This window comes from Hordeum vulgare, chromosome 5H, assembly GCF_904849725.1.
Source record: "Hordeum vulgare subsp. vulgare chromosome 5H, MorexV3_pseudomolecules_assembly, whole genome shotgun sequence".
NCBI classification, from domain to species: domain Eukaryota; kingdom Viridiplantae; phylum Streptophyta; class Magnoliopsida; order Poales; family Poaceae; genus Hordeum; species Hordeum vulgare.
The window spans coordinates 511,086,647-511,217,587 of record NC_058522.1 but is presented as its reverse complement, the minus strand read 5'-3'; the positions used below and the strand labels follow the sequence as shown (position 1 = coordinate 511,217,587).

The window sequence follows — 130,941 nt, the reverse complement described above, 5'->3', positions numbered from 1 at the left end:
TACCCCTCGAATACTGGCACTTTCTTTGTCTTCAGATAGTTTTTCCATAGCTTCTTCTTCCATCTACGGAACAGTTCGGCCATCTTCTTTAGAGTCCACTGCTTGACTTTGGCCCTCAGTTTGTCTGCGGCGTCTTCATTCTCACATTCTGGCAAGTTGAAATGTGACATGAGATCATTCCAAAGATTATCTTTGTACCTTTCGGCGACATAGTCACTATCGGCTGCCCCTTTGCGCTTGTTCCACTCCCGAACGCTGATTGGGACGTGATCCCTAACGAGAACTCCGCATTGCTTCTTGAATGTGTCAGCAACATTCTTAGGAAGCTTGGGTTCGCCAGTAGGCAATATCACCTCAAAGGTGTAATGTGTCTGTGCATCCAACTTTCTAGTCGGGCCTCGTTTCGTAGCTTTGCTCGATGTGGAGGCCTAAGAGGGAGAAACATTCGTCAAATGAATGTATATGTATACAATATAGAGCTGTCTCCAATATTTTTCACATATTACAAGTGATTGTCGAACTTCATATGTATACCTCGCCGGACTTTATTATTTCTTCACCGGCTTCTCCATCAGTGGAGCTATCACCTTCTCCGTCATTGGACCTATCTCCTGCCCCATCGGCTTCATCTTCGTGTCGCTCGACCTCCATTCCATATTCGGAGGGGTTTAGATATGACGACGGAGATTCACCTGGTTCAACGTCGGGGCCGTCTTTGATTATATCTTCGAGAAGTTCTTCCTCTTCGAGGTTCCTGATATGTGGATCCATAGTTCTCCAAAAAACGGACATTTGATTAACTAACAAACTATATAAGAGGGGTTGGAAACTTCGAAGTGTCGTTTTATATAGGAGGACCTTTAGTCCCGGGTCTTGTCTAGAACCTAAAGTCCAAAATACCAGCCGGACGGAGCCCAGTCCCGGACACTTAAGCATATACAATAGCAAAATTAAACTAGTTCTATTAATTTTCTTGCTAAAAATAAACTATTAACACTTAAGCATATACAATAGCAAAATTACACTATTAACACTTAAGCATATACAATAGCAAAATTAAGCAATAATCTAAGAAACACTATTAACACTTAAGCATATACACTATACAATAGCGAAATTAAATGACAAAAAAAATATTTCTTCTTCTTGTAACCCTAAACTAATTTTTCCTCTTCTTCTATTTCTCCTCTTCTTGTACTACTTCTTCTACTTCTACTTCTCCTCTTCTTCTACTACTTCTCCTCTTCTCTTCTTCTACTTCTCCTCTCCTCCTCTTCTAATTTTTTCTCTTCTTCTACTTCTCCTCTTCTTCTATTTTTCCTCTTCTTCTCCTCTCCTCCTCTTGTTATTCTCCTTTTTCTTCTTTTCTTCTCCTCGTCTTCTTATTTTCCTTTTTCCTAATTCTACATATTACTAACCCTAATAATCTAGCACAAACCTAATAACAATAGGAATTAAATGACAAAAAAAATCTTTTTCTTCTTTTCTTCCCTTTTTCTTCCTTTCTTCTCCTTTTTCTTCCTTTCTTCTCCTTTTTCTTCCTTTCTTCTCCTTTTTCTTCTTTTCTTCTCCTTCCCTTTTTCTTCCTTTCTTCTCCTTTTTCTTCCTTTCTTCTCCTTTTTCTTCGTTTCTTCTCATTTTTCTTCTTTTCTTCTCCTTTTTCTTCCTTTCTTCTCCTTTTTATTCTTTTCTTCTCCTTTTTCTTCTTTTCTTCTACTGGCCGGAGTGTTGGGGAGGAGGGGGCGGGGGGCTTACCGGCCGGAGGTGTTGATGGCGCGCGGCGAGGAGGACGGCGGCGCGCGGCGAGGACGACGACAGCGTGCGGCGAGGAGGACGACGGCGGCGGCGAGGAGGACGACGGCGACGGCGAGGAGGACGGCAGGCGGCGACGAGCAGGACGGCGGGCAGCCTGAGGGCATCGTCGAGTTCGTCGCTGTGCCGCGCTGGGCAGGAGAACGAGGAAGAAGGAGAGAAGGAAATGCGATTTTGGTTGGAAATTTTCTAACTCCCGCTTATATAGATGGATCTTTAGTCCCGGTTCGGGGCTCGATCCGGGACTAAATAGCCCCTTTAGTCCCGGGTGGAGCCACGACCCGGGACTAAAGGCCCTTTTTCGGCAAACCAGAAGGCGGGAAGCAGGGGCCTTTAGTCCCGGTTTCTAGACAAATCTAAGACAAAATTTTTGAGACGGAGGAAGTATATTAGTACCATATGCTTTCCTTTGAGCAAGTTTTCGTAATGCCTTTCCTTGTTTAAATATGCTAAGTTTTTTTTTTATGTTTTAGTAGCAAACTTGTATGAGCAAGATATTATCCTTACATTCCAACAACCTCTTTGTGTAGTTCTGGAGATCCTACATCAAAAGGCCTATGACATTAGTTGGATCTAGCCTGGGTGCTGCTGTTGCCATTGATTTTGCAGTCAACCATCCGGAAGCGGTACCAGCATTTTAAGACTTATTGCGCTGTCCTCAGTGCTTAGCCAGCAGTCCAGCACAAATGGAATAGTATCACATGCTACAGATATACTCCAACGTTTTTGCAAGCTAACATAGCTTGCAAAAACGTCTTATATTATGCCACGGAGGGAGTATATCCTTAATGATGTCACTGATGCGAATTGTTGCATGTACTTTCCCGTATCCGGACAAATACCACAAGCTTTCTTACAAGAACTTAACTTTGACTTTGTTCACCAGGTATCAAAATTAATCTTCATTGGCGCAAGTGTATATGCTGAGGGCACAAGAGATATGACCGGAGTGCCAAAATTTGTTCCGTATGCGGGGGTGAGCTTTTTTTCTTCAGAGCTGCATACCTTGCGGCAGCGTAGCTCGACTTCAACATTGAATCATTATATTCTTGTGCATTTCACTGTTCGTGTTTAGTTTTCGTGTCCTAGCGCCCATGCTTAAATACGTAATTATTTTACATATGGATGATGGTTATGCTTGTCCTCAAGAATTGTTAAGATTGTATTATTATCTTCAAAATTTTGTCAAACCGATCCAGTGGTATGTGCATTTGTATTGGCTGCAATACAATGTAACTTTTTGCTCAATAGGCTTTTGTACTGAAGAGTCTTCCTCTGCGAGTGCTGGCTACACACTTGACGTTTTATAAAACTCCAGATGAATTCTTTGAATCTGTCCAGGTAATTAGGCATTCACACACTCCTTGCACCAGATTGAAAAACTATCATCTTTAGTTATTAGTGTATTAGTTTTCTTCCCTTCATGGGGGTGTTCTCTTATCATCCAAGTATGAAGTTTTCTCTATCAGTCTTGAAAAATTATTTTTTTTCCTTTTGTATAATAAAAAAACCTCTCAGCTCCCGATTTCATTTGCATGAAACCAGCGTGCCACAGCCATTACAAGCTCTAGTTCTTAGTTCCAGGCACACTTGATCAGAACATCTCAATATTAAATTCGTGATTCGGCTAATTCATCTTGAATTTCAAACAGATGGAGAAAGACGGACAATATATTTCAACAGCTCCCCTCGCTTCTAGGCTTTTTAGACTTACACATGGGATTGATGTAGGCCGCTGATTTTTTTTTTTATGTTGGATTGGCAAGGTTATGAACTCAAGATCGCTTGGCTTTGACACCATATTGAATTCATACTCTAGCCAGTTTATCCAAAAGTCCAAACTAGCAAAGGTAGCCTGGCAATATATTTCAAAACTTAAACCATACATCCCTAGATCTAATAAGTCCGGGTAGCTAAAGATAAATTAAGCATCAAACAAACAAAGCCTCACTGATAAGTTACAGTAGAATAGGCCACAACTGAACATATCTATTAGATTAAATTACCTAACTCAACCATAAAAATCAAATAATTTAAAGATTTTTTAGAACATATCAACCATATTACCTGGTATATCTATCACACCGAAAGCAGCGAAATAGCAACATTCCACACATACTTGGGCGAAGGACATGCAAACAAGATGCGCTCAATCTTTTCACAAGCTCCACAAATTCACATGATGCCATCCCCCTTCGGTGAATTGTCTCTAGTTAAAATTTTAGTTTCCACAGTTAAACATAGGGGAAATTAGCCCTCCTTGAAAAAACATGCATATAGATGTAACTATGAATTCACCAGATTTAGTTCAGGTTGATCTCACATCACGTCATGACCACACAAGGCTTACAGGCTCTGCCACATAATCATAGTGTCCTCCCTTAGGAATGTCCTAAATTTAACACAACCCCACCATTGGGAGAACACTTCGTGAACAATTATATTTTGACTTGGAGTACTACCCATGAAATGGCTAGCACAGGGGGTGACACCCAATCTAGGCATCCTCTCAGAATATTAGTTTCCTACCATCACCAATACCCTCTCACAGCATGAATAGATAGATCTCTAACACTAAATACATCCGATGAAAAATGAAAATCTTGTTTTCAACAGTGTGCAAACGCCGTCATGTGTAATTCAAACCATGTTAGTTTTTCTCTTCTCTTTTGGGTGTCAGGTCATGTGTTTATCCATTTATTGATTTATTATTCATTACAGATTGGCCGTCTACACTGCCTACTTCCTTGGTGGGAGGATGCTACTGTTCATTTTATGATAACTGGGGGTTACAATGTCGTAAACCAAATAAATCAGGTTCTTTTCTGTAAACATCCAAATTATGATTTTATCCAATTTTCACTTATGTTACATTTCTCTATTGCTGATCCAATTACATTGTCTTCTTATAATCCATAGTATCGTGGTCCTTTAGCAACTATCCGTTAGTGGCCTTCTCATTTTATTTAGATAAGGAAAGAGACCATTATACCATTTCTGCATCCAAAAATGCACACAACCGAAAAATATGACAAGATCATAAAAAAATATATGCATCCAAAGAATGTTGTTGCAGGCCATAGCTTTGTTTGCAGCAACAAAACATCGGTGATATAAAAGGTTACTACTCATATGAGACACATTGGTCTTCCTAAAACATTTTTGTACATTTGGTTCAAGTGATTCCTGCAGCATTAAACGATTTTATTGAGTTAATTTTTTTTAACCAACAGGTCATCCTGCTGACTTCCATTAAGTAAACCACCACAGTGTATAGTCAGATAGGCTTAGAGACATTATAGCAAAACAGAGATAGCCACTAACATATCAATTTATATAGGAGAACATAGAGTATCATGGGAAACTCCAAATGGGAGTTTCTTTGAAGCAGACTCTAGCAAAGCCGTAGAAAGATACTTTCACTGCATGATCCTCTTCTTTTTCATCTGCGCATCATGATGTTCCTTTGCTATCCTGGCGTTTTTCTCGGCGGTACGATCACAAGGTCTGATAGGAAGATTAGCATGAGGTACCTTTGGGAGGGGTGACAGTTTGCGCTTTGGGGAGCTCCGTCGCTTAGAAATCATCGACGAAGCGTTCTTGCTGGCACGCTTCAGCTTAGTATCCGGAGCGGGCGGCGGCGGAGACAGACGACCCAAGTCCGTCGGCGGTGATCGAGATGGACTCGTGTTGTACTGGTCGTCGACATGTGGAGGTCTTGGAGGTGATGGAGGTGTAGGTGACCTGCGACGACTCGGAGGCGGTGTTGTCCTTGGGGCCGAGCGTGGAAGCTTGATGTAGTTCTTGTCCCATAGGATGACTCCACCCAGTACTTCTCCGAGTGTCCTCTCATCTTCGGGTCCAGCTATGTCGAGCTCCATATCATGAAACCCCGCCATGATTTCATCCACCCCGACTTTAGCAAAGCCAGCTGGAATCTCACGGCCATGCCAGCGTGCATCAGGGCCAGAAGGTAAAGCTTGTCCGACGGCCACCTTCATGGATATGTTCTTGAATTTCTGATGGAGTTCACATGATGTTGACTCCTTGATTCCATCCACAGGGTAGCCGGGACCGCCCTCTATCATTCTTCGTGCATCGTCGGGCGAGGCCTCAGATTCAGCCACGCTGCTTTTCCGCTTAGATGGGGCGCCGGTAATATCAAGTGCAGGATCTTCCTGGCGCGCTACTCCTCTAAGCTCATCAATCTGCTTCTGTTGCTCGTTAATCCTGGCAAGCAACTGGTTGAACTTGTCATTCTCCTCATCCTGCTGCCGCTTCTTTGCTCTCTCTCGGCTTCTGTAAGTGTCTTGGTCTCTGGCAAACCCAAGCCACCACGGGTAAGAAGGACCGAAGCCCCGCGTTCGTCCTCCATGTTCGTCATTGCCGAGGACCAGTGTGAGCAAATCGTTCTCTCTATCTGCACTGAACTTTCTTTTTCCCTCCTTAATTTCTTTCACTATCCTTTTCCAATTCTCCCTGGGTATCCTAAGACCGTCACTGCAGATGAGGTCCCCTGTTTTTTCGTCGTACGACACACCATGCGCAAGGAACCAATTTCTTGCTCTCAATTCCCACTCATCACGGAGTGGTTCAGGTACGATTCCTTTATCTAGCAGATCTTGCTCTTTCTTATCCCACTTTGGGATGGCAGTCTCATAGCACCCTGGCCCCAGCTTGTGGTGATATTTCTTCTTGTCGGCATTTATCTTGTTCTTTTCTGATAATGCCTGGGCATCTTCTGACTCCTTGTACTCTTGAAGTGCCTTCCAGTGATTCGCCTGCTTGGCTAGATACCCCTCGAATACTGGCACTTTCTTTGTCTTCAGATAGTTTTTCCATAGCTTCTTCTTCCATCTACGGAACAGTTCGGCCATCTTCTTTAGAGTCCACTGCTTGACTTTGGCCCTCAGTTTGTCTGCGGCGTCTTCATTCTCACATTCTGGCAAGTTGAAATGTGACATGAGATCATTCCAAAGATTATCTTTGTACCTTTCGGCGACATAGTCACTATCGGCTGCCCCTTTGCGCTTGTTCCACTCCCGAACGCTGATTGGGACGTGATCCCTAACGAGAACTCCGCATTGCTTCTTGAATGTGTCAGCAACATTCTTAGGAAGCTTGGGTTCGCCAGTAGGCAATATCACCTCAAAGGTGTAATGTGTCTGTGCATCCAACTTTCTAGTCGGGCCTCGTTTCGTAGCTTTGCTCGATGTGGAGGCCTAAGAGGGAGAAACATTCGTCAAATGAATGTATATGTATACAATATAGAGCTGTCTCCAATATTTTTCACATATTACAAGTGATTGTCGAACTTCATATGTATACCTCGCCGGACTTTATTATTTCTTCACCGGCTTCTCCATCAGTGGAGCTATCACCTTCTCCGTCATTGGACCTATCTCCTGCCCCATCGGCTTCATCTTCGTGTCGCTCGACCTCCATTCCATATTCGGAGGGGTTTAGATATGACGACGGAGATTCACCTGGTTCAACGTCGGGGCCGTCTTTGATTATATCTTCGAGAAGTTCTTCCTCTTCGAGGTTCCTGATATGTGGATCCATAGTTCTCCAAAAAACGGACATTTGATTAACTAACAAACTATATAAGAGGGGTTGGAAACTTCGAAGTGTCGTTTTATATAGGAGGACCTTTAGTCCCGGGTCTTGTCTAGAACCTAAACTCCAAAATACCAGCCGGACGGAGCCCAGTCCCGGACACTTAAGCATATACAATAGCAAAATTAAACTAGTTCTATTAATTTTCTTGCTAAAAATAAACTATTAACACTTAAGCATATACAATAGCAAAATTAAACTATTAACACTTAAGCATATACAATAGCAAAATTAAGCAATAATCTAAGAAACACTATTAACACTTAAGCATATACACTATACAATAGCAAAATTAAATGACAAAAAAAATATTTCTTCTTCTTGTAACCCTAAACTAATTTTTCCTCTTCTTCTATTTCTCCTCTTCTTGTACTACTTCTTCTACTTCTACTTCTCCTCTTCTTCTACTACTTCTCCTCTTCTCTTCTTCTACTTCTCCTCTCCTCCTCTTCTAATTTTTTCTCTTCTTCTACTTCTCCTCTTCTTCTATTTTTCCTCTTCTTCTCCTCTCCTCCTCTTGTTATTCTCCTTTTTCTTCTTTTCTTCTCCTCGTCTTCTTATTTTCCTTTTTCCTAATTCTACATATTACTAACCCTAATAATCTAGCACAAACCTAATAACAATAGGAATTAAATGACAAAAAAAATCTTTTTCTTCTTTTCTTCCCTTTTTCTTCCTTTCTTCTCCTTTTTCTTCCTTTCTTCTCCTTTTTCTTCCTTTCTTCCCTTTTTCTTCTTTTCTTCTCCTTTTTCTTCTTTTCTTCTCCTTCCCTTTTTCTTCCTTTCTTCTCCTTTTTCTTCCTTTCTTCTCCTTTTTCTTCGTTTCTTCTCATTTTTCTTCTTTTCTTCTCCTTTTTCTTCCTTTCTTCTCCTTTTTATTCTTTTCTTCTCCTTTTTCTTCTTTTCTTCTACTGGCCGGAGTGTTGGGGAGGAGGGGGCGGGGGGCTTACCGGCCGGAGGTGTTGATGGCGCGCGGCGAGGAGGACGACGGCGCGCGGCGAGGAATGCGGCGGCGCGCGGCGAGGACGACGACAGCGTGCGGCGAGGAGGACGACGGCGGCGGCGAGGAGGACGACGGCGACGGCGAGGAGGACGGCAGGCGGCGACGAGCAGGACGGCGGGCAGCCTGAGGGCATCGTCGAGTTCGTCGCTGTGCCGCGCTGGGCAGGAGAACGAGGAAGAAGGAGAGAAGGAAATGCGATTTTGGTTGGAAATTTTCTAACTCCCGCTTATATAGATGGATCTTTAGTCCCGGTTCGGGGCTCGATCCGGGACTAAATAGCCCCTTTAGTCCCGGGTGGAGCCACGACCCGGGACTAAAGGCCCTTTTTCGGCAAACCAGAAGGCGGGAAGCAGGGGCCTTTAGTCCCGGTTTGTGGCAAGAACCGGGACTAAAGGTTAGGCTATTAGTCCCGGTTTTAGACAAAAGCCGGGACTAAAGTGTTGCCTATATAAACCCTCGCCCCTGCCCACCATCTCCCCTGTTTTTTGGTTGTTGAAGTGTGACCATGCCATGCTCTTGCCACTCTAGTTCATGCACATGACGTGTTCGATGAAATGCCCGAGCCACTCTACTTAAGCTTTCTCCTCTCCAAGCTCGACCTCCAAGCTCCATTTTCCTTAATATTTGTCTAGGTTTGGCCGTGCACCAACTGCACAAGTGTTTTAAAAGGTTAGCTACTTCATCCTTTCATTTGTCATTGCTAGTGTAGCTCATTTCAAATGCTCAAATTAACTTCTTAGAGTCTGCATATGCGTAGGGTGTCGTCCCGTGCCCGTCCTCACCATTGTCGATCGCCCCGCGCCGATCTCGTCGCGAGCACCACCGTGGTGAGCCTCTTGTTCTTATCTTATTTTTAAAAGAAAAAAAATCTTACTTGTATGATTTAGATAAATACTTGTATAAATTACCCACTTTCATTATTTTTTGTTATTATATAGTGCGATGGTTTTGGTATCCGTCTCCGTCGGCCCTCGTCCTGTCTATGATTCGGATGTGGTATATATTATCTTTTATAACTATTTGTTTTATTTAGTGTTTATGACAATTATGACGACCAACGTGACATATATTTTTGAATCTAGAAGGTATGTGAACCGGAAATTCCAACCCACATAGAAATTCTTGTCGAGAAGTTAAATTTGGTTGAAAAAGAAAAAAATACTTGAAGAAAAAATTAAAAATAATTGAGGATAAGAATATGGAACTGGAGTTGCATGTCGCCGATGTCATCGATGATCGCAAGATGAAGATCGATGCGATGCAGTTGAAGATGGATGCAATGCGCTTGAAGATGGATGAAATGCGCTTGAAGATTAGGAATAATAGAAAATATGCCATTGATAAAGAGGCTTGGTATCATTATGTTGTTGGGTCAATTGTTACCTTAGTTGCGATTTTGATCGCATTTTTTGTTTTATTTAAATGTTTTACATAGTTGTATATTGTTTTATGAGAGAACTTTATGTATTTATTTTTTGCAATAATAACATTTGATCACTACTGTTCTTTGGCTTTAATGTGATGATGAACTTGTATTAATTTGGTCATATGTTATGCAATGGTTTTTTGATATATTTAATTTTATAATAGAGATGAATCGCCAATGATAATATTTAATTTCATATATGGTTTTTTGAACTTATTTGAACTCCATACTTTTTATGTGTTTAAAATGCACCATTCAAAGGCACATCACAAAATTTCAACAATTTCTGACTTCATTTGGTATATTTCGTGCATTTACTTATTCTTTTGAGCTAGTTGACCCTGAAATTGAAAAGCACTACAAATGAACTCTGAAAATGTTGAAAGTTGCCATGCTATCATCATTTCACCCACATAGCATGTGTTAAAAAGTTGAGAGGGCTACGACAAAAACATGATGCACTTCGTGTACAAAACGGACAATCTCTCTCGAAGATGAGGGTTTCAAACGAGAACTCATCTCTTACAAAGGGATTTCATTTTTTTGAACTTATTTGAACTCCATACCTTTTGTGTGTTCAAAATGCACCATTCAAAGGCACATCCTAAAATTTCAACAATTTCTGACTTCATTTGGTATATTTCGTGCATTTACTTAAAAAAAATTTGAGCTAATTGACCCTGAAATTGAAAAGCACTACAAATGAACTCTGAAAATGTTGAAAGTTGGCATGCTATCATCATTTCACCCACATAGCTAGTGTTAAAAAGTTGAGAGGGCTACGGCAAAAATTGGATGCACTTCGTGTACAAAACGGACAATCTCTCTCGAAGTATGAGGGTTTCGAACGAGAACTCGTCTCTTACAAAGGGATTTCATTTTTTTGAACTTATTTGAACTCCATACTTTTTGTGTGTTCAAAATGCACCATTCAAAGGCACATCACAAAATTTAACAATTTCTGACTTCATTTGGTATTCTTCGTGCATTTACTTTTTTTGAGCTAGTTGACCCTGAAATTGAAAAGCACTACAAATGAACTCTGAAAATGTTGAAAGTTGGCATGCTATCATCATTTCACCCACATAGCATGTGTTAAAAAGTTGAGAGGGCTACGACAAAAACTGGATGCACTTCGTGTACAAAACGGACAATCTCTCTTGAAGTATCAGGGTTTCGAACGAGAACTCATCTCTTACAAAGGTTTATTAAAATTCTTTTTGTGTATTTGAGAATTTGACAAAACTATGAAAATGAAAAGTGTTTGAAATTTAGTACATTCCATACATGCATTACATAAAAGGTTTAATACATTATTACATTATTGCACCAATATTCCTATCTATTATTTCTGTTTTCTTCTCGGTCGTAGCCATGGAGAATCTTCATCATTCAGTAGGATGCTTGGGTCAACTTTCACTTTGAAGGGCTGAATTTCATGAAAGTTATTATAATCTTCTGACATGTCTGTCTTGTCATCTACTCCCACGATGTTTCTTTTCCCTGAAAGAACTATGTGGCGTTTTGGCTCATCGGACGATATCTTCTTTTGCTGATTTCTTTTTCTCGTTTTTGTAGACATGTCCTTCACATAGAAAACCTGAGCGACATCATTGGCTAGGACAAATGGTTCGTCCATGTACGCAAGATTGTTGAGATCCACTGTTGTCATGCCGTACTTTTGGTCTACAACTACCCCGCCTCCTGTCAGCTTCACCCATTTGCACCGAAACAAAGGGATCTTAAAAGTAGGTCCATAGTCAAGTTCACATATCTCCTCTATGTACCCGTAATATGTTTTCAAACAGTGCCCATTCTCGTCTGTTGCATCAAAGCGGACACCACTATTTTGGTTGGTGCTCTTTTTATCTTGGGCAACCGTGTAAAATGTATTCCCATTTATCTCATACCCTTGGAAAGTACATATAGTCGAAGATGGTGGCCTGGCCAAACACCTGATCTCCAACGGTGTCGTCATTCATGAGATGTGTCTGCAACCAACTGCCAAAAGTCTTCTTGTGTTCCCCTTTAATCCAAGAGTCAGCCTTCTCCGGGTTTTCGGAGCGTAGAATATTCTTGTGTCTCATGATATACGGAGCCACCACGGTGGAATTGTGTAGAACTGTGTAGTGTGCTTGAGAGAAAGAATGCCCGTCCATACATACTTTTGCTTTCCTTCCTAGTGTGCCTTTTCCTGTCAGCCTACCCTCATACCGAGATTCAGGACCACCAATCAGCTTAAGGTCAGGAAGAAAGTCCACACAAAACTCAATGACCTCCTCTGTTCCATAGCCCTTGGAGATGCTTCCTTCTGTCCTAGCACGGTTACGAACATATTTCTTTAAGACTCCCATGAACCTCTCGAAGGGGAACATATTGTGTAGAAACACAGGACCGAGAATTCTAATCTCTTCGACTAGGTGAACTAGGAGGTGTGTCATTATATTGAAGAAGGATGGCGGGAACAACAACTCAAAGCTGACCAGACATTGGACCACATCAATATGTAACCCTGATAGACTTTCTCGATCGATTACCTTCTGAGAAATTGCATTGAGGAATGCACATACCTTCACAATTGCCAGGCGAACATTTTCCGGTAGAATTCCCCTCAATGCAACCGGAAGCAATTGCGTCATAAGCACGTGGCAGTCATGAGACTTTAGATTTTGGAAATTTTTGTCTTTCATATTTACGATTCTCTTTATATTCGACGAGAAGCCATTCGGGACCTTGATACTGAAAAGGACTTCAAAGAAGATTTCCTTCTCTTCCTTAGTAAGAGCGTAGCTGGCACGCCCTTGAAACTGCCCTGGATGCATGCCATCTCTTCCTTTATGACGTTCCTGGTCCTCCCGTGCTTCCGGTGTATCTTTTGACTTCCCATACAAGCCTAGGAAGCCTAGAATATTCACACAGAGATTCTTCGTCAGGTGCATCACGTCGATTGCCGAGCGGACCTCATGGACTTCCCAGTAGGGTAGCTCCCAAAATATAGATTTCTTCTTCCACATGGGTACGCGCTTATCAGGGCCGTTAGGAACAGGTTGGCTGCCAGGGCCCTTTCCAAAGATTACTTTTAAATCTTTGACCATATCAAATACTTCAGCACCAGTACGAATGACAGGCTTCCCCCGGGGTTCTGCCTTGCCATTGAAATGCTTGCCTTTTTTCTTTAAGGGATGCTTGGGCGGAAGAAAACGACGATTGTACGGGTACAAATTATTCCTACATTTGTCCAGATATATACTTTTTGTCTCATCCAAACAGTGCGTGCATGCATTGTATCCCTTGTTTGACTATCCTGAAATGTTACTAAGAGCAGGCCAATCATTGATGGTTACGAAAAGCAACGCTCGAAGGTCAAATTCCTCTTGTTTGTGCTCGTCCCACACACGTACACCTGGTTCGGCCCACAACTATAAAAGTTCATCAACTAATGGCCTTAGGTACACATCAATATCGTTGCCGGGTTGCTTTGGACCTTGGATAAGCACTGGCATCATAATGAACTTCCGCTTCATGCACAACCAAGGAGGAAGGTTGTAGATACATAGAGTAACGGGCCAGGTGCTGTGACTGCAACTCTGCTCCCCAAAAGGATTCATGCCATCTGTACTCAGACCTAACCATAAGTTCCTTGCGTCAGCTGCAAATCTCGGGAACTCTCTCTCGATTTTTCTCCACTGCCGACCATCAGTGGTGTGCCTCAACTTATCGTCTTTCATATGATCTTCCATGTGCCATCGCAACAACTTCGCATGATCTTTATTTCTGAACAGACATTTCAACCGTGGTATTATAGGAGCATACCACATCACCTTGGCAGGAACCCTCTTCCTGGGTGGCTCGCCCTCAATATCACCAGGGTCATCTTTTCTGATCTTATACCGCAATGCAGTGCATACCGGGCATTTATCCATATTCTCGTACTTTTCACCGCGGTAGAGGATGCAGTCATTAGGGCATGCATGTATCTTCTGCACATCTAATCCTAGAGGGCAGACAAGCTTCTTTGCTTCGTACGTGCTGGCGGGCAATTCGTTCTTTCTTGGAAGCATCTTCTTCATCAGTACCAGCAACTTTTCGAATGATGAGTCAGTCACACCGGTCTCTGCCTTCCACTTCAGCAATTCCAGTGTGCTACCCAGCTTCTTCTGGCCATCTTCACAAGTTGGGTACAATAATTTGTTGTGTTCCTGTAACATCTGCTCGAACTGCAACCTCTCCTTTTCTGTGTCGCAACCTCGCCGTGCATCAGAAATGACCTGGCCAAGATCATCAGTGGGGCTCATCTGGTTCCCGTTCTTCATCCTTATCTTCTTCTTCATTGTCTTCCATTGCGGTATCAGCATACTCAGGGAACATAAATCGGTAGTTGTCATCATCGTTCTCTTCTTCTTCATCGTCGTCTTCCATCATAACCCCTCTTTCTTCGTGCTTGGTCCAAACATTATAGCCCGACATAAAACCGCACCGAAGCAGGTGGCTCTGAATGACTCTTGAGAAAGTGTAATCCTTCTCATTCCGACATTCAACACATGGACAAAACATATAGCCACCACCATGCTTGTTCGCATCGGCTGCATCTCGAAAAGGATGCACGCCTTCTCTGTAAGCGGCTGTGCATCGATCACCGTACATCCATGGATGGCTTATCAGTTGGAAATATGCCCTAGAGGCAATAATAAAATGGTTATTATCATATTTCCTTGTTCATGATAATCGTCTATTGTTCATGCTATAATTGTATTAACAGGAAACAGTAATACATGTGTGAATAAATAGATCACAATGTGTCCCTAGCAAGCCTCTAGTTGGCTAGCTCGTTAAGTCAATAGATGATCATGGTTTCCTGATCATGGGCATTAGATGTCATTGATAACGGGATCACATCATTGGGAGAATGATGTGATGGACAAGACCCAATCCTAAGCCTAGCACTAGATCGTATTGTTCGTATGCTAATGCTTTTCTAATGTCAAGTATCTTTTCCTTCGACCGTGAGATTGTGCAACTCCCGGATACCGTAGGAATGCTTTGGGTGTATCAAACGTCACAACGTAACTGGGTGACTATAAAGGTGCACTACGGGTACCTCCGAAAGTGTCTGTTGGGTTGGTACGAATCGAGATCGGGATTTGTCACTCCATGTGACGGAGAGGTATCTCTGGGCCCACTCGGTAGAACATCATCATGAGCTCAATGTGACTAAGGAGTTAGTCACACGATGACGTGCTACGGAACGAGTAAAGAGACTTACCGGTAACGAGATTGAACAAGGTATAGGTATACCGACGATCGAATCTCGGGCAAGTTCTATACCGACAGACAAAGGGAATCGTATACGGGATTGATTGAATCCTTGACATCGTGGTTCATCCGATGAGATCATCGTGGAGCAAGTGGGAGCCACCATGGGTATCCAGACCCCGCTGATGGTTATTGGCCAGAGAGGTGTCTCGGTCATGTCTGCCTGTCTCCCGAACCCGTAGAGTCTACACACTTAAGGTTCGGTGACGCTAGGGTTATAGGGAATTGTTGTACGAGGTTACTGAAAGTTGTTCGGAGTCCCGGATGAGATCCCAGATGTCACGAGGAGCCCCGGAATGGTCCGGAGGTAAAGATTGATATATAGGACGGATGGTTTCGGACACCGGAAGTGTTTCGGGCGTCACCGGTAACGTACCGGGACCACCGGAGGTGGCCCCGAGGGACCACCGAAGGGGGGCAACGACCCCGGGAGATAAGGTGGGCCAAGTGGGGGTGGGAACCAGCCCCTAGGTGGGCTGGTGCGCCTCCCCACTCAGCCCATTGCGCAAGGGAGAGAAAAGAGGGGAGGCAAACCCTAAGCCAGGTGGACCTAAGGCCCACCAGATGGTGCGCCACCCCCTCCTCCCCCTTCTGGCCGCCGCACCTCCCATCTGGGGGGCTGCCGCACCCCCTAGGGTGGGAAACCTATGTTGGGGAACGTCGCATGGGAAACAAAATTTTCCTACGCGCACGAAGACCTATCATGGTGATGTCCATCTACGAGAGGGGATGAGTGATCTAGGTACCCTTGTAGACCGTACAGCAGAAGCGTTAGTGAACGCGGTTGATGTAGTGGAACGTCCTCATGTCCCTCGATCCGCCCCGCGAACAATCCCGCGATCAGTCCCACGATCTAGTACCGAACGGACGGCACCTCCGCGTTCAGCACACGTACAACTCGACGATGATCTCGGCCTTCTTGATCCAGCAAGAGAGACGGAGAGGTAGAAGAGTTCTCCGGCAGCGTGACGGCGCTCCGGAGGTTGGTGATGACCTTGTCTCAGCAGGGCTCCGCACGAGCTCCGCAGAAACACGATCTAGAGGAAAAATCGTGGAGGTATGTGGTCCGGCTGCCGTGGAAAAGTCGTCTCAAATCAGCCCTAAAACCTCCGTATATATATAGGTGGGAGGGAGGGGACCTTGCCTTGGGGCTCAAGGAGCCCCAAGGGGGTCGGCCGAGTCCAAGGGGGAAGGCTCCCCCCCCCAAACCGAGTTGGACTTGGTTTGGTGGGTGGGAGTCCTTCCTTCCCTTCCCACCTCCTTTTTTTTCTTTTCTCTTTGATTTTCTTTCCTAGGCGCATCGGGCCCTTTTGGGCTGTCCCACCAGCCCACTAAGGGCTGGTGTGCCACCCTCAAGGCCTATGGGATTCCCCGGGGTGGCTTGCCTTGGGGTCCAAGGACCCCCAAGGAGTCGGCCGAGCCAAAGGGGGGAGGACTCCCCCCCCCAAACCGAGTTGGACTTGGTTTGGTGGGAGGAGTTCCCCTTCCTTCCCACCTCCTTCCCTTTTTTTTTCTTTCCTCTTGATTTTTCTTCTCTTGGCGCATTGGGCACTTGTGGGCTGTCCCACCAGCCCACTAAGGGCTGGTGTGGCTCCCCAAATGCCTATGGGCTTCCCCGGGGTGGGTTGCCCCCCCCCCCCCGGTGAACTCCCGGAACCCATTCGTCATTCCCGGTAACTCCGAAAACCTTCCGGTAATCAAATGAGGTCATCCTATATATCAATCTTCGTTTACGGACCATTCCGGAAACCCTCGTGACGTCCGTGATCTCATCCGGGACTCCGAACAACATTCGGTAACCAACCATATAACTCAAATACGCATAAAACAACGTCGAACCTTAAGTGTGCAGACCCTGCGGGTTCGAGAACTATGTAGACATGACCCGAGAGACTCCTCGGTCAATATCCAATAGCGGGACCTAGATGCCCATATTGGATCCTACATATTCTACGAAGATCTTATCGTTTGAACCTTAGTGCCAAGGATTCATATAATCCTGTATGTCATTCCCTTCGTCCTTTGGTATGTTACTTGCCCGAGATTCGATCGTCAGTATCCGCATAACTATTTCAATCTCGTTTACTGGCAAGTCTCTTTACTCGTTCTGTAATACAAGATCCCATAACTTACACTAAGTCACATTGCTTGCAAGGCTTGTGTGTGATGTTGTATTACCGAGTGGGCCCCGAGATACCTCTTCGTCACACGGAGTGACAAATCCCAGTCTTGATCCATACTAACTCAACTAACACCTTCGGAGATACCTGTACAACATCTCTATAGTCACCCAGTTACGTTGCGACGTTTGATACACATAAAGCATTCCTCCGGTGTCAGTGAGTTATATGATCTCATGGTCATAGGAATAAATACTTGACACGCAGAAAACAGTAGTAACAAATGACACGATCAACATGCTACGTCTATTAGTTTGGGTCTAGTCCATCACGTGATTCTCCCAATGACGTGATCCAGTTATCAAGCAACAACACCTTGTTCGTAATCAGAAGACACTGACTATCTTTGATCAACTGGCTAGCCAACTAGAGGCTTGCTAGGGACGGTGTTTTGTCTATGTATCCACACATGTAAATGAGTCTTCATTCAATACAATTATAGCATGGATAATAAACGATTATCTTGATACAGGAATTATAATAATAACTATATTTATTATTGCCTCTAGGGCATAATTCCAATAGTCTCCCACTTGCACTAGAGTCAATAATCTAGCCCTCACATCATCATGCGAATTACATTGTAATAAATCTAACACCCATACAGTTCTGGTGTTGATCATGCTTTGGCCGTGGAAGAGGTTTAGTCAGCGGGTCTGCTACATTCAGATCCGTGTGCACTTTGCATATATTTACGTCCTCTCGCTCGACGTAGTCGCGGATGAGGTTGAAGCGTCGTTTAATGTGTCTGGTCTTCTTGTGAAACCGTGGTTCCTTTGCTAAGGCAATGGCACCCGTGTTGTCACAGAACAAGGTTATTGGATTCAGTGCGCTTGGCACCACTCCAAGATCCGTCATGAATTGCTTCATCCAGACACCCTCCTTAGCCGCCTCCGAGGCAGCCATGTACTCCGCTTCACATGTAGAATCTGCTACGACGCTTTGCTTGGAACTGCACCAGCTTACCGCACCCCCATTAAGAATAAATACGTATCCGGTTTGTGACTTAGAGTCGTCCGGATCTGTGTCAAAGCTTGCATCGATGTAACCTTTTACGGCGAGCTCTTCATCACCTCCATACACGAGAAACATCTCCTTAGTCCTTTTCAGGTACTTCAGGATATTCTTGACCGCTGTCCAGTGATCCACTCCTGGATTACTCTGGAACCTACCTGCCATACTTATGGCCAGGCTAACATCCGGTCTAGTGCACAACATTGCATTCATGATAGAACCTATGGCTGAAGCATAGGGGACGGAGCGCATATGCTCTCTATCTTCATCAGTTGTTGGGCACTGAGTCTTACTCAATCTTGTACCTTGTAAAACTGGCAAGAACCCTTTCTTGGACTGTTCCATTTTGAACCTCTTCAAAACTTTATCAAGGTATGTGCTTTGTGAAAGTCCTATCAGGCGTTTTGATCTATCCCTATAGATCTTAATGCCTAGAATGTAAGCAGCTTCTCCTAGGTCCTTCATAGAGAAACTTTTATTCAAATAATCCTTGATGCTCTCTAAAAACTCCACGTTGTTTCCAATCAGCAATATGTCATCCACATATAATATTAGAAACGCCACAGAGCTCCCATTCACTTTCTTGTAAATACAAGATTCTCCAACCACTTGTATAAACCCAAATGCTTTGATCACTTCATCAAAGCGTTTGTTCCAACTCCGAGATGCTTGCATCAGTCCATAAATGGATCGCTGGAGCTTGCACACCTTGTTAGCATTCTTAGGATCGACAAAACCTTCGGGTTGCATCATATACAATTCTTCCTTAAGGAAACCGTTAAGGAACGTCGTTTTGACATCCATTTGCCAGATTTCATAATCGAAAAATGCAGCTATTGCTAACATGATTCTGACGGACTTAAGCATTGCTACGGGTAAGAAAGTCTCATCGTAGTCAACTCCTTGAACTTGTGAAAAACCCTTTGCCACAAGTCGAGCTTTATAAACGGTCACATTTCCGTCAGCGTCCGTCTTCCTCTTAAAGATCCATTTGTTTTGAATAGCCTTCCGGCCCTCAGGTAGTACCTCCAAAGTCCACACTTTGTTCTCATACATAGATCCTATCTCGGACTTCATGGCTTCTAGCCATTTGTTGGAATCTGGGCCCACCATTGCTTCTTCATAATTTGCAGGTCCATTGTTGTCTAACAACATGATTGACAAGACGGGATTACCGTACCACTCTGGAGCAGCACGTGGTCTCGTCGACCTGCGTGGTTCGACAGAAACTTGAACCGGAGTTTCATGATCATCATCATTAACTTCCTCCTCAACCGGCGTCGCAACGACAGAGGTTTCCCCTTGTCCTGCGCCACCATCCAGAGGGATGAGAGGTTCGACAACCTCGTCAAGTTCTATCTTCCTCCCACTCAATTCTCTCGAGAGAAACTCCTTCTCGAGAAAAGCTCCGTTTTTAGCAACAAACACTTTGCCCTCGGATTTGAGATAGAAGGTGTACCCAACTGTCTCTTTTGGGTAACCTATGAAGACGCACTTTTCCGCTTTGGGTTCCAGCTTTTCAGGCTGAAGCTTTTTGACATAAGCATCACATCCCTAAACTTTAAGAAATGACAACTTTGGCCTTTTGCCATACCACAGTTCGTATGGTGTCGTCTCAACGGATTTTGATGGTGCCCTATTTAAAGTGAATGCAGTTGTTTCTAATGCATAACCCCAAAACGATAACGGCAAATCGGTAAGAGACATCATAGATCACACCATCTCTAATAAAGTACGATTACGACGTTCGGACACACCATTACGCTGTGGTGTTCCAGGCGGTGTCAACTGTGAAACAATTCCACATTGTCTTAAGTGAGCACCAAACTCGAAACTCAGATATTCACCCCCACGATCAGACCGTAGGAACTTGATCTTCTTGTTGCGATGATTTTCAACTTCACTCTGAAATTGCTTGAACTTTTCAAATGTTTCAGACTTGTGTTTCATCAAGTAGACATAACCATATCTACTCAAATCGTCAGTGAAGGTGAGAAAATAACGATATCCGCCGCGTGCCTCCACACTCATCGGACCACACACATCGGTATGTATGATTTCCAACAAGTCACTTGCACGCTCCATTGTTCCGGAGAACGGAGTCTTAGTCATCTTGCTCATGAGGCATGGTTCGCACGTGTCAAGTGAATCAAAGTCAAGTGACTCCAAAAGTCCATCAGCATGGAGTTTCTTCATGCGCTTTACACCAATATGACCTAAGCGGTAGTGCCACAAAAATATGGCGCTATCATTGTTAACTCTAACTCTTTTGGTCTCAATGTTATGTATGTGTGTATCGCTATCAAGATTCAATATGAACAATCCTCTCACATTAGGTGCATGACCATAAAAGATGTTACTCATAGAAATAGAACAACCATTATTCTCTGACTTAAAAGAGTAACCGTCTCGCAATAAACAAGATCCAGATATAATATTCATGCTCAACGCAGGCACTAAATAACAATGATTTAAGTTCATCACTAATCCCGATGGTAACTGAAGTGAAACTATGCCGACGTCGATTGCATCAACCTTGGAACCATTTCCTACGCGCATCGTCACTTCATCTTTCGCCAGCCTTCGTCTATTCCGCAGTTCCTGTTTCGAGTTGCAAATATGAGCAACAGAACCGGTATCGAATACCCAGGCACTACTACGAGAGCCGGTTAAGTACACATCAATAACATGTATATCAAATATACCTGATTTTTCTTTGGCCGCCTTCTTATCTGCCAGATACTTGGGGCAATTGCGCTTTCAATGACCCATACCCTTGCAATAGTAACACTCCGTTTCAGGCTTAGGTCCAGCTTTGGGTTTCTTCGTCAGATTGGCAACGGGCTTGCCGCTCTTCTTTGAATTACCCTTCTTGCCTTTGCCGTTTCTCTTGAAACTAGTGGTCTTATTCACCATCAACACTTGATGTTCTTTACGGAGTTCAGACTCTGCGACTTTCAGCATCGCAAACAACTCGCCGGGTGACTTGTTCATCCCTTGCATGTTGTAGTTCAACACAAAGCCTTTATAGCTTGGCGGCAGTGATTGAAGGATTTTGTCAGTGATAGCCTCTTGCGGGTGTTCAATCCCCAGCTCAGCTAGACGGTTTGAGTACCCAGACATTTTGAGCACATGTTCACTGACAGACGAGTTCTCCTCCATCTTGCAAGCATAGAATTTATCGAAGGTCTCATGCCTCTCGATCCGGGCGTTCTTCTGAAAGATAAACTTCAACTCCTGGAACATCTCAAATGCTCCATGACGCTCAAAGCGACGTTGAAGTCCCGGTTCTAAGCCATAGAAGACTGCACATTGAACTACTGAGTAGTCCTCCTTACGTGCTAACCAAGCGTTCTTAACATCCTGATTAGCCGTAGCGGGTGGTTCATCTCCTAGTGCAGCATTAAGGACATAATCCTTCTTCCCAGCTTGTAAGATTAGCTTAAGGTTACGAGCCCAGTCTACAAAGTTGCTTCCATCATCTTTCAACTTAGCTTTCTCTAGGAACGTATTAAAATTCAGGGTGACTGTCGCGTGAGCCATGATCTACAACACAAATATATACAAAGTGGACTTAGACTATGTTCAAGATAATTAGAGTTTTACTTAATCAAATTATTCGCTAAACTCCCACTCAAAAAGTACATCTCTCTAGTCATTTGAGTGGTTCATGATCCACTTACACTAGTTCAAGTCCGATCATCACGTGAGTTGAGTATAGTTTCAGTGGTAAGCATCCCTATGCTAATCATATCATCTATATGATTCATGATCGACCTTTCGGTCTCATGTGTTCCGAGGCCATGTCTGCACATGCTAGGCTCGTCAAGCTTAACCCGAGTGTTCTGCGTGCGCAACTGTTTTGCACCCGTTGTATGTGAACGTTGAGTCTATCATACCCGATCATCACGTGGTGTCTCGAAACGACGAACTGTAGCAACGGTGCACAGTCGGGGAGAACACAATTTCGTCTTGAAATTTTAGTGAGAGATCACCTCATAATGCTACCGTCGTTCTAAGCAAAATAAGGTGCATAAAAGGATTAACATCACATGCAATTCATAAGTGACATGATATGGCCATCATCACGTGCTTCTTGATCTCCATCACCAAAGCACCGGCACGACCTTCTTGTCACCGGCGCCACACCATGATCTCCATCAACGTGTTGCCATCGGGGTTATCGTGCTACTCATGCTATTACTACTAAAGCTACATCCTAGCAAAATAGTAAACGCATCTGCAAGCACAAACGTTAGTATAAAGACAACCCTATGGCTCCTGCCGGTTGCCGTACCATCGACGCGCAAGTCGATATTTTCTATTACAACATGATCATCTCATACATCCAATATATCACATCACATCGTTGGCCATATCACATCACAAGCATACCCTGCAAAAACAAGTTAGACGTCCTCTAATTTTTTTGTTGCATGTTTTACGTGGTGACCATGGGTATCTAGTAGGATCGCATCTTACTTACGCAAACACCACAACGGAGATATATGAGTTGCTATTTAACCTCATCCAAGGACCTCCTCGGTCAAATCCGATTCAACTAAAGTTGAAGAAACCGACACTTGCCAGTCATCTTTGAGCAACGGGGTTACTCGTAGCGATGAAACCAGTCTCTCGTAAGTGTACGAGTAATGTCGGTCCAAGCCGCTTCAATCCAACAATACCGCGGAATCAAGAAAAGACTAAGGACGGCAGCAAAACGCACATCACCGCCCACAAAAACTTTTGTGTTCTACTCGAGAAGACATCTACGCATGAACCTAGCTCATAATGCCACTGTTGGGGAACGTCGCATGGGAAACAAAATTTTCCTACGTGCACGAAGACCTATCATGGTGATGTCCATCTACGAGAGGGGATGAGTGATCTACGTACCCTTCTAGACCGTACATCAGAAGCGTTAGTGAACGCGGTTGATGTAGTGGAACGTCCTCACGTCCCTCGATCCGCCCCGCGAACAATCCCGCGATCAGTCCCACGATCTAGTACCGAACGGACGGCACCTCCGCGTTCAGCACACGTACAGCTCGACGATGATCTCGGCCTTCTTGATCCAGCAAGAGAAACGGAGAGGTAGAAGAGTTCTCCGGCAGCGTGACGGCGCTCCGGAGGTTGGTGATGACCTTGTCTCAGCAGGGCTCCGCCCGAGCTCCGCAGAAACGCGATCTAGAGGAAAAACCGTGGAGGTATGTGGTCGGGCTGCCGTGGAAAAGTCGTCTCAAATCAGCCCTAAAACCTCCGTATATATATAGGTGGGAGGGAGGGGACCTTGCCTTGGGGCTCAAGGAGCCCCAAGGGGGTCGGCCGAGTCCAAGGGGGAAGGCTCCCCCCCCCCAAACCGAGTTGGACTTGGTTTGGTGGGTGGGAGTCCTTCCTTCCCTTCCCACCACCTTTTTTTTCTTTTCTCTTTGATTTTCTTTCCTAGGCGCATAGGGCCCTTTTGGGCTGTCCCACCAGCCCACTAAGGGCTGGTGTGCCACCCTCAAGGCCTATGGGCTTCCCCGGGGTGGGTTGCCCCCCCGGTGAACTCCCGGAACCCATTCATCAATCCCGGTAACTCCAAAAACCTTCCGGTAATCAAATGAGGTTATCCTATATATCAATCTTCGTTTCCGGACCATTCCGGAAACCCTCGTGACGTCCGTGATCTCATCCGGGACTCGGAACAACATTCGGTAACCAACCATATAACTCAAATACGCATAAAACAACGTCGAACCTTAAGTGTGCAGACCCTGCGGGTTCGAGAACTATGTAGACATGACCCGAGAGACTCCTCGGTCAATATCCAATAGCGGGACCTGGATGCCCATATTGGATCGTACATATTCTACGAAGACCTTATCCATCGACACCACGCCGTCGTGTTGCTGGAGTTCTTCCCCAACCTCTCCCTCCTCCTTGCTGGATCAAGGTGCGGGAGACGTCACCGGGCTGCATGTGTGTTGAACGCGGAGGTGCCGTAGTTCGGCACTAGATCGGAATCGCTGCGAGTACGACTCCATCAACCGCGTTCTAGCAACGCTTCCGCTTAGCGATCTTCAAAGGTATGAAGATGCTCTTACCCCTCTCTCGTTGCTGGTCTCTCCATAGGAAGATCAGAATATGCGTAGGAAAATTTTGAATTTATGCTACGTTACCCAACAGTGGCATCCGAGCCAGGTTTTCAGTGCGTAGATTCTATGCACGAGTAGAACACAAAAGTTGTGGGCGATGATTTGTCAATTTGCTTGCCGTTACTAGTCTTATTCTTTTCCGACGGTATTGTGGGATGAAGCGGCCCGGACCGACTTTACACGTACACTTACGTGAGACTGGTTCCACCGACAGACATGCACACCGTGCATAAAGGTGGCTAGCGGGTGTCTGTCTCTCCTACTCTAGTCAGATTGGATTTGATGAAAAGGGTCCTTATGAAGGGTAAATAGCTTTGACATATCATCGTTGTGGTTGTCACGTAGGTAAGAAGGCGTTCTTAATAGAAACCCAAATCAGCCACGTAAAACTTGCAACAACAATTAGAGGACGTCTAACTTGTTTTTGCAGGGTTTGACATGTGATGTGATATGGCCAAAGTTGTGATGTTGCATGTATGATGTATGAGATGATCATGTTATTGTAATAGGTTTCACGGCTTGCATGTCGATGAGTATGACAACCGGCAGGAGCCATAGGAGTTGTCTTAAATTTATTGTATGAGATGCAACGCCATGTGCTTACTACTTTTACTTCATTGCTAACGGTTAGCTATAGTAGTAGTGATAGTAGTAGTTGGCGTGACGACTTCACGGAGACACAATGATGGAGATCATGATGATGGAGATCATGGTGTCACGCTGGTGACGATGATGATCATGCGATGCCTGAAGATGGAGATCGAAAGAGCAAAGATGATAATGGCCATATCATGTCACTATATGATTGCATTGTGATGTTTATCATGTTTTACATCTTATTGCTTAAAACGACGGTAGCATAATAAGATGATCCCTCTTAAAAATTTCGAGAACGTATTCCCCTAAGTGTGCACCATTGCGAAGGTTCGTTGTCTCGAAGCACCACGTGATGATCGGGTGTGATAGATTCTACCGTTCGCATACAACGGGTGTAAGCCAGATTTACACACGCAAAACACCTAGGTTGACTCGACGAGCTTAGCATGTACAGACATGACCTCAAATGCAAGAGACCGAAAGGTCGAACATGAGTCGTATGGTTGAATACGATCAGCATGGAGTTGCTCACCATGGTGACTAGTCCGTCTCACGTGATGATCGGACACGGGTTAGTCAACATGGATCATGTATCACTTAGATGACTAGAGGGATGTCGATTTAAGTGGGAGTTCATACTTAATTTGATTAAATGAACTTCATTGTCATGAACTTAGTCTAAAAGTTGTCTTTATAAATATTGTAGATGTCCAACGTCAACCTCAATTTCAACGCATTCCTAGAGAAAAACAAGCTGAAAGATGATGGTAGCAACTATGCGGGCTGGGTTCGCAACTTGAAGCTCATCCTTGAAGCAGCTAAAAAGGCGTATGTCCTTGATGCGCCGCTAGGTGACCCTCCCGCTCCCGCAGCAGCCCAGGACATTCTAAACGTCTGGCAAACGCGGAGTGACGACTACTCTCTGGTCAGGTGTGGCATGTTATACAGTTTAGAAACGGGGCTCCAAAGGCGTTTTGAGCAACACGGGGCATATGAGATGTTCCAGGAGCTGAAGCTAGTTTTTCAAGCTCATGCCCGTGTCGAGAGATATGAAGTCTCCGACAAGTTCTTTAGCTGTAAGATGGAGGAGAACAGTTCTGTCAGTGAGCACATACTCAAAATGTCTGGGTTACACGGTCGTCTGACTTCACTTGGAGTCGAACTTCCGGATGATGCTATAATTGACAGAATCCTCCAGTCTCTCACACCAAGCTACAAAGGCTTTGTGCTTAACTACAACATGCAAGGGATGGAGAAGACCATTCCCGAGTTGTACTTGATGCTCAAGTCTGCAGAAGTAGAAATCAAGAAAGAGCATCAAGTGTTGATGGTCAACAAGACCACTAGTTTCAAGAAAGGCAAGGGTAAGAAGAACTTCAAGAAAGACGGCAAAGCTGTTGCCGCGCCCGGTAAGCCAGATACCGGGAAGAAGAAAAAGAACGGACCCAAGCCTGAGACTGAGTGCTTCTATTGCAAGGGAAAGGGTCACTGGAAGCGGAACTGCCCCAAATACTTAGCGGACAAGAAGGCCGGAAACGTTAAAGGTATATGTGATATACATGTTATTGATGTGTACCTTACCAGCGCTCGTAGTAGCTCCTGGGTATTTGATACCGGTGCTGTTGCTCACATTTGCAACTCAAAGCAGGAACTCCGGAATAAGCGGCGACTGGCCAAGGACGAGGTGACGATGCGCGTCGGGAATGGTTCAAAGGTCGATGTGATCGTCGTCGGCACGCTACCTCTACATCTACCGTCGGGATTAGTTTTAAACCTTAATAATTGTTATTTAGTACCAGCTTTAAGCATGAACATTGTATCAGGGTCTTGCTTAATGCGAGACGGCTACTCATTTAAGTCAGAGAATAATGGTTGTTCTATTTATATGAGTGATATGTTTTATGGTCATGCTCCGCTGGTGAATGGTTTATTCTTGATGAATCTCGATCGTGATGTTACACATATTCATAGTGTGAGTACCAAAAGATGCAAAGTTGATAATGATAGTCCCACATACTTGTGGCACTGCCGCCTTGGTCATATCGGCGTTAAGCGCATGGAGAAGCTCCATACTGATGGACTATTAGAGTCTCTTGACTTTGAATCATTTGACACATGCGAACCGTGCCTCATGGGCAAGATGACTAAGACTCCATTCTCTGGAATAATGGAGAGAGCAACCGACTTATTGGAAATAATACATACTGATGTGTGTGGTCCAATGAACGTTGAAGCTCGCGGTGGTTATCGTTATGTTCTCACTCTCACCGATGATTTGAGTAGGTATGGGTATATCTACTTGATGAAGCACAAATCTGAGACGTTTGAAAAGTTCAAGGAATTTCAGAGTGAGGTTGAGAATCAACGTGACAGAAAAATTAAATGTCTACGATCTGATCGTGGAGGAGAATATTTAAGTCACGAGTTTGGCACACACCTAAGGAAGTGCGGAATCGTTTCACAATTGACGCCGCCTGGCACACCGCAGCGCAACGGAGTGTCTGAACGTCGTAATCGCACTTTATTAGATATGGTACGATCTATGATGTCTCTCACCGACTTACCGCTATCATTTTGGGGATACGCATTAGAAGCTACAACATTCACTTTAAATAGGGCACCGTCTAAATCCGTTGAGACGACACCGTATGAACAATGGTTTGGCAAGAAACCTAAGTTGTCGTTTCTTAAAGTTTGGGGTTGCGATGCTTATGTGAAGAAACTTCAACCAGAAAAGCTCGAACCCAAAGCGGAGAAATGTGTATTCATAGGATACCCTAAGGAAACTATTGGGTATACCTTCTATCTTAGATCCGAAGGTAAAATCTTTGTTGCCAATAAAGGATCCTTTCTAGAGAAAGAGTTTCTCTCGAAAGAAGTAAGTGGGAGGAAGGTAGAACTTGATGAGGTAATTACACCCCCTCTCGAACAGGATAGTAGCGCAGCGCGGGAAGTTGTTCCTGTGGCGCCTACACCGACTGAAGAGGAAGTTAATGATGATGATCATGAAGCTTCAGAGTAAGTTACTACTGAACCGCGAAGGTCCACAAGGGCACGCTCCGCACCAGAGTGGTACTCAACCCTGTGATGGAAATCATGTTGTTAGACAACGGTGAACCTTCGAACTATGAAGAAGCGATGGCGGGCCCGGATTCCAACAAATGGCTTGAGCCTATGAAATCCGAGATAGGATCCATGTATGAGAACAAAGTATGGACTTTGGTGGACTTGCCCGATGACCGGCGAGCCATAGAAAACAAATGGATCTTCAAGAAGAAGACTGATGCAAATGGCAATGTAACCGTTTACAAAGCTCGACTTGTCGCAAAGGGTTTTCGACAAATTCAAGGAGTTGACTACGAAGAGACTTTCTCTCCCGTAGCGAAGCTGAAATCAGTCCGAATCATGTTAGCAATTGCCGCCTTTTATGATTATGAAATTTGGCAAATGGACGTCAAAACAGCGTTCCTTAACGGGAACCTTAAGGAAGAGTTGTATATGATGCAACCAGAAGGTTTTGTCGACCCTAAGGGTGCTAACAAAGTGTGCAAGCTCCAGCGCTCCATCTATGGGCTGGTGCAAGCATCTCGGAGTTGGAACATTCGCTTTAATGAAGTGATTAAAGCGTTTGGGTTCATACAGGTTTACAGAGAAGCCTGTCTGTACAAGAAAGTGAGTGGGAGCTCTGTAGCTTTCCTCATACTGTATGTGGATGACATATTATTGATGGGGAATAATATAGAGATGTTGGAGAGCATAAAGGCCTATTTGAACAAGAGTTTTTCAATGAAGGACCTTGGAGAAGCTGCATACATATTAGGCATCAAGATCTATAGAGATAGATCAAGACGCCTCATAGGTCTTTCGCAAAGTACATACCTTGACAAGATATTGAAGAAGTTCAATATGGAAAACTCAAAGAAAGGGTTCTTGCCAGTTTTGCAAGGTATGAGATTGAGTAAGACTCAGTCGCCGACCACGGCAGCAGATAGAGAGAAGATGAGTTCTGTCCCCTACGCTTCAGCCGTGGGCTCTCTAATGTATGCCATGCTGTGTACCAGACCTGATATAAACCTTGCCATAAGTCTGGTAGGGAGGTACCAAAGTGATCCAGGTATGGAACACTGGACAGCGGTCAAGAATATCCTTAAGTACCTGAAAAGGACTAAGGAAATGTTTCTTGTTTATGGAGGTGAAGAATGGCTCGTCGTAAAGGGTTGCGTCGACGCTAGCTTCGACACAGATCCGGATGACTCCAAGTCACAGTCCGGATACGTATATGTGTTGAATGGTGGGGCAGTGAGCTGGTGCAGCAGCAAGCAAGAAGTCGTGGCAGCATCTACATGTGAAGCGGAGTACATAGCTGCTTCAGAAGCGGCTCATGAAGGAATTTGGATGAAGGAGCTCATCACCGACCTTGGAGTGGTTCCAAGCGCGTCGGGTCCTATGACACTCTTCTGTGATAACAGTGGAGCCATTGCCATAGCCAAGGAGCCCAGGTTTCACCGGAAGACGAAGCACATCAAGCGCCGCTACAACTCCATCCAGGACCATGTCCAGAGTGGAGTGACAGATATTTGTAAAGTACACACGGATCTGAATATTGCAGACCCGTTGACTAAACCTCTTCCACGAGCAAAACATGATCAGCACCATAACGCTATGGGTGTTCGATACATCACAATGTAACTAGATTATTGACTCTAGTGCAAGTGGGAGACTGTTGGAAATATGCCCTAGAGGCAATAATAAAATGGTTATTATCATATTTCCTTGTTCATGATAATCGTCTATTGTTCATGCTATAATTGTATTAACAGGAAACAGTAATACATGTGTGAATAAATAGATCACAATGTGTCCCTAGCAAGCCTCTAGTTGGCTAGCTCGTTAAGTCAGTAGATGATCATGGTTTCCTGATCATGGGCATTAGATGTCATTGATAACGGGATCACATCATTGGGAGAATGATGTGATGGACAAGACCCAATCCTAAGCCTAGCACTAGATCGTATTGTTCGTATGCTAATGCTTTTCTAATGCCAAGTATCTTTTCCTTCGACCGTGAGATTGTGCAACTCCCGGATACCGTAGGAGTGCTTTGGGTGTATCAAACGTCACAACGTAACTGGGTGACTATAAAGGTGCACTACGGGTACCTCCGAAAGTGTCTGTTGGGTTGGTACGAATCGAGATCGGGATTTGTCACTTCGTGTGACGGAGAGGTATCTCTGGGCCCACTCGGTAGAACATTATCATGAGCTCAATGTGACTAAGGAGTTAGTCACACGATGACGTGCTACGGAACGAGTAAAGAGACTTACCGATAACGAGATTGAACAAGGTATAGGTATACCGACGATCGAATCTCGGGCAAGTTCTATACCGACACACAAAGGGAATCGTATACGGGATTGATTGAATCCTTGACATCGTGGTTCATCCGATGAGATCATCGTGGAGCAAGTGGGAGCCACCATGGGTATCCAGACCCCGCTGATGGTTATTGGCCAGAGAGGTGTCTCGGTCATGTCTGCCTGTCTCCCGAACCCGTAGGGTCTACACACTTAAGGTTCGGTGACGCTAGGGTTATAGGGAATTGTTGTACGAGGTTACCGAAAGTTGTTCGGAGTCCCGGATGAGATCCCGGACATCACGAGGAGCTCCGGAATGGTCCGGAGGTAAAGGTTGATATATAGGACGGATGGTTTCGGACACCGGAAGTGTTTCGGGCGTCACCGGTAACGTACCGGGACCACCGGAGGTGGCCCCGGGGGACCACCGAAGGGGGGCAACGACCCCGGGAGATAAGGTGGGCCAAGTGGGGGTGGGAACCAGCCCCTAGGTGGGCTGGTGCGCCTCCTCACTCAGCCCATTGCGCAAGGGAGAGAAACGGGGGGGGCAAACCCTAAGCCAGGTGGGCCTAAGGCCCACCAGATGGTGCGCCACCCCCTCCTCCCGCTTCTGGCCGCCGCACCTCCCATCTGGGGGGGCTGCCGCACCCCCTAGGGTGGGAACCCTAGGGGTGGCACCCCCTCTTCCCTTCCCCTATATATATCGGACACTTTTGGCCATTGAGGGACACGGTTTTTCCTCTCTCTCGGCGCAGCCCTGCTCCTCTTCCACCTCCTCTCTGCCGGTGCTTGGCGAAGCCCTGCCGGGAGACCTCGTCTCTCCATCGACACCACGCCGTCGTGTTGCTGGAGTTCTTCCCCAACCTCTCCCTCCTCCTTGCTGGATCAAGGTGCGGGAGACGTCACCGGGCTGCACGTGTGTTGAACGCGGAGGTGCCGTAGTTCGGCACTAGATCGGAATCGCTGCGAGTACGACTCCATCAACCGCGTTCTAGCAACGCTTCCGCTTAGCGATCTTCAAAGGTATGAAGATGCTCTTACCCCTCTCTCGTTGCTGGTCTCTCCATAGGAAGATCTGAATATGCGTAGGAAAATTTTGAATTTATGCTACGTTACCCAACATTATCTGCGTTATACGACAGTATATCAAATACAATGACGATCCTAAAAATTAGTACCGCACGGTCTAAACGAGGAAATATAGTTACTAACCTTTTAGAATAAGTAGAAATAAAGAGGAAGAGGTTTAAGCGTGGCTCGGGCATCTCATATCGTAGCTGTGTTTGGTGAACTGAAGCGGCTTCGCTCTAACACATATTTCAACAAACACCTCTAGTGCATCCAAAAAAAATGAAGAGCTAGCACACACCCACACTCTTCCATCCAAGAAAAATGCAAGGAAGAGGGGAGAGGGGGCTGTGGCCAATATATATAGGCACAGCACTTTAGTCCCGGTTTGAGACACAAACCAGGACTAAAGGTGGCGCACATGCGGGCTGCACACCGTGTAGCCCTTTAGTCCCGGTTCGAAACACAAACCGAGACTAAAGGCTCCTTACGGGCCGGGACCAAAGCCTCGTGGACGGCATTACGGTTTGGGGCGACGTGGCCGGATCTTTAGTCCCGGCCCAGGACTAAAGGGTCGAGGCCAAAGGCCCGTTTTCCACCAGTGGCTATTGCAACTCAGAGGCCCATTCACATATCCTGGCGGAAGGTTTCAAGAGGAAGGCTCGTCGGAGAGGACCGCCGTTCCCCGACGGCAACCGGGGGCGGCGTCGTCCGGTCCGGGAAGCTGGTCCCGGGCAACATGCGGTCGAGGAGCTTGGCATGCCCGAGCGGCTCACGGTGGAGCTTCGAGAGGGATTCGAGCAGCTGTACGAGGGCGCGGCGCGAAGATGGAGGCCGGCCTGCAGTCTGCAGATCCGGGAGGATTGGGAGGAGGAGGAGTTCCGGAGGGAGAAGAAGAGGCCCTTTGTCACCATGGGCATCACGCTCTCGGCGGGCGCGGCAATCCTCGTCACCGGTCTCCGGTCTCCAGGTCGCGTGCTGCGAGTCTGCCGCCGGTGTTCTACGTTCAGGTACTTAATTAGGCCTGACTCTGTCCGTGCTCTATCTGAATGCATATATGATGTGAACCTAATGTTATCACACTAATCAAATTATTCAATTAGATGGATGACGCAATAAGGTAATCCGGCCATTAATTCTGGTAAAGCACCCCTTCTATTTTATTTTATCATCTGCTGAAATGAAACTGCAAGCAACTGTGGCGTGGCAAACTCAGGGCTTGGATTGGTTTCTTGTGGATTCAAGGCGACGACGGGTAGATCATGCTCGTTGTGGTGGCGATGCGTTGGATCAACTCTGCACCGTGAGGGTCATGTCAGCGGCAGGTTAGTGATCACGTTGCTAGCTACTTTCAGGTTTTTATGGCATCAAACTCTTACTACTGATCGACGAATGATATTGACATGCTGACTGCGAGCCAATTGTTTTACATTCTTCTCTTTAGCTGTTTTTACCTTTTAGGACTTTATATCGAGTAGGGTCTCAGTGAACATTAGATGTCTACATACATAATACTCCGTATATGGCTAGTGCTCATATCAGCAATCTGTCGATGCATCTTTCTGAACTCTCAAGTGCTAAATTTAGTTCCACGCATTGCTGCTGCTGCTGCTGCTCTGTAGAACCGTTGTAATAAAAATAATTAGGCAATTAACTTCCAGCCTTTACAGTAGGCTCTACAACGATGCCTACATTTTATAATTTGTTGATTTGACAAGCCCATATTGTTATATACCCATTTCGAGAACTGAAGTTTGAAACAAGGATGTCACTGAAGTATCAAACTATCATACGGATATCAGTATTATGTAAGTTGCTGAAGTTGGGATCTTTGGCTATCCTCACCCTCTACCGTGTCGCCCCCGCGGGCGACCGGTCGCGCCTGGGCCTTCCTCCTCCAACATATAGGAAGACGGTAGCGACGGCGGCCCCTGCCCATTCCCCTCTCGGTTGTTTTCCGGCATGGGGGTGGAGCGGCGTCGGGGGGGGGGGGGGGGGGGGGGGGGGTGGTGTTCCTAGGTGTCTGCGGTCCGGCGTGGCGGCAGGGTATCCTGGTACGACACGGGAGATCGGCTGGGCGGCAGGGTGGCGCGGCGGCACGGCCTGGCCGCGCCTGCTCGGCCCAGATCTGGGCCCTTTAGGGGCCCATCTGGGTCTGAGCGGGCCAACAATGGGGCGGGTCGGCAGCGTGGCTTTCGGGAGACGGGGGAGCGGCGACGGGCTGCGGGGAGCTGGCGGCGCTGGCGCCACCCTGTTGCAGCGTGGCCGGCGAGGTTTAGCGGGCCCGATTCAGGCCAGGGGTGGCCTTGTTTGCCCTGCTACTGCGTCCGGTCAGCGACCGCGACGGTGCCGGAGGCAGGGGTCTTCCACACAATGGCGGTGGAGGTGGTTCCCTTCCGTGTGGCTACTGTGCTGCTGCTCCCGTCGCCAAGCCCTCCTCTCTTCGACCTCTTGGCCTCGTGGTGGTGATCTTAGTGAGGCAGTGTGGGTGGCGTCGCGACCGCAGTGGCGCATGCTAGTGGGCGATGGGTTGGCTGGTTGGCTCCGGTCCGGTTGGGCGGCGGGGTTTGGAGTGCGGGAGAAATCCTTACTGGTTCTTCCGGCTCCGATGCGATGACGTCTGCGGGTGCCACCATTCCTTCCTGAAGGGTGTCGGTGGTCTCCATCCCCCACTCTCCTCCGCGTACCGGGGGAAACCGTAGGACATGTCCGGGCAGCAGCGTCATCGCATTCCTTGTTGGAGGTGCTGCTTGGTACGCGGAGGATCGGAGCCTTGAATCGTGGTGGGTCGATTCCGGAGGGCGCAGCGGTTTCGGTTCATCCGCGCTTTGTCGAGCTGCCGGTGTTGGCATTGTTTCTTTCTCTTTTGTTTCTTTTGGCTTGTTGTGCTGCTCGCCTCAACGTTTGTTGTGTAATCGGTGTTGGTTGTCTTGTAATACAAAGTGGGGGAAATCCTTTTTCGGTAAAGTTAGGATCTTTCTTTGGTTGTTCTTGGTAGGTTGTTGGCGACTAAGATCAATTGCCTTCAGATGTTGTTATTTCCAGGGAAGGCACATGGAAGATTTTGGGTGGGAGGGAATAATCTTGTCCTTCAGAAGGTGGAATGGATTTTATGATTGGTATGACTGTTCTTAAGCACTGGGCCTCTTAAGACACTCCCAACCCTTTTGACTTCAGAATAACAACATATAGGAGTAAGGATCGGGTCTGATGCTCGTAATGGCCCTGGCCCATGTCAAGCACAAGATGTCACCCATACCCGTTGCTAGAGGGCATGCCCACAACAGAAGCATGGTAAGTTGGTAACACTTCGCACGACACCTTAGCAACAAAAGGAACAACTGCAATTTCCATTCCAATCAAGCAAAATTGAGAAAAATCCCAGCGCTAATCAAGATTCAAGAATAGCCGCATGCCCACGTAGTCAAACTTTAAAGAGATAAACTGACATACAAGTATAAATATATAATGCAAAAAAAAAAATGGGAATTGTTCCTGGGGGCCAAATGGCCCCGCCAATTTAGGGGAGCTAACTGGTCACCCATACCTATTTATCCGTGCATAAGATGGCACAAACATGGGTTAATGGACCAGATTTCCATCCAATTAGTGTGCCTGAATGCCGGGAATAGTCTGCTGAAGTTGTCATGGTGGTTCACCGAAACCTTGTTCACTCACTCGCTGGGGATGGTGATTGGTGCAGCGACAGTCCTCACAAACACAGAGAACCTTGCTGTCGGGTGCCAAATGACACCACGTTGTTAAAAAAACTGTAACCACCTGACCGACACATTCATCCCCACCATAAAGCTCCAGATCGGTGTTGTCATGTGTGGCGGTGCCTTCCTCGTTCACTGGTTCCCTTCTTCTCCTCTCAGATGGAACGAACATAACATATTTCCTTATGTGAGTGTCGAAGTTGGCTCACAAACTGTAAATTCTCGGTCAACTGTCACTAGCCCTTAAATCAAAATTCTAATTATTATCTTGCAATTGTACAAATCATACTGAGTTTTTTCGAAGTCATGTCGTACGCCACGCCGTGGTTTGACCAGCTGAGTTCACACCGAAACAGCTGAAATGTCAACTCCAAGACACTCTCAACTCGAACCATAATTCAAAGCTTTGCATTTTTCAGTCACCCCTTTCATTATCAACCTGACGTGAGTGCTGGATCCGGTCACCAAATTGTCAAGAAATTAACACTAATCCTTTGTTGCTTGTAAAGACCAAGCATATATTGATCCAGACTTTGCACCTTAACTAACAGCATGTTAGCATCAGCAACAGAAGTCCTGAACAAGGTACATTAGTACATTCGTTGCCAGAGCACGTATGTACTGCAGAATATTTCAGCCTGATCGATCATGGATGGGCCGGCTCTCAGCTGCTACACTGCGGCCCTGATCATTCTCTTCCTGCCGTTGCGGGCGTCGGAGGACCGGCTACTCGCTGGCGAGAGGCTCTCCCCCGGCACCACCATCGTCTCCGACAACGGTGCCTTTGCCTTGGGCTTCTTCAACCCCTCCAATTCAACTCCGGCTAGCCTTTACCTGGGCGTATGGTACAACGGCATACCAGAGCTCACTGTTGTGTGGGTCGCCAACAGGGAGGCGCCGGTGATCAACGGCAATTCCTCTGTGCCGACGCTCTCCCTCACCAACACCTCCAACCTCGTTCTCTCCGACGGTAGCAGCGGCCTTGTCGTTTGGACGAGTGATGTAGCCGCTGCTCCGAGCTCCGTTGCAGCAGTGGCGGTGCTTGAGAACACAGGCAATCTCGTCGTCCGGTCGCCGAATGGAACCACGTTGTGGCAGAGCTTTGAACACGTCACGGACACTTTCCTCCCCGAAATGAAGATCCGGATCAGGTATGCCACGCGCGGCACCGGTATCCGCTTGGTGTCCTGGAAGGGGCCCAGCGACCCATCGCCCGGGCGATTTTCCTACGGAGGAGACCCGGACACGCTCCTCCAGATATTCCTCTGGGATGGGGAACTCCCGCTGGTCCGGAGTGGCCCATGGACGGGGTACCTAGTGAAAGGCGAGCACCAATACCAGCAGGCTAATGGCAGCGGGTCCATCATCATCTACCTAGCCATTGTCGACAATGACGAGGAGATCTACATGACCTACACCGTCTCTGCGGGCGCTCCACTCACCAGGTATGTGGTGACCTACTTCGGAGATTACGAACTCCAGAGTTGGAACAGCAACTCTTCGACATGGTCTATCCTCTTCAAGTTGCCACCCTATGAATGCAACCGATATGGTTCCTGTGGTCCGTTTGGCTATTGCGACGAGACGGTGAGGCCCGTACCCATGTGCAAGTGCCTCGACGGCTTCGAACCAACAAGCGCAAATGAGTGGAGGTTCGGTAGGTACTCGGCAGGGTGTCGACGAAAGGAGGCATTGCACGGATGCGGTGACGGCTTCTTGGCCTTGACGGAGATGAGGGTGCCAGACAAGTTCACGTTTGCTGGTGGGAACAAGAGCAAAATGGAGGAGTGTGCGGCGGAGTGCAGCAACAATTGCTCCTGTGTGGCGTACGCATTCACCAACCTAAGCAGTGGCAGGTCTGGAGGAGATGTGACAAAGTGCTTAGTATGGGCGGGGGAGTTGATTGACACTGGGAAGTTGGGCCAAGGGATTGGCAGCACCACGCTATATCTCAGGCTTGCAGGCTTAGATGTAGCAGCTGGTACCAAATTTCTCTCTCTTTCTTGTTGTCTTTACTAACACACTTTCATGATTACATAAGCCATTTGGATTTTTAATAATATGTGTGCAATTCGCAGGTAAAAGTAGAAAGAGTACTGCAACGATGATTATACTGGCAATTTTTGGAACTGGAGTTGTGGCATTCCTATGCATTTTCGTGGCATGGCTAAAATTCAAAGGTACATTTGAAACATTATGTGGCTGCCATTTCGTAGGTCTACCATCTTCCATGGTGTAAAAATAATTGATTGCTCACTCCATTCGAATATTATAATCCTACGTTTGTGGTAAGTCAAACGTGTTCAATTTTCACTAAGTTTATAGGAAATATAGTAACATGTATTCTCTTCGTCCCAAAATAAGTGTCGCAAGGGAGGGTGCCGGGGGGTTGGGGGGGGGGGGGGGGGTGGTGTAGAACACCAATAAGCCTCGTGAGATGCTTATTAAATATATTTTTATACTATGTGTATTTGGTATTGTAGATGGTAGGACATTTTTATAAAATTGGTTAAACCTAAACAAGTTTGGCTCACCTATTTTCGAAAGTATTCTATTGTGTGATATGATATTTTTTACCATTGAAAATAAGAAATACTACATTACTATTATTAGAAACTCTCTCAAAGGTCGGCTGTTAGAACTTAGTCTTTATCGGACAAACCTGCCATTCCTTGAAAGGACATACCATGATCCATGAACACTTCCATGCTTCAGTGAAGACTGTTCCAGCAGTAAAATATAACATTTCCTTTTTATGTCAATCATACAAGAAATAATTATAACATTTTGCAAGCAGGCAAGAAAAAATGGAGAAAACACAAGAAGGCAACATTTGATGGTATGAATACCTCTTATGAACTTGGGGAAGGAAACCCTCCACATGCCCATGAATTTCCATTTGTAAGTTTTGAGGAAATTTCTCTAGCAACGAACAATTTCTCTGAGACATGTAAGATTGGACAGGGGGGATTTGGAAAAGTCTACAAGGTAACTTGATCATTTGGTGAATTGCCACAGTTCATTCTAAAATCAGTAAAATTGAATTGTTCATATGAACATGGTCTAAGTTTCCCCTTGAACTCTTTAGGGATTATTAGGTGGCCAAGAAGTTGCTATCAAGAGGCTAAGTAGTGACTCGCAGCAAGGAACAAAGGAATTCCGGAATGAAGTAATTCTAATTGCCAAATTACAACACAGAAACTTGGTTCGGCTTCTTGGATGTTGTGGGGAGGGAGATGAAAAGTTGTTGATCTATGAGTATCTTCCGAACAAAAGCTTAGATGCAACCCTTTTTGGTATGTATTCTAGTCACAGCCCAAAATTTCCCTAACCAACCAAAACAAATTAGTTACATTTGTTTTGTTGTACAGATGATTCACGAAGATTGATGTTGGATTGGACAACACGGTTTAATATAATCAAAGGGGTTGCAAGGGGACTTCTGTACCTCCACCAAGATTCAAGACTAACTATAATTCATAGGGATCTCAAAGCTGGAAATGTTTTGCTAGATGTGGAGATGAAACCCAAGATAGCAGACTTCGGTATGGCGAGGATCTTTGGTGATAACCAACAAAATGCCAACACCCAACGTGTTGTGGGAACATAGTGAGTAACCTTTTCATCTTATAGACCAGTTAAACTTGCAATCAAGTTCTACTCATGTGAATGCTATGGTCGTGCAGTGGATACATGGCCCCAGAGTATGCAATGGAAGGTGTCTTCTCTACCAAGTCCGACGTCTACAGCTTTGGTGTGCTAGTACTTGAGGTCGTGACTGGTATAAAAAGAAGCTCCAATAGTCAGATCATGGGCTTCCCCAGCCTCATTGTGTATGTAAGTGCCAACAAGGGTTCTATGAAGTTCAAATTTTAAAATAGATCAAGTTTTATAAGATTTTGTTGATACTTTTCCTTTTTTCAGTCATGGAATATGTGGAAGGAAGGAAAGACAGAGGAATTGGTGGACTCATATACCACGGATACTTGTTCACTGGATGAAATTTTGATTTGCATCCATGTAGCACTCCTGTGTGTCCAGGACAATCCAGATGACAGGCCACTCATGTCATCCGTTGTGTTCATCCTAGAAAACGGAAGCACCACACTTCCACCCCCCACTTGCCCTGCCTACTTTACACGACGAAGTGCAGAAATGGAGCAAATGAGAGATGATATCCAGAACTCCAGGACCAGTTTTACTCTCACCGAGATTGATGGGAGATGAAATAACTATAATTTTGTTTAGACATATCGCAGAACCATTCCTATTGAAACATCTTCCAATTGTATTCCTAATGGTGACCCTTCAGTTGTTTGGAAGTCATCGTCTTCCAATTCTTGTATTCCATTTTGCTGACCTTGTTGATGTGGAAAGAAAATAAAAATACTAACACATAATATCATGAATTTTCAAACTGACAACATAACATCAAGATGTCTCTATAGATTAATTAGGTAGGGAGTTGCTTTCCCTCTTAATTATTAGAACGTATATATGTATTTACCTTGAAGAGAGAAACTATATATATATATGTACCTAACTAGCCATTGTTTGGATGTAGTGAAGTGATTTTACTTCCAGCTCAACAAGAATCAAACCTACGGTGTGACACCCCATATGTCTTATTAATGTAGATGACCGTAATACATCTTTGGTGACTTTGTGAACATTCAATTTTCGTGACTCTAGCTAATCTTTGGTAAGCGCTGAGGTGTCAATGCTAGAACGACGCGGTTGGCAACATTAGAGCCTGACTACCCGCAAAAAAAAAAAATTAGAGCCTGACATATAGTGTAAGGCAAGCATTTTACTGATGTCAATCTGCTTGTGGCCTGTTTTGACGAAGTAAGCATTAGGTAGATGTCCGGCCTGGTAGGCAGTGGGACTGATATGCAGAAGTGAAATAGTCACCCTGCCATGCCATGGTGACGCGTCGGTTGCAGATCGGGTAGAAATGACAGAGGAATGAGCGTGTAGGAGATGCACGTTTTTGTTTACCTGAAGAGCATTAAGATTATCTGCCAATTTGTTTTTGTAATGTTTCACGACTGCTCTTGCCATGATCACAACTTCTGCGAGGATTTCCCAAATGAGATTGTTATGTAATCAATTAGATGCATGACAAAGTATAGTCTGACACGTTACCGCAACTATCCGTGTTGATGTGTGTATATACATACCTGTACATTCTTGATGAAAAAAGAGCTGTACGTCTCGCTGGAGCACAGAGTAAATCAGAAGAACTTGGGAAAGTTGAAAGATTGGAATGATTCCGACCATTATAAGAAGTCAAGCCTCATTTTAATCGGTTATGATGATACCTAGAACTGGCATTTGTTAGGAGATTGGACTATATATTTCTTTGCTTTATATTCTTCATTTTTCTAAGCAAGAAATCATAGAGAAGGCTAATAATCTAGGAATCTCTTTCGGGGGTAATGAAAAAGAAATTGCGAAATCTGTTAGTGACATTCTAGATTTAGAGGTAGAGAGGCAGTGGGACTGAAATTGCGAAATCTGTTAATGACATTCTAGATTTAGAAATTGCGAAATCTCTCCCGCGCCCGTGCCCACGAGCTCCTGCCGACGCGCACGCGCCTTGCTTCGTGTTCATGCTGCTCCACTGCACATGCCAGTGCCCTGCCGCATCGTGTGCTCTTCCCTCGACGCTCAAGGCTGCTTGGGTGGGTGGGTGGGTGGGCGGGAGGGCATGTTGGGCCAGTGAGAGAAAATAGGAGAGGGGGGTGACAGGTGGACCAGCTGGCCTGGACACGGCCGGATGAAGAGGACACAAACAACGTCTGGGTTGTGTATGTTTCGACCCAAATTACGAGAAAAATTGGTTTGGAAAATGGGGTCGACCGGACGCAAAATGAACAAAAAATGTCAATGAGTATGTGCATTGGGTTGTAATTTTTCTCCACGCGGACCTAAACTGATGAACCCGGGCGTCCATGGTTGGAGTTGGCCTTATATCCTGATGTTTCTAGTCTCCATTTTGGTAGCCATGGCTAGTCACGTCAGTTTGAAAAACAAATTACTCTTGATCGACATTAATTTTCATGATTTAGTACAAACACTAGAAATGAAAAAAAATCAAATTTGTAGACCACGTAGCGGCAACTCTAATTTTTGGAACCAAAGAAAACATAACTTTTTGGTGTAGTCGCGTCTTGATGTAAACACTAGCACAAATGCCCGTGCGTTGCAACGGAAGACATTGTTACATGTCTTATGACTACAGCTATTTTCCTCCTTTCTCGTCTCAGTTTGTCACACGTATATGTGTTACAACTGAATAAAAAATCTTTAGACTCTTACGGTTTTCGCATATGCTTTTCGGAGAGGAAAAAAAGACCAGCTTAATTTATGAAGCACGTTAAATACCTCGATAGGTTATCAACACATTTTATTATGCTCACCAGTGTTCCATATATTTTCATTTTGAGTACTCACTCCGTTTTAAAATTTGTGCGCCATATATTTAAATTTGTGCGTGGAACAAAAACCCTTAAAGGCGCCCCACAGTTCTTTGTTTTATTAATATAAAAAATACATGCCCAATAGAAAAAATAACAAAATAAGCTTATGTGGGATTGAATCGAGGATTATGGGGTAAAAGGGTTGAGTTCTAGCCATTTGGGCTACTAATATGCTAAAATGGCAGGGGACACACGTTTTTAAATATGAATTTAAATTACGTGACCAATTTTAAATGATTTTTAAAATGTTTTTCTTAGGATTTTCAAAAGATTTAAATGCAAACGAATTTATTTTGGACGGAAAAGCAGTGGGGATTGAAGTGAGATTGTTTCTATATAGTTGTTGTTGTTGTTAATATTCGAACGAAAACATGTATTAACTATGCAGAAAGCTAACCATCCAAGAAAACATGTTTTACCTATGAAGAATGCTAGCAAACAATTTTTGGCACTATTTGAAGTAGATCTGAAGACCGAACCACACACAGTTCCCTCATCATCATAGAAAAACATACTTATCTAGTAAATTTTAGATGGAGGCCACGTACACCATCACATGTACACCTCGTCTAATCTAGTCAAATTCGTTGGCTTCCCCTTCCAAGCCTATCCTCATCTCTCTTCCTCACCCATCCATCCACCGCCCCATCCGTTGTCGCCATTTTCCTCTGAACCCTCAAGCTCTCCGCTACTTTGAGGTTCGCGCAATGCCTCTGCCCTCACTTCTGCACATCTCCACCACATCTCCACCCGGAGATTGGATGATTTGCCACACTTTACTTTGTGGTTAGATGATTTGCCCCACTTTAGTTAGGATTAGATGATTTGCCTCATTTTTCTTTTATCCTTTTATCATTTGCCCTAATCTGTATTCTAATGAGTTCTTAATAATTTTAATTAAGAAAATCAACATGGAATGACCTTTGTGCCCCTATGGCAGCTTGCAATTTCTCTGCCAGATCTAATCTACTCCCTACCTGGTTCGACTGTATCTCTTCGTACTGAACCTGCAACTCGTCCTGCTCGCTGCTCTGAATGAAGCACTGATGCAGATATGAACACGTAGTGGTGCTGCAGCTCAGCGGCCCGGCGGCTATTGCTGTTGCTCAGAGGCCCGGCGGTTTCCGCTGTTGCCCGATGGTTCGACGGCCTGACAGCTTCCTCTCCACCCCAGTGGCTCCCGCTGCTGCTCGGCTGTCCGGCGGCTCCTGTTGTTGCTCGACGGTCCGGTGCCTCCCTCTGCACCCGGGCGGCTCATTCTGCTGCTTAGTGGATGGCGGCTCCCCCTTCCTGTCCTGGAGCTCTCCTCTGCTGTCGCCCGATCTGGTCGACCGCTTGGAGCTCTCCTCTCTCGTCGCCCGATCTGATCGGCATCCTGAAGCTCTCCTCTGTAGTCGCCTGATCTGGTCATCCGCCCAGTCGTCGGCCCTGTTCTCCGAGATCCGGCCAGCAGCCTCGCCTCCAACCCTGATTCAGACGCCCACAACCTCCGCCACCCGCGCCATGTCTGAGGGGTCAGTCCCCGGGCCGACTTCGTCGCCAACAACCACCACAGCAGGCTGCCGTCCCGCGGCGTCCCCCCGTTTTCCTCTCAATCTCGAGCTCCCATGCGTCTCTCTCCATTTTTCTCTCAACCTCAAGCTCCCATGCGCCTCTCTCTTTTTCTGGCTTCTCATGCCGCCATGGCCATGCCTTGCCTCCTCTTTTGTCACCGCCGCTCGCCCATGGCGCCATTGCCGCTGCTCTGTTGCTGATCCTCAACGGGTGAGCGCCGCCTGCAGCTCATGCTCTACTGCAGGACTACTTAAATCGGGACCGCGGGATGATTTACCAAAAGTGCGGGGACTTTTATGCAAAAATACACGACGATGGACGACAGAAGCGGTACGCGCTTTATTATTAGGGGAGATTTTGGTACTGAGTGATTTCGACACTTTTTATATTTAATAAAATAGTTGTGTGCATCGCTATCTTCATTCCCGCTATTAGAATGGAAATCTTTGTTCACTTGAAGAAAAAGCTTTAGGGCAGAATGACCCAGTCAGACAAAACTAGGGTGTGACATTCAACGTTTTGAGTCTCGATAAACACGTTGACAGATGTGAAGATTGTAGAGCATGCGTCCACAGCTTCTCAGCAAGCACTTGTCTGAACGGGAAACTGTCGTGCCTAGACTAGAAATCAACTGTGGTTGTTGGCCTAGATCAGAATAAGTTGGTAAAATATAGGGAAGTAACAAATCTAATGCTCAAAACTGAAAAACTCAAGGATTAGACTGATTCTTACAGCCCCTGAGGGAAAATAGGGAAATAGGCCAGGTATTCGCCTCCCGTGCAAGGAAACACTTTCTGTAAAGGAACATCATAACAAAAGATGCATTGGTGTGGATCGAAACTAATTCAGATTTTTTTTCCAGTGGGAGGGGATGTTCTTGCTAATAGAGAGACATCTATGGCTATTTTCTTATTAATAGTAAAAGTGCATAATGGGTCGTGGGAGTACGTATATATGTGGTGCTTTACTTGTATGAATATTGTACTGAGTATTCCCAAGAAAAAAAGAAGGACATCTAGTTATCTACTCAGCAGTGGAGTTATAAAAAAAATAGTCAGCAATGATGGTGGCAGCCCAACTCTGACATGGACAGCTGAAATGTTAACTCCAACTGACTGTTGACTCGAACACCAACATTTCTAGAATTCTGAAATTATGCATAAATTATTCCATCATCTGCTTCCGTGATTGAACATTCGTGTGTGTTGCCTTCCTGGAAGTACCCAGTTTCTGCTTGCAGACCAAGGTTCAGTGCAACTACTATCTTGCATTTGACAGCAGCTATATATAGCCTATAGGTAGCTAGAGCATCTCCAACAGCCGCGATACGCGCCGCGTCCAAAAAATGCATTTGCCGCGCGCGCTTCGGCTGTTTTAGCGCGGGGATAGGCGCCGGCTCCAACAGCCGCGCTATAATGCAGCGCGCGCGCCGCTCCAGCGGTGCTCAAAAATGCAGCGCGCGCAGCAAGCACAAACAACATATAATTTCAAAAAATAGGAGAAAAACCATCAAACAAACAAAATAAATCAACAATAAATAGCTATGATCATTGCAAGATCCTCCTCCTCTTCCATATCAAATTCTTCTTCGGAAGAATCATACGACGAACTCATCTACAATGTTCAATACTATACTATCAAAACTATAATTCAAAACATGCACCAAATTCATAGTTTGGAGCAATACATACCTTGTAGGCGTTTCGTCGAACACCTTGCGGGCGCGGCGCGGCAGCGAGCCCTCGGGCGCTGTTCCTCGGACGTCGGAGGCGCGCGAGGGCCGGCCGGACTAGGAGGGTGGGGCGGAAGCGCGGCGGCGCGGGGAGGCCGGGGAAGCGCCTGGAACGGTCGCCGGGGGGCGCGGCGCGGCGGCCGCAGCGGAGACAGACCGGGGAAGCGCTTGAGTGGTCGCCGGCGGGCGCGCGCGGCGACGGCGGCGCGGGGATAGGCCGGGGAAGCGCTGAACGGTCGCCGGGGGCGCGAGCGGCGGCGGCGGCGCGGTCGGACGGGGGCGGCGGCGCGGTCGCGAGAGTGGAGGAGGGAGCGAGCGAGCGCGGGAGAGAGCAGTGGCGAGCGCGGGAGAGTCGCGCGCGCGCGAGCCGGCGCAGCAAATAACGGGCGCGGGATTGCGTTTCGGCCAGCGCGCTGAATTGAAAATGACGCGCGCGCCGTTTTTACGCGTTCGCTGGAGCTGCCCGCCGCGTCGCGCGCGCGCTAAAACTGCCTTTTTTACGGCGCGGCGCTTGTATAGCGCGGCCGTTGGAGATGCTCTTACAGCTTGGTAACAAAGATTTTGGCCTGATCGATCAATGGATTCGAAGGCTCTCCTCTGCTGCTTTGTAGCTCTGGTCATTTTGTTTCTGCCATTGAGTGCTTCCGACGACCGGCTTGCCCCTGGCAAGCCGTTGTCTCCTGGCAACATCATCGTTTCCGATGGTGGCACGTTCGCCTTGGGCTTCTTCAACCCCTCCAACTCAACTCCCTCCGAGCTATACCTTGGCACATGGTACAACGACATCTCTGAATTCACAGTTGTCTGGGTTGCCAACCGTGAAACCCCAGGCACCAACAACACTTCCTCTCCACCGATGCTCTCCCTCACCAACACCTCAAATCTCATCATCTCCGAAGGTAATAGTGGCGGCCGTGTCCTTTGGACAACGGCCAACATGACCACTACCATTGGCTCCTCTACACCAACAGCGGTGCTTATGAACACCGGCAACCTCGTCATCCGATCGGGAAACGGTACCATGTTGTGGCAGAGCTTCGAGCACCCCACGGACACGTTCCTCCCTGGGATGAAGATGCGGATCAAATACAGCTCGCGCGACACTGATGATCATCTGGTATCCTGGAAGGGCCCCAGCGACCCCTCGCCTGGGCGCTTCTCCTGCGGCGGCAACCCGGACGCCCCCCTCCAAACATACATCTAAGTCAAAAAAAATTCAATTTTTTCGGAACCTTTCTCAGAAAGGAACTACTCTATCCCGAACAACGGTCGGTCGGTTTGGAAACCTCGACCTCCCTCTCTTCACACATTGTGCTCGTGGTTTTATCTGCCTCTTGTTCTTTAAGAAACAAACGGCAGAAAAACCACCAATGTGTGCTTGACACCCCCGGTACAGACTGGTGAACAATCTTCTTCTTGTTTTCTCCGACCTAGAGCACTCTTTTTTCAATAGGGGGGCGGTATTCTTATTCCTTGGCTCGCCACTTATGAAACAAAACTAGATATTTCTTATTATTTTCTTAGGAGCTGAGCTCCGCATGCGGTTCGATTAAGATGTGTATCTCTTTATCCAATTTCGGTCTCGATTAGTTCACAAGATTGAATGGCCAAGTCATGGAAAAGCCGTTATTCGATTGTTTTAAAAGAATGTTGAGCCGGGCCCGGTCACTTTTTTTTTCAAGTCAGCTTAAGAGGTTCAAAAGAGAAAGTCACTCTCCTTATTCTTGGCTAGTGGAATGGAAGCAAGACTTAGCCAAAGAAAGATGAGACGAGACGGACTGTCAGAGGACGCAGCGGGACTACCAGGGGAAAGCCCGCCCCGCTAGCTAACATAGATATCTATTCTCGGTGCGCATATTCGAAAGCACCACGGATCTCGTGGCGTCGACTCTCCTCCACAAAGATTCGGACCTCCACGACCCTGATAAGTTATGGCTTGTGGAGCAAGGCCTCGTCCGCACATTAATTCCTCCCCTCAAAAATATATATTCATTAATTCCAAGCACAGGATGCAGATAGGGTTACTATTTGAACCCACACGTAGATCAGTTTATGATTCCAATGTTCTATCGACTGACTAAGTTGGTCCTTAATTTCCCCTAGCTAATTGAGCATCAATCACTATTTCTCTAAGTCATAACTAGTACCTCCCTTGTGGCGAAACCAATGGTTAACTTGGGTGCCACAAAGGCCTTTGGTGGTCTTATTGGCGCATACCACGGTGGGGTCTTCGACTGGGGTGAAGTCGTAACAAGGTAGCCGTAGGGGAACCTGTGGCTGGATTGAATCCTTCGCGATGGAAATGCCCTCGCCTACTTGACTAAACTGCATAAGCAATTCAAACTAGACATTTCGACCTTCATCCCACCCGAGAAATAATAAGCAAAGAGTTCGTAAGTCGGGCATAGAGAAAGCGACTCCTGAGATTGAGGGGGATAGGATACTATCTCCTAGCGCATATATGAAACCAAGTCCGATTCATCTTTTTCCAACCCTTCCTCAATTGGCAGTTTCGAGGTCAGAGTTTCCGTTTCTTAGAAAGCCACTAGCTCGCTATTACTGCTCACATCTGCCTGTCTTTAAGGGGAGCTGGTGGAGGATTTGGGGATCCTGAACACCACGAAAGAAAGCGTACTACTTTTCAATAAGGTCCGACTTCAGAGAGGAGAGACATGAACTTGTTTTAGGCGTCACTGCAGGCAGCGTAGCAATTCTCGCGGGAATCTCGGTCTTGTTTGGGCCGATTCCTTAACAAGAGCCTAGTCGAAAGCGCCCATAAAAAGAGTGGCGAGGGGTTCGAAACTCGGGGAGGTCACATATGGTTGTGGAAGAAGAGCTTGTACGGGCTCCGAGGTCAAAGAAATTCGACAAGTTCTTGGTCGATCGATACCTTTCCATCCCGGGGCAGATCTCCAGATCCGATGGGAAAAACGTTATGTGCTATCGTTGCGGGGAGAAGGGTCATCTTGCGGAGATCTGCAGAAAAGAGGCGACCCGCTTCGTTTGTGGCGCCTTCGGCCACAGATCCTTCTACTGTCCTAGGCGAGGGAAGCAAGGTAACCAAGTAATCCTCTTTCTTGTGCTTCAGCCCTATGAGGATATGGTGAGAAACGTGGAACATTTGAGAAAATGTGTTGTGTCGTTGAGGGGAAGAGCTTTTCTTTCGAAGGCATCTTTCTGAAGGAAGAGTGTCCCCTCCATTTGGATACAGTTTCTGATTGTAAGCTAGAATATATGGGTGTATTGTCATTCAAGTTCTATAGATGGTGTCTGTCTCACTATCTGTTTGAGTGCCTGAAGGCCCCTGGAGGAGTCGTTCTGTGAGTTGTATTCAAGCTCGCCCTTAGACCGAGTCAAGTTAGCGATAAGAGTCAGCTACTTTGGCCTTGTCATTCGCTTTGTTGCCATATAGATAGGTTGGAGTGCGGGTGGCCACTAACATATTATGGGTAACGTAGGAGACATCCCTATTTTCCCCCGGGGGGCGACACGCAGAGCCCACACTGTCAGATGGGAGAGCGCCAACGGCCTTTGGACGATGTCAGGAACGGGGGACCTTGAAGGATCAGGAAGCTCGCTATTACTGCTCACATCTGCCTGTCTTTAAGGGGAGCTGGTGGAGGATTTGGTTTTCTCAATGCCTTAGGCAAGTCATTTCCCTACTTGACTTTTATCCCACTCTTCTTTTGACATCCACTTTCTCCGCGGCTCAAATGTGCCGCAATGAAACAAGTAGCTGGCAAATCAAAATAGGAACTAGCTCAATTCGCAGAGTGACAAGCCTATTATTCGCCTCTGCTCTCGACAAAACTAGCTAACTCCGTGGGAAGAGAGCAGATACCAATCCTAAACAACCCTTAGAATGGCCTCATCCAAACGAATGATTGTCATTGATAAGACGGGCAGGTGGTATGTTGATACTGAGCCGCTTCCCCTGTAGTTGTTAGCGAAAGGCGTCAACAACTGATCGAGGGGAGGTATCCCCGAGAAAAGGACTATTCGGATCACTGAAAGGACTATTCGGAGCACTGACTGGGCTATCCGGCAGTAAGCCTTCGGCCTTACTCAAGAGGGCGCTTATGCCCCGACGGTGGGGCCTTATGGGGAAGGGCCCAGCCCAATAGGGACAGCACACCCCCCACTTTAAGCGCATCTCTGTATCGACTGAATAACCGTAGCCCCTACGTGTCCTCTGATTATCGATGCGGTATCCTTGGTTACTTGCAGTTGACGATCTTCATGCGTGAAGGGACGGGAGGAAAGAAAGGGAGGTAGATGATAATGCGAAAGGGCGCCGCGTCTGGCTTGATAGTAAAGCCAAAGAAAGACGCCCCAAGACAAGATACAATCCCGGATCCTGCTCGTAAAGACTCAGATAGAAGTTTAGCCCTGCTAAATGAGCTAGAGCCTGGGGGTCTTGAATCTCCGGCGGGAGAGTGATCAGAAAGGAGGAGCCGACGAAGCACGAACAAAAAAGATTGAAAACGGCTATTACTATTAATATAAAACGTGGCTTATCAACTTTGTTACATAGTGAATTGTATAAAGGTTACATAGTGAATTGAATAAAGGAATGAAGGAGACCTAATAAAGTAAACCTAATAGGTGGTCATAGGCCTTGAGGTCTAGCCAGTAGATAGTAGAGAGGAGGGCTAAATCCAGGTTAATGTCCCGTCGCTCAATCCATCTATTTTTCTTTCGCGCTAGTGAACTCTGGCAGTTGGAGGAGGGAAAGGAGCATACTTTTATTACGCAAATAGAAAGTGCGAACAAAGTAGTCAACTTACTGAATCACCAGTGTCAATCGGTTTTGAAGCCCGGGAAGGCGCACTTCTCTTCTTCTTCTGGCCTTCACCTCCTGCCCGGCCCGGAAATAGAACCCAGCCCCCTTTCTGATCCATTCATTTCTGCAAGCAGGCGGGATCCAGAGCTAAGCCCCCCTCTCGGGTAGCTCCTCACTTGGATGAGGAGTGGGGAAAGAAGATTGCGGGAGAGATCGGTGAAGAAGTGGATCTTTTGCTTCCCCACCCGGCCTCTATTCTAGATTCACCGTCTTCGGATGCATCAGTTTATTATGCTTATGCCTAATCTTAATACTGGCTAGTTACTTCAATTACCTTACCCCACCCCAGATCAGCACGAAACGAGAGATACTATGTTCCTTTTTTTCTAGCAAAAGCAAATAATCTTGCTGCCATAGAATTTGGAAAAAGCTTTCAAAGAAAAAGAGCAAAAAGGAAAAAAGGAACGGAACTAGAACATTTCTTTGATTGATAGGTCAGATAGGAAGCAGGCAAGCAAACCAAGTTATAGGTTTGGAAGTTAGAACTCGGAAAGGTTGTCCTGTGACTACCTTTGAAGTCTTTGGGTAGGACATCAGGCTAAGGTCTCAGGACTCCCATTTTACCATTGCTTAAGCCATATTACATAAAGCAAGCTGTCCCCAAGGATGTCCATTCCATTCGGCAGGGACTCCATCTCGCATTCGATCTCCCTCCTTTCCCTGAAAGAGTCGAGGTCTCTCTGGACTTCTCTTTTGCCTCTCTCCCAGATTCAGAAAAAGGGAGGAAGAGGGCCTCCTACTTGTTCACCTGTGTCGGTTTGGGGTACGGTCAGTTCACCGGGAGGATCGCCCTCCCTTGGTGGCTCTGTGGTGCGTCTCAGAGCCCTTCCCCATGGGGGGTTCCCGTTCTGCGAAAGGCTCTCGAAACTTGACCTCCTCGATTCGATCGATGGGAGAAAAAAAAGGTTACGAGCGGCAGAGCACGCACAAGTCTATCAACGTCAACTCAGCCGCGCTTTGGACCGATCCTACGAATAAGAGCTCCGCCTTTTCGAGACTTGCCTTGCTCTTGGGGATTTCTTCCCACCGGATCCTCTGTTCCACTTCCAGGCACCTCCTTGCGGAGCTTTCCGCCTCAAGGAAATCCCGGTTGTGGGAAACAGCATTTTCAAAGAAAACTGATCCTCCCTCATTCTCCCGCAGATCCAACCCAAAATTGATCTTCTTCTTTCTTGAACGGAATTTTTTTTTATTTGCAAAAGAATTGGTCAAAAACGCCGCCATGCCGCCAAATCCGATCCAAAATCGAGCAAAATCTTATTCATCCACATTATTTTACTAATTGTACCTACTTCCTGCTTTCGAAAGTGCTTGCTTGCTGACGGGCATCCCGGCGGGATGTCTTACCCTCCCTCGAGTCCGATCTCGGGAGGGGTCTTGCTATTACCCGCAGGGAGCGCAGCAACCGACGGTGCATATTGCGGCGCCCTTTGTGCGTGAATTTCATACGACGATGACGCCAATGTACCCACATCGGGCCGACTTGACCATAAGGTCGGATGTTTCCGTGAGCAGTAAGCAGCGGATCTCCCCTTTTTGGGGGAAAGCTGGTGGCCCTTTTGGCGTGTTAATTCTTTCGACGGGGTGTGGTAACTGCCTTTGGGTCCGCACACCACTCCTTATGTTCAGCTAAAAAGCCTTCCGGGCTACCCCTTAGAACACCTAGTAAAACTACTAGTCCTGGTCGATACCTTCACCCTTGCTTTCCCAACCGTCAACTAGTGGGCTTCGGTGAAGGAAAGGATGGCATTGGATAAGAATTTAGCCCCACCCCCTGCAAGCTCGTCAAATAACTCAAAGGACTGGAAATCCTAAAAAAGCGCCCTTTGACTCGAAATCAAATTTGTGCTAGTGGTTCGAATCCACAACAGAACAATGAATGAATGAAATGAATGAATGTGGGCGGTCCCCAGACGACAAGTGTGTGATCAGAAGCCTTTCCTTTAGCTGTTTAGCAAAGAATGACCTTGGTTATCAAAGGATTGAACGACCGGGCCGTTGCTTGTTCTTTCGGTAGCCTTCTTTCATTTCCGAATTTGCTTGCGAGCAGTCCTTGCATTAGTATGAGTTCGTTGACCGCGTAAGGGCGGGGTAAAGAAGTTATTTCAACAACGTTCCTGTCATCAAATCCTGATTCAACAAAGCCATGCCAGCTGTGTTGGTCGTTCCTCCGATTCAAAGTTCTCTTGGATTCCAAAAAGCATCGCTACCCGCATACTGAAGTTGGAAGGAGTACGCCCGGTTTGTCTTGATTTGCTTCATCCATGATTCCCCTTGTGGAGTGATCGTCGTGCTTAGGTGCACTAGTTTTCACATTTGGATTTGTTCCATCATTAGTGGTACTAGAACCAGACCCCGTTGAACATATTTTCAAAATGTTCCATCATTGGGTATAAGTAGAATCTTCATAGCCCAAAAAAAACACAGTCAAAGTCAAACGTTTGTCGGTGGCACAGAGTTGTGATCTTCGATTAGATAGTTTCCATGCTTTTGATAAAAATATGGGTTGGTAGGCAGGATGAGAAGTTCAGTTAAAGATTTCTCTCTGCTCCAATTCCTCTGAGCTGTCATAATTGAATAAAAGGGATCGTATAGCTTTCCAATCCAGCAACATACATCTATCACCTAGGCATAACTGCCAACATCAGTATGCAGTCTTTGGGGGTGGGATTTTGGAATTGGAAGGTTTGACAGCGCGGCCAGCCGTACTTAATAATAGAAGGATTTGGCAGAAATATGTAAAATTGTCCCTCCTAAAAAAATTATTCCAGAATAAATGGGCAATAGTTAGGAGAGGTGCGCCAGCGGCTCACTAGGCTTCTTGCTGCGGTGAAGTTGCTTCATCACCCGACTCAACATCAGCCTCATCCCCCCCATTTTAAGCTTTCGAAATCGGAGATAAGAATTGAATCGATTTCAGGCACTTCCCTCAAGCCGAAACCGGAACAGGAAACTTGTAACTTCTAGCCGAGAAGGATAAGAGAGGTTTGCTCGGTCTACAGCTTGGTTTGAAATGAGGGAGCCATACCGTGTGGTTGAAGCAGAGTACCGTTTTGCAGTGGATAGGGCACTATCTCTATTCGTAGCCTAAGGGGAATGAGCAACAAAATGACAAGATGAAGTGCCCCGGGCACCCCCATATAGAAAGAAGGGTCGAAGGTTTTGGGCCTGTAGCTTTCCCCGCCCCCCCCCCTCGTCGAGTGGTGCTTGTTTGGGGGGTGTGCCACCAGAAAGCGGGCTTGACTCATTTCATAATTGAATAAAAACGAGGAGCCGAAGATTCTAGGGGGCTACAGCTGCGCTTTTGCAGCACTGAACATGGTTCCGGGAGACGGCCATCTCGAGGCACATCACGACCTACAGGCAACACCGGCGAGACCCAGGAAGGTAACCCGATTGGGAGCGTAAGGATGCATAGTAGCCTTCAAAGAGCACTCTTTGGCCTTGAGAAAAGCCCCTTTCTCATCAACATCTCAACTTCGCTCGTTGTTTGAGGTAAGTATAAAGGAGATCAGATCTGTCCCATGCCATCCTTCGGGATCCTATCCTAGCACTTGTCCTCGTTGCTTTAATTCGTGCGTTTGCACCTCATTGAACTTCTCCAAAACCCTCCTCCAAGAAGAATTGTGCTATGCCCCCCCCCCCCGATATCCCTATAGAGCGAAAGAGCTGCCTGGCTACTCGATCGAGAAGAAAGAGCAGTTGTTACCCGCACATTCCAGTCATCAAATAAAGGAAATCGCAATCCTAAATCCGGAAAGGAATAACGATTTAGGGCCTGGTTTTACTAGAACAATACGTTCCCCACGAGAGGCGGGCAATGTTCGCGAGCCCTGTCCGATTGGACGAGAAATCCCCAAACTCTAATGTGCTTTACTTGGAAGTAGGCCACTCTTTCACTGTGAGGATCTTCTTTTAGTCTGTAGCCACCCCTTGCCCACCAACAGAGCAAAAGAACGCTCAAATGAGGAACTAGAATATAAAAGTGCAAAATCTCCTACCGAACAAAGAAAGCACTATATCTCATTTTAAAAATCTGGTAAAAATTCTTCAACCTAACTCAACACAACTATATTTCGACTGTATATGTATGTTTGTAACGTGCCACAAAACCATCTTAAGATTAGACAGTTATCAATCAGCAAACGCATTGACCACATGCAAAAAATCAAGACGGATCTCCTTCCTTTTATTTGGTGCTTTCCTTTTATAAGTCACCGGGGCATACAAATCCGCTTATGGCATTCACCCAAGCATACAGAGACAGATGGAATGAAAGAAAGAAAAAGTAGCTCCGCAGCTCGCCCAGAAGAAGAAAGACCCGCCGCTAACGATTTGGAAATCCGAATTCATTGGTTTAGCCATTCCAATAACAATTAGTTCCATACCTTGGTCTCTTCCCTTGGTCCATAATAGTCAAATGAATGATCTATCATGCAGATCCCCTATCGGCAATTCTCTAGTTTACAAATAGGCCTCTGAATCGATTCACCGACATCTGATCATTGATACCGACATCAGCTACTGATATCTAGACTTGGTGCAATCTAATCGATTATTGGGAATTGGAAGTAGTAGCTCTAGCTGAAAGAAATCCCCCACCCAAGTTAGGTAACTAATAGGCAGGCACCCCATCTAATTAGTACTTTAGAGTAAAGAAAAGACTGTTCACTTGCATTCCCGCACCTCATGAGTATCTTTCGACCGAGGATCGCCTGACATGTTCCGCTCTTGTTAAAGAAGCATATCGATCAAGTGTCAATTCGTCGGATGAGACCTTTGCTTTCCTTCCACAGGTTAATGAGCGCTATATTCGGGAAGTACAGGATACCAGAGAAACTCGCCTTACAAGCTCAATAAATTGCAATTCTTCACCTTTTCCTCAGACAGTGGGAATGCATTTTCTTACTTGATTGACATTGACAGATATGTGTACCACACCGAACAAGCAATATGTCATATGCTTGATGTACCAGCCAAGCCAGCTCTTTTTTTCTCAGTTCCCTTATCCTTAGCGCAAAAGTAAAAAGAAAATGAAAGAGAGTTTGTATTTGCAAATGAAAATGAATATGGATCTAAATAAATTAGATAATCAATCAATAAATAAGAATTGGAATAATAGAAAAAATATCCTTCGCTCCTTATCTCTTCATCATCGTCGGTTCCGTCACTTGTGGTATTCGTTTAGAATCTTGTTGACCCTACTCGCTTACTCCTATTTTCCTTATTTCTTTTAATTAATTGTCCGAATGGAAGTTCATTCATTGGAGTAGTGCCAAGCAAGAAAGTGCTCAAAGGTATCATAGTTCATAGGTATTAACAGGATCCTTCTTGCATCAATTGGATTGAAAATTGACGTGATTAGCTGCTCGTCCCAAGTACCCGAAGCAGGGTCAATCAACTCATTTACCTTTGTGAGAAGTGTACCTCCCCTTTCCGTAGTGATTTTACTATTGGGACTTCCTGGAACCCAAGGGTCGTTCCATATGTTAATTTGCTCTCATGTTCCAATTCTCCTAATGTGTCTACGTTTATATGCATATCCAGCTTTACTGCACAAAGCCCCGGCCCTGACCTCTTATTTTTTATTGAGTGAATGCATTAATAAGCCACCAGAATGTTATCCGTTATTAAACGGCCGGGTACAACAAAAGCACTCTGTGTTTGTGAAATTACCTCATCCAGTACTGTACGGAACTGAGATATTCCTGCGGGGATCTCACCTTTGGGATTAAAACAATAACAGTTCTATTAATGATCTCTGGGAGGTAGCCGCAGTTTAGGAAACCAAGGACTGCAGCCGTTTTCTCGCAGAGCCGAGTCGGGCTAGTAAGAAGTAGCTACTTTATGCAGCTTTGTATCTGGTCCGGGACCTCATCATAGCAAAAAATATTAATATTTTTTTTATTACTCATAATATTAAATAATTTTATGAAGAAGGAAAGTTGGCTGTGAGAATGATTTCTCGTACGTAGTCTTTCCTAGGACCATTCCAACAGGATGCTAAAGCGGATACGTTTTCTTTCTGGGTTCGGTTTGTTTTTGGGCGGTGGGGCAATAAGCTTGCTTTATCCCCGCCCCCTTTCCTGTCCGTCCCGACTGGCAGCAGTTGGGTCTCCCCCATCTCTCCTCAACTTCCCCGGTCTTCGGCCCGAGCTGTATGAGGCAGAAACTCGTCCCACGTCAGATTATGCTATTTTATTAGTAGCTTTCGGTCTCGATTCGCCCTTACCTCGGAGGCCACCATCCCATAACAAAAAAGGGGGGCGAAGGTTATTTTGTACCAATGAAGACGGATTTATCTCCTCGAGCTGCTCAAAGATCTTTAAGTGGCTGCACAAATAGATGGAATAGCAGCAAATAGCATATTTCTATCCTTCATATCCGTAGAAATCAATCTCATCTCCAGGTAACTCCATCTTTTTCAGCTCTGCTCCCGAAAAGAGCACAAATCGTTGTGCTCCTCACTGCTCAAGAGACTTCTTATTTTCTTCTTACCCTTCGAGAAAGAGGGCCTTGCTTTCGCACAGGAAGGAAAGAATTGACTCGGGTAAGTAAGTCCTATTGGGGGATTAAGGGCTCGAGTACGATTAGAGCGCCTTTTTTCTGCTGAACCTGGTAAACGAACAAATAGGTGGTCTTTCCGGAAATGTGAAACAAAAGTTTTTTCCCTCGCATCTCGGTCACTTTTACTTTTTCGTTATTTCGTAAGCCTGTCTTCTACTTCTCCTCCTCCGGTTATGATATTACAATCGTATCTTATGCATTCTCTCCTGACGACTCGGCTTCGGCTCAAGGCCCCAGAGGGAGAGTATCATTATTGAGTTGACTAACTCCAACCTCGGTATAAAATTCTTTATCAGCGGGTTCGCTTTTTCCAGAATAGAAATTTGTATGAATTGCCTAGAGGGTGGAGAAGTCACATCATCTGAGGTTTGTTGTGGGTTCAATTATGACCCCGGTCTAGAAGACGGAGTGGTTCCATGCGGACTTGACGTCATCCCCACCTTCCTCCAGTATCTCACTGGCAGCTGGATAAGCTAGATACCAAAACTTTGATAAAGATTGAGGCAACCATTTGAGGAAGAACCGGACGGACCCCTGTGGTCGTCGAGTACATGCCCTTCTTCCTGTCGCTGGTGAGCTTCCTCAACGGCGTCTGCTGGACGTCCTACGCTCTCATCAAATTCGACCTCTACGTCACGGTCAGTAATATCTCCATCTTCAGGTTCCCGGTGTTGCTGATCGAACTCATTTCTTTCGAGGAGATCGAAAATCTCTGAATTTCTGCGAAACGAATTTACATATTTATTGCGAGGGGCTTTGAAAAGCGAAAGGATGAAGACTGATTTAGTCCTTGAAAGCGCGGGTTTGCTCCCATTTGAACTTGTCCACACTGGCATAACCAGATCTCCCCGGAACTAAGAGGCATGGGATACCCATCTTTATCGATTCAAAGAAATGAATAAGTATCAGCGAGGCAGGGAATACGGGCCGGTAGAGATAGGGATGATCGGCAAGCGCTACGAGCGGGGCAAGGGTTGCATCCGCTGTTTCAAGTCCGGACGGTTCCACTTTTTTAGTTTAGATTCTTATGCTGGACCTACAGCCCTACCTGGGACACCACTGTCGCAGTAAGCTCTGGCTGAAATGAGTGGACGAAGTTCGGCTACCGCCAGGTGATCCATTATCCAGTGCCGATGTCGGATCTGCCAGCTCTTCCCATTAATCGATCAACTAATTTAAAAAGTGAATACCGCTCATAACGGTGATATTGTAGGTTCGAGCCCTACTAAGCCCATCTGACCTGCTTAATCATTGACTCGGTAGTCACCTGAACCACTCCTCTCGGATAGCCCACAGCCTCTCTTCTGGATGCGAAAGAAGATTCGATCAACGTCTCGATACCCATCAAGTGCGGTGTTCAGTAAGTCAAGTTTTTGTCAAGATTTTTCCGGGACTCCGCGAGGATTCTGGCGGAGTGCTTTTCACATATAGATAGGTCAAACTTAGAAACTAGCTTGCAAGAAAAGAAGAAAATCAAGTATACGTTGCTTGTTGGCTTGAGCACTCGTTTCAGAAGAACCTTCTTTTGGGATAACTCTTTCGTTCTCTCCGTCCACTTTGGTTTTCGACTAATCTCTTAATGAAGTTTTTAGCAACTCATATGGTCGAGTACTCCATTAAACCTCTGATGAGGAACAATAAGCTTTACCAGTTATCTGTTTCTAGGATTACTCCATCTGGGCGGGATTTGGATTCCCATTTTTCTTTGAATGACAGCTTCAACTAGGCTCCACCTTAGAGAGGGTTTTCGGTTTGAATAAGATAGTGTCCAGGCGAAGCCAATATTTTCGGAGTAACAAAAGGGAGCAGCCCCATACCGACTTGATTATTCAAATCTGCGATTGGGAGCGGGATCACCTACGAAAAATAAATTCGAAATTAATTCAAAAGGAATGAGTTTTTTTGAGTGACGGATCGGAAGATTCATTGGTTTCATCCAAAGGCTTCTGTCTCGTCTTCCTCAAATTGTTTGATCGAGGATTGGAAATCAAAGACATTGCTAAAGCAAATCTTCCTCCAACACTACTCTCTTTCTCATAGCTACAGCTACTAATTCAGCAACTCTCAAAGCTATAGCTTCTCCCCGTGGGTCTTTACACTACAGTAAGTAAGGTCACTTGGCTTGGAAAGCTAGGCTATTTCAGTGATCCGTAGGTGAGGGACTCTTCATAAGGTCCTCTTTCTATCAAGGACCAGATAACAACAAAGGATTGCCTTTGAATTGCATTTCCTCTCGCAGCTCTCCTTTGCACCTCTCCGGACAGGTGTCTTCTTCTCGACACGTTCCTCTCCTTCGCACTGACAAGGTCTCTCTTACAACCTCCTCTGTCTTTGTTTTGTGAAACATCGAATACTGCATCTACACGGCCATAATTGTTGTCTTAGTGAAAGAGGCCAGTCCCCTTTATGTGTTCGATAAGATGACGTTGAGGTATATTGTCTTGGTTACACATGCCACTCCCCTCCATGTATTTGCAAAAATGCCTAATAGATGTACAAAACTACTAACACTACTGCATATTCTAAATTGTTCTATTGCCCCTGCAGTTTTCATCTAAATTGGAGTTTTTGCGTCAAAGGTGTTGCCTCTATCCCTCTTTGTGTGAGGGTTTGAAGCCACTAACCTCTCTCTGTATTTAAAAAATAGAAAAAACTACTTGCTTCTCAAACTGTTGTTGTTGTAATTGTTTTGAGCTTGAAACTCTTCACTCTGAAATATTTAAATTATAGACAATTATTTAATTTATAATATTAATTTTTTTTACTATAGACTTTCAACCGGAGAATCTCCTCTGTTCTGCTCATGTCTTTTCATTGCTTAGCTTTTCAATTCATATCCTTCATCCAAAAGAAAAGGAATCTCCCTTTGTTAGAAGAAAGCGGGTTGTTGTTTTCGAGGATATGGTTATAGTTCTTTAGGAAGGAAGACAGCTCACTTCCCATCATCATATTCGAATTCGAAGGATCCCGCACCTGTAGCCTTTACTTCTCAACTACTTCTATGCTCTTCTTGGCTCTTTTAAGACTGCTCAATACTGCTGCTCTACACAGCTCTTATCTCCAAAACCGAGGAATTCTTTGCTATTCTTTTCCGATCTTTCCTCGATTGATCGACTAGGATTGGGAATTAGCGACTAGTTATTTGAGGAAAGTAGTCAACAAAAGCACTTTACTTGGATATACCCACAACTAAAATCAAATAAATGAGATCACATTCCCTTCCCACCCCGTCTTTCAACGAAGGAAGCTTTACCGATTCCAATACCGGATATGCAGATAGTGATCTACAGGGGCTACTACTACATTGACTTATCTTGCTAGGGACCCTTTCGACTCAAGGAAATCCCAACACCCATTCTATACTCACTCTTTCAGGGAGAGCCATAAACCGGTTACGAACCTATATCTGTACCTTTACAAAAGATAGCCCTAAGCCGGAAAGGAGGATTACGAATTCATGTATCCCTAATTCAAATATCGAAAGCTCAAGGAAAGGTTTGCTTCTAGTGAAACTGAATGGTAAAGGAGGGCGGGCAAAGGAAGGTATATGTAGAGGTAGCAAGTGTAGGTAGGAAGCTCAAGCTCAAGGTGTTGAGGCAAGTGAAAGGGAATGTATAGGTAGCTGGTAGAGTCATGACAGTATTCTAGTAGGTAGGGATTTGTGTTGGTAAAGCTTAGCAGAGGTATCCATGATTGTAGGGATAGTCATAGTCATTGGAAAGCCTGCTTCTTTCTAGAATCTATATAGGATAGTCATACTTCCTTATTGGAATCCCTATTCTGTTTGTTATTCTAGTAGGATTCCTCCCCCATGAGCATGAGATCAGATCCATTTCCATTGCCTGTGTGTGAAGACTTGTGATAGTTCTTGGCATGCATGTGTTTGTATTGCTTTTGATTGTCCACTTGTGTTGTGCTTGTGGTTGTGCTTGCCACTTGTGGTGTGGTACTGCCTAGGATGGGATAAGCACAGCTGGAGGTGTCTGCTCTGCAGGATCAGCATCCAGAGTAATTGCTTGCAGATCATGCTCCCCAAGTTGTCATCTAGTGAGGGCTAAAAGACACGGAGAACATCCCCCCTCTATTTGCCAATAGCTTCCGCCTTCCTCTCTTTCATTTCATGTCGGTTCAGCCGAGCCAATAGATTCCATAGGCGATGACACAGTACCAAGAACGGGAGAACCAGTAACAATTGATACGGATTTCCAACCAACGGATCTTCTTACCTTTGGACCGGCCCGAGGTCACAGACGTCACTCAAAAAAACTCATTCCTTTTGAATTAATTTCGAAAAAAAAACTCGTTCATGAGACCTCGAATTCCCACGTTCCAGCCTGCATTATGCCAGCAGGTCCCCAAATGGCAAACCCTACAGTTCCAGTTTTACTGAATTGGAGGGACAGTCCCGCATAAGGAAAACGAGTCTTCAGGTCGATGAGGTCCTCCCAAGTATTGTCCAGTGCCATCGACTCGGACCAGTGAATCAAGCCTTGTTCCAGGACTTGATCTCCCTTTATTACTTATACCAACGACTCACCAAAACTTCTTAGCCGGAATAGAAGACTCGAAGGCTAATTGAAACCATACCACAAGAAAAGCCCTTATTCGGTGGACTTCTCTTCAGGCCTCGTTTTCCGCGACTTCCTGCTTGAGGAAGCACTCACTTTTCTATCCACGGCATTCTTGGTTCTGCACTTAGTCTTGAACCTGTGTTGGTTTGGGACGTCAATCTCATTCGTCAGCGGTGTGTGCCGCGTACTATGATTGCTTTCTTCTTGCTGTCAAATCCCACCTTCATGTACAATCTTATTTCGTATTGGAGTACAGCCTATCATAGGCCCAGCAAAGGCAAGACGGAAAGCAAGCATTAAGTGAAGAAGCAAGGTCCAAACAAAGTAGTGAAAGATTGACATTGAAAAGCTTCTCCATGTCTATATCTGTCCGATGGACCAAGTTCAAAGGAAACGCGTGTTTTGAGATTAGATTGAAACAAGCATACTTTTCGGATGAGACAACACCAAGTCAAATCTGATCTGGCAAACACCTTCACTTCTCTGGGTCATACACGTACTTTACTCAATTCGGGAATGCAGATCTCAACGAAACCTATTCCTCTGTTTCTTGGAATTAAAAATAGCGAGAAGTGGATGAAAAAGGGATCGAGCCTAGCTCGAAAACAGCTGCTCCTTCCCTCTTTCTTGCTTGCTTTACTCGGTATTCAGTGAAAGATTAGGCTTGGTAATTACAGTTACCAATGGTGAGGATTGGCACGAAGCCAATCCTAGCCCGATACTAGGATCACGATACGCATTTAGAAAACGGACACCTGGGAATAAAAAAAGCCCAAGCGGCCTCACAGCCCGGCTCATACGGGCGGACAATATTCACCCAGAGCCCCATTGCGGATCGATCCAATGGTTCGGACTAGGACGCGTAAACCCCGAAGAGAGGATGCCGCGCTTAATATAAAATTGTTTAGTTTAGGCACCCCCACCTGCTCAGGACGCCCCGCCTGCTCAGGACGATCCCATTTTTTACTTATTAAATATTAAATAATTATTTAATAAAATTGAAAAGTTATTTCTTTTCAATGAGGTTCAATGTTCTCTAGATTGCTTAGAAGTAGCCTGCCTTACTCGAGCCAACTAGGATCAGAAGGTGTTGATAGGGCTAGACTTTCTCTCATGGGCGTGACCATATTAAATAAAGGGTCTTTTCATCGCTTTGGCCTCGCACTCGAGTCAACAGTTAGAAATAGTTCCTTTGACCCTGAAACCCGCGGAAGAAACCTTAGGTAATGATTGGCTTCTAGCGATGAATAAAATAGGTATGTTTCTTAACACCGCGGTCTGACTTCCTATGAGTCAAGGTACGTAATTCCAGTTCGAGACTGTTATTGAAGTCGTAAACATCCGGAGGAATAGAATCTTCAAATCATTAGGGAAGGAATGGAATATAGTGGTAGTCCCTTTGGCGCCAAGAAACAGAGGAATAGGTTTCGTTGAGGCGTGAATGCTTTAGGTTCGCTACGATAGTAGTTACTCACTGGGTCAACAAGTCGAGGTATAGTTGTTTACAAGGTTGCAGGGTTGGATCGACTGACTTGAGAAAACATGACCTCAGTTGAGCATTCAGTTAGAGGCGGCGATCGCAGGTTCGCCGGAGGAGAGGGTGTTGCGAGCAAGATTGCACAAACAAAGCCCTCCTGCCCGCAGCCCTATTCTAGAAATTAGGCTGGGGTATTTTGAAGTGAGAAGTGGGTGAACTGGGAGCATGTAGGAAAGCAAGATGAACTCAAAGCAGTGATTCCTCTTTTTGACAGTTGTGACCTTCTCTGAATTCAAGCAAGATTTTTATGCTTCAGCAATCAAGGAGTTCTATGCCACAGTGCACATCCCTAAGAATTGCTCCAACATGCAATGGATTACAAGAGGACAAATGTTTCTTTCTCACAGCCATACCTTAAGTAAAAGACTGCCGTGGTTCATGCATTCTTCCTTTTTGGAAAGCGGATAGGGATCGGGTGAATTAGAGAATAGACAGACGTCCGTTGGCATTTCAGCCTTTCTTCTCCTTTCAGGGCCTATCCGAAAGAGAATCCAGTACCTCTTGGTCGAAATGAAATCACAATAGTTCTTCAACATTTAGACAACGATATAGCTAGTAGCAAAGTAAAGGAAAATCGCATTGCTTAGGGAACCCCTTTTTCCTTTATCCTCTACTGGTGGCTGATTGATTGAGCGCCGGTCTCACTCATTCTTTATGAGCGGAAGCCATGCACCTATCACCTATAACCGGAGAAGTACTATACGGCACGGCACCTTCGGCGAGGACTCAACTCACCACGGGAAGATTTAGCGGGATAGCTTCTTTTTCGCTGAACACTCACTATATTCAGCTAAAGCTGGATGCATATTCTATTATATCTTGCCTTGTCATGTGGGTATTTCTGTTTCCAGAGTAGGATCCGCGGCTCAAATGTGCCGCAATGAAACAAGTAGCTGGCAAATCAAAATAGGAACTAGCTCAATTCGCAGAGTGACAAGCCTATTATTCGCCTCTGCTCTCGATAAAACTAGCCAGAATCATTTCCTGAGATAACCGCAGTTCAACAAAACTAAAAGCTAGATATATCGTTGTAAAGTAGAGCTAGTGGCGGGGCGGCTTTTTTTTTTTTGAAATAAGACCTGCACCCGGGGCCAAAAAAGGAGAATTCCGGAATGCCTGCCGACGTTCAGATAAGGTGCATATCCCTTACCACTAAAGGAAAGGCTCGACGAAGGGGGGGATATTAGCTGGGTAAGGAAAACGCTTTCGGAGATTGAGATGTCGATTTGTTTTTCGACCGCAGGTCTGAGAATGACGAGTGTGCTTTCGCCCACAGCTTCTGTTGCTTAACCGGCTCGGCGATCTAAAAAAAATCAAAAAGGGTTTAATAATCCCCTCCTACGAATACTAATTAGTAAAATAATGTGGATGAATAAGATTTTGCTCGATTTTGGATCGGATTTGGCGGCATGGCCAAGCGGTAAGGCAGGGGCACCCAGTTACACCACCCCCAATGGTCAACAAAGAGGTGCCCCAACCTACCAACAAGAATCCCAAAGATTATACCTCTAATATATAAATGACCCCTAAAGATAATATAACCTTTACAGATAATCAAAATAAGGGGTCTAAGAAGCCGAAGGGGAAGAAAAAGAAAAAGAAAAAAAGAGAGTGTCGATTCCCTGACTCACTCAACTTTTTCTTAACAAAAGCAATGTACTTCTGATCATCTCCAGTGATCAACATATCATCAACATAGAGAAGAAGCAAGGTACGACCGCGGTCAGATGTATGAGTGAAAAGTGCAGGGTCATGCTCACTAGAAGAGAAAACAGCAGCTTGAACCACAGAGCTGAACCGCTTAGCTTCTGCTATGGCATCTTTATCACTACCGAAAGCTCGTGCATACAAAGATTCAAGAAACGTTAGAGGTCAAGCCTTTTGCTATGGGAACTCTCTAGCCCTGCACTTAAACTAGACTAGAAATCCGAAAAAACACTAGTTTTGGCCCATAGCGGATACGCGATTTCTGCACTTCCTCCGCTTGCCCCTCAGTGGCCTTTATCTTCACATCGACCCTTCATCAACAACTTGATTCAAAAGCGCAGGATAGCCCAGCTCAGGGAGAAGGCCCGTGACTTACGCCGCGTCGTATTCCAGATTATCCAGATGCTTACGCCGGATGGAATGCTATTGAACCAGTGATTCAAAAGAATGGCAAGTCAGCGGTCCCGATTTATTTATCTTTCGATTCCTGGCTCAAGTCATCTTCTTTTCTTTTTGAAACAATTCTCTATAGCTGGTCTGCCCACTGGCCTATCCTACTTTGGTATTCGAGATTTCACCGCAGACTGGACCTACCTCCTGGGCCGGGCACTTAAGGGCAGCGGCTTTAGAGTAGGAAAGGGTGTGGCCATAGTTTCCTCGAGGCAGGGCAATAGATTAAGATTAGGCGGTAAGCGAAGGCAATTTTGACCTTTAAAGGTATCCAGATAGTTACCAAATTCACCTTACTCTTAGTAGAGGTCAATTCAATGCTCTAATAAGCTTGCGAGAAAGCCTAAGTGAAGTTCAGTCTCTTTTTTAGTCTGTCTCTTTTCAGTTTTTAAGCAAGTGACCATAGGGCAATGGAAAGATCTGATACGGTGAAACCGGGCCACCGAGCTTGCTTTTACCGCTCTTACAACTCTCTCTCTTCTTTTTATGGGTAGTTTGGCCAGGCTGTTTTTCTCCAATTTTAAGCAACTGCTACGCTAAAAATAATAAGATGGTTCTAGGGGCAGCCTCGCCTAATAACTCATAATATAAATGCGCTTATGTCTGCGTCAAGGCCATAGAAGCAGCAGTATCGAAGTCGTCTGGTCTCTGAATTAAAACAACAGCTCGAATTTGCCAAAACCTAGGTCGAAGAAGAAGACGAGACTGAATTCCCGAAGAAGGCTCGATTCGTCTATGAAACTAGGCAAGTGGATTCTTCTTCGGAAATGTTTGATGCTTCTTGGGGCTTCTTTGGCGACCGTGAAGTCACCGGATGAATTGCCGAGTAGATAGATCAGATCCGGACGCTGCAGTTGTTCCGCGGTGATACGGACTCGACCCGCTCCTACCCACCCTGGGGTATCATAGCATGTCTTATGTTGAGAAGAAATGCATTGTTTGATTTCCGAAGCAAGTAAAGGCGCGCAGCGAAAGGCTCCACAGGAGTCAAGCGCTAGCAAAGAAGAATTGGAAATCAGTCGCTTCCCTTCTGGACTCAAGTCAGCAGAAGAGTGAACTTCATAGTTTTATTCCCAATTGTTGCCCGTGTGAAAAGAAAGAAGAGAAATTGGGCCATGTTTCCCGAGAGAGACTGCCTTCTCACAGGCCAGCAGTCTTATACTTATAGTCGACTGCTCTATAAAGACCGGGTGGACATTCCCAGTCTAGGGGTTGCCGTTGAAAACCTTACTATGTGCCGGGTGCATAATGAACAGCCTCACATACCTTCATTTCAGCCATCTCATCCGAAGCAGATTCAGTATAGAAAAGAAGAAATTGATACCATTCATTCCAGTTTATTTGATACCCACTTAAAGTTTCTATCAAACCATGTCTTTTTCTTCGAACGTCAATCTCGTAGGAATTTCGATTGGGGGTACTAAGAGAGGTTATGTCGGAGCTGAAACCAAAGGAAGTAGGAATTGGGACAATAGGAGATATACAAGGTGAGAGAATAGCTTCGGGGTGCGATCAGATGAGTTTGCACAGCAATATCATGACTAGAATCTTGAGAGGCCCCGGATTTTGGCTTTAATTCCCACTTTATACTTGAGTTAAGCAAGGCACCAGCATGGGAGAGAAGATAGCCCCTCGGGATCGCTTACTAGCCGGCCTGCTTGATTTATTTATGAGGTATCCAGATGGCACTGCACCGGCGAGGGAAAGGGTGGGTTAGAGCGTTTGCGAACCAAAAAGGGGAAAAACCCATCCTCCAAAGTAGTGAAGTGAGCCAGTACAATAAGACACTAGGGACGGGGAGAGCTTGGAGACCCGCGGTATCCCATGGACGGGGTACCAAGATTTAGGAGAGAGAGAGAGAGAGAGAGAGAGAGAGAGAGAGAGAGAGAGAGAGAGAGAGAGGAGAGAGAGAGAGAGAGAGAGAGAGAGAGAGAGAGAGAGAGAGAGAGAGAGAGAGAGAGAGAGAGAGAGAGAGAGAGAGAGAGAGAGAGAGAGAGAGAGAAGAGAGAGAGAGAGAGAGAGAGAGAGAGAGAGAGAGAGAGAGAGAGAGAGAGAGAGAGAGAGAGAGAGAGAGAGAGAGAGAGAGAGAGAGAGAGAGAGAGAGAGAGAGAGAGAGAGAGAGAGAGAGAGAGAGAGAGAGAGAGAGAGAGAGAGAGAGAGAGAGAGAGAGAGAGAGAGAGAGAGAGAGAGAGAGAGAGAGAGAGAGAGAGAGAGAGAGAGAGAGAGAGAGAGAGAGAGAGAGAGAGAGAGAGAGAGAGAGAGAGAGAGAGAGAGAGAGAGAGAGAGAGAGAGAGAGAGAGAGAGAGAGAGAGAGAGAGAGAGAGAGAGAGAGAGAGAGAGTTACTTCTTGATGATCATTCTTGTTATCGTGGTGTTACTTCTATCCTGGACAGTTTAGTATGTCTGGCCATAATTCTTCAAATATGAGCCTAAAGTAAATACTACAATGCTAACTCGAATAATTACAGGAGCTCCAACGAATCATAGAGGCATTGACGAAGCATGCCCTTGAGCTCATGTCGTGGTTGTAGTGTTCTGATAATTTTATGATGTTTATGAACTTTGAATGTTGACTGAATTTGTAATGTATGTTTTTATTAGTTAATTATGTGACTTGAACTTTTGCAAATTATATTATTGAAACGTATTTCGGTGTTCATATGTGACACAATTTTGCGAAAAAAAATTGTATTAAAAAATCATGTTTGCTCTTTTTCGAGTTTAGAACTCGGCAAATGTACAATCTTCCACTCGGCTGTCATAATTCGCCGAGCGTGGAACTTGGCAAATGACAAAATTTTGCCAAGTTTACAACCTTAGAAAACTCGGTAAGTATGTGGATTGGGAAAATAATAAGTTTGCCTAATTTCGTTTGCTGCAAACTTAGCGAAATGTGGCACTGGGTCATAAGGCAGTACCACGTGTCCGGTCCTTACTAGATAGGAGACTGTTGAGTTTAAAATACCGCCCAATCTTGGTATTTATGAACTCGGCAAAATATAGCAACAGGTAATAACGTTGTGCCACACGGTGGACTTTTATTGGACGGACAAGTACCAAGTTTGGAACTCGGCAAACAGATTGCCTAGTTTTGTTTGATAAAAAACTTGACAGATATTTTGCACAGGGTAATGTGTGTTGATATATGAATCATTTCTATTTACCAAACTTTGTCGAGTTTTGTGTGCCAAAATTTGACAAACAGTTGGGCCACCTGGCACTTCCGTTAACGGCCCGTCCCTTCTGACGGTGTGGTTCACCGAGTTTGTTCTGGCATGAACTCGGCAAGCATTGTTGTTTAAAGAACTCGACGGTATTAATGATTGCAGGGGAAGTCGAGCTGTGTGCGTCTCGGTGAAAATGTCGCCGAGTTTAATATGGGCTCTACCGAGTGTCTTTCAAACTCGACAATAATTACAATTCTAGTAGTGCAGCAACATGACTACACCGATGCTCTCCCTCACCAACTCCTCCAATTTTCTGCTATCAGGCGGTGGGATGGTGGTGTGGTGGCGGAGCAAGAACTTTTATAAAGCATGGGCAAGTCTCAGTCTGACTAAGGCTTTCTAGTCGAACACTTTATATAAACTCTATTAATTATCCAGGATGCAGAATAGTTTATTCTTCATCCGAGATAATCATACGATCAACTTACAACAAATTACATTTAAATATGCAAATAGTTACATTTATAAATATTATCAAATTAAAAAGATATGAGTGCTGTATCTTTCCAACACTAGATGCTAACACATAGGCTAATTAAACAGCCCAAGCGCCCCATGCGGGAAGAAAGGGCTAAACACCTTACACAACTGCCAAGTGATCAGGAAATCTATCATAGCACCTCCATAAGAGTCGGGCGTTGGAGATGGCCTAAGTGTCTAATGTGAAATCAAAATTTGGATGTTTGGATACACAACACGTGTTATAACACCAAATTTCGAAGTAACAAATTCACATAAATAATGATGTGAAAATATGTAGAACAAATCAGAAAAGCGGCAACAAGCTAGGAACTACCATAAAATTTACTGGTTCAAAACCCGGGTGTTAACATTCAATTATATAGAGACAAATCAGACGCCATCCATCCCTCGACGAACAATTCCCCACGCCCTAACCTTAAAATTTAAACCTAATCAGTTCGCAATCTTACCTAGTCGGGAAGAAGGCAAGAGGGGAGGAGTAGCTCGCCTGCTGCTCGGGGTGCCAGCCACCGGCCTCCGCTCGCCACCGCCAACCGGCAGCGCGCCTCATCCGCAAGGCCGCAACTGTGAGAAACGAAGAAACGGGGAGGTGGAGCAATTGACCATATTGAATTCCTCTATTGTTTCCGTCAAGTTGACTGGGTTGGGCTGCGAGCCCGTGGCTGCAGCCTGCAGGTTGCTCAAGGAGGCCCAAGACAATTTTGCCTGGACAAGCGCCAATAAGGGTTGTCTCAAAACAAATCACGAGTCAGCCTGGACGAGAACCAGGACGGCGCGACTACAACCACGAGTCTGCCTGGACGGCGCGAGCAAACTTTTTGGCCCGCTCGTGGCCCGTTCAAGACCGGACCGTACGGTCTAGACCCGACAACAAAACAGCCCGGTCCGGGCCCAGGAATCCAGACCGAAAATAGTTCGGTCCGGTCCGGTCTTTAACCGGGCCGAACGAGCGGACCGAAGCCCAACAAGGTCGATCTGCTCGCTAACACCACATAGTCTCCCCTCGCTCGGTTCCTCTTCTGCTCCTCGCTCGACTAGTCCTCTCCCTCGCGACGGCGCCGGCGGCCACTCCCCTCACCGACGCACGACGGCGTCGGCGACATCTCGTCCGAGCTGGTTCCCTGGTTCATCGTTGAGCGCCACGAAGGGCAGCCTGAGATAACCTGCGTAGTTCATATCCCCCACCGCCTGCCCGCCTTCCTTCTCCCCGATGCCGGATGTCCTTAACGCCCGTCGTGGCCCGTGGCGCTGCGCCCGTCACGCGTGCCTCGCGCGACACTGGGAGGAGGGGATCGAGCACTAGTCTCCCCTCCCTTGCTGACTCTGAACATGAACTCTGAACCTGATCCTGGACTCTGAACCTGAACTCTGAACCTGCAAAATCGAGCACTAGTCTCTCTCAGCTATCATTCAGTGCATAAATTGCCAATTTACAGCTCTACTTGTTCTAAAATGTTGACATGTCAACATATGCCTAAACAGCAGCTAACTAGGACCTAAATTGCAGCTAAATAGGAGCTAAACAGCTGCTAAAAGGAGTGTTGTAATCGGTCTTTACGGTCCTAAGAAGACTGACCGAGCCGGCTGACATTCGAGCCGGTCCTGAAAATACAGACCGCTGGACAGCTCGGTCCGGTCCGATCCGGACCGCCGGCGGCCGGTCCAAACGCCGGCTTGGACCGGGCCCGAACCGGACCATGTCCAGGCTGAACCATGAGTAGCAAATTCTAGATGGATGGGTAAATTGTTATCATCAGTAGGGAAGGGTGTTCTAATTAAATCTGTTGCTCAGGCAACTCACGTATATTTGATGGCATGCTTTAAAACTACCAAGATGGCTTTCTGAACATTTAAAACTACCAAGAAAGTTTGATGGGATGCAAAGAAGGACGGAGAAAACCAGCATAGCTCCTGGGAAGTCCTGACAAAGCCCAAATATTTGGATGGGTTAGGATTCAAGTGTTAGATTGATCTCTCGTTCAATGAGCCCAACGGCCCATTGGAACCTTGACCAACTCCCTGATCGGGGGCATCCAGCCCAAGCAAGGCTGGTAGGCCCCTATCGCGCAGTGCTATATAGAGGAGGTGGGGACCATGACACAAGTCACGAGGTTCGCCACCGCCACTGGTTCCTCACTTATAACCCTAATCCAATCTAGAGGGTAGCACTGAAGCGATGGAAAGTCCACCGCCGCCGCTACCACCTCTCTCTCTCCTTCCCACCGTCGTCACCACCTCACGATGGTCACCGGAGGGAGCTCATCGAGTACACTACAAGGTAATAATCTACCACTCTCACCGAACACATCTAGCCTTGACGATCCACGAGATCTATCAATGGTATCAGAGCCACGAGGCTTTAGATGCGTTTTCGGTTGAAAGACACAAGTAAAAAAATTCCCCTCCCCGATATGAACCCTAGAAGAGGGCAAGAACAAGATGAAAAGCAAAAGAACAAGTAAAAGTCCACCGGATTCCTATCCGGCAAAGATCGTCGCCTCGGCCGCGCCCGTTCCCCTCGATCCCCACACGCATCGGCAAGCCGAGGTGTGGGGAAGAAGAACTCACCTCTTCGGAGGCAAAGACAAATCGGATTGATCCGACAAAGAAAACAAAGGGAAAAAATGCAAACAAAAAAATGCATATGGATCCCTACGGGGGCAAAGAGCACCACCACCGATCCATTCGACGGCGGCGCGCTCACCGCAAGGGGAACGCTCGACCGACGAAGGGTTCGGCAGGGGTGCACCACCTCCGCCCATCTAGGTGTCGTCGGGCGCTGCAAGGGAAAAGGCAAAGGCGCCACGGCGCTGACAGACTAGAAGGGGCAAAGGCATCACCACCGGGGGCGCTTGACAGCGGCGCGTTCACCAATCGGTGCTCGCGCGCGCCGGCAAGAGGGTCGGGGATGGTGCCTGATACGTCTCAAACGTATCTATAATTTTTGATGGTTTCACGATGTTATCTTGTCATCTTTGGATGTTTTATGTACCTTTTATATCTTTTTTGGGACTAACTTATTAATTCAGTGCCAAGTGCCAGTTCCTGCTTTTTCTGTGTTTTTGGCTCTTTTCAGATCTGATTTTGGAACGGAGTCCAAACGGAATAAAATCCCCGAAATGATTTTTTCCCGAACGAAAGAAGATCAGGGGGCCTGTGGGCCAAGCCAAGAGGGCTACAGGGAGCCCACAAGCCCCCACTCCGCCACCACGGGGGCGGCGGTGGGCAGGCTTGTGGCCTCCCTGGCGCCACCCGACCTAGATCTTGCGCCTATATATTCCCTCAAAATCAGAAAAAAAATCAAGGGGGCCACGAAAATACTTTTCCGGCGCCGCAAGCTTCCGTTTCCGCGAGATCTCATCTGGAGACCCTTCCCGGCGCCTTGTCGGAGGGTGAAAAGACCTCGATGACGCCTAGAGGGGGGGTGAATAGGCTATTTAAAAAACTTCTCCGGATTTGGCTTAAACCTAATGCGGAAATAAACTAAGAGGTTACTTGTCAAGCACAAATCCTAAATGCACTAGGCACTGCAACGTGTATCAACAACACGATCTACCAAGATGGACACAATATAGTTACTAACAAGCACAAGTAAGTTACACAAACTTACTTGAGCTATATCACATGACAAGTAGGTGAACGACACAAGATACTAGATCACACTAGCACATGATATATCAAAAGCTGCAAGTGTGAACGTGTGGATATAGAAGGTATGCTTGAATGATTAATCTTGTACAGGAAATAGCCAACACAATATAATGAGCACAAACAATATGCAATGTATGTATGCTCAAGTAACACAAGTAAACCACAAGTAAGGAGTTAGGTTAAGGATAACCAAGGTCACTGAGACAAAGATATATCCCGATGTTCACTTCCTTGGAGGGAAGCTAGTCACTGTTAGAGAGGTGGATGTTACCACGAAGGCACACCAACGCCACGAAGGCTCACCCTATTCTCCCTTAGAGATAACACCACGAAGGCGTTTCTCAACCACTAGTGGTAAGCCTTTGAGGTGGCTTCCAAACCCTCACAAACTTTTCCGGGAGGTAATCACACGGATTGATTCCTCTCGGAAGAACTCCTACCGCCTAGGAGTCTTCAACCTCCAAGAGTAACAAGATCACGGGGAATGCTCAAATCTCAAATAGCTTGGGTTGAGAGAAGGAGAGGGAGACGATCTATATTTTGATTGGAACAACTCTCAAAGGGGCTCACAAATGCTCTTGGGATCTAACATTTGGTGTGAGAAAATGTGTGTGAGGTAGGAATGAGTTCTTATGAGGATAAGGCTGTGTTGGGGCGCCCTCTCACGAAGTGGGAGGGGGCTATTTATAGTGGGGAGAGAAAAACAGCCGTTGGGGACACTTTAAGTCACACAGGGGTCGGACATCCGGCAGATCACAGATGTCCGGGCGTCCACAAGGGGTCGGACGTCCGACAGGGGTCGGACGTCCGAGAGCTGTAAATAAATCTGGAACCACTGTGGAGTCGAACAGGGACCGGACGTCCGGAGAAGGCCGGAAGTCCCAGTTATTCAACTCAAACTTCTCTGGTGCAAGATTCCGGATTTCCGAAAGGGATGGACCTCCGGCCCTCAGACGTCCGTGAGGGAGCCAAGTCCGAGTTATATGGCTCAAGTTTCTCTCGTGCAAAGCTCCGATTTCCAAAGCTGGCCTGGACGTCCGCCCTGACGTCCGGAGGGAGCCGAAGTCCGAAAAGGCCACAAGTTTCTCTGGCATAGTTCCGGATTTCGGCTGGTCGGACATCCGGCCTCGACGTCCGGAGGAGGCCGGATAGTCCGACTCTGACGTCCGAGGAGGCCGATGTCCGAGGCACTGGTCCTCGTTTCTCGATAACATCGAGCAAAGGGAGATGTGGTAAGAGCAGAATAGTGGATATCTAGTTTGAGCAAGTTCATCACAAAACCTGTGATCCCCTCTAATAGTGGGATCCCTAAAGACTCAAGAATTATAAAAGGGGTACCGATGATCCATACTTGAGTGTATACTTTTATTCGTTGATCATCACTCCGCACCACTAACGTCAAAGGAACTGATACCTTTGAGTTAGCCCTTTCACTTGAGCTTCATGTTGTTGTTCCTTCTTGGCTCAAGTTGAAAGCAAGACATGATGAAGTCTTCAAGCAGCTCTCCCATTCACAATGTGGAAAGCCTAGCTTATGTATTCATCTTCATTTGTGCACCATGTGAACATCCACAAGAATCAAGCATGTAGTGCTCAGGAATGCTTATCTTGATCTTGTCCTTGTTAGCACATGAGCTTGTCCTTATCAACACATGATCATTAACAATAGTTTCAATGATATATTCGTGCTGGTCCACTTGAACTTTCACACCACAATCTTGATGACGATCACCACTTGACGTCATCCTTCATGGGTTGTATGAGATCTTCATTTTGACGCAAGCCCATGGAAGCACACCTAACCCCCACATAGGACTCTCACAAATACCATGGGTTAGTACACAAACATGTAATGGACAATGCTTACCATACCATGGGATCACTTGATCCCTCTCGGTACATCTTATACGCTTTGTGTGTTGATCATCTTGATTTACTCTTTGTCTGAGATCTTGATCAACCTAGTGTCTCTATGACCATTCTTTGGATAATACCTTGAATACCATCTTGGTCATCATATAAACTCCTTGAACCCAACAGATGGACTTCAAGAAGTGCCTATGGACAAATCCTATAAATATAACTTAAGGCAACCATTAGCCCATAGGAATTGTCATGAATTACCAAAACCACATATGGAGATATATGCTCTAACAATCTCCCCCATTTTGGTAATTGAAGACAACCACTTCAAGAGAGTTTATATAAGGAAATAAGCATAACCAAGCGCACACATACAAGGTAATAATGCGTGCGTGCAAGATGTAAATGCTTATGCAATAAAAGCAAAACCCTCTAAACATATCCAAAGTAAACTCTCTAAACTTCTCCCCCATTGGCATCGATTGCCAAAATGGACGAAAGGTTTAGAAAGCCAATATAGTAGGTGGTCCTCGAAAAAGTGTGTACTTCTCAGCAAATGAGTGCAGAGAAATACACAAATACAATGATAAGTAGTTGGAGGAAAACAAACTATACTGAGGACCCAAAGATTGCAAATAAAAGGATCGTATGCCACAAAGACATACAAAAATAGAGGCAAGCAATCAAAAGATTCCAGATGGAACAAACAATCATATGGTCCTTCGAACCACACGAACAAAATATATTATGATAAAGGCAACAGAGTGTTTTATCAAAAACTAGAGAAGCTCCCCATGATTTGTGCACAAATACGAGATTTTTGTATTTGATACAGGTGCACAAAATAGGATCGTTGCTCCCCCAAAATGAATAAAAACACACAACGAGTGCAAGAAGATAAGGATGAGCATTACTCATCAACATAGTCTTGATGAAATGAGATACAAAGTGCAAGACATATCATTCCCACACACACATACTAGAAAATGGGTTCACAAGCTTACTAATAAACAAAATAAGAACCAACGCTTGTGACAACCCATTGTGAAGATAGGAAGTAAGAACCTTGTCAAGAGGAGGGATACTAATTGAAATGGCAAAACCCTCATCAAGACAAGCATGAGGAAAAATAATCTTCACGGCCAAACAGTGCATCAAGATGTAGGAAAATAAGATACGCACTCAAAACAAATCCTTTCACGAAGCCACCAAAAACTGAAAAAGGAAATGCAACAATGGACGTGAAAGAAAAGAGGATATCAATTAGAGATGTAACTTCTCTCATGTGTAAAAGATTCTAAGTAGAAGACAAGCATGATGATATATATCCACAAAGAAGGATGTACACACGAAATGGTTACAAGAAGGAACAAACTAGATATCCAAAAGGAAGTCATAAATATGATCAATGAGATCTTTTGCTTGGAAGCATAGCACATGGCCTAATATTTTCTTATTGTACAATATGAACTTCCAACATACGAACATCAAAGACATCCCAACTAGTAGTAAGACATCATCGTTCGAATGCTTTGAGAAAGCAAACAAGTACTACAAGAACGAATCAAGAGATTCATGCCATGATGCAACCTGGAAAAGAAAAGACATGTTGGGGCCTTTGCAAGAAAAGAATGCATGAAGTGGATACTTGTTACCGAGACAACATTGGATTGATGTAGTAGATAGTTGTTCTTTGATCATCCTAAATTGGCTCCAATAATCACATGGTCTCAACACCTTCCTCATAGGTGAGCCGAGCATCCAATGCATCTCCAGTTGTTCCTGGAACAGCAAAACAAACAAAATCGTGCCCAAACTCATTGGGACCAAAGAGTTAGAAAACCAGCAATACATAGGACAAACTCCACATACATATGTGTATATAGATATGAATTTGAATTTCATGCACGCTTTAGTCAATTTATGACAAGGTGGAGTTTCCCGTATATATTGGGTCAAAGAAGGAAAGCAAGCAAAAGAAGTTGTATATAGTAGATATGCATGCTCAAGACTCTCAAGAATCAACTCAACACAAAGTTGATAAGTCACCAAAAGAGAAGGTATCAAGTGATAATAAGATCCTAAGCAAAAAGGAACTATCACTTGAAGGATATCAATTAAAAGATACCTCAAGGAATGAGATATCCATTGACACATGCCAAATAAAAGGAAACAAGAAACCAATTGAAGGAAAACAAACACGAGGTATCTAATTTCCAAAAGAGAGCTAGGTTCCAACAAACCAAGCCCTCGATAAATTTTCATGATGGCACAAAGCATCATAAAGAGCAAGACTTGCCTCCCATCAACACACACTTGATGGGGATCAAAAGATTTTATGATGGGTGAATAAAGAGAGTGTTCTAAAGAAAATAGGATGGCTCCCCCAAGGGACGTGCTTTATATAGAATTTGCATTTAAATACAAAATGCACACGATGGGATCATCACGTTCTCTATATCTATAAAAACACTAGACATGTTAAAATAGATCCATAAGAGGCAAGGAAGACAAACGAAACACAAAATCCAATGTAAAGACGATTAGCAATTCCTATCACATGATGGAAATACCAATTGTCAAGGACAAGAAGTATTTTGGAAGTGATAGCCATTGGTAGATCGCAAATATATCCAAGATCATCGTTACCCATAAAACGCAAGCAAATGACACTTGTAGAGCTAACATGCCACCTAGGAACAAGATAATTTACAATATCAACACTAAGTGGCAACACCTCAAATGTACACATTTTCTAGGTTTGTAATATGCACATAGCATATTACTCCCCCATAATGTGATAAACCAACAATATTAACAAGTGGCAAATTAAAACCAACAAGAGATAATTAATGGACCATATAGAATTTGAATTTCTCATGAGTAAGACATACCACATAGAAACTAGATAATCTTGAAATATCAAAACCAAGTGGTATTCCCCATGTATACACATTTATAGGATTGTGAGGTGTGCAAAGCACATTACTCCCCCACAATGGGATAATCCATTAATCTCTCACAAGAGCCAACAAAAATACAAACAAGATGCAAAAAAGGCTCAATACAAGACTCACATGTACATGATATGCGAACCAACATACACATACTCGATTACTCAAGATAAGCAAGTTGGGAGCACAACATATACAAACGCATGCAAGGTACAAAACCACAACATGCAAAGGGGCAAGCACCTAACAATGTAAACAATTTAAGTATAAGTTTCCGTAAGGAGGCACATTGGATATAAGATAGAAACTGAATAATCCAAATGACTTGGCTTGAGATAATATGAATGATGAAGACCCCTTAATTCTTCATTATGTATCCAAGTCCCTAATGTCCTCCATAGTCACCTATTGATCAAGTTTGAGCTTGTTGGTCCCCAACTACGTTGGGTCCTAAGAGGTTAATCACAATAGGCTTGGCAACCCAAATGGTTCTTTTCTTGACACCATTTTGAGTACCAACAAACTTGGCAAACACGTTGCCAACCTTATCCTTCCCAAGGGAATAGAGATATCATCAATAGTGATTGGGTTGGATAAGTTACCTCTTGTGCAAGACGAAGCGACGTGACCCTTCTAACGACATAAGTAGCAACATCTACCCTTGGCTTTCTTCTCAGTTGATTTCTCACCTCGGGGAGTGTTGTCTTGGGTCTTATTGGGAAGAGGCCTTCCTTCAACTTGTAGCTGAATATGTGATTGAGTTTGTGGCCGCTTCCCTTGTTGCTTGTGACTTTGAGACTTCTTCTTCAGAGGGCAAGATCTAACATGGTGCCCTTTAACTTTGCACTTGAAGAAAATGATTTTGGCCGAATTATTGACTTGTTCTAGGCCCCTCTTGTTCTTGTTTGAGTTTACTCCAACATCATTTTTGTCATTCGAAGATGTTTGGTCACACAGGACGTTGTTGAGTGTGGAAATCCCTTCATGACACTGTTCCAAGTCTTTCTTCAAAGAAGTCACTTGGGCCTTGAGCTCTTCCATTTCCTCTGCAGTGTTAGTATCAATGCATGTACTAGAGGAAGTGTAAGCTTCAATGTTAGAGCAACAAGGCAAGGAAAGTAATTCATCATACGAGGTAGCAACATTATGAGTAGACGAATTACGAGGACTAGCACATGGAAATATAGTACTTTGACTAGAAGTAGTGCCATTGTCCACATGAGGCTCACTTGATGTTACCTTGGTGATGATAGCCTCATGAGCTAACTTTTGCACATTATGGGATGTTAGAAGATCGGCATGAGATCTTGTGAGCATTACATGGTTTTCTTCCAACTTCCCATAATTGCTAGTTAGTAAATCAAGTTGAGCACGTAGCTCAACATTCTCCTTCAATGTTGATACTTCAAAAGAGATAGGGTTAGAAGTACAAGTATCATCAACAATATGAGAGGAGTAAGTAGCGATTAGAGACTTCTCATGAGTAGATTGAAGCTCCTCATAGATCTTAGAGGTTTTGACGAGCTCTCCCTTGACATTCTTGCATTCAAGGAGAAGGACCTCAAAATCCCTTTTAAGTTTATCATGAGCAACTTCAATCTCTCCTTTTGAAGATCTTAAGTCTCTACATGCTTGATGACTCTTCTCAAGTTCATGTTCAAGTTGTTCACTTTTAGCTTGTTCATGATTAAGTGAATCATTACAATTTTCAAAGTAAGCAAGAACATCTTGAAACCTTTGAAGAGCGTTATTTTTAGCTTTATGAAGAATTTTACTGATCACATAGATATTTTCAGTCAAGTCATCATCATCATCCTCATCGCAAATATCATCGTTATTACACAGGGAAGATGATACCTCATTATTACCTCTTGCCATGAGGCACATGTGAACTGGAGGAGTTGATGATGATTCTTTTGGTGAATCAGATTCTTCATTAGTCAAAAGTACTTCATATTTCTGGATTTCCCCTAAATGATTAGTCATAGAACAACTAGGAGAAACAAGATATTTTGATCAAGAGGACACGGGAGAGCAGGCATATCACCACAGACATTTGTCGAGGGATCTTTAGGTGAAATGCATGACCTATCAGCACAATAATTTACACTATGTGTGGTGCTAGATATGCTCATGTCCACACAGGCTATGACATTTTCATCAATATATATTTCTTCACTCACCATGTCATTACCTTGTGAGATTGAAGATGCTGAGGTGTGCAAGCAATCGGATATGGAAGTAGTGGTGGACTCTTTATGATCGAAAAGAGTGAAGAGCTCATGCACCAACTCCTTCATCATAATATCGTCTTCATCAAGATTGGACCCACCATATATATCTTCAAGTTTAGTCCAAACTTCATGAGCTAACTTGCAAGTCGAGATAGACTTAAACACTTCAGGACTTATGGTTCGATGAATGACAAGAAAAGCCTCACAATCAAGATACATTTCATTAGTACATGAAGATGCATCATCCTTTTTGTCGGCAATCCCTACAAGAACAATTCGTAAAGTATTTGGGCCCATGGACCGAAAGTGATGAAGCATACGAATTCTCCATAGGGTATAATTTGTGCCATCAAAGTCAAAGGTGTCATTTTGCACTAATCCAATAGTCTACATCGATGCTCTCTAGGTCGTGAAACCTAATTAAAGAGAGACCTAGCTCTGATACCAATTGAAAAGACCTCGATGACGCCTAGAGGGGGGGGGTGAATAGGCTATTTAAAAAACTTCTTCGGATTTGGCTTAAACCTAATGCGGAAATAAACTAAGAGGATACTTGTCAAGCACAAATCCTAAATACACTATGCACTGCAACGTGTATCAACAACACGATCTACCAAGATGGACACAATATAGTTACTAACAAGCACAAGTAAGTTACACAAACTTACTTGAGCTATATCACACGACAAGTAGGTGAACGACACAAGATACTAGATCACACTAGCACACGATATATCAAAAGCTACAAGTGTGAACGTGTGGATATAGAAGGTATGCTTGAATGATTAATCTTGTACAGGAAATAGCCAACACAATATAATGAGCACAAACAATATGCAATGTATGTATGCTCAAGTAACACAAGTAAACCACAAGTAAGGAGTTAGGGTTAAGGATAACCAAGGTCACTGAGACGAAGATGTATCCCGATGTTCACTTCCTTGGAGGGAAGCTAGTAATCGTTAGAGAGGTGGATGTTACCACGAAGGCACACCAACGCCACGAAGGCTCACCCTATTCTCCCTTTGAGATAACACCACGAAGGCGTTTCTCAACCACTAGTGGTAAGCCTTTGAGGTGGCTTCCAAACCCTCACAAACTTTTCCGGGGGGTAATCACACGGATTGATTCCTCTCCGAAGAACTCCTACCGCCTAGGAGTCTCCAACCTCCAAGAGTAACAAGATCACGGGGAATGCTCAAAACTTGATCAAATCTCAAATAGCTTGGGTTGAGAGAAGGAGAGGGAGACGATTTATCTTTTGATTGGAACAACTCTCAAAGGGGCTCACAAATGCTCTTGGGATCTAAGATTTGGTGTGAGCAAATGTGTGTGAGGTAGGAATGAGTTCTTATGAGGATAAGGCTGTGTTGGGGCGCCCTCTCACGAAGTGGGAGGGGGTATTTATAGTGGGGAGAGAAAACAATGTTGGGGACACTTTAAGTCACACAGGATCGGACATCCGGCAGTTCACGGATGTCCAAGGCCCACAGGCTGGACGTCCGACAGGGGCTGACGTCCGAGGGTTGTAAATATATCCGGAACCACCGTGGAGTTGAACAGGACCGACGCCGAAAGGCCGAAGTCCGAGTTATTCGACTCAAACTTCTCCGTGCAAGATTCCGGATTTCGAAGGGACGGACGTCCGACTCGAACGTCCGGAGGGAGCCGATGTCCGAGTTATATGGCTCAAGTTTCTTCGTGCAAAGCTCCGATTGAGCTGGCTCTGACGTCCGGAGGAGCCAAGTCCGAGTTATATGGCTCAAGTTTCTCGTGCAAAGCTCCGATTTCCGGCTGGTCGGGCGTCCGAGGGAGCCGAAGTCCGAGTTATATGGCTCAAGTTTCTCTCGTGCATAATTCCGGATTTCCGGCTGGTCGACGCTGGCCTCGGACGTCCGGAGGAGGCCGGATGTCCGAGGCACTCGGTCCTCTTTTCCGATAACAGCAGAGCAAGGAGATGTGGTAAGAGCAGAACATTGGATATCTAGTTTGAGCAAGTTCATCACAAAACCTGTGATCCCCTCTTAATAGTGCGGGATCCCTAAAGACTCAAGAATTATAAAAGGGGTACCGATGATCCATACTTGAGTGTATACTTTTATTCGCTGATCATCATTCTGCACCACTAACGTCAAAGGAACTGATACCTTTGAGTTAGCCCTTTCACTTGAGCTTCATGTTGTTGTTCCTTCTTGGCTCAAGTTGAAAGCAAGACATGATGAAGTCTTCAAGCAGCTCTCCCATACACAATGTGGAAAGCCTAGCTTATGTATTCATCTTCATTTGTCCACCATGTGAACATCCACAAGAATCAAGCATGTAGTGCTCAGGAATGCTTATCTTGATCTTGTCCTTGTTAGCACATGAGCTTGTCCTTATCAACACATGATCATTAACAATAGTTTCAATAATATATTCGTGCTGATCCACTTGAACTTTCACACCACAATCTTGATGACGATCACCACTTGACGTCATCCTTCATGGGTTGTACGAGATCTTCCTTTTGACGCAAGCCCATGGAAGCACACCTAACCCCCACATAGGACTCTCAGAAAGACCTTGGGTTAGTACACAAACACGTAATGGACAATTCTTACCATACCATGGGATCACTTGATCCCTCTCGGTACATCTTATACGCTTTGTGTGTTGATCATCTTGATTTACTCTTTGTCTAAGATCTTGATCAACCTAGTGTCTCTATGACCATTCTTTGGATAATACCTTGAATACCATCTTGGTCATCATATAAACTCCTTGAACCCAACAGATGGACTTCAAGAAGTGCCTATGGACAAATCCTATAAATATAACTTAAGGCAACCATTAGCCCATAGGAATTGTCATCAATTACCAAAACCACATATGGAGATATATGCTCTAACAGAGGGGACTTTGGAGTTGGAGGGCTTCATCATCATCATCATCGCCCCTCCAATAACTCGTGAGTAGTTCACTTCAGACCTACGTGTCCGTAGTTAGTAGCTAGATGGTTTCTTCTCTCTCTTGGATCTTCAATACAAAGTTCTCCATGATCTTCATGGAGATCTATCCGATGTAATCTTCTTTGGCCGTGTGTTTGTCGGGATCCGATGAATTGTGGATTTGTGATCAGATTATCTATGATATATATTTGAGTCTTTGCTGATTTATTTTATGCATGATTTGATATCCTTGTAAGTCTCTCCGAGTCTTGGGTTTTGTTTGGCCAACTAGATCTATGATTCTTGCAATGGAGAAGTGCTTGGTTTTGGGTTCTTACCGTGTGGTGACCTTTCCCAGTGACAGTAGGGGCAGCAAGGTACACATCGTGTAGTTGCCATAAAGGGTAACAAGGTGGGCTCTGTCGTAGATATGAGATTGTCCATCTACATCATGTCAGCTTGCTTAAGGCGTTACTCTGTTTTTTTGGACTTAATACACTAGATGCATGTTGGATAGCGGTCGACGTGTGAAGTAATAGTAGTAGATGCAAAAAGTATCGGTCTACTTATTTTGGACGTGATGCCTATAGATATAATCATTACCATAGATATCGTCACGACTTTGCGCGGTTCTATCAATTGCTCGACAGTAATTTGTTCACCCACCGTCTACTTGCTTTCATGAGAATTTTGTGACATTCCACTATCAGCCTGCAGGTTGCTGAAGGAGGCCCAAGACAATTTTTGCCCAGGTAAGCACCGATAAGGATTGTCTAAAAAAAACAATAAAGGCATCTCCAATAGTTTGTTGGTCAGCTTGTTCGTAAAATATATCATGTCATTAACCAACAGCTTAACATACAACTACTCTAATAGATTGTATCTATAGGATGTGAGATAATAAATAAGGTGTTCTCTCATTTTACATTGAAGCTTGTGCAAGAGTGTTGGTTAATTAACATACAACCTTGTTCTTTTTCCTTATTTATTGCATGATACGCCATAAAAAATCTTATGTATAAAAATGTACCAACAACTATCTTACATCCATTGGAGATGCCCTAAGATGACAGGTTAGAGCGACTACAACCACGAGTAGCAAATTCCGGATGGATGGGTAAATTGTTATCATCAGGAGGGAAGGGTGTTCTAATTAAAACGGTTGCTCAGGCAACTCACGTATATTTGATGGCATGCTTTAAAACTACCAAGAGGGCTTTCTGAACATTTAAAACTACCAAGAAAGTTTGATGAGATGCAAAGAAGGACAGAGAAAACCAGCATAGCTCCTGGGAAGTACTGACAAAGCCCAAATATTTGGATGGGTTAGGATTCAAGGACTTGGAACTATTCAATATTGCCCTGTTAACAAGACTGTCATGCCAAATAATTTGGGATCCTACATCCCTGAGTGCGAGAATTTTAAAATCAGTATACTTTCGTGATGGAACTATATATTCTTTTTGACCGAAGTCGACAGGCTCTGTCATTGCATTATAGGAGTGGGAAAAGAACTGTACAATTCAGAGTTTACAGAGGAGCTTAGGGAGGGAGAAAAAGAAAAAAAGAGACGCCTAGGCCACTGAAGCAACGGAAGGCTGATCAGTGGCCAGAACTACAGACTACTCTCTGAATGCCTCCCTGAGGAGGCTAACATCATCAATCACCAGCTGGAACACTTGATGCGGCAGGAGCAGTTTGTTTTGGAACACCCTCCTGTTTCTTTCATTACAGAGATGCCATGCCACGTATACAGTAAAAGAAATCTGCTCCTTTCTAATTTCTTTTGGTGCGATCAGGTGCAACTTGCGCCACCAGCATTTGACTGAATTGGAGGACAGGGCCACGTCCATCATCTGGGGGTGGATAGAGCCAGTCTTGCTCCAGATCTCCTTGGAGTAGGGGCATCCCAGCAGGATGTGCATCGCGGTCTCAGGGGCCTGATCACAGAAGGAGCAGGTCGGGTTGCAAGGCCATCCTCTGGTGGCTAACCTGTCGGCAGTCCAGTTACGGTTTTGGAGCAGTAACCAGAGGTAGAATTTTATCTTGTTTTCAGCCTTCACTTTCCAAGTTTGCTCCAGGTGAGGTTGCTTTATTCTTCCCAATAATTGGGCTTCATAAGCATCTCTAGCTGTGTATTTACCTTTGTTAAAAAGCCACTTAATGCTATCATCGCCATTAGAGAGTTGCACTTCTTGGATCTTCTCCCACAGGGAACTATATATTCTAAGTGCACAACTAGGCACTAGACCTTACCAGGTTTGACCCGTGATCTTGGAGGGGAGGGATTTTCTGAAGCAGGGCATTATTCGAAGGATAGGAAGTGGGCAGTAAGCTAATATATGATCAGGCAACAGGATCCCGAAAGAATCTTCTTTGCGCCCAATTCTATCTCTGGTTGATAATCCACCAGGAGCTTTTCACCAGGATGGTTGTGACTCTCCGGTCAACTTGGTACGCGCGGTGACAAGCAGTATATGTGACGATCTTCCAAGGCCCTCGACAAACAGATGCTTTTATATACTCTTACCTGCAAGAGTTGATGGCAGCTGAAGCGTCGGACATACATCCAAGTGCCAAAGCAAGACAACCAACAAATAACACTGTGCGTCGGGTTCCTGGCAGTAGTAAATTCAACACGGATGGTGCAGTTGCGAGCGACGGTAGTCAGGGAGCAGCTGCGGTGATCTGCAGGAATCAGGGCGGAGTCTATTTGGGCTCATCGGTTGTTGTATTTCATGTGAAGGATTCAACGCTTTTGGATGCTTTTGAAGTGCAGGAAGCACTTGCCCTAGCTGAAGATCTTGACCTTCACCACCTTTACGTCGTGTCGGACTGTCTAGGAGTGATCAATGATATGCATCGGAGCACCGGTGGCCATCACAGAGTCATTGTCAAGGAGATTGCTAGCCCCTAAAAGAATTTCTTTCTTGAACTTCTATTCATGAACCGAGACATTTCAATTTTGATGCTCATAATCTTGCCAAATATTCATGTAACTTAGGATTAGGCTGCCATTTATGGTCGGGTATCCCACATGACCAAAATCTTGTACCCTTGAACTTATATCAAATTTAATAAAGTGGGGCGACATTTCTCCAAAAAAACAAGTAAAAAATTCCACCCTCAAATGTTTGTGGACACGCTAGGACGCATCAGCGGACATTGACCGCACGTCACACTAAATATCTCTTCCAGAACCAGACACATCAAATTGGATCCTCAAATCCATATTTTTCTCATGCAAGGAATGTACGTAGCTAAACACATGTCATCTAACTGCCAAAATTAGACATGCTCTACTAACTACGAACGAAGCGACGATGGAAGAAGTTCATCCACTAGCGCCTTTGCCCGTATCATGGCTCTTCACGTCATCCATGTTGTAGTAGCGGTCGAAGACGCGGGACGAACTGAAGCGGTTCTGCTCACTGCCGGAGCTGTCCGATCCGTCGTCGTCCTCTTTCTTGTCCGCCGCTTCTCCGTTATGTGGGCATGGGCCGCTTTCTAAAACCCCACTTCGGAGGTTGCGGTTACCGCATCCGCCGTGTGGGCTGCCTTTGCCTACATCCCTTGAAGTTGCTCTCATAACCTCGTGCGGCGGGCTTGCCGCGCCACCTTTTCGGATTGACGGTGATCCATGGAGCTCATATGGCCTATGCTTCGTTGTCCGACACCGCAGGGAAGATGTTCCACCTAAATGGCTCCAGCGGCACTACAGAGTTGCACCATGTGGTGGTCACGCTTCCTACGAGGCCGCAGCCACACACCGAGACCCATCAGTATGGGATCTGAGTACCATTTTGGCACCGTATGCCCACCATCTTGCGGAAGACCAGGGGCGGGGGTGGGCGGGGCACTCCTCTGGGAGCATGGAAGAGCAGCGTGGCCGACCAAATGCTCTACGGGGCTGCATAGGATCAGCTCCGAGTCCTCAGACCGTACATCTCGAAGTCAAATCCAGTGGACGCCATGGAGGAGGACGCCGGAGCTTGCCAAGGATCTTGGTATTTTGGGAGTGGAGCGAAATGTGGGGTACAATGGTTCAGATTGGGCCAAATCTGACGTGAAGGGTGCGCCCAGACGTCTCCATATCCGCCTCACATATGGGCTGGACATGGGTGTGCCTGTTAGTATAGGCATTTCGGCCAAATATGAGGAGTCAGGTTGGACGGCATTTTTTTGTCGAGACACAGACCGAGCAGCCCGCCCAGGTGTATGACATGGATATGGTGGGTCCGATTTTAGATGCTCTTCTCATTGTGACATGCCCATGGTTACTATGGTGGAGCCAGCGAGCCCGGGCAAGCCCAGGGTCACCGGACGCTGATCGTCTCGTTTGAACAACGACCAATATGGATATTGTCCTGTGCTTGTCTCCTCCTCTGGCACTGGTTCTAAGCACCGGCAACCTCGTCATCCGCTCGCTAAACAACACCATATTATGGCACAACTTGGAGCACCACACCGACACGTTCCTTCCTGGCATGAATTTCCGGATGAAGTACATGAAAAATGGAACCAACGACCGCCTGGTATCCATGGAAAGGTCCTAGTGATCCTTTGCCGAGGCGCTTTTCCTATGGTGGTGACACGAGCACATTCCCTCAAATATTCTTATGTGACCACGAGCGTCCGGTGTCTCGTACCACTCCACGTCAGTGTTTTTCTTTTCTCGGTCATGATTTCTGGAAACCGATCGAAAACTGGCCTTCCGTTACACAGCAAAAAATTCAAATATCACCAGAAAATTTTGAATTATTTGAATTTATACGGCTAACATATGTCAAATAACACCTGCATGCCTTTCCATACAAAAGGAGGTTCGTAGTAGGATGTTTTGTGTCGCTTGCCTAGCTACGGGGTCAAAGAAGCGAATCCTAGTTTTGCCAACTGCAATAACTTTTAAAAGTTTTTTCAAATTTGAAAAAAATAATGCAGCCCCGGAACCAACGAGCTTCCATTCGGTAGAGAAGACGGTCTGGCCACTTGAACAGGTTCAACGCTGTGTCAAAAGCAGGCGTAAACATTTTATAGTGGTGCATAAAATTTTCGAATTAAAAATTCGTTTGAAAATTTCGGACGAAAAAATTCTGAAAACTCCGAGATTTTTCGAAATCCGGTTTTTCTGGTCCCTACAGAAAAAAGTCAGAATCGAGAACAAAATACTTGCTCCATCAGAATCGGAGTCGAGAAAAAAAACCGGACGGGAAACTTAGTGAAGAGCAAGCTTCAATACCAGCAGACGAATGGCAGTGCGGATGTTATCTTCTACTTGGTGATCGTGGATGGCGATGAGGAGATCTATACTACCTACAGCCTTTCTGATGGTGCTCCACACATTAGGTACGTGCTGACCTACTTTGGCGAGTCCCAAACACACACGTTGGAGGTGTGTGCAACAGAATGCAACCGCAATTGCTTTTTTTTTAGAGGAACCAGCAGGAGCTCTGCCTTTCCATATAAAAGAAGAAAAATTGGTCAGTTAATAAGGATCACAATTGCTCTTGTGTTGCATACTCACATGCCAACCTAAGCGGCAGCGGGTCCAAAAGAAACATGACGAAGTGCTTGGTGTGGTGTGGAGATTTGGTTAACACACGGGGCAAATTCATGATGAGCTAGGCAGTGACAGGCTCTATTTCCGACTTGCAGGAGTGAATGCAACATCTGGTGCCAAACCCCTCCCGTTCTGGAAAGCTAATTAATTCTCTTACACTAGAAACTTTTCAATGTTGCTTTTATATGATTCATGTCCATACAGGCAAAAGAAGAAAAGAGTAATACAGTGAAAATTGTGCTACCAGTTTTAGGAAGCAGTCTTATAGTACTCATATGCATTTCGTTGGCATGGTTCAAATTCAAAGGTACACTCAATGTTTTTCCACTACAAGGGTAGTCCAGATTTTCTTCCCTATGTTTGTCGTTTAGAATTGTAATGTACCTTTGGTGTACAAATATTGACACCCACATAAAACTAAGATTTAAAAAGTATTCTTAGCACCAACTTTGGTACATCACACCCACATGCTAGAGAAACCATACTCAACATGGACATGCTTCGGAAAACAAGTATGCATGATGGGTGGCCACACTATTATGGTCTAAAAAATTGGTGTTTTTAACTAGGGAGAAATTATGTTTCTTCTAGCAAGTGCACTTTATCTTATATGTCAAGCGCTGGCCATATTGTCAACTTCATAGTTTTCCACAATGAGAGATGTAGACCATGTATTATTTTCCCTAAATTTTCTGAGTTCATAGCAGAGATAGTAGAAGTGCATATGTGATTTTAGCGGTAAAACAACCTACTTTTTCTACGTCTATCATAAACATTTTAGAGAAGAAATGGTTATAACATTGTGAGTGCAGGCAAGAATTTTCTATAAAAAAAATGCAGGCAAGAACATAAATGGGAGAAAACACAAGAATGCATCGTTGGATCCATTGAGTACCTCATATGAACTTGGTGAAGTACACCCTGTACATAATCATGAATTCTCGTTTGTAACACTTGAGGAAATTGCACTAGCAACACACAATTTCTCTGAAACATGTGTGATAGGATAAGAAGGCTTCGGCAAAGTTTTCAAGATAACACATTTTCTATTATCAATCGTTCATTCTATAATCAACAGAATCGAGAGCTTAATGCAACGGACAAATAGGTTTTACCTCTAATGCCCTAGGGATTTTTAGGTGGTCAAGAAGTTTTCTTCAAGAGGGTAAGTAGGGATTCTGAACTGGAAACAAAGGAGTTTTAGAATAAAGTAATTATGATTGCCAAATTCTAGCATCGAAACTTGGTTCAACTTCTCGGGTGTTCTGTGGAGGGAGATGGAAAACTTCGAATTTACGAGTATCTACCTAACGAGAGCTTAGATGCCACACTTTTCAGTATATATTATAAAAACATACCATAATTTTCTAAAAATACTCAAAAAATCATGCTCACATTTCTTGCTGTATGCACATGATTCAAGAAAAATGTTGCTATAGACTGTGAAAGGCGGTTCAATATAATCAAAGGAGTTGCAAGGGACTTCTTTACCTACACCAAGATTCACGATTAACCATAATTCACAAAGATCTTAAAGTTGGAAATCTTTTGCTTGATGCATGCAGACATGAAACCCAAGATAGCAGATATTTTTATGGCAAGGATCTTTGGAGATAACCAACAAAATGCAAATCACAAAAAAGGGTTTTCCCCGCTTTGCATTACAAAGCAACCAACACCGATACAACCAACGATAGGTATTGGGGCAAAAGCAGCAGAGTCACGCCTAAAAGAAACGATAGAGAAAATACAAAATAGACAAATAACGACAACGGCGAATCAACAAAAATAGAGAAGTCTCGCGGCCGCTGCGCCCACCGGCGATCTCCCACCATCCTAGACTCCGAGCCGCCGGTACCAATCAACACCTCCAAGAAGGAACGCGACAATGACGACGATGTTGCAAAGGGTTTCCCCCGATACGCGATGAGGAGATGGAAAGGGTAGCGCCCCAACGCTCTCCATGAAGGTCCGACGACACACTTAGGCGCCACAGCGTCGGTGTCGGCCAAGCCGACAGGGATTTCTCCCGATTCCAACCTTCACCTCGAGCGTGCCGAAGCCCATCACCATACCGATCACCACTCACCCCAACACCATCTACAAGCTTTCCATGCCCTCTCACTGAAGCTATTAATATGCGAGGCCTGAAGGAAAGAGACGCACCCATGCTGAAAAACAGGAGCAGCAGCATCGAAGACAAGCGGGAGGGGCCGACCTGCACCATGGAGAAAGTAGTCGACCGGAAGCAGCAGCAGAGGCCTACCAGTCTCGCGGGCCCGCAGGTCCGGCACGGCTGCGAAGGGGCCCGTGAAGCCTCCGCTGCCGCGATATAGCAGGCGTGCCATGGCTTCGCCGACCCACGTCCGAGTAGGAGCGCATCTCCATCCCACAGATAGCAGCAGCGTCGGAGGACCGAACTGGCCCACCTAAAACCCACATGAGGCCAGATCTGGGCAAAGGCATCTAAGACAAAGGCATCTAAGGCAGATAAGATCAAGCTCTGGATAGAACAACACATATAATTTAATTTGATGTTTCCTAGAACATGTCTTGGTTGAATAATTTCTTTACTTGTATGTTTGTAAATATTTTTTATTAATGTAAATACGGTGGAACAAATATTCTAATGTTTTGGTTAAAAAAATATGTGGAAGGAAGGGAAGACAGAGAAACCACCAAGCTCATCAATCATGGACGCTTGTTGGGCTTGTCAAGGCCGATGTGTCAATACCTGCTCTGAAGATGAGACGATGAAAGAGATGATGGCGGCCTCTGCAGTGTACGCATGCGATGACCACTGGGATTGCGCCGGACCCGTGTGTGCCCCAAACCCGGCTATGTGGTTTGGTTGGGGCCTCCGACCTTTAGATATTGGGTTTTCGTGTGAGGTCCGGGTATGCGGCTCAAACTATTTGCACCCCTTCACCAAGTTGATAAAGTAACGACAGATGTTGTCGAGATGATGGCTTTAGTCATACAGACTACGTTGTCATGCATATCTAGATGAATCAAAAAAAGTTATGTTCGTCCTAGAGAACTGAAGCATCACACTTCCATCCGCAGATGGCACTGCATACTTTGCACGACGGAGCGTTGAAGCGACGCAACTCGGAGATGATATTCGGACTTCCGATAACAGCGTTACTCTCACAGAAATACAAGGGCGATGAAATAATGATGCATCTATATATGTCATGCATCAAGGTGATATGTGTTGTTTGGAAGTCACTATCTCTTTGATGTGTGTGTTTTTCCTTTTTTTTTCTCTTCATGACATTCACGGTTTGGAAAAGAAAGGAAAATATCAAGGTGCAGACAAAAATTTCAGAAATAAAGAACTAGTCGATGAAAGTGAAATTACGATACGTACGCAAGTGATGGAGTAGGTGGTTGTGTCCTTGTCACCCGTTGTTGCAGTGGGTTTTCTACGACATCGATGCATCCTGTATTCCTGTGTACGTAAGACAAGTATGCTGACTGTCGTGGAGTGCATGTATATTAATGTATTCGTATGCAGCTCTGATGTCTAAACCGCAAGTCACCAGCATCGTCATCTGGTGAATTTCCATCCAACCATCGTGGGCGACTCTCTGTGAGTACAAGGCGATTTGATCTGGTCCTATCTATGAATATTGTTTCTCGAAATAGGTTTTTGCCTCCTTTATACATAAAGCAACAACCGAACAAAATACACGGTCAAACGATAAAAGGTGGAGGGGTATCCCTCTTACAAAGCCGATTCTAAAATATCCGGATCACATAGGACGCACACGCCTATAAAACCGAAAGATCACATAGAGAGATGAAAACACGCCACACTATGCCATAGTACACCTATGCTCCACGACAACGTCCTCAAGAAGGAGAACGACGCCGCTATGGAGTCCGGAACGGACAAGGGTTTCACCCAGAGCCCAGACACGAAAAGGAGCATCACGACAAGGTCTTTAAGAAGAAAGGGAGCTCGCAAACGTCGCCGTCATTAGCAACAAAGCGCTGGGTTTTCACTAAGTCGCTCCTCAGTGTCGATAGGCCATTCGGGCAAGCGCAACGAGCACATATCCCCAGCTCCAGATCAGGGCGCCACAACAACTGGAGCGCCCGGGCCACCCACCGCTAACACTCTCTCGCCGTCCACACGACCAAGAGACATAGCCACCACTGCCGTCATGGAGCCCGCCAGAGAACTCATCATGCGGACCACCTTCCAGGGCCACTGCCTTGTCCTCCAAGCGTCGAGACAACACCAACCGTCAGCTTCACAATGCCCAAACTATGGCAGGTAAAGCCCGACATCAGTCACCAGGTCACGGTCGGCACCACCACAGTAGGGGCGCCCACGCCTATAGTTCCCTCCAGTCCCGATGGACCGAGGGGGACATAGCCTAGTGACTGCCAACGACCATCATTGAGAAAGCTCACACGACGCCAAACCACAACCTGAGGCACCGATCCGACATTTGGCACACCATTGTCCCGTCCACCACATCCACGGACCGACACCACCGCCAACAAGAAGAGAACGTAAACAAGTGACGAATTACCAGATTTACGCCGGTATTACAAGCTATTCATCACTCAGGGTGCAGAATAGTTTATTCTTCACCCGAGATAATATTACGATCAATTTACAAAAAAAATACTTTTCAAATACAAACAGTTACATTTATATTGATGCACAACGTAAAATTTGACAAAAGAAAAACAAAAACATATGTCACAAGACCAGAAACAATTGAATTTCTTGTATTTTTTGCACTATTTTTGTATGTTCGTAATTCAACGTGACGTAAAATATTTTTACGTTGATTATATTTTTTTACGGTCTCTTCTTACATATAAAATAAGACAAATTTTACGAAACGTAAAATTATGGTGCATTGGTATTAAAAATAGAGGGGGGTGAAGAATAAGTATTTCTCACCCAGGGTGACGAATAACGCGACCCTAATTACCAGGGGTGAAGAATAAGTATTTCTCTTATATATATAATACATCCTACCATCCAGGGGTAGCTACCCCACATGTTTCATATATTATCGTGCGGTAGTTTATTTCAGAAATAAAGAATTGCCAATGTTCTTTCTCTTTCTCGCGGCAGCATTGTCAGCAAAAGAATATACACTACTATATTCAGCGTCGTTCCAAGCGGGACCTTTTGGCTCACCTGCCACCCTCGTGTCAACTCGGTCGCAAGCTCGTGCCAAAAGCATGCAGGAAACCAACCGCAGTCGTTCGCTCGCGCGTCACACGCGCACGGAACACCCGACCTGCGCGACCGTGTGCGCCTGCACTACGTCCGCACCCCAGAAAATACCGCACCGTCCGTCGCTCTCGGCGACCGTGGATCGATCCATGCCGACCGTCGCCAATAGGGCTTCAGGAACTCGTGTCGCGCTCGACAGGGACTTCACAAGAAATGTCGTTTCGCTTGTCAGTTGTCGCTGGAGAAACGCGTGCGTGCACGACCTTGATCGACGGACATGCCGTCGCCGTCGCCGTCGCCGTGTGGCTACGTCGCCTTGCAGGCCAAGGAACAAGACGGACCACGTACGTACGTACTGCCCAGATGATGAAATGTCGAGCAGGACGGTCATCGTCCACCTGCCGCCATGCACTGCACCACGCCAGCACTCACGCACGCACGCATCGCAGGCCGGAGAAAATCGATCCGTCGATCGCCCTCCGCGATTCTAGGGTCTGGATGCATGCTGGAGCTAGTCAATATGATGAGTTCAGAAAGTTCCTGTGGTTAGACCGCCTTGGAGGCCAAGAAGGAGCACACTGCACACAGCACAGACGAAATGTCAAGGAGTGGTTTGCTAACTGTTCTTTTTAAACGAAGGAGTATAGTAGCGCCCGGTTTGAATTGATAAAGCCAAAAGATCATACCACGACAAAAGCAACAATAACAAACATACTATGGTTCACCTAAAAAAACATAGTATATGGTTACATGTTGGACTCGACAGGGAGCAGCCAAATAAAAGGACTATGACATGACATGAAACCAACTAAACTGGGCCCTCCGATCGATTAGGAGGTCCGTCTGTCGTCGCCGTGGACCGCCTTGATCTTACTATAAGCACCCCTATGGCCTTCTCCGAGTTCTTCCTCTTTTCACAGGACTTCACTGCTGAAAAAGAGGATATGTCATTTAAAAATGTAGTCGGGATGGCGGTTAGGGGTGGTTGCCCTCCATGGCTAGTTTGTTATGACACCTCCAAAGCGTCAAACTAAGAGCAAGTCTAGTAGAACCCTCAAATTCTTAAAAATAATCGTTTTTTTACAGTTTTAGTCGACAAAACAACGTAGACTAGAACCCTTAAACCCTTAAATCCGTAAAAAAAAAGTAAAGGTCCAACCCGCAAACCCTTTCCCAGCCTGTAGAAGTGAGGGTTGGGAGGGAAAACTGCCCCCAACCCACTCTCAACTTTCCACCTCGCGCGGGAGGCAGTTGGTTCCCCGCGCGCAAAAGGAAGTTGCCTCGGCCGCCGTCGCCATGGCCTCCATCTCCGCCGCCGCCAAGGCCACCTCCGCCGCCTTCGCCCACAAGGTCCCCTCCCCTTCCCTCTCCCTGCCGCAGAAGGAGCCCGCTGCGGCAGCGCCACAGCAGCAGCAGCGCGCGCGGTCCTGGCTGTATTCAGATTTTTGCGGGTTGGCTTTGAGGGTTCTAGTCTTTGCTCCTGTTTTTCAACCCTTAAAAGTGTCAAAAATGGGCAATTCTCAACCCTTAAAACTGATTTTAGATTTAAGGGTTTGAGGGTTCTACTAGAGATGCTCTAAGGCCGTGAAGGCCCTCCAAGCAAGCCTACGTTGTTGCATGTGAATGCCCGAAAGAAGTGAGATCATGTATGGGAAAAGAACAAGGGTCACAATAGGACCCAATACTTTCCTGGGCACAGCTCCAAAGGAAATTGGCCTGCGGGCAAAGAAAAACAATGTGCGCCCCATGCGGGAAGAAAGGGCTAAACACCTTACACAACTGCCAAGTGATCAGGAAATCTATCATAGCACCTCCATAAGAGTCGGGCGTTGGAGATGGCCTAAGTGTCTAATGTGAAATCAAAATTTGGATGTTTGGATACACAACACGTGTTATAACACCAAATTTCGAAGTAACAAATTCACATAAATAATGATGTGAAAATATGTAGAACAAATCAGAAAAGCGGCAACAAGCTAGGAACTACCATAAAATTTACTGGTTCAAAACCCGGGTGTTAACATTCAATTATATAGAGACAAATCAGACGCCATCCATCCCTCGACGAACAATTCCCCACGCCCTAACCTTAAAATTTAAACCTAATCAGTTCGCAATCTTACCTAGTCGGGAAGAAGGCAAGAGGGGAGGAGTAGCTCGCCTGCTGCTCGGGGTGCCAGCCACCGGCCTCCGCTCGCCACCGCCAACCGGCAGCGCGCCTCATCCGCAAGGCCGCAACTGTGAGAAACGAAGAAACGGGGAGGTGGAGCAATTGACCATATTGAATTCCTCTATTGTTTCCGTCAAGTTGACTGGGTTGGGCTGCGAGCCCGTGGCTGCAGCCTGCAGGTTGCTCAAGGAGGCCCAAGACAATTTTGCCTGGACAAGCGCCAATAAGGGTTGTCTCAAAACAAATCACGAGTCAGCCTGGACGAGAACCAGGACGGCGCGACTACAACCACGAGTCTGCCTGGACGGCGCGAGCAAACTTTTTGGCCCGCTCGTGGCCCGTTCAAGACCGGACCGTACGGTCTAGACCCGACAACAAAACAGCCCGGTCCGGGCCCAGGAATCCAGACCGAAAATAGTTCGGTCCGGTCCGGTCTTTAACCGGGCCGAACGAGCGGACCGAAGCCCAACAAGGTCGATCTGCTCGCTAACACCACATAGTCTCCCCTCGCTCGGTTCCTCTTCTGCTCCTCGCTCGACTAGTCCTCTCCCTCGCGACGGCGCCGGCGGCCACTCCCCTCACCGACGCACGACGGCGTCGGCGACATCTCGTCCGAGCTGGTTCCCTGGTTCATCGTTGAGCGCCACGAAGGGCAGCCTGAGATAACCTGCGTAGTTCATATCCCCCACCGCCTGCCCGCCTTCCTTCTCCCCGATGCCGGATGTCCTTAACGCCCGTCGTGGCCCGTGGCGCTGCGCCCGTCACGCGTGCCTCGCGCGACACTGGGAGGAGGGGATCGAGCACTAGTCTCCCCTCCCTTGCTGACTCTGAACATGAACTCTGAACCTGATCCTGGACTCTGAACCTGAACTCTGAACCTGCAAAATCGAGCACTAGTCTCTCTCAGCTATCATTCAGTGCATAAATTGCCAATTTACAGCTCTACTTGTTCTAAAATGTTGACATGTCAACATATGCCTAAACAGCAGCTAACTAGGACCTAAATTGCAGCTAAATAGGAGCTAAACAGCTGCTAAAAGGAGTGTTGTAATCGGTCTTTACGGTCCTAAGAAGACTGACCGAGCCGGCTGACATTCGAGCCGGTCCTGAAAATACAGACCGCTGGACAGCTCGGTCCGGTCCGATCCGGACCGCCGGCGGCCGGTCCAAACGCCGGCTTGGACCGGGCCCGAACCGGACCATGTCCAGGCTGAACCATGAGTAGCAAATTCTAGATGGATGGGTAAATTGTTATCATCAGTAGGGAAGGGTGTTCTAATTAAATCTGTTGCTCAGGCAACTCACGTATATTTGATGGCATGCTTTAAAACTACCAAGATGGCTTTCTGAACATTTAAAACTACCAAGAAAGTTTGATGGGATGCAAAGAAGGACGGAGAAAACCAGCATAGCTCCTGGGAAGTCCTGACAAAGCCCAAATATTTGGATGGGTTAGGATTCAAGTGTTAGATTGATCTCTCGTTCAATGAGCCCAACGGCCCATTGGAACCTTGACCAACTCCCTGATCGGGGGCATCCAGCCCAAGCAAGGCTGGTAGGCCCCTATCGCGCAGTGCTATATAGAGGAGGTGGGGACCATGACACAAGTCACGAGGTTCGCCACCGCCACTGGTTCCTCACTTATAACCCTAATCCAATCTAGAGGGTAGCACTGAAGCGATGGAAAGTCCACCGCCGCCGCTACCACCTCTCTCTCTCCTTCCCACCGTCGTCACCACCTCACGATGGTCACCGGAGGGAGCTCATCGAGTACACTACAAGGTAATAATCTACCACTCTCACCGAACACATCTAGCCTTGACGATCCACGAGATCTATCAATGGTATCAGAGCCACGAGGCTTTAGATGCGTTTTCGGTTGAAAGACACAAGTAAAAAAATTCCCCTCCCCGATATGAACCCTAGAAGAGGGCAAGAACAAGATGAAAAGCAAAAGAACAAGTAAAAGTCCACCGGATTCCTATCCGGCAAAGATCGTCGCCTCGGCCGCGCCCGTTCCCCTCGATCCCCACACGCATCGGCAAGCCGAGGTGTGGGGAAGAAGAACTCACCTCTTCGGAGGCAAAGACAAATCGGATTGATCCGACAAAGAAAACAAAGGGAAAAAATGCAAACAAAAAAATGCATATGGATCCCTACGGGGGCAAAGAGCACCACCACCGATCCATTCGACGGCGGCGCGCTCACCGCAAGGGGAACGCTCGACCGACGAAGGGTTCGGCAGGGGTGCACCACCTCCGCCCATCTAGGTGTCGTCGGGCGCTGCAAGGGAAAAGGCAAAGGCGCCACGGCGCTGACAGACTAGAAGGGGCAAAGGCATCACCACCGGGGGCGCTTGACAGCGGCGCGTTCACCAATCGGTGCTCGCGCGCGCCGGCAAGAGGGTCGGGGATGGTGCCTGATACGTCTCAAACGTATCTATAATTTTTGATGGTTTCACGATGTTATCTTGTCATCTTTGGATGTTTTATGTACCTTTTATATCTTTTTTGGGACTAACTTATTAATTCAGTGCCAAGTGCCAGTTCCTGCTTTTTCTGTGTTTTTGGCTCTTTTCAGATCTGATTTTGGAACGGAGTCCAAACGGAATAAAATCCCCGAAATGATTTTTTCCCGAACGAAAGAAGATCAGGGGGCCTGTGGGCCAAGCCAAGAGGGCTACAGGGAGCCCACAAGCCCCCACTCCGCCACCACGGGGGCGGCGGTGGGCAGGCTTGTGGCCTCCCTGGCGCCACCCGACCTAGATCTTGCGCCTATATATTCCCTCAAAATCAGAAAAAAAATCAAGGGGGCCACGAAAATACTTTTCCGGCGCCGCAAGCTTCCGTTTCCGCGAGATCTCATCTGGAGACCCTTCCCGGCGCCTTGTCGGAGGGTGAAAAGACCTCGATGACGCCTAGAGGGGGGGTGAATAGGCTATTTAAAAAACTTCTCCGGATTTGGCTTAAACCTAATGCGGAAATAAACTAAGAGGTTACTTGTCAAGCACAAATCCTAAATGCACTAGGCACTGCAACGTGTATCAACAACACGATCTACCAAGATGGACACAATATAGTTACTAACAAGCACAAGTAAGTTACACAAACTTACTTGAGCTATATCACATGACAAGTAGGTGAACGACACAAGATACTAGATCACACTAGCACATGATATATCAAAAGCTGCAAGTGTGAACGTGTGGATATAGAAGGTATGCTTGAATGATTAATCTTGTACAGGAAATAGCCAACACAATATAATGAGCACAAACAATATGCAATGTATGTATGCTCAAGTAACACAAGTAAACCACAAGTAAGGAGTTAGGTTAAGGATAACCAAGGTCACTGAGACAAAGATATATCCCGATGTTCACTTCCTTGGAGGGAAGCTAGTCACTGTTAGAGAGGTGGATGTTACCACGAAGGCACACCAACGCCACGAAGGCTCACCCTATTCTCCCTTAGAGATAACACCACGAAGGCGTTTCTCAACCACTAGTGGTAAGCCTTTGAGGTGGCTTCCAAACCCTCACAAACTTTTCCGGGAGGTAATCACACGGATTGATTCCTCTCGGAAGAACTCCTACCGCCTAGGAGTCTTCAACCTCCAAGAGTAACAAGATCACGGGGAATGCTCAAATCTCAAATAGCTTGGGTTGAGAGAAGGAGAGGGAGACGATCTATATTTTGATTGGAACAACTCTCAAAGGGGCTCACAAATGCTCTTGGGATCTAACATTTGGTGTGAGAAAATGTGTGTGAGGTAGGAATGAGTTCTTATGAGGATAAGGCTGTGTTGGGGCGCCCTCTCACGAAGTGGGAGGGGGCTATTTATAGTGGGGAGAGAAAAACAGCCGTTGGGGACACTTTAAGTCACACAGGGGTCGGACATCCGGCAGATCACAGATGTCCGGGCGTCCACAAGGGGTCGGACGTCCGACAGGGGTCGGACGTCCGAGAGCTGTAAATAAATCTGGAACCACTGTGGAGTCGAACAGGGACCGGACGTCCGGAGAAGGCCGGAAGTCCCAGTTATTCAACTCAAACTTCTCTGGTGCAAGATTCCGGATTTCCGAAAGGGATGGACCTCCGGCCCTCAGACGTCCGGAGGGAGCCGGAAGTCCGAGTTATATGGCTCAAGTTTCTCTGGTGCAAAGCTCCGGATTTCCAAAGCTGGTCGGACGTCCGGCCCTCGGACGTCCGGAGGGAGCCGGAAGTCCGAGTTATATGGCACAAGTTTCTCTGGTGCATAGTTCCGGATTTCCGAAGCTGGTCGGACATCCGGGCCTCGGACGTCCGGAGGAGGCCGGATGTCCGGACCTCGGACGTCCGGAGGAGGCCGGATGTCCGAGGCACTGGTCCTGTTTTCTGATAACATCAGAGCAGTGGAGATGTGGTAAGAGCAGAATAGTGGATATCTAGTTTGAGCAAGTTCATCACAAAACCTGTGATCCCCTCTTAATAGTGCGGGATCCCTAAAGACTCAAGAATTATAAAAGGGGTACCGATGATCCATACTTGAGTGTATACTTTTATTCGTTGATCATCACTCCGCACCACTAACGTCAAAGGAACTGATACCTTTGAGTTAGCCCTTTCACTTGAGCTTCATGTTGTTGTTCCTTCTTGGCTCAAGTTGAAAGCAAGACATGATGAAGTCTTCAAGCAGCTCTCCCATTCACAATGTGGAAAGCCTAGCTTATGTATTCATCTTCATTTGTGCACCATGTGAACATCCACAAGAATCAAGCATGTAGTGCTCAGGAATGCTTATCTTGATCTTGTCCTTGTTAGCACATGAGCTTGTCCTTATCAACACATGATCATTAACAATAGTTTCAATGATATATTCGTGCTGGTCCACTTGAACTTTCACACCACAATCTTGATGACGATCACCACTTGACGTCATCCTTCATGGGTTGTATGAGATCTTCATTTTGACGCAAGCCCATGGAAGCACACCTAACCCCCACATAGGACTCTCACAAATACCATGGGTTAGTACACAAACATGTAATGGACAATGCTTACCATACCATGGGATCACTTGATCCCTCTCGGTACATCTTATACGCTTTGTGTGTTGATCATCTTGATTTACTCTTTGTCTGAGATCTTGATCAACCTAGTGTCTCTATGACCATTCTTTGGATAATACCTTGAATACCATCTTGGTCATCATATAAACTCCTTGAACCCAACAGATGGACTTCAAGAAGTGCCTATGGACAAATCCTATAAATATAACTTAAGGCAACCATTAGCCCATAGGAATTGTCATGAATTACCAAAACCACATATGGAGATATATGCTCTAACAATCTCCCCCATTTTGGTAATTGAAGACAACCACTTCAAGAGAGTTTATATAAGGAAATAAGCATAACCAAGCGCACACATACAAGGTAATAATGCGTGCGTGCAAGATGTAAATGCTTATGCAATAAAAGCAAAACCCTCTAAACATATCCAAAGTAAACTCTCTAAACTTCTCCCCCATTGGCATCGATTGCCAAAATGGACGAAAGGTTTAGAAAGCCAATATAGTAGGTGGTCCTCGAAAAAGTGTGTACTTCTCAGCAAATGAGTGCAGAGAAATACACAAATACAATGATAAGTAGTTGGAGGAAAACAAACTATACTGAGGACCCAAAGATTGCAAATAAAAGGATCGTATGCCACAAAGACATACAAAAATAGAGGCAAGCAATCAAAAGATTCCAGATGGAACAAACAATCATATGGTCCTTCGAACCACACGAACAAAATATATTATGATAAAGGCAACAGAGTGTTTTATCAAAAACTAGAGAAGCTCCCCATGATTTGTGCACAAATACGAGATTTTTGTATTTGATACAGGTGCACAAAATAGGATCGTTGCTCCCCCAAAATGAATAAAAACACACAACGAGTGCAAGAAGATAGATGAGACAATAAGCATATCAATTGCACAAAACAAATGGTTGAGCAACATGTAAAAGAAGCAACTTAAGAATAGGCTCAACCAAAGTAATGTGTGTGAGTCATGGCAAAGCACTTGAGAAGACTAAGATAAGGATGAGCATTACTCATCAACATAGTCTTGATGAAATGAGATACAAAGTGCAAGACATATCATTCCCACACACACATACTAGAAAATGGGTTCACAAGCTTACTAATAAACAAAATAAGAACCAACGCTTGTGACAACCCATTGTGAAGATAGGAAGTAAGAACCTTGTCAAGAGGAGGGATACTAATTGAAATGGCAAAACCCTCATCAAGACAAGCATGAGGAAAAATAATCTTCACGGCCAAACAGTGCATCAAGATGTAGGAAAATAAGATACGCACTCAAAACAAATCCTTTCACGAAGCCACCAAAAACTGAAAAAGGAAATGCAACAATGGACGTGAAAGAAAAGAGGATATCAATTAGAGATGTAACTTCTCTCATGTGTAAAAGATTCTAAGTAGAAGACAAGCATGATGATATATATCCACAAAGAAGGATGTACACACGAAATGGTTACAAGAAGGAACAAACTAGATATCCAAAAGGAAGTCATAAATATGATCAATGAGATCTTTTGCTTGGAAGCATAGCACATGGCCTAATATTTTCTTATTGTACAATATGAACTTCCAACATACGAACATCAAAGACATCCCAACTAGTAGTAAGACATCATCGTTCGAATGCTTTGAGAAAGCAAACAAGTACTACAAGAACGAATCAAGAGATTCATGCCATGATGCAACCTGGAAAAGAAAAGACATGTTGGGGCCTTTGCAAGAAAAGAATGCATGAAGTGGATACTTGTTACCGAGACAACATTGGATTGATGTAGTAGATAGTTGTTCTTTGATCATCCTAAATTGGCTCCAATAATCACATGGTCTCAACACCTTCCTCATAGGTGAGCCGAGCATCCAATGCATCTCCAGTTGTTCCTGGAACAGCAAAACAAACAAAATCGTGCCCAAACTCATTGGGACCAAAGAGTTAGAAAACCAGCAATACATAGGACAAACTCCACATACATATGTGTATATAGATATGAATTTGAATTTCATGCACGCTTTAGTCAATTTATGACAAGGTGGAGTTTCCCGTATATATTGGGTCAAAGAAGGAAAGCAAGCAAAAGAAGTTGTATATAGTAGATATGCATGCTCAAGACTCTCAAGAATCAACTCAACACAAAGTTGATAAGTCACCAAAAGAGAAGGTATCAAGTGATAATAAGATCCTAAGCAAAAAGGAACTATCACTTGAAGGATATCAATTAAAAGATACCTCAAGGAATGAGATATCCATTGACACATGCCAAATAAAAGGAAACAAGAAACCAATTGAAGGAAAACAAACACGAGGTATCTAATTTCCAAAAGAGAGCTAGGTTCCAACAAACCAAGCCCTCGATAAATTTTCATGATGGCACAAAGCATCATAAAGAGCAAGACTTGCCTCCCATCAACACACACTTGATGGGGATCAAAAGATTTTATGATGGGTGAATAAAGAGAGTGTTCTAAAGAAAATAGGATGGCTCCCCCAAGGGACGTGCTTTATATAGAATTTGCATTTAAATACAAAATGCACACGATGGGATCATCACGTTCTCTATATCTATAAAAACACTAGACATGTTAAAATAGATCCATAAGAGGCAAGGAAGACAAACGAAACACAAAATCCAATGTAAAGACGATTAGCAATTCCTATCACATGATGGAAATACCAATTGTCAAGGACAAGAAGTATTTTGGAAGTGATAGCCATTGGTAGATCGCAAATATATCCAAGATCATCGTTACCCATAAAACGCAAGCAAATGACACTTGTAGAGCTAACATGCCACCTAGGAACAAGATAATTTACAATATCAACACTAAGTGGCAACACCTCAAATGTACACATTTTCTAGGTTTGTAATATGCACATAGCATATTACTCCCCCATAATGTGATAAACCAACAATATTAACAAGTGGCAAATTAAAACCAACAAGAGATAATTAATGGACCATATAGAATTTGAATTTCTCATGAGTAAGACATACCACATAGAAACTAGATAATCTTGAAATATCAAAACCAAGTGGTATTCCCCATGTATACACATTTATAGGATTGTGAGGTGTGCAAAGCACATTACTCCCCCACAATGGGATAATCCATTAATCTCTCACAAGAGCCAACAAAAATACAAACAAGATGCAAAAAAGGCTCAATACAAGACTCACATGTACATGATATGCGAACCAACATACACATACTCGATTACTCAAGATAAGCAAGTTGGGAGCACAACATATACAAACGCATGCAAGGTACAAAACCACAACATGCAAAGGGGCAAGCACCTAACAATGTAAACAATTTAAGTATAAGTTTCCGTAAGGAGGCACATTGGATATAAGATAGAAACTGAATAATCCAAATGACTTGGCTTGAGATAATATGAATGATGAAGACCCCTTAATTCTTCATTATGTATCCAAGTCCCTAATGTCCTCCATAGTCACCTATTGATCAAGTTTGAGCTTGTTGGTCCCCAACTACGTTGGGTCCTAAGAGGTTAATCACAATAGGCTTGGCAACCCAAATGGTTCTTTTCTTGACACCATTTTGAGTACCAACAAACTTGGCAAACACGTTGCCAACCTTATCCTTCCCAAGGGAATAGAGATATCATCAATAGTGATTGGGTTGGATAAGTTACCTCTTGTGCAAGACGAAGCGACGTGACCCTTCTAACGACATAAGTAGCAACATCTACCCTTGGCTTTCTTCTCAGTTGATTTCTCACCTCGGGGAGTGTTGTCTTGGGTCTTATTGGGAAGAGGCCTTCCTTCAACTTGTAGCTGAATATGTGATTGAGTTTGTGGCCGCTTCCCTTGTTGCTTGTGACTTTGAGACTTCTTCTTCAGAGGGCAAGATCTAACATGGTGCCCTTTAACTTTGCACTTGAAGAAAATGATTTTGGCCGAATTATTGACTTGTTCTAGGCCCCTCTTGTTCTTGTTTGAGTTTACTCCAACATCATTTTTGTCATTCGAAGATGTTTGGTCACACAGGACGTTGTTGAGTGTGGAAATCCCTTCATGACACTGTTCCAAGTCTTTCTTCAAAGAAGTCACTTGGGCCTTGAGCTCTTCCATTTCCTCTGCAGTGTTAGTATCAATGCATGTACTAGAGGAAGTGTAAGCTTCAATGTTAGAGCAACAAGGCAAGGAAAGTAATTCATCATACGAGGTAGCAACATTATGAGTAGACGAATTACGAGGACTAGCACATGGAAATATAGTACTTTGACTAGAAGTAGTGCCATTGTCCACATGAGGCTCACTTGATGTTACCTTGGTGATGATAGCCTCATGAGCTAACTTTTGCACATTATGGGATGTTAGAAGATCGGCATGAGATCTTGTGAGCATTACATGGTTTTCTTCCAACTTCCCATAATTGCTAGTTAGTAAATCAAGTTGAGCACGTAGCTCAACATTCTCCTTCAATGTTGATACTTCAAAAGAGATAGGGTTAGAAGTACAAGTATCATCAACAATATGAGAGGAGTAAGTAGCGATTAGAGACTTCTCATGAGTAGATTGAAGCTCCTCATAGATCTTAGAGGTTTTGACGAGCTCTCCCTTGACATTCTTGCATTCAAGGAGAAGGACCTCAAAATCCCTTTTAAGTTTATCATGAGCAACTTCAATCTCTCCTTTTGAAGATCTTAAGTCTCTACATGCTTGATGACTCTTCTCAAGTTCATGTTCAAGTTGTTCACTTTTAGCTTGTTCATGATTAAGTGAATCATTACAATTTTCAAAGTAAGCAAGAACATCTTGAAACCTTTGAAGAGCGTTATTTTTAGCTTTATGAAGAATTTTACTGATCACATAGATATTTTCAGTCAAGTCATCATCATCATCCTCATCGCAAATATCATCGTTATTACACAGGGAAGATGATACCTCATTATTACCTCTTGCCATGAGGCACATGTGAACTGGAGGAGTTGATGATGATTCTTTTGGTGAATCAGATTCTTCATTAGTCAAAAGTACTTCATATTTCTGGATTTCCCCTAAATGATTAGTCATAGAACAACTAGGGAGAAACAAGATATTTTGATCAAGAGGACACGGGAGAGCAGGCATATCACCACAGACATTTGTCGAGGGATCTTTAGGTGAAATGCATGACCTATCAGCACAATAATTTACACTATGTGTGGTGCTAGATATGCTCATGTCCACACAGGCTATGACATTTTCATCAATATATATTTCTTCACTCACCATGTCATTACCTTGTGAGATTGAAGATGCTGAGGTGTGCAAGCAATCGGATATGGAAGTAGTGGTGGACTCTTTATGATCGAAAAGAGTGAAGAGCTCATGCACCAACTCCTTCATCATAATATCGTCTTCATCAAGATTGGACCCACCATATATATCTTCAAGTTTAGTCCAAACTTCATGAGCTAACTTGCAAGTCGAGATAGACTTAAACACTTCAGGACTTATGGTTCGATGAATGACAAGAAAAGCCTCACAATCAAGATACATTTCATTAGTACATGAAGATGCATCATCCTTTTTGTCGGCAATCCCTACAAGAACAATTCGTAAAGTATTTGGGCCCATGGACCGAAAGTGATGAAGCATACGAATTCTCCATAGGGTATAATTTGTGCCATCAAAGTCAAAGGTGTCATTTTGCACTAATCCAATAGTCTACATCGATGCTCTCTAGGTCGTGAAACCTAATTAAAGAGAGACCTAGCTCTGATACCAATTGAAAAGACCTCGATGACGCCTAGAGGGGGGGGGTGAATAGGCTATTTAAAAAACTTCTTCGGATTTGGCTTAAACCTAATGCGGAAATAAACTAAGAGGATACTTGTCAAGCACAAATCCTAAATACACTATGCACTGCAACGTGTATCAACAACACGATCTACCAAGATGGACACAATATAGTTACTAACAAGCACAAGTAAGTTACACAAACTTACTTGAGCTATATCACACGACAAGTAGGTGAACGACACAAGATACTAGATCACACTAGCACACGATATATCAAAAGCTACAAGTGTGAACGTGTGGATATAGAAGGTATGCTTGAATGATTAATCTTGTACAGGAAATAGCCAACACAATATAATGAGCACAAACAATATGCAATGTATGTATGCTCAAGTAACACAAGTAAACCACAAGTAAGGAGTTAGGGTTAAGGATAACCAAGGTCACTGAGACGAAGATGTATCCCGATGTTCACTTCCTTGGAGGGAAGCTAGTAATCGTTAGAGAGGTGGATGTTACCACGAAGGCACACCAACGCCACGAAGGCTCACCCTATTCTCCCTTTGAGATAACACCACGAAGGCGTTTCTCAACCACTAGTGGTAAGCCTTTGAGGTGGCTTCCAAACCCTCACAAACTTTTCCGGGGGGTAATCACACGGATTGATTCCTCTCCGAAGAACTCCTACCGCCTAGGAGTCTCCAACCTCCAAGAGTAACAAGATCACGGGGAATGCTCAAAACTTGATCAAATCTCAAATAGCTTGGGTTGAGAGAAGGAGAGGGAGACGATTTATCTTTTGATTGGAACAACTCTCAAAGGGGCTCACAAATGCTCTTGGGATCTAAGATTTGGTGTGAGCAAATGTGTGTGAGGTAGGAATGAGTTCTTATGAGGATAAGGCTGTGTTGGGGCGCCCTCTCACGAAGTGGGAGGGGGTATTTATAGTGGGGAGAGAAAAACAGTCGTTGGGGACACTTTAAGTCACACAGGGATCGGACATCCGGCAGTTCACGGATGTCCGGGCGTCCACAAGGGGTTGGACGTCCGACAGGGGTCGGACGTCCGAGGGTTGTAAATATATCTGGAACCACTGTGGAGTTGAACAGGGACCGGACGTCCGGAAAAGGCCGGAAGTCCGAGTTATTCGACTCAAACTTCTCTGGTGCAAGATTCCGGATTTCCGAAAGGGGACGGACGTCCGACCCTCGAACGTCCGGAGGGAGCCGGATGTCTGAGTTATATGGCTCAAGTTTCTCTGGTGCAAAGCTCCGGATTTCCGAAGCTGGTCGGACGTCCGGAGGGAGCCGGAAGTCCGAGTTATATGGCTCAAGTTTCTCTGGTGCAAAGCTCCGGATTTCCGAAGCTGGTCGGACGTCCGGAGGGAGCCGGAAGTCCGAGTTATATGGCTCAAGTTTCTCTGGTGCATAATTCCGGATTTCCGAAGCTGGTCGGACGTTCGGGCCTCGGACGTCCGGAGGAGGCCGGATGTCCGAGGCACTGGTCCTCTTTTCTGATAACAGCAGAGCAGTGGAGATGTGGTAAGAGCAGAACATTGGATATCTAGTTTGAGCAAGTTCATCACAAAACCTGTGATCCCCTCTTAATAGTGCGGGATCCCTAAAGACTCAAGAATTATAAAAGGGGTACCGATGATCCATACTTGAGTGTATACTTTTATTCGCTGATCATCATTCTGCACCACTAACGTCAAAGGAACTGATACCTTTGAGTTAGCCCTTTCACTTGAGCTTCATGTTGTTGTTCCTTCTTGGCTCAAGTTGAAAGCAAGACATGATGAAGTCTTCAAGCAGCTCTCCCATACACAATGTGGAAAGCCTAGCTTATGTATTCATCTTCATTTGTCCACCATGTGAACATCCACAAGAATCAAGCATGTAGTGCTCAGGAATGCTTATCTTGATCTTGTCCTTGTTAGCACATGAGCTTGTCCTTATCAACACATGATCATTAACAATAGTTTCAATAATATATTCGTGCTGATCCACTTGAACTTTCACACCACAATCTTGATGACGATCACCACTTGACGTCATCCTTCATGGGTTGTACGAGATCTTCCTTTTGACGCAAGCCCATGGAAGCACACCTAACCCCCACATAGGACTCTCAGAAAGACCTTGGGTTAGTACACAAACACGTAATGGACAATTCTTACCATACCATGGGATCACTTGATCCCTCTCGGTACATCTTATACGCTTTGTGTGTTGATCATCTTGATTTACTCTTTGTCTAAGATCTTGATCAACCTAGTGTCTCTATGACCATTCTTTGGATAATACCTTGAATACCATCTTGGTCATCATATAAACTCCTTGAACCCAACAGATGGACTTCAAGAAGTGCCTATGGACAAATCCTATAAATATAACTTAAGGCAACCATTAGCCCATAGGAATTGTCATCAATTACCAAAACCACATATGGAGATATATGCTCTAACAGAGGGGACTTTGGAGTTGGAGGGCTTCATCATCATCATCATCGCCCCTCCAATAACTCGTGAGTAGTTCACTTCAGACCTACGTGTCCGTAGTTAGTAGCTAGATGGTTTCTTCTCTCTCTTGGATCTTCAATACAAAGTTCTCCATGATCTTCATGGAGATCTATCCGATGTAATCTTCTTTGGCCGTGTGTTTGTCGGGATCCGATGAATTGTGGATTTGTGATCAGATTATCTATGATATATATTTGAGTCTTTGCTGATTTATTTTATGCATGATTTGATATCCTTGTAAGTCTCTCCGAGTCTTGGGTTTTGTTTGGCCAACTAGATCTATGATTCTTGCAATGGAGAAGTGCTTGGTTTTGGGTTCTTACCGTGTGGTGACCTTTCCCAGTGACAGTAGGGGCAGCAAGGTACACATCGTGTAGTTGCCATAAAGGGTAACAAGGTGGGCTCTGTCGTAGATATGAGATTGTCCATCTACATCATGTCAGCTTGCTTAAGGCGTTACTCTGTTTTTTTGGACTTAATACACTAGATGCATGTTGGATAGCGGTCGACGTGTGAAGTAATAGTAGTAGATGCAAAAAGTATCGGTCTACTTATTTTGGACGTGATGCCTATAGATATAATCATTACCATAGATATCGTCACGACTTTGCGCGGTTCTATCAATTGCTCGACAGTAATTTGTTCACCCACCGTCTACTTGCTTTCATGAGAATTTTGTGACATTCCACTATCAGCCTGCAGGTTGCTGAAGGAGGCCCAAGACAATTTTTGCCCAGGTAAGCACCGATAAGGATTGTCTAAAAAAAACAATAAAGGCATCTCCAATAGTTTGTTGGTCAGCTTGTTCGTAAAATATATCATGTCATTAACCAACAGCTTAACATACAACTACTCTAATAGATTGTATCTATAGGATGTGAGATAATAAATAAGGTGTTCTCTCATTTTACATTGAAGCTTGTGCAAGAGTGTTGGTTAATTAACATACAACCTTGTTCTTTTTCCTTATTTATTGCATGATACGCCATAAAAAATCTTATGTATAAAAATGTACCAACAACTATCTTACATCCATTGGAGATGCCCTAAGATGACAGGTTAGAGCGACTACAACCACGAGTAGCAAATTCCGGATGGATGGGTAAATTGTTATCATCAGGAGGGAAGGGTGTTCTAATTAAAACGGTTGCTCAGGCAACTCACGTATATTTGATGGCATGCTTTAAAACTACCAAGAGGGCTTTCTGAACATTTAAAACTACCAAGAAAGTTTGATGAGATGCAAAGAAGGACAGAGAAAACCAGCATAGCTCCTGGGAAGTACTGACAAAGCCCAAATATTTGGATGGGTTAGGATTCAAGGACTTGGAACTATTCAATATTGCCCTGTTAACAAGACTGTCATGCCAAATAATTTGGGATCCTACATCCCTGAGTGCGAGAATTTTAAAATCAGTATACTTTCGTGATGGAACTATATATTCTTTTTGACCGAAGTCGACAGGCTCTGTCATTGCATTATAGGAGTGGGAAAAGAACTGTACAATTCAGAGTTTACAGAGGAGCTTAGGGAGGGAGAAAAAGAAAAAAAGAGACGCCTAGGCCACTGAAGCAACGGAAGGCTGATCAGTGGCCAGAACTACAGACTACTCTCTGAATGCCTCCCTGAGGAGGCTAACATCATCAATCACCAGCTGGAACACTTGATGCGGCAGGAGCAGTTTGTTTTGGAACACCCTCCTGTTTCTTTCATTACAGAGATGCCATGCCACGTATACAGTAAAAGAAATCTGCTCCTTTCTAATTTCTTTTGGTGCGATCAGGTGCAACTTGCGCCACCAGCATTTGACTGAATTGGAGGACAGGGCCACGTCCATCATCTGGGGGTGGATAGAGCCAGTCTTGCTCCAGATCTCCTTGGAGTAGGGGCATCCCAGCAGGATGTGCATCGCGGTCTCAGGGGCCTGATCACAGAAGGAGCAGGTCGGGTTGCAAGGCCATCCTCTGGTGGCTAACCTGTCGGCAGTCCAGTTACGGTTTTGGAGCAGTAACCAGAGGTAGAATTTTATCTTGTTTTCAGCCTTCACTTTCCAAGTTTGCTCCAGGTGAGGTTGCTTTATTCTTCCCAATAATTGGGCTTCATAAGCATCTCTAGCTGTGTATTTACCTTTGTTAAAAAGCCACTTAATGCTATCATCGCCATTAGAGAGTTGCACTTCTTGGATCTTCTCCCACAGGGAACTATATATTCTAAGTGCACAACTAGGCACTAGACCTTACCAGGTTTGACCCGTGATCTTGGAGGGGAGGGATTTTCTGAAGCAGGGCATTATTCGAAGGATAGGAAGTGGGCAGTAAGCTAATATATGATCAGGCAACAGGATCCCGAAAGAATCTTCTTTGCGCCCAATTCTATCTCTGGTTGATAATCCACCAGGAGCTTTTCACCAGGATGGTTGTGACTCTCCGGTCAACTTGGTACGCGCGGTGACAAGCAGTATATGTGACGATCTTCCAAGGCCCTCGACAAACAGATGCTTTTATATACTCTTACCTGCAAGAGTTGATGGCAGCTGAAGCGTCGGACATACATCCAAGTGCCAAAGCAAGACAACCAACAAATAACACTGTGCGTCGGGTTCCTGGCAGTAGTAAATTCAACACGGATGGTGCAGTTGCGAGCGACGGTAGTCAGGGAGCAGCTGCGGTGATCTGCAGGAATCAGGGCGGAGTCTATTTGGGCTCATCGGTTGTTGTATTTCATGTGAAGGATTCAACGCTTTTGGATGCTTTTGAAGTGCAGGAAGCACTTGCCCTAGCTGAAGATCTTGACCTTCACCACCTTTACGTCGTGTCGGACTGTCTAGGAGTGATCAATGATATGCATCGGAGCACCGGTGGCCATCACAGAGTCATTGTCAAGGAGATTGCTAGCCCCTAAAAGAATTTCTTTCTTGAACTTCTATTCATGAACCGAGACATTTCAATTTTGATGCTCATAATCTTGCCAAATATTCATGTAACTTAGGATTAGGCTGCCATTTATGGTCGGGTATCCCACATGACCAAAATCTTGTACCCTTGAACTTATATCAAATTTAATAAAGTGGGGCGACATTTCTCCAAAAAAACAAGTAAAAAATTCCACCCTCAAATGTTTGTGGACACGCTAGGACGCATCAGCGGACATTGACCGCACGTCACACTAAATATCTCTTCCAGAACCAGACACATCAAATTGGATCCTCAAATCCATATTTTTCTCATGCAAGGAATGTACGTAGCTAAACACATGTCATCTAACTGCCAAAATTAGACATGCTCTACTAACTACGAACGAAGCGACGATGGAAGAAGTTCATCCACTAGCGCCTTTGCCCGTATCATGGCTCTTCACGTCATCCATGTTGTAGTAGCGGTCGAAGACGCGGGACGAACTGAAGCGGTTCTGCTCACTGCCGGAGCTGTCCGATCCGTCGTCGTCCTCTTTCTTGTCCGCCGCTTCTCCGTTATGTGGGCATGGGCCGCTTTCTAAAACCCCACTTCGGAGGTTGCGGTTACCGCATCCGCCGTGTGGGCTGCCTTTGCCTACATCCCTTGAAGTTGCTCTCATAACCTCGTGCGGCGGGCTTGCCGCGCCACCTTTTCGGATTGACGGTGATCCATGGAGCTCATATGGCCTATGCTTCGTTGTCCGACACCGCAGGGAAGATGTTCCACCTAAATGGCTCCAGCGGCACTACAGAGTTGCACCATGTGGTGGTCACGCTTCCTACGAGGCCGCAGCCACACACCGAGACCCATCAGTATGGGATCTGAGTACCATTTTGGCACCGTATGCCCACCATCTTGCGGAAGACCAGGGGCGGGGGTGGGCGGGGCACTCCTCTGGGAGCATGGAAGAGCAGCGTGGCCGACCAAATGCTCTACGGGGCTGCATAGGATCAGCTCCGAGTCCTCAGACCGTACATCTCGAAGTCAAATCCAGTGGACGCCATGGAGGAGGACGCCGGAGCTTGCCAAGGATCTTGGTATTTTGGGAGTGGAGCGAAATGTGGGGTACAATGGTTCAGATTGGGCCAAATCTGACGTGAAGGGTGCGCCCAGACGTCTCCATATCCGCCTCACATATGGGCTGGACATGGGTGTGCCTGTTAGTATAGGCATTTCGGCCAAATATGAGGAGTCAGGTTGGACGGCATTTTTTTGTCGAGACACAGACCGAGCAGCCCGCCCAGGTGTATGACATGGATATGGTGGGTCCGATTTTAGATGCTCTTCTCATTGTGACATGCCCATGGTTACTATGGTGGAGCCAGCGAGCCCGGGCAAGCCCAGGGTCACCGGACGCTGATCGTCTCGTTTGAACAACGACCAATATGGATATTGTCCTGTGCTTGTCTCCTCCTCTGGCACTGGTTCTAAGCACCGGCAACCTCGTCATCCGCTCGCTAAACAACACCATATTATGGCACAACTTGGAGCACCACACCGACACGTTCCTTCCTGGCATGAATTTCCGGATGAAGTACATGAAAAATGGAACCAACGACCGCCTGGTATCCATGGAAAGGTCCTAGTGATCCTTTGCCGAGGCGCTTTTCCTATGGTGGTGACACGAGCACATTCCCTCAAATATTCTTATGTGACCACGAGCGTCCGGTGTCTCGTACCACTCCACGTCAGTGTTTTTCTTTTCTCGGTCATGATTTCTGGAAACCGATCGAAAACTGGCCTTCCGTTACACAGCAAAAAATTCAAATATCACCAGAAAATTTTGAATTATTTGAATTTATACGGCTAACATATGTCAAATAACACCTGCATGCCTTTCCATACAAAAGGAGGTTCGTAGTAGGATGTTTTGTGTCGCTTGCCTAGCTACGGGGTCAAAGAAGCGAATCCTAGTTTTGCCAACTGCAATAACTTTTAAAAGTTTTTTCAAATTTGAAAAAAATAATGCAGCCCCGGAACCAACGAGCTTCCATTCGGTAGAGAAGACGGTCTGGCCACTTGAACAGGTTCAACGCTGTGTCAAAAGCAGGCGTAAACATTTTATAGTGGTGCATAAAATTTTCGAATTAAAAATTCGTTTGAAAATTTCGGACGAAAAAATTCTGAAAACTCCGAGATTTTTCGAAATCCGGTTTTTCTGGTCCCTACAGAAAAAAGTCAGAATCGAGAACAAAATACTTGCTCCATCAGAATCGGAGTCGAGAAAAAAAACCGGACGGGAAACTTAGTGAAGAGCAAGCTTCAATACCAGCAGACGAATGGCAGTGCGGATGTTATCTTCTACTTGGTGATCGTGGATGGCGATGAGGAGATCTATACTACCTACAGCCTTTCTGATGGTGCTCCACACATTAGGTACGTGCTGACCTACTTTGGCGAGTCCCAAACACACACGTTGGAGGTGTGTGCAACAGAATGCAACCGCAATTGCTTTTTTTTTAGAGGAACCAGCAGGAGCTCTGCCTTTCCATATAAAAGAAGAAAAATTGGTCAGTTAATAAGGATCACAATTGCTCTTGTGTTGCATACTCACATGCCAACCTAAGCGGCAGCGGGTCCAAAAGAAACATGACGAAGTGCTTGGTGTGGTGTGGAGATTTGGTTAACACACGGGGCAAATTCATGATGAGCTAGGCAGTGACAGGCTCTATTTCCGACTTGCAGGAGTGAATGCAACATCTGGTGCCAAACCCCTCCCGTTCTGGAAAGCTAATTAATTCTCTTACACTAGAAACTTTTCAATGTTGCTTTTATATGATTCATGTCCATACAGGCAAAAGAAGAAAAGAGTAATACAGTGAAAATTGTGCTACCAGTTTTAGGAAGCAGTCTTATAGTACTCATATGCATTTCGTTGGCATGGTTCAAATTCAAAGGTACACTCAATGTTTTTCCACTACAAGGGTAGTCCAGATTTTCTTCCCTATGTTTGTCGTTTAGAATTGTAATGTACCTTTGGTGTACAAATATTGACACCCACATAAAACTAAGATTTAAAAAGTATTCTTAGCACCAACTTTGGTACATCACACCCACATGCTAGAGAAACCATACTCAACATGGACATGCTTCGGAAAACAAGTATGCATGATGGGTGGCCACACTATTATGGTCTAAAAAATTGGTGTTTTTAACTAGGGAGAAATTATGTTTCTTCTAGCAAGTGCACTTTATCTTATATGTCAAGCGCTGGCCATATTGTCAACTTCATAGTTTTCCACAATGAGAGATGTAGACCATGTATTATTTTCCCTAAATTTTCTGAGTTCATAGCAGAGATAGTAGAAGTGCATATGTGATTTTAGCGGTAAAACAACCTACTTTTTCTACGTCTATCATAAACATTTTAGAGAAGAAATGGTTATAACATTGTGAGTGCAGGCAAGAATTTTCTATAAAAAAAATGCAGGCAAGAACATAAATGGGAGAAAACACAAGAATGCATCGTTGGATCCATTGAGTACCTCATATGAACTTGGTGAAGTACACCCTGTACATAATCATGAATTCTCGTTTGTAACACTTGAGGAAATTGCACTAGCAACACACAATTTCTCTGAAACATGTGTGATAGGATAAGAAGGCTTCGGCAAAGTTTTCAAGATAACACATTTTCTATTATCAATCGTTCATTCTATAATCAACAGAATCGAGAGCTTAATGCAACGGACAAATAGGTTTTACCTCTAATGCCCTAGGGATTTTTAGGTGGTCAAGAAGTTTTCTTCAAGAGGGTAAGTAGGGATTCTGAACTGGAAACAAAGGAGTTTTAGAATAAAGTAATTATGATTGCCAAATTCTAGCATCGAAACTTGGTTCAACTTCTCGGGTGTTCTGTGGAGGGAGATGGAAAACTTCGAATTTACGAGTATCTACCTAACGAGAGCTTAGATGCCACACTTTTCAGTATATATTATAAAAACATACCATAATTTTCTAAAAATACTCAAAAAATCATGCTCACATTTCTTGCTGTATGCACATGATTCAAGAAAAATGTTGCTATAGACTGTGAAAGGCGGTTCAATATAATCAAAGGAGTTGCAAGGGACTTCTTTACCTACACCAAGATTCACGATTAACCATAATTCACAAAGATCTTAAAGTTGGAAATCTTTTGCTTGATGCATGCAGACATGAAACCCAAGATAGCAGATATTTTTATGGCAAGGATCTTTGGAGATAACCAACAAAATGCAAATCACAAAAAAGGGTTTTCCCCGCTTTGCATTACAAAGCAACCAACACCGATACAACCAACGATAGGTATTGGGGCAAAAGCAGCAGAGTCACGCCTAAAAGAAACGATAGAGAAAATACAAAATAGACAAATAACGACAACGGCGAATCAACAAAAATAGAGAAGTCTCGCGGCCGCTGCGCCCACCGGCGATCTCCCACCATCCTAGACTCCGAGCCGCCGGTACCAATCAACACCTCCAAGAAGGAACGCGACAATGACGACGATGTTGCAAAGGGTTTCCCCCGATACGCGATGAGGAGATGGAAAGGGTAGCGCCCCAACGCTCTCCATGAAGGTCCGACGACACACTTAGGCGCCACAGCGTCGGTGTCGGCCAAGCCGACAGGGATTTCTCCCGATTCCAACCTTCACCTCGAGCGTGCCGAAGCCCATCACCATACCGATCACCACTCACCCCAACACCATCTACAAGCTTTCCATGCCCTCTCACTGAAGCTATTAATATGCGAGGCCTGAAGGAAAGAGACGCACCCATGCTGAAAAACAGGAGCAGCAGCATCGAAGACAAGCGGGAGGGGCCGACCTGCACCATGGAGAAAGTAGTCGACCGGAAGCAGCAGCAGAGGCCTACCAGTCTCGCGGGCCCGCAGGTCCGGCACGGCTGCGAAGGGGCCCGTGAAGCCTCCGCTGCCGCGATATAGCAGGCGTGCCATGGCTTCGCCGACCCACGTCCGAGTAGGAGCGCATCTCCATCCCACAGATAGCAGCAGCGTCGGAGGACCGAACTGGCCCACCTAAAACCCACATGAGGCCAGATCTGGGCAAAGGCATCTAAGACAAAGGCATCTAAGGCAGATAAGATCAAGCTCTGGATAGAACAACACATATAATTTAATTTGATGTTTCCTAGAACATGTCTTGGTTGAATAATTTCTTTACTTGTATGTTTGTAAATATTTTTTATTAATGTAAATACGGTGGAACAAATATTCTAATGTTTTGGTTAAAAAAATATGTGGAAGGAAGGGAAGACAGAGAAACCACCAAGCTCATCAATCATGGACGCTTGTTGGGCTTGTCAAGGCCGATGTGTCAATACCTGCTCTGAAGATGAGACGATGAAAGAGATGATGGCGGCCTCTGCAGTGTACGCATGCGATGACCACTGGGATTGCGCCGGACCCGTGTGTGCCCCAAACCCGGCTATGTGGTTTGGTTGGGGCCTCCGACCTTTAGATATTGGGTTTTCGTGTGAGGTCCGGGTATGCGGCTCAAACTATTTGCACCCCTTCACCAAGTTGATAAAGTAACGACAGATGTTGTCGAGATGATGGCTTTAGTCATACAGACTACGTTGTCATGCATATCTAGATGAATCAAAAAAAGTTATGTTCGTCCTAGAGAACTGAAGCATCACACTTCCATCCGCAGATGGCACTGCATACTTTGCACGACGGAGCGTTGAAGCGACGCAACTCGGAGATGATATTCGGACTTCCGATAACAGCGTTACTCTCACAGAAATACAAGGGCGATGAAATAATGATGCATCTATATATGTCATGCATCAAGGTGATATGTGTTGTTTGGAAGTCACTATCTCTTTGATGTGTGTGTTTTTCCTTTTTTTTTCTCTTCATGACATTCACGGTTTGGAAAAGAAAGGAAAATATCAAGGTGCAGACAAAAATTTCAGAAATAAAGAACTAGTCGATGAAAGTGAAATTACGATACGTACGCAAGTGATGGAGTAGGTGGTTGTGTCCTTGTCACCCGTTGTTGCAGTGGGTTTTCTACGACATCGATGCATCCTGTATTCCTGTGTACGTAAGACAAGTATGCTGACTGTCGTGGAGTGCATGTATATTAATGTATTCGTATGCAGCTCTGATGTCTAAACCGCAAGTCACCAGCATCGTCATCTGGTGAATTTCCATCCAACCATCGTGGGCGACTCTCTGTGAGTACAAGGCGATTTGATCTGGTCCTATCTATGAATATTGTTTCTCGAAATAGGTTTTTGCCTCCTTTATACATAAAGCAACAACCGAACAAAATACACGGTCAAACGATAAAAGGTGGAGGGGTATCCCTCTTACAAAGCCGATTCTAAAATATCCGGATCACATAGGACGCACACGCCTATAAAACCGAAAGATCACATAGAGAGATGAAAACACGCCACACTATGCCATAGTACACCTATGCTCCACGACAACGTCCTCAAGAAGGAGAACGACGCCGCTATGGAGTCCGGAACGGACAAGGGTTTCACCCAGAGCCCAGACACGAAAAGGAGCATCACGACAAGGTCTTTAAGAAGAAAGGGAGCTCGCAAACGTCGCCGTCATTAGCAACAAAGCGCTGGGTTTTCACTAAGTCGCTCCTCAGTGTCGATAGGCCATTCGGGCAAGCGCAACGAGCACATATCCCCAGCTCCAGATCAGGGCGCCACAACAACTGGAGCGCCCGGGCCACCCACCGCTAACACTCTCTCGCCGTCCACACGACCAAGAGACATAGCCACCACTGCCGTCATGGAGCCCGCCAGAGAACTCATCATGCGGACCACCTTCCAGGGCCACTGCCTTGTCCTCCAAGCGTCGAGACAACACCAACCGTCAGCTTCACAATGCCCAAACTATGGCAGGTAAAGCCCGACATCAGTCACCAGGTCACGGTCGGCACCACCACAGTAGGGGCGCCCACGCCTATAGTTCCCTCCAGTCCCGATGGACCGAGGGGGACATAGCCTAGTGACTGCCAACGACCATCATTGAGAAAGCTCACACGACGCCAAACCACAACCTGAGGCACCGATCCGACATTTGGCACACCATTGTCCCGTCCACCACATCCACGGACCGACACCACCGCCAACAAGAAGAGAACGTAAACAAGTGACGAATTACCAGATTTACGCCGGTATTACAAGCTATTCATCACTCAGGGTGCAGAATAGTTTATTCTTCACCCGAGATAATATTACGATCAATTTACAAAAAAAATACTTTTCAAATACAAACAGTTACATTTATATTGATGCACAACGTAAAATTTGACAAAAGAAAAACAAAAACATATGTCACAAGACCAGAAACAATTGAATTTCTTGTATTTTTTGCACTATTTTTGTATGTTCGTAATTCAACGTGACGTAAAATATTTTTACGTTGATTATATTTTTTTACGGTCTCTTCTTACATATAAAATAAGACAAATTTTACGAAACGTAAAATTATGGTGCATTGGTATTAAAAATAGAGGGGGGTGAAGAATAAGTATTTCTCACCCAGGGTGACGAATAACGCGACCCTAATTACCAGGGGTGAAGAATAAGTATTTCTCTTATATATATAATACATCCTACCATCCAGGGGTAGCTACCCCACATGTTTCATATATTATCGTGCGGTAGTTTATTTCAGAAATAAAGAATTGCCAATGTTCTTTCTCTTTCTCGCGGCAGCATTGTCAGCAAAAGAATATACACTACTATATTCAGCGTCGTTCCAAGCGGGACCTTTTGGCTCACCTGCCACCCTCGTGTCAACTCGGTCGCAAGCTCGTGCCAAAAGCATGCAGGAAACCAACCGCAGTCGTTCGCTCGCGCGTCACACGCGCACGGAACACCCGACCTGCGCGACCGTGTGCGCCTGCACTACGTCCGCACCCCAGAAAATACCGCACCGTCCGTCGCTCTCGGCGACCGTGGATCGATCCATGCCGACCGTCGCCAATAGGGCTTCAGGAACTCGTGTCGCGCTCGACAGGGACTTCACAAGAAATGTCGTTTCGCTTGTCAGTTGTCGCTGGAGAAACGCGTGCGTGCACGACCTTGATCGACGGACATGCCGTCGCCGTCGCCGTCGCCGTGTGGCTACGTCGCCTTGCAGGCCAAGGAACAAGACGGACCACGTACGTACGTACTGCCCAGATGATGAAATGTCGAGCAGGACGGTCATCGTCCACCTGCCGCCATGCACTGCACCACGCCAGCACTCACGCACGCACGCATCGCAGGCCGGAGAAAATCGATCCGTCGATCGCCCTCCGCGATTCTAGGGTCTGGATGCATGCTGGAGCTAGTCAATATGATGAGTTCAGAAAGTTCCTGTGGTTAGACCGCCTTGGAGGCCAAGAAGGAGCACACTGCACACAGCACAGACGAAATGTCAAGGAGTGGTTTGCTAACTGTTCTTTTTAAACGAAGGAGTATAGTAGCGCCCGGTTTGAATTGATAAAGCCAAAAGATCATACCACGACAAAAGCAACAATAACAAACATACTATGGTTCACCTAAAAAAACATAGTATATGGTTACATGTTGGACTCGACAGGGAGCAGCCAAATAAAAGGACTATGACATGACATGAAACCAACTAAACTGGGCCCTCCGATCGATTAGGAGGTCCGTCTGTCGTCGCCGTGGACCGCCTTGATCTTACTATAAGCACCCCTATGGCCTTCTCCGAGTTCTTCCTCTTTTCACAGGACTTCACTGCTGAAAAAGAGGATATGTCATTTAAAAATGTAGTCGGGATGGCGGTTAGGGGTGGTTGCCCTCCATGGCTAGTTTGTTATGACACCTCCAAAGCGTCAAACTAAGAGCAAGTCTAGTAGAACCCTCAAATTCTTAAAAATAATCGTTTTTTTACAGTTTTAGTCGACAAAACAACGTAGACTAGAACCCTTAAACCCTTAAATCCGTAAAAAAAAAGTAAAGGTCCAACCCGCAAACCCTTTCCCAGCCTGTAGAAGTGAGGGTTGGGAGGGAAAACTGCCCCCAACCCACTCTCAACTTTCCACCTCGCGCGGGAGGCAGTTGGTTCCCCGCGCGCAAAAGGAAGTTGCCTCGGCCGCCGCCGCCCCGCCTCCCCCCGCGCTCCGGCCGCCGCCCCGCGCTCCCTCCGCGCCCCGGTCGTCGCGTCCCCGCGCCCGCCCCGCCCGCCGCGCCCGCCGCCCCGCCCCGCCCCGCCCCCGCTCCCGCCCCGGCCACCGCGCCAGCCGCCCCGCCCGCCGCCGCGGCAGCCGCCCCGCCCGCCTCGGCCGCCGTCGCCATGGCCTCCATCTCCGCCGCCGCCAAGGCCACCTCCGCCGCCTTCGCCCACAAGGTCCCCTCCCCTTCCCTCTCCCTGCCGCAGAAGGAGCCCGCTGCGGCAGCGCCACAGCAGCAGCAGCGCGCGCGGTCCTGGCTGTATTCAGATTTTTGCGGGTTGGCTTTGAGGGTTCTAGTCTTTGCTCCTGTTTTTCAACCCTTAAAAGTGTCAAAAATGGGCAATTCTCAACCCTTAAAACTGATTTTAGATTTAAGGGTTTGAGGGTTCTACTAGAGATGCTCTAAGGCCGTGAAGGCCCTCCAAGCAAGCCTACGTTGTTGCATGTGAATGCCCGAAAGAAGTGAGATCATGTATGGGAAAAGAACAAGGGTCACAATAGGACCCAATACTTTCCTGGGCACAGCTCCAAAGGAAATTGGCCTGCGGGCAAAGAAAAACAATGTGCTTGGCGTCTTCAAGATCTCAACAAAGGCAACGTTGTTCTTGAAAAAGGCAATGTTGATGATGCTTTCTTGCAAGACATATTTGATAGAATTTTCATGCTCAGAAGCTATCACGAACATGTCTAGGTACTTGACATAGAGTGATTTGACTAGCTAGTGTTTCTATATCTCCGTTGGCTACGGAGAACCTCAGGCCAATGTTGAATTACCACCCCCCCCCCCCCCCCCGGCCCCACCACCACTAAGATTTAGATACAATCTTCCTAGGGTATATGGTATTTTTGCTCCATGGCGTTAGCTTCGCATGAGAATCTAGATCTGACTTTGCCGAGTTGTTCGTGGGTCAAGTCGCCTAACACGAACAATACCATAGTGTAGGAAGGAATAGCTAATATGCAGGCATTAACAAGGTTTTTTTTGCCCCTGGGGAAAGCAATTTATGTCGCCATGGATCCATTCTCTTCTCATTGTTGTGAATAGTGTTATCCTAGTTAGAATTGAAAGAGCTCTATATGAGGTAGGAAGATAGGGGTGTGTAGTGATAAAATCAGGATTTTTGTAACAAAGTAAGTTAGCTATACGCTCTCCCCCATCTTGGTCCTTAACCATGTCCACTGCCTCACTTTTTGCAAAAAATAGAATTTCATCCCTGGCATTGCCTTGAAGGATAGTAGAATATTTTTTATCATGCATATGTTCTAGTTATACAGTTTAGAAAGAAGCATCACGACGAGTGCATACCAAAATGCGAGATTCTCCTAGGAATCAAATGAGAAACCACCCCTTTGAGGTGCCCGGCCGCTTTCGCCTTCTCAATCATGGAATAGAGGGCATCGACAGCAATATCAATTAGACGGATTGGAGCGAGGGATATGGGATCGCGTTGCCTTAGACCACACTTGTTTGTGGAGAAAGGGCCCACCCTTCCTCATTGATGCAGATAGCGGTTGAACTAGCAGTTAACTCTATCGTAAAACCTTCGACAGAACACACGGGGATGGACCGGACGCATAGCCTCCGAAGCCTACCTCAAAGATACGCGGCTCAGCAGGGTCCGTCCCTTATGAATTGCCACACCAGACATAAAATATAAAACCATAGCACCCAAGGCTTCTTAGCCGCCACCACCAAATCCGGCACGCCCGCCGGCTTCACCGGCGAACCAAACGCCTTCATCGGAGTCGGGGAAGGGCGGCCCCACCCCGACGACAGCAGGAACACGAGCAACAAGCAGAGGAGTAGAGCGGCCGATCGCACCCACATTGTCAACTATTCCACCGTGTCAGTCTCAGAACCCGATCGGTCGCGCCCTCGTGCCAAAACCCCACAGAATCAACTGTCGTTGTAGCACAAGGTAGGTCGCGTTATGCACTACGCACAGGAGACGACCAGACCACTTCACCACACCTGCGCGCGACCTTGTTCCCCTGTGTGCATGCTGAAACTAGTCAATATGAATTCACAAGCTCGATCGCGTCATGGATCCCGCGCCTTGCCGGCCAAGAACAACAAGGATCACCTACTGCATGCCCACACACCAAGTGTCAAGGCTATCTTCGCTGATCGCGCTCCCCAAGGAGGCACCTTCAACTTGATCCATGGACCTGTCACGTTCTGCCGTCCTCCTCCTCCTCCTCCTCCTCGCCGTCTGCTTCCCGTGCTCGTCCGCCGAGGATCAGCTGGCCGTCGGTGAGAAGCTGCTCGCCGAGCAGACCCTGGTGTCCGACGGCGGCGCCTTCACCCTCGGCTTCTTCTCTCCGGACGACGACGACCCAGCCAGACGCTATCTTGGGATATGGTACAGCAACCCCGGGCACCGCACCGTGGTCTGGGTCGCCAACCGGGACGCCCCGGCCGCCGGCGCCCCCACGCTCGCGCTGGCCAACGACTCCAGCCTCGTCATGTCCGACGCCGACGGCCGCGTGCTCTGGAACACGACCGGCGTCGGCAGCTCGTCCTCGCAGACGGCGCCAGCCGAGCTCGGGAACGACGGCAACCTGCTCATCCAGCTCCCGGACGGCACGGTTGGGTGGCAGAGCTTCGACCACCCGACGGACACGTTCCTGCCGGGGATGAAGGTGCGGGTCAGCCACCGGACCGGGAAGGGCGACCGGATCGTGTCCTGGAGATCCCCCGATGACCCGGCGCCGGGGCGCTTCTCCTACGGCCTGGACCCCGGCACGTCGCTGCAGCTGCTCATGTGGAACGGCACGCGCCCCTACTGGCGCAGCCCCGTCTGGAAGGGGTACGCCGTCGCCACCATGTACGTCAGCGCCGGCACGGTGATCTACACGGCGATAGTCGACACGGACGAGGAGATCTCCTTGGCCTTCTCCGTCTCCGGCGGCGCCGCGCCCACGCGGTACGTGGTGACCAGCTCCGGCAAGTTCCAGCTGCTCATCTGGAACGGCACCAGGTCGGCCTGGGCCACGCTCCAGTCGTGGCCCTCCAGCGAATGCACCACGTACAGGCACTGCGGCGCGTACGCCTACTGCGACACCACGGCGGCGCCGGCGACGTGCAGGTGCCTCGACGGCTTCGAGCCTGCTAAACCGGCAGAGTGGACCTCCGGCAGGTTCGGGCAGGGTTGCCGACGGAAGGAGGCGCTGCCGCCGTGCGGCGGCGGAGGCGGCGGCAATGGGGTGGGTTTCATAGCCATGCCCAGCATGAAGGTGCCGGACAAGTTCTCGCTGGACGCTGGCAACCGGAGCGCGGAGGAGTGCGCGGCGAGGTGCGCCGGCAACTGCTCGTGCGTGGCGTACGCGTACGCCAACCTGCAGAGCAGCAGCGCCAAGGGGGACGTGAGCCGGTGCATCGTGTGGGCAGGGGAGCTCGTGGACGCGCAGATGATCGACCCGCGCTGGGGCGGCGAGACCCTCTACCTCCGCGTGCCCGCCGCTGCCGCTTCCACTTCCCCAGGTACGGCAGAAATATATTCCTTTTGCCAAACTTTGTCTGAATTCTCTTGAAGAATTCAAAAAAAAACATGCTCTCTGCCGAATTCGAATTCAGTTTCATCAAACGTTTACCATATATTTGCATGTTCAGGTGGAAAGGCCAGCAGAAATGCAGTGAAAATAGCAGTGCCGGTGGTAGCATCTGCCCTGCTGCTCACATGCATTTTCTTTGTATGGTTCTGCAGATACAGAGGTACCGTTGCATTTTATGCTTACCTCTAGCCAAAACATGCCATGCCCAACCATTTCGTTTCGTTCTTAGACAAGACGCTCATCACTCATCACAACAATTGAAAATTGATACAGACAAGAGAAGGAAAACCGAGAGCCAGAAGAAGCTAATGCCCGGGATCAGGACCGGGACCACAAACACGTCGAGCGAGATCGGAGAAGGAGATCGCACCGGAGACCTTGAGTTCCCCTCCATAGGATTCGGCGACATCGTCGCCGCCACGGACAACTTCTCCAAGACACTCATGATCGGCCGCGGAGGCTTCGGCAAGGTCTACAAGGTACTAGCTCCATTCACTTTGTCTAGCTAGAAAAGTTCGGTCGTTGCGACCAACAATTTAAACCCCTAGAACAGAGTCATGATCTCACACATTCCACTTGTTTGTGTTTGTCATTCCGAAGGGAACATTAGACGGTGGTCATGTGGTAGCAGTGAAGAGGCTGAGCAAGGATTCGGATCAGGGAGCAGAGGAGTTCAAGAACGAGGCGATCCTGATCGCCAAGCTGCAGCACCGGAACCTGGTGCGCCTCCTCGGCTGCTGCACCGAGGGGGGCGAGAAGCTGCTCATCTACGAGTACCTGCCCAACAAGGGCCTCGACGCCATCCTCTTCGGTACATACTATGTTCAGCGAACTCAAATATACAACTGAAGGTTTCTTGCCATGGTTTCTGAAGTTCAGATGTTGCAGACAGTGGGAGGAAGTCGGTGTTGGACTGGCCGACGCGGCTGGGGATCATCAAGGGGGTGGCCAGGGGGCTGCTCTACCTCCACCAGGACTCCAGGCTGACTGTGATACACAGGGACCTCAAGGCCAGCAACGTGCTGCTGGACGCCGAGATGCGGCCCAAGATCGCCGACTTTGGCATGGCCAAGATCTTTGGTGACAACCAGGTGAAAGCCAACACCCGGAAAGTCGTCGGAACATAGTGAGTAGCCTGACCACCTGACTGAATTTTCTGAAAGAAACGAAAAAATATATTTTTGTTCTGAGTTGGTAGTTAGCATTTGATCGAAAAATACCCTAGCAAAATGTGATACCTCTTCTGACGAAAAAGTATAATGTGTGAACAGTGGCTACATTGCTCCCGAGTACTCGACGGAGGGCGTCTTCTCAGACAAGTCCGACGTGTACAGCTTCGGCGTGCTGCTCCTGGAGATCGTGAGCGGTATCAGGGTAAGCGCGACCGAGGGCATCATGGAGTTTCCAAGCCTGATATCCTATGTAAGGACCTCAACAAAAACTAACAGCTCCATCTTGCAGTTAACTTCCATTTTCAGATACACTCAATGTCAACAAAAGAACATGCACAAATGGTTGATTTTTTGTGTGTGTTTCGTGTAGGCATGGCACCTGTGGAGAGAAGGGAAGGCAGGCAAGCTGGTGGATCCATCCATGGCAGGGAGCTGTTCACAGGATGAGGCTTCGCTGTGCATCCACGTCGGGCTCCTGTGCGTCGAGGACGACCCGAGCAGGAGGCCGCTCATGTCCTCCGTTGTGTCCATCTTGGAGAACGGGAGTGCGTCGGCGTTGTCCCTGCCGACGCCGGTGCAGCCTGCTTTTGTCGAAATGATGGGAGAGAAGAGCCAGAGAAGCGACCTCGAGAACACCAGGAACACAATGGCCATGACCGTTCTGCAAGGTCGGTAGTACGGTAGTTACTGCAACTTTCTTCAGAAGGAAGCTGCACTAGTCCTAGTGTTCCATATGATTTACTGAGGAAAAACCCAAATTTGTAGAGCATTCGTTACAGATCTAAACGAAAGACGCATTTCAGGAGTGTTGAGTTGATCAGCCTTGAAATGGATGGTATGATTGTCTTGCTGAGATTGAAACGTTTAACATGTTGGACTGAAAATTATTGAGACAAGTTATATATACATTAGACATTCAGAGCAACTCTAACACGCCGACACATTTCGTCTGCCTGCGTTCGTTTGGTTCGCGGCGGACAGAAGTGAGGCCTAACGCGTTGACCCAAACCCCAAACACATCTGTTTCGCATCCGTGCAGATCCATTTCAGGTCCAAAATTGCGCGTGAAATGCGTCGGCGCACACACGAAGCGGACGCGCCGCACGACCAGCGGCGTCGGCCGCAGTCCCACTTCGCGGCCCCCAACTACCACCCGCCGTCAAATTTAGGACGACCACCGCCACCAGGTCCACTAGTCCGCCAGTGAAAGCGTCCTTTTTTACGTCCGACTTCCGTCCACATCAGCCCCCCACCACCCACTTCGTGCTTCCCCGTTGGCGACAACCCAAGCCCTAGCTATGGGGTTCTTTGGTAGCAGCTCCGGCAGCGACAAGGGCATGGGCACCCCCGGCGCCTCATCCACCCGTGCTCCTCCTCCTCCGCCTTCGGCACCTACCCGCTCATACACAGGTCGCCAGCGTCTGCACATCCCCGTGCATCAAGCGCGGTGGCACTGGGTGTTCAGACAGCCGCTGCCATACCCGAACGTCACGCTGCCGCACCACCGGCACCTTGATCCGTAGCGGATCCCGGTGCCAGCGGTGCCGCAGACACAACGGGCGCACGACAAGGAGGTGCGCAGGGGCCGGGTGTTGGGGAACGTCGCATGGGAAACAAAAATTTTCCTACGCGCACGAAGACCTATCATGGTGATGTCCATCTACGAGAGGGGATGAGTGATCTACGTACCCTTGTACATCGTACAGCAGAAGCGTTAGAGAACGCGGTTGATGTAGTGGAACGTCCTCACGTCCCTCGATCCGCCCCGCGAACAATCCCGCGATCAGTCCCACGATCTAGTACCGAACGGACGGCACCTCCGCGTTCAGCACACGTACAGCTCGACGATGATCTCGGCCTTCTTGATCCAGCAAGAGAGACGGAGAGGTACAAGAGTTCTCCGGCAGCGTGACGGCGCTCCGGAGGTTGGTGATGATCTTGTCTCAGCAGGGCTCCGCCCGAGCTCCGCAGAAACGCGATCTAGAGGAAAAACTATGGAGGTATGTGGTCGGGCAGCCGTGAGAAAGTCGTCTCAAATCAGCCCTAATTGCTCCATATATATAGGAGGAGGGAGGGGGACCTTGCCTTGGGGTCCAAGGGACCCTCAAGGGGTCGGCCGAGCCAAGGGGGGGAGGACTCCCCCCCCAAACCGAGTTGGACTTGGTTTGGTGGAAGGAGTCCCCCTCCCTTCCCACTTCCTCCCTCTTTTTTTTCTTTTCCTTTGATTTCCTTTTCTTGGCGCATAGGCCCCCTTGGGGCTGTCCCACCAGCCCACTAAGGGCTGGTGTGTCTCCCCAAAGCCTATGGGCTTCCCCGGGGTGGGTTGCCCCCCCCCCCCCCGGTGAACTCCCGGAACCCATTCGTCATTCCCGGTACATTCCCGATAACTCCGAAAACCTTCCGGTAATCAAATGAGGTCATCCTATATATCAATCTTCGTTTCCGGACCATTTCGGAAACCCTCGTGACGTCCGTGATCTCATCCGGGACTCCGAACAACATTCGGTAACCAACCATATAACTCAAATACGCATAAAACAACGTCGAACCTTAAGTGTGCAGACCCTGCGGGTTCGAGAACTATGTAGACATGACCCGAGAGACTCCTCGGTCAATATCCAATAGCGGGACCTGGATGCCCATATTGGATCCTACATATTCTACGAAGGTCTTATCGTTTGAACCTCAGTGCCAAGGATTCGTATAATCCCGTATGTCATTCCCTTTGTCCTTCGGTATGTTACTTGCCCGAGATTCGATCGTCAGTATCCGCATACCTATTTCAATCTCGTTTTACCGGCAAGTCTCTTTACTCGTTCCGTAATACAAGATCCCGCAACTTACACTAAGTTACATTGCTTGCAAGGCTTGTGTGTGATGTTGTATTACCGAGTGGGCCCCGAGATACCTCTCCGTCACACGGAGTGACAAATCCCAGTCTTGATCCATACCAACTCAACTAACACCTTCGGAGATACCTGTAGAGCATCTTTATAGTCACCCAGTTACGTTGCGACGTTTGATACACACAAAGCATTCCTCCGGTGTCAGTGAGTTATATGATCTCATGGTCATAGGAATAAATACTTGACACGCAGAAAACAGTAGCAACAAAATGACACGGTCAACATGCTACGTCTATTAGTTTGGGTCTAGTCCATCACGTGATTCTCCCAATGACGTGATCCAGTTATCAAGCAACAACACCTTGTTCATAATCAGAAGACACTGACTATCATCGATCAACTGGCTAGCCAACTAGAGGCATGCTAGGGACGGTGTTTTGTCTATGTATCCACACATGTAAATGAGTCTTCATTCAATACAATTATAGCATGGATAATAAACTATTATCTTGATACAGGAATTATAATAACAACTATACATTTATTATTGCCTCTAGGGCATAATTCCAACACCGGGTGCAACTCACCCTGGCGTAGCGGCACATGCCCGGGTACGCCGCAAACTCTCTCCCAATCTGGTGGCCTGGTTCGTCATCGAACACAAGGAGCCACGGCGCCTAGGCGTGCAGCGTCACCACGGCAACCCCCCGCCTCCCCCTATCGCCAAGCAAGACGAGGAGGAAGACGAGGTGGCGTACCAGTCGCGTTGGAGGAGGCCTTCGCCAACTCCATCGAGGATAAGCGATGAAAGGCCGAAGTGGCGGCGGAGGAGGTCGCGTACGAGGCGGAGATGGCGGAGGCCATGGCCCTCTCTGCAGCAGGCGACGGTGTGGTGCCTCCGTCGCCGTCGCGGCCCCCGACAAGGAATCGAGAGAGGAAGAGAATGTGTGCGCCCGCGTCGCCGCATTGCCTTCACTGCAGCAGATGCCGGAGGAGGCAACCCTCATGGCCTATCCATCCGCATTCGGTTGGGTTGGACACCTTCCGTCTTCATCAACGTCACCGCGATGACGATGATGACGTCTAGGGCTGTGTGCAGGCCGCCAACGTCTAAGGCCGCATGCCGCCGCACCAACGTCTAGGGCTGCGTGCGGGCATCAACTTCAATTTTTTGTTTTTATGAATGTTTAAATTTAGTTTAAAGTGGAATTTGGCAGACGGTTGACAAGCGAGTCTTGAATTCGTATTTACTTTAAAGTAGACTTTGGACGTGCGCACAAATTTAGGTCCACCTCCCGTTGAACGCTCAAGCCGACCTATATAAAAAAGCGGACGCAGACGTCCGCCTAACCGATCCAAGCGGACAAAAGAAGGACAAAAGCGTCTTGGTAATATATTTGATTTATTTGGTAATATATTTGATAGACAGCGTCTCTCTTCTTCTTTTTTACATCTTAGAGAAACACTAGCTCATCCTTGGTAATATATTTGATTTATTTATTCTATGAGTAGAATTATTGTGGTTTATGGTTAGTTAGTGTTTAGTGAATAGTCATTCTTTGAAATACAGGACGAGACCGTTCATTTACGCTGAGGTTTCTGCTGAGGCGACGGCGAAGCGTGAACGCGAATTTATTGAGAGAAAAATGAACCACTGGGTGACAGCTGTTGATGCGTTGAATGCGACGTGTAAAACCTTTTCAAACTAGTATTTTTGTAAGAACGCTGTGAAAAATTTAATCAATAAAAAGGAGAGTGAGATCACCAAGCTCAAAAAAACGAAAAAAGATTGTAGGCGCGATCTTGCAATGCAAGTTGCATTCTGTGCAACAAGGGAAGAACATGAGCACTTTAACATGAACAACCATGGTCAGGTCATTGATTGGTTAGTGAGGCACCTTTTTTTGTTGGAACCGAAGCAGGCATCTCGTTGGGCATGGGTCAAAGTAAGAAATGATGTTCTTTGCTGCAATCCGGGACCTTACGCCAAATAAAATGTCTGTTCATTACCATGAGCCTATGTAATCTTTGTCATTTGAGACTATAATGCCATGTACCCATTTGCATAACTTGTTCTCGTTTGAACTATGAAATCTTTATCATTTGAACTCCGTGAAGATATTGGTGTTGTATGTCATATTGAACTATGTAATCTTTGTGATGTTCTATTGTTTGAACTCCATATTGAACTATGTAATCTGTGTGATGTTTTATTGTTTGTTCACAAATTAAATATAACATATCAAGTGCATTTTACTTCACTTCACGACAAGTTCACAAATTAAATATAACATATCAAATGCGCTTCATTTCATTTCACGAAAAGTTCACAAATTAAATATAACATATCAAGTGCACTTTACTTCAGTTCACGACAAGTTCACAAATTCTTCAGAGACAGCTAATCCCAAAAAATTATGTGACGGCTAATAAGGCTGGTTGTAATATAGAGTTATCGTGCATACGATGTTAGTGTATGATAATACATTCTGAATGCATAGTACTCCCGCTGTCATAGTTTAGAAGGCATGTACGTGTATCTAGATCGTCAATTTAACTTATATAAAATATATGTTTAACATAAAAATTATATAATTCGAAAATAAAACATCTAAAGTTTCTAATGATATATTTTTGTTATATATGTCTCTCATTAACTTGGTCAAATTAATGACCTAGATACATGTGTCGGACATGTAAACTCAGACGGAGGAAGTATCATAAGATAGTTTATTTATTGTCATGCATGACACATAGTAGAACATCGTTTAATACGATATTATGTTTTACTATGTCTGATATTTAATCTTCTCTTTATTTATTTAATTATATGAAATCTCATTAGAATTATCTAGTTGACATGTATAATACTCCCTCCGTTTCTAAATATAAGTATTTTAAGCGATTTCACTAGGGGTCTACATACGGAACAAAATGATTGAATG

The 130,941-nt window shown here is 45.8% G+C and overlaps 3 protein-coding genes and 2 pseudogenes across 3 annotated transcripts; all 5 read left to right on the top strand.

Moving 5' to 3' along the window:
• The first annotated feature begins 2,318 nt into the window (after window positions 1-2,318).
• LOC123397877 lies at window positions 2,319-5,246 on the top strand. Its single transcript, XM_045092396.1, has 4 exons — window positions 2,319-2,438; window positions 2,699-2,788; window positions 3,064-3,153; window positions 4,534-5,246. Exons 1-4 carry the CDS (start codon window positions 2,370-2,372, stop codon window positions 4,729-4,731), a joined length of 447 nt encoding a protein of 148 aa, XP_044948331.1. The 5' UTR covers window positions 2,319-2,369; the 3' UTR covers window positions 4,732-5,246.
• Window positions 5,247-33,770: 28,524 nt separating this feature from the next.
• LOC123451889 (putative G-type lectin S-receptor-like serine/threonine-protein kinase At1g61610) lies at window positions 33,771-39,642 on the top strand. Its single transcript, XM_045128435.1, has 7 exons — window positions 33,771-37,222; window positions 37,320-37,421; window positions 38,039-38,229; window positions 38,330-38,537; window positions 38,613-38,850; window positions 38,928-39,078; window positions 39,166-39,642. The coding sequence occupies exons 1-7, from the start codon at window positions 35,890-35,892 to the stop codon at window positions 39,466-39,468; spliced, it is 2,526 nt and encodes an 841-aa protein (XP_044984370.1). The 5' UTR covers window positions 33,771-35,889; the 3' UTR covers window positions 39,469-39,642.
• Window positions 39,643-45,589: 5,947 nt separating this feature from the next.
• LOC123397084 lies at window positions 45,590-89,922 on the top strand (annotated as a pseudogene).
• Window positions 89,923-112,074: 22,152 nt separating this feature from the next.
• Window positions 112,075-116,186, top strand: LOC123397083 (annotated as a pseudogene).
• Window positions 116,187-122,586: 6,400 nt separating this feature from the next.
• LOC123451885 (G-type lectin S-receptor-like serine/threonine-protein kinase B120) lies at window positions 122,587-126,020 on the top strand. Its single transcript, XM_045128432.1, has 7 exons — window positions 122,587-123,907; window positions 124,037-124,138; window positions 124,252-124,457; window positions 124,579-124,789; window positions 124,867-125,104; window positions 125,250-125,400; window positions 125,521-126,020. The coding sequence occupies exons 1-7, from the start codon at window positions 122,587-122,589 to the stop codon at window positions 125,824-125,826; spliced, it is 2,535 nt and encodes an 844-aa protein (XP_044984367.1). The 3' UTR covers window positions 125,827-126,020.
• The last annotated feature ends 4,921 nt before the right edge of the window (window positions 126,021-130,941 follow it).

Bases quoted from the DNA above. Each gene is read 5' to 3' on its own strand.
- LOC123397877 (XM_045092396.1), top strand. From the start codon at position 2,370: ATGACATTAGTTGGATCTAGCCTGGGTGCTGCTGTTGCCATTGATTTT. The intron at 2,789-3,063 runs GTGAGCTTTTTT...TTTGCTCAATAG, and splicing joins AATTTGTTCCGTATGCGGGG to GCTTTTGTACTGAAGAGTCT. The intron at 3,154-4,533 runs GTAATTAGGCAT...TATTCATTACAG, and splicing joins AATTCTTTGAATCTGTCCAG to ATTGGCCGTCTACACTGCCT.
- LOC123451889 (XM_045128435.1), top strand. From the start codon at position 35,890: ATGGATGGGCCGGCTCTCAGCTGCTACACTGCGGCCCTGATCATTCTC. The intron at 38,230-38,329 runs GTAACTTGATCA...TGAACTCTTTAG, and splicing joins GATTTGGAAAAGTCTACAAG to GGATTATTAGGTGGCCAAGA. The intron at 38,851-38,927 runs GTGAGTAACCTT...ATGGTCGTGCAG, and splicing joins CAACGTGTTGTGGGAACATA to TGGATACATGGCCCCAGAGT.
- LOC123451885 (XM_045128432.1), top strand. From the start codon at position 122,587: ATGGACCTGTCACGTTCTGCCGTCCTCCTCCTCCTCCTCCTCCTCGCC. The intron at 124,790-124,866 runs GTACATACTATG...CAGATGTTGCAG, and splicing joins CCTCGACGCCATCCTCTTCG to ACAGTGGGAGGAAGTCGGTG. The intron at 125,105-125,249 runs GTGAGTAGCCTG...ATGTGTGAACAG, and splicing joins CGGAAAGTCGTCGGAACATA to TGGCTACATTGCTCCCGAGT.